At 32.6% G+C, this 144179-nt stretch overlaps 2 protein-coding genes and 1 long non-coding RNA gene across 4 annotated transcripts; 2 read left to right on the forward strand and 1 right to left on the reverse strand.

Moving 5' to 3' along the window:
• The first annotated feature begins 7470 nt into the window (after positions 1-7470).
• Positions 7471-20392, forward strand: LOC148274101 (putative serine protease K12H4.7). The gene is made up of 9 exons (XM_088237620.1): positions 7471-7897; positions 10649-10833; positions 13052-13287; positions 14905-15040; positions 15123-15270; positions 15401-15569; positions 17790-17922; positions 18028-18197; positions 20059-20392. The coding sequence occupies exons 1-9, from the start codon at positions 7697-7699 to the stop codon at positions 20166-20168; spliced, it is 1488 nt and encodes a 495-aa protein (XP_088093746.1). The 5' UTR covers positions 7471-7696; the 3' UTR covers positions 20169-20392.
• A 2876-nt stretch (positions 20393-23268) lies between these two features.
• On the reverse strand, positions 23269-102773 carry LOC148274102 (sushi, von Willebrand factor type A, EGF and pentraxin domain-containing protein 1). 2 transcript variants are annotated; one of them, XM_088237619.1, is made up of 10 exons: positions 102273-102773; positions 80663-80839; positions 33775-33987; positions 32163-32592; positions 31348-31556; positions 30488-30664; positions 28547-28726; positions 28269-28448; positions 27726-28188; positions 23269-25029 (listed from the first exon to the last, which is right to left on the reverse strand). In XM_088237619.1, the coding sequence occupies exons 1-10, from the start codon at positions 102391-102393 to the stop codon at positions 24681-24683; spliced, it is 2499 nt and encodes an 832-aa protein (XP_088093745.1). In that variant the 5' UTR covers positions 102394-102773; the 3' UTR covers positions 23269-24680. The 2 variants fall into 2 exon arrangements, with proteins under 2 accessions (XP_088093745.1, XP_088093744.1); XM_088237618.1 differs by having other exon boundaries at positions 23269-25104.
• On the forward strand, positions 36314-38365 carry LOC148274103 (uncharacterized). Its single transcript, XR_015824379.1, has 3 exons — positions 36314-36731; positions 36967-37085; positions 38116-38365. It is a non-coding gene; the product is annotated as an uncharacterized LOC148274103 (long non-coding RNA).
• Positions 102774-144179: the final 41406 nt, after the last annotated feature.

Below are 144179 nucleotides of genomic sequence, written 5' to 3' on the forward strand. Positions count from 1 at the left end.
TCATGTCGCAGAACAGGCATTTTTTGTCCTGAGTGAGAAACACGTGCCTTTCTTGGGTACGCCTTTTCTCCACTCGGGCGGGTTCCGTGCTGATCCCGATGCAACCCGCATTCGGTATTGCACCGGTCAGTCTCGCTAGCCACAGTGCCAGATCCCTGGGGGTAGCTTTTCTCACGGTATCCGCTCGTGACATAATCCACATCATCCTCTCGACTCGTGGCAGCTTCTGAGTCATCTCGGACAGAAGCTTCGGGGAGGAGAGGTGGCTTCCATCGAGGCCCTCTACGGTCGATACGACGTTTCTTATCGCGACCGCGTAGTCCGTCAGGGCCTCCAGGGATGCGTTGTCGGCCAGTTTAGGGAGTTTTCTTATCCGCTCCAGTACTCTGTCCACGACGATCTCCGGGTGTCCAAAGGCGGCCTCTAACATCTTCACAATGTCCGGCACATTTCGGGGATCTACCAGCAAAGACGACACTGTGGCCTTGGCCCGTCCTGTGAGGGCTCGTTGCAGACGGAGAATGTTCTCCGCGTTTGTAAGGGAGCACATCTGTGTCGATTGATCAAATTGCGCCTTAAATATTCGCCATTCTAGCGGGTCGCCGGAGAATTGCGGTAGATCCCTAGCGCCGGTTTGCCTCGCCATGAACGTGTGCCACTCCGGCGGCTGTCTGTATTTCGTCACAGGCTCGCCGGTGGCACCCGGCGGCATGTATTCCGTGGGTAGCCCCTGTTGTACCCACGCGCTCACCGGGTCACGAAACTCGTAGCCCCCCAGTGGTATAGTACGTGCCGCTACGGGCTCGCCTGGCCCGGCGGCGTAGCGTACGTCGGCGTCCTCCCTTCGGCTGTGTGCAGGTGGCGCCTCATTGTCCCGATGCCGCTCATTGTAGCGGCCTTGTAAATGTGCGTTTGTCGCTCCGGCGTAGGCCGGCTCAGCGGCGTAGCGTGTGTTGGCGGGCTCCTTCATCCTGGAGTCCGTCTCTGCGACCGGGTGCCTCCGTGGCACCCCGTCTCTCACCCGGCCGCTGTCGTAGTGGCTCGGCGGAAATGTGTACGCCGCTCCGGTGTCCTCCGGATCAGCGGCGTAGCGTGTGTTGGCGGCCTCCTTCGTCCTGGAGTCCGCCTCTGCGACCGGGTGCCTCCGTGGCACCCCGTCTCTCACCCGGCCGCTGTCGTAGTGGCTCGGCGGAAGTGTGTACGCCGCTCCGGTGTCCTCCGGATCAGCGGCGTAGCGTGCGGTGGCGGCCTCCCTTGCTCTGAAGGCTGCTTCCGTGTCGGCGACAGGGCGCTTCCATGCGGCCCCGTCTCTCACCCGGCCGCTGTCGTAGTGGCTCGGTGGATGGATGTACGCCGCTCCGGTGTCCTCCGGATCAGCGGCGTAGCGTGTGGTGTGGCGTGCGGCGGCGGCCTCCCTTGTGCTGAAGGCTGCTTCCGCGTCGGTGACAGGGCGCAGCGGCAGCGGCTTGTGAGCCGGTTCCGACGTCCCGTGCGATGTGAGGTCCCTCTCGATGGTGGGCGTGAGGGGGGTTGCCATGTCTCGTCTGGCGTCCTCTCTCGCGTTGGCGGCCTTCAGCGCGGCGATGATCTCGTTGAGGCTGCTCACCTGCCTCTCGTGATGCGCCTCGCGTTCCTCCATCTGTCGGCGAAATGTCGCCGATGAGATGGACCGCTCCGAGGGTGCGGATCCCTCGTCCGAGTCCTTTTGTTCCTCCAGAAGTCCTTGATGAGGCTCCTCCTGGCAGTCGTGTGAAGGCCCTGGCTGGGGCTCCTCCTGATGTGCTCGTACAGACCCCGGTTGGGGCTCCTGAAGCTCCTCTTCGTGCTCCGTGCCGGCGTCTCGACGCGTTCCCGAACGCGTCGACACAGGCGATCTGTTGACCGGCATGCTGTAGGTGTGTTGTAGACTGGAGACCACTGGCGACGATCCTTAGCTCCGAAGGACCAAATGTAACGTACGCGTTACCACGATGAAAGTTTCGCCGGTTCGTCACCCGCGTCTGCCGCAGTCAAGCTTCCCGGCGTAAGTGGGAAGCCGCCCTCCCAGACAGAGCCAAAGACAAAGTCGGAAGGTAGGAGCACAGCTGCGCCGACCGCAAGTCAACCTCAATAGCCCTGAAAAGGACTTTCCACCCGGTCCAAGTGGTGCAGAGAGGCGAAGGCAGTCAGCAGGCAGAGCGGAGCGAAGAGCGAAGTGCAGGAAGGCGAACAGGACGGAGAACGGAATAAAACACGTGTGAACTGTTCAGAGTTAGGAACTCAACTGATTTAATATTTCCATTTGACCGCCTTATAAAGCGGTGCGCGTCGGGCTCCGTGAGTCGGCCATCCCACCCGCGCCGGCTGCCTCGGAGTGGTGGGGGTAATCTTTCCCCGCCACTCGCTACATGCCGCCGGCCGCAGGTGGCGTAAATACGGGCGCTCAATGCCCGTACGGGCCATTTCGTCGGCAGCCGCGACGCGCGCAACATGACATTTACATAATATATTTTTATACATTTTATTCATTTTAACCTAGCTATTTTTCCCCGGTAATACTGAGGCCAGGCTCGAAAGTGACCATTTTATCTTTATTGAGAGCCCAGCCGTCAGTTCTATACATTTACCGGGGATCCTTTCTAATTATTGTATTATTTTAATTTATTCGATTTTACGCGTCCGGAACACAATGTATGCAAGAGATCTTCTTTTTTATTAAAAATGCTATGGCTGTTCCACTGCAGAATCCTCATCTGAGGAGCCATGGTGGTGGTTAAGTAGGGAGGTTATATTTAGAAGTTGATGGGCGACGTTGGACGGTATTTGTGGATTGTTTTGAAGGATCGATACTAGAATACTCAATATGGTAGATATAATTGTATTGTTCGATGTTGGGACTGTGCTAGGAAAAGCATTCCCATTAGAACCAGATGGAAGTTGTCCATTCGGGAAATACAGAAGTGAAGGGTCATGATGAGGAACATTAGGTTTGGAAGGTAGTTTTTTTGACCTCGACTTCCTCTCTACTGATTTTTTGTAGGATATTGGCGCGGAGGGCGCGGGCATAACAACATTGACATTCGGTTTTGTCGTTTTAGAGACGATTTCTGCATAGGAAATCGTCGCTTTTCCGAACATTTTAGAAGCTTCAATATATGAAATGTTTCTGTCAGCCATCGTGTGTTTTATGTTTTGTTGCCTTTTAAGCTCAGGGCACAGCTTGCTGGTGGCAGAGTGGTTACCAGAACAATTGAGGCATTTTATATCTTCTGCCGCCACCGTGCAGGATTCCCCATTGTGTGAGGAGCCACACTTGTAACAGCGCACAAGGGATCTACAGACAGTCTTTGTATGTCCGTACTTACAGCATTTAAAACACTGAATTGTCGGAAATACGTAGAGTTCTACGGAGAGGGACACATTGAAGATGGAAATGTGGGAAGGTAGAGATTTTGAGTCGAAGGTCAAAACCACCGTGTGGGAGGGTTTCCATTCGACTACGTCACCATTACTCGATCTGTAATTCAGTCGTCGAGCCTTGATTACTTTTCCGAATCCATGAGGTACCTCGGCATTCTCCACAATGTCCTGTTCAGACCAGTGCGAAGGGATGCCTTTGGTAACACCTTGTTTAGTTACTAGGAAAGTCGGAATGAAAACGTTATAATTATCTTTTTTAGCTATTTCTGATTTTACGAACGTATTGGCTTCGTTTGCCGTCTTAAACTCCACAGAAACACGGTTACGGCCGACGGACTTGATTCCGTTCCAGGCAGTCCGAATATTGTTTCTATGAAGAAATCGACCGAAGTCAATATCGTACAAGTTGGTTTGGGTGACGCCGTCTACTTGTACTTTTGTTACATGTACGATAAATGGAGCACGATCCATTCCATTGTACATGCGGGATTGGACTTTGGTAGGTGTGGTAATAGGCGATAAAGTGTTTGTGACCTCTGGAGTACCTGGGTTTGTAGAAGCTGAGGGTCGGGGGCTAGGTGTTTTGTGTGGGAGGGGGCGGTCTGACTCAGAACTCGATTTCCTCTCCGAATTTATAAGTTTGAGTTTTTTTGATTTAGGCCTTATTGTAACAAATTCGGCGGGATCTGGAACAGTGTCCATTGTACCGCACGACGAATCTAATTGAGATCCATCCGGTGGATCCGGAGGTTTCTCTTTATCGTTCATTTATAACAAATAAAAAAAAAGAAAAGTACAAAACAAGTTGTAAAAACCAAAAAAAAATTTGGCTACACGTGTATGGAAAAAATAATTGTTACCTGGTTATTAGGTTTCGGGACAGAGAACGAAAACAAACACAAACTACTGAAAACACTTAATAATAGATAAAATTGTATGTACACCACTCTTTTTTTAACCCAATTAGTGAATTATTTCGACTTTTTAAGGAAAAAACACAATAATTATTATCTAAGACAAACAAAAACGACCGCCACCACTGTTAGTCATAGACAATCCTATCAGCATCTAACTTCATTCTAGTGTCCGTTTGACGATTAAAGCCTTGTTTACACGAGGACAATACAGTGAATATGACAATATTGTCATGTTCTGGTTCCGTGGACAGCCTCGACCGCGCAAAATATAAACGGTGGGACAATACGAAAATTCGGCCGCAGTTCACACGTCACCGCTACAAAAATGAATACACGACGGCGTTTGTTACGAGCGAGTTCACGAAAAATATTATTTCTTTTATACCAATTTCTTTTATACATGTACAGGAATTGTTGGAAGATGAACTAGATAATAATAAGAAAAAAAATATGGATTAGGAATTGGATATCGTGAAGATACCTAAAAATGATCAATTGAAATAGTATTTTTATTATAAATTGAGTCTTAAAAATGGTGAACGAAAGCAGTTGAACTTTCTTACAAATAAGGCTTGACAATTGGGAGACAGCTGATTTATGAATAAAAGTGAACCTCTATATAAACATTATAATGGCAATAACATTTTGTTGTAACTATTATTTTATCTTTTTAATCCATGCTTTTTTTATATTTGTGATATTATATTTTAAATGCGTACACCAAAATACTTAATTAACCATTAATCAGCTCCAAGATTAAACTGCATTTACCCGAATTCACTGGCAATTGCTACCGCAGCATAACCGTTCGCTATTATTATATATTTTTTATCTTATTGTATCTCTCAGTAAATGAAAAAAAAGTATTTAATGGTAAATTTGAATATCATCATATACCTGCGTTAGGAATACTTTAATCCAGTCATAAATCGCACTTGGAAATACGGCGTATTTCACACAGCGGTAAAAATCCACACGGAACATTTAAAGTCTTTAATTTTTATTTTTGATTTAAATGTATTTATTTTATGCCAGGCAAACGCAATAAGGTGACTAATCCAATGATTTCCTTTTGCTTGATTCTCATCTAAGAGTAGCCCCTGAATAAATTTTAAATAAATACAAAATAATATAATAAATGTCAATCCACCTTAATTTTACCGTGACGCGTGGATTTAGACGATTCGTGCAAATTGGGCCTACGCGTTAGTAACACGATGTTACACACATCCTTCAGAAGCCTTTGAATGTATTGGTTTGCCTCAACTAGAATTGAGTAACCTGCACATATTTATTTAATATGTCACAATAAAGATGTACGTGCCATATTATGAATTGTGTTTCTTTTTACTCGCACGTAATTCATGAATGAATCCATTTTATTAAACCACGGTATTTTTGGCCTTTATATGGCATCTGAACTGGCCCCTAACCTCGCAGAACCACGGATCTTTTTATCTTCAGTCAAGTAAGTTGACCGCAGACTTTTAATTTTAATTCTTTAACAGAGAAACCTAGGATTCCCACTATGGCCATAATTGCCTCCTCGGCGTATTTTAAACATTGTTAGTCTCTATAAATTGGGCAATCAATACGCCATAAACAGTCGTGTTCACTACAAAGAGAAAATAACTTTATAATTTCCGCCAGTTGCCATTAACGCGATATTTTCGGCAAAAAAAAATTTAACATAAAAAAAAAATTAAAATAAATTTAAAAACTTCCAAGTGACACAAGCCCACGTCGAGAAAATCGCTGTCGTAACAAGGTCCTGTCTCCTGTCCGTGCGTATTCATACGAGGACAATACGGTGCAGCTGTTGGCCAGTGTTGGGATGCCGAAAAAATAAATATCCCAACTTGGCTTATTCATGATTTTTCGTAACGGTAGCGTGAGACGAGAATGACCAAGAAAGACGAGGCATGATCAGATACGCCAAAATCTTAAGTCTGGTCATGTCAAAATCAGACAGAACCAAAGGGCATGTATAACAAGATGTATGAATGTGGAAGAAGCTAGGAATGTATGCCAGGATAGGCGTGTGTGGCGATCCATTATCTTTGCATACACCTACGAGGAAATGGCGTGATGGTGGTAGTAGTAGCATAATTTATCGTGGTACATAAAATTTTTGGTATGCAGGTTTTAAGATTTTTTAATTAATCTTGCTGTATATGTATTTCAGTGACTTATTATTCAAGACTTTCGGGACTCGGAGCAGCAAAAAAATACATTCTTATTTAAAAGCATGTATACATAATATTAATAACACGACAAAGGTATACACGGTATTAAGGAAAACAAAATTAAGAATTATGAATGAAAGTAGAAGTAAGAGCAAACAATAAAATATTTCTACGATCATCTTTCGAATACCTACTTACAAAAACTGACATTTAATAAATTTGCATTTGCATTGATTTAAGTAAGTATAATAGTAATAATAAAAAAGGAATTAAGTTTATTAAAAATTTAACATTAATTAATAAAATGATTAACAAAACGATATGAATTAAAATATAAAAAAGGATATCATTAATTTTAGGATAAAACAACAAAATGTTTTACTTGTTTTCATATATTATACTCTGATTATGTTTATTTTCTAAACCTTAACCTATTTTATATTCATAGTCAGTACTGCAATGAATTTAGTTTTTGGATATGAAATTCCTGCCAATGTCCTCGTTGGTAAACGAAAATGGATTATTCCGTTGCTCGAAATTCGACACATTTCTAATCTTTTTCCGAAAAATTCCCGCTGGTGGTGGGGGTAATAATTGTTCCCCCTAGATAGCTTGCCTGTCTATCTCGGTGGCGATGTTCCAAAACATATTTTTGTTCTACAATTGCTGTTTACACGTGGACGATGGTCGAGTCCTGCGCGCGGTGGTGGGGGTAATCATTGTCCCGCGGAGGATAATTTGCTCCCGGCCTGCCCGTCTATCTCGGAGGCGATGTCCAGAGACAAAGTCTTGTCCTACAAATTGCTGTTAACACGTGGACAATGGTCGAGTGTTGGGACAAAAGAATATTGTATTGTCCATGTGTAAACAAGGCTTAACTTAGTACGTGGGCACTCCAATACATGACAGAATTTTTTTTATTGTCTTTGAATTTCATAGACTTTTAACCATCGAAAAAAAAGAAGATTGGAAATTCGATCAACTGACAGCTGAAATTAAATGTAAGATGTGTATTATTTTAGTACACAGGCTTTTTAATATATTGTCTATTAAAGATTCATTTGTTCACGAATGACACAAAACAAACCGGAAAATGAGATTAGGCGGAACATCAAATTAATGTTCCATCGATATCTCATTTCTCATTCTTCTTGTTGAATCAGCCACGTTGTACTTGTGTACTCTAGCGCAAACATGTTTGTGAATCGTCATAGTCTACTTGGAATTTGTCTTTTTATTATTCTAAGTTTGAGCGATGGGTCGTTACACTCCAGAAGGAATATTGAAAATATTGGTAGACCTCCGGTACTTTTGGATGCTAAGCTTCCGCCAGATGAATGGATTTCTCAGAAGCTAAATCATTTCGACCCCACGGAGGGAAGAAAATGGTTTCAGGTAATTTCCTATTAAATAATAACATATAGTTAAACATTAATCCAGGAAAAGTCTTGAAGATTTAAATATATTTTTTAGTAAGAGAGTTTTTGTATTTGTGTGGACCACCACCAAATATGTCAATGTCAATATATAGTTCCAACAAAAACAACAACAAACTATCACGTCGTTTCCCCTTAAGGGTAGGCAGAGAGGAAAGAACGCCACATCACTCTATCTTTGCATACAGATCTCGCTTCTTCTACATTCATACATCTTCTCATGCACACGATGTCCATCTTCAAGTATTTGTTGGATTTGGTCATGCCATGTCTTTCTCGGTCTACATCTATTTCTGCATCCATCAACATTCGCATTGTAAATATTCTTAGCCGTTCTTTTCCTGTCCATTCGTTCTACATGCCCAAACCAGCGCAGAGCTCCTTTCTTGATTTTGTCGATAATGCTTTTCTCAGCCTTACATAAGGTACGGATCTCAACATTTGTGCATCTATCGTACATAGTTTTACTACACATTCGCCTGAGAGATCGCATTTCGACAGCATTCAGCCTACTTTCATCCCTGTTTTTCCAAGTCCATACTTCGCTCCCATACATCAGGGTCGGGACCAGGACTCCGTTGTGCACTGCTAATTTTGCTTCTTGCGACAAACATTAATTTGCCAAGGTTGATTTAAGTGCTCCGTTCACTCTGTTCCCAGCACTCACCCTCCTTTCAATATCTTACACAGTCATTCCATCCCTAGTAAACATACTTCCCAGATACACAAATTCCTCTACTTGTTTGAGGATAACTCCATTCACAGTGATTTCACATAAAAACCATCACATTCGATTTATCGACATTCATCAGCAAATCGCTTCCCTTGCATACATTGTAGATCTTTGTTACTAAGATTAGCTGTTCCTCTTTGTTAGCAAGAAGCACAGCATCGTCAGCATACAAAAGGCAATTGACATTTAAATCACCCATTTTTGCTCCCATTCTTAAGCCTTTCAGTTCTGTCATGCAGTTATCGATATACACGTTGAACAGCCATGGTGACATCACATATCCCTGTTTCACTCCTTTATGAATGTCAAACCACGATGCGTATGATCCATTTACCCTAACACATGCCGTGCTGTCTTTATACAGAGAAATAATAGCTCTTGTCAGATTTCCGCTCACTCCATACTCTGATAACACCTTTCATAATTTTTCCCTGTCAACTCTATCAAACGCTTTTTGCAAATCGACAAATGCACAGAAAAGCTTTTGGTTTTTAGCAAGAAATTTCTCTTTCATGTTTCGTAAAGCAAATATTTGATCCATACATCCTCTTCCATTCATAAAACCGCTCTGAACATCCCACACTCTATCCTTAGTAACTTTTCTTACTCTCTCAAGTTCCACACCATTAAAATCATAGTTCCACACCATTAAAAAAACCTCATGTCGTTATTACAATATTTTTTTCTCCATCAACCACAATTTGAGCAAATGTCTTTTATTATATACATTAATATGCATTTTAATTATTTATTTTTTTATTTATCGAAACCGGCATTACTCATATTTAGCATTTCAAGGGTTGGACGCTTTCTGCATAACTTTGTTGAATTAACAGCTGGAAAGATCAATAATAAACTGTTTTTTTTTTCTTCAAATGTCTCACTCCTGCATTTGAGCTGTGAGTTAATCACAAACTATAGGCAGCCTTCATGTTGTAGTGCCCAAGACGCTTGGTATGGCGCCACCTCATTTCACTTTGTGTCAGAAAAATTCATCAGACAGTCTCAAGCTGGAAAATCATGGCAACCGTGTTTAAGGATCACAAAGATATTATTCTTGTCGATTGTTTGGCTCAAAGGACAACGATCGTCTCAAATCGTTATTGCCAAATGTTGAGACTCCAAAGCGCTGTAATAAAACAAGCAACTAGAAAAACGGACCAAGGGCTGGTGTTTGTTGCGCGGTAATGTATAACCCCCCACAGTCCAACATCACCACCGTGTTTTTGGACTCGATGTCCTCCATCATCCTGCTTATAGCTCCGAACTGGCGCTGGGTGATTTCTCGTAAATCTCAAACTCACTTTTTTTCATTGGAGAGTAAAAACAATTTTAAATTCAGTTGCAGTATGAAAAAGGTATGGTGTTTTTGCCAAATCTAGTTGGGTCATTAAATTATTGGTACATAAAAAAACAAAAACAAAGTTATTTCATTTTAATATATTGAGTCGTAAATAACTCGCTATTATAAAATGGGAACCAAGCGAATCTTGGATCTCTGATCCATGAGTCAGCGACACTAGCAATTTTTTAGTTTTTTTTTGTTTTGACCACTTTTACTTTTAAATTGCTCACCAGTGACCGAGTTTCGTCATAACTGATATCGTGAGACTGATGGGAGAGTATACATTTTTTAATGTTATATATAAGTGAAAGGTAAATCATGACTGTATGTAATTATGGGAACAAACAAATTAAAATTAAATGAATGAATGTCCGTTACGACGAAACCTGGTCACTGGTGAACAATAAAAAAATAGAGGTGGTCAAAACATACTATATTTTTCTTATTGTAATACAAGCTTGTCTCAAAAAAAGCTTTTAAGGGTTTTAAATGCAGTATGTCTACAAATTGGTCATACTCAAAATATTAATACCAATAGAAGGGCAGGCAACTATAAGCTGATGCGCCCCGACATTGTATAGGTCCTATTTATTTTTCTTTGTTCACTTATTTAGTATCAACATTTTTTGCAGAGATATTTTACAAATGATGAGTATTATTCCAAAGAAGCTGATCTTGTGTTTCTTATGATTGGAGGAGAAGGAAAAGCTTCTCCTGAATGGATGGTTGCTGGTCAGTGGATAGAATATGCTAAACATTTTAAAGCGCTTTGTTTTCAACTGGAGCATAGATTTTATGGAAAAAGTCATCCCACAGAGTAAGTTTTCTACTATAGTTTAGTGATAGAATATTATAATCTACCAAAGGGTGTTATAGAGTAACTGTCTTCATAATTATAAAAAAGTTAATATTAATAACCATACATTTAATCAAATATTTAAAAAAATATACAATTTTTTTCATCCATTATGGTCCATGTTTTTTTTTCGCATATTAAAAAAAAGGTAAATCTGTGGCTTGGATCTAGAAGGACCAATGCCAGATTTGATATTTTTCTTCCCACCATTTTGTAGAGGGTCAATGTCAATAAAAAACTTATGTATTGAACTATTTTATACACATACACATGTTGTAATGTTTTTTTTTATTAATATTTGTTATCAAAGATGTCAAATAGTTCATTCTTCTTTGCAGTCTCAATCCTGGGATTGGTATGCAGCAAAGTCCTGCATATCTTCCTCCACTGCGCTCTATTCTCTGCAGCCCTCTTTAGCTCAACATATGAGGCGCAGTTAAAGGCCTCGCATACTTGTTCTAAATACTCCCGCCGGAGGTGCACCCTGTGATTTGTCCCCTCAGCCATCCCCTCTATTATGTCATGCAGGAGGCCCTCATGGCGCATAATGTGGCCAATCCATTGGGCTTGCCTCTCTGAGATGGTTTTAATTAGTCGCCTCCCTTCTTCAATTCTACTGAGAACCTCGTCATTAGTGATGTGGTGTCGCCAGGAAATTCCTAATATTCTCCTGTAACACTACATTTCAAAGGCCTCTAGTCTTTTTTTATCTTTTTTGGTAAGGCACCATGTCTCATAGCCATACATCAATATGCTCCATACATATGTCTCGGCAAGTTGCTTGTGGAGCTGCACGACTAGAAAATCTTTGATATTTTGTTGAACATAAGTGTTGCTTGGTGTATCCGGCAGTCTACTTCTCTTTTTGTTCCACCATCTCGTGTAATCCTGCTTCCAAGGTACACGGACTCATTGTTGCTCCTAACATTACTACATTTATTTGCTGCTCACAGTGGGCCACAGTCGTCACTTTAGTTTTTCTCCTGTTTATTTTCATGTTGTATTTATTATTTAGTTCATTCTCCATGGCTGTCAGCAGAGCTTCTGTGAGTTCTTCTTTACTTTCATAATAAGTTCATTACAACGCTACAAAATGGCTAAATAATTACCTTTCTGTGATATTACAATTTACGACATTAGCCTTTATAGATCCAAGCCTCAGAAATTATTCTGATAATATAATAAATTAAATTATTAATGGTCATCTTCATTGCATATTCTTACTAGCTTATTTTGTATAATAATTAAGAATAATTTTAATAAATGTAGGTCTCTTTTTACAAAAAAATATCCATATTGTATTTGTAGTCTTTATTTATGATAAATTCATATAAAGCGAATTATTTTTTCTTGATTAAAAAAAAACCTCTCTGTTAAATAATAACTAAGCCTTTGAATTGTATTTTATATAGTGTACCAATAATTACATTTATTTGCAGTTTAGTCAGCTTGTTTGCCTACCATGCATCATTTTCAAATTCTCAATATTGTTAACACTATTATTATTATAACTGATGATTTATATGGTCCCATTTTCATTAAAATCATCTCAAGGGCCCTGTTCAATAAACATCCCAATATGTCTTGCACCTACATAGCGCATGGGCGGTTAGAGCACCGGCTCCTTTTCCGCACGTCCTGCAGAGCTACAGAGTGCATGGGCGGTTGGAATTCTAGTCTATTTTCATTGTTGACAATATTGATTTAATTTTCAGATAGGAACTATGTAGATTATTTATTACTCATAAGAAACCCATCATACATATAAACTGGGTTGTGATCCCGTGGCTAGTGTCCGAGATTCGAACCCTGCTCTACTACGACTTTATACCCTTTGGTAATGAGTTATTTACAACTCGTTGAAAATGTCCCAATTTGTAAATGTAAATTCGCCGCATTGTAAATACGAGATAAGATCTGGACTTATTTGGTGTACGTTTTCTAGATTTAAACAATCACCAAGATAGACCAGATCTTGTCTTGAGGTAGTAATTATCATTAAACTTTTTGTCTTAGCTTTAATTTTCTTTAGTTGTATTTTATTTCAATTGAAATATTTGGATAAACTAATCATCGGACACAAAAATATATGAAATGCTTATTTAAAAATATGTTTCAAATGCAATATTTCATAGGATTATATGCATGTTGACGATGACCAATTTTATTTATGTCTTAGGAACCTGGGAGTGAAAAATTTGAAATTCCTTTCATCTGAGCAAGCGCTTGAAGATATTGCTTTTTTCATTAATACTATGAACGTAAAATACGATTTAAGTCCCCGAGTTAGATGGATTGTATTTGGTGGTTCATACCCAGGATCTTTGGCTGCTTGGGCGAGATTGAAATATCCAAACCTTGTGTTTGCTGCTGTCTCCTCCAGTGGTCCCCTGCTTGCTAAAGCGGATTTTATGGGTATTTTTTTTCTATACTATTTCATAATTTTTAACTAAAAATAGATTAACAAATTATAACAGAGATGGAGAATATTTTAGAGAAGGGAATATGGAAGGCAAGGCATTCACAGGGCTTATGACCTGTCATTGGCTGGTTTAAGTTGCCATTTTACACACTGTTGAAAATTCGCCATTTTGCCTGTGTTTGAACATCCAGTCTTTTGCCTACAAAATTTTTGATAAACTCAAAATATTGTAAAAACAGATGAGTTTACATTGAAGTAGCTGTGAAAATAAAAGTAGGAATTTTTGCTACCCAGATTATAAACAAAATGGGATTTTACCCACACGTTCACAGTTCATCAGTAAGAAGTGTTCATCTTGAATTACAACGTAGAAAAACATTATCAGCATCAGGAAGGTCGCGAAAAATCAAAGAGGTTCAATCAGTTTGCTTCTTCAGCGACACTGATTAATTTATAATGTATGTTATTTATTGACAGTTGTGACTGATAATTTGATATATTGCTGAATCAATGTGCCATTTTTGTATTCATTTAAGTAAGTACCCACATACATTACTTTAGCCTTCTTTACTCAAAGATTCAATATTAAAAAGTGTTATACAATATTACGTATTTAAAAAATAAAAACAGCAAAACAGGTGCGTAGATTTTCACGGTCACTTGTCAATATTTATTCTCTTTTTTGGATGATCCCGTGTAAATTTTCTATCACAACATGGACTATCTCTTCGTTCTAGTAATGAACCCTTTTAATACCCATTCACCGCTCTAATTTTTTTACCTCCTCTTTCACAGTAATAGCCGCTCGATTGTGGAAAAATCTACCCACTAATGTCAGAGACGGTCCGCTCCTTCTTTATTTACATTTTAATCAAGATTTATATGTCACTATCTGAATATTTGAATTGTTCTTTTGTCCATCTTTTCTTCCTATCCCTTCTCCTTTCGTCATAGTAAAGTGTTGATTTTTACTTAATTTTTCTTTAAAATTTTGTAGAAAATTATAAGATTATGTATATGTCCATGTACTTGTAATTTTCTCAAATTGAACGGTATGGGTAGGTAGGATGAAATTGTCCAAAAGCAATATGCCCGCCCTTATATGTATGTAAAGTGTTAAATGAAGTAAAATATATTGAATTTGAAGAAAAAAGACGATAATTACTTAACATGTCTGGTTGGAAATCATATGTCATATCCTGCCACTCCAATATGCGGCGACAGATATTGCCTTGTCATTTGCCACAATTAGGTCCCCAGGATTGCAGCCCTCTCCCATGAGCAGGCATGTCAGTAGGTAGCTGTCGTCCTGGATTGCGCTGCAATCACACAATCTATCATCACCAGAGAGGTACCCCCCCACCTTTGGAGATTTTTTTTACATTGTGTAGATCCATAGGGAGTAGGGTAGGTGTTCTTCTCCTTGGATACCCTCACGTGGATCCATCCACGGTCTCGCTCCAAGATCCTGTTTCCACTGTTCCTTTCTCCGTTGTTTTAAAGATTTAATAGAGGAGGTGGCTTTAATAAAACTGACGATAAACATAGCAAAACTATTGTATCTTAGTGGAGAAAAATATTTTGTATTTGATGATCTATTTTTTTTTCAGAATATTATAGTGGGGTAGTCGATGCATTAAGAACAAGCAGTGATGATTGTGTAGATGAAATCAAGGCAGGTACACAGCAATTAAGTGTTTTACTTAAGCACATGGTTGGTCAAAGGCAGATTAATGCTAAATTTAGGTGAGTTCTTCGAATTGAATGAAAAATAATACTAAAAAAATAATAATGTCAACATTGTTATAGCAAGGAAACTTTTTTGTAGATTATGCGATCCAGTTGAAAAATCTACAAATATGGATATCTCCAGCCTTTATGAATCTTTAGCCAGCAATTTCGCTGGTATCGTTCAATATAACAAAGATAACAGGATTGGGGAATCCTCTAAATTATCTAATATTACAATTGATGTTGTAAGTACTATAATTAATATCATAGCTATTTGAATTGCTTATTGTTTTTATATTTTGACTGTGTTAGCGGTAATAAATCATTTAGACAGTCAGAGCAATTTTGTGTAACTTTTTGTATAATTTATTACAGGTATGTAGACTGATGACTGATAAAACTGCTGGTTCTCCATTGGATCGATTAGCTAATGTCAATTCTATGCTGTTAAACGTCAATAATGTAACCTGTCTTGATTACAAATACCAAAATATGATTGATAGTTACCGTAACATTTCATGGGAGAATACCGCATCTGAAGGAGGTAATTTACAATTTTTTGTTTCTTGTTTGGTAAATAATTTATGTACATAAAATGATAACATTTGAAAACAAAGAAAATACTTCACTTTATTACTATAAAGTAAAAATTACAAAATAAAATCAATAGTTTTGAATTTAAAAAAAATGTAATTATGGTAAATAAAAAAATAACAATAAAGTATTTCTGTGGCCTGGGTCTAAAAGGCCAATGTTGTAAATCATAACATTACGGCATGGCATCGCTCACTGGGATCGCTATTATTCTTGATATGTATTGACGGACTTTGTAAAGAAGAATCTCTTGGCAGTTAATTTCATTTGCCGAAGATACAGCTTTAATTTATAATGATTTAAATTGGACATAGGTTTATAATGAGCCAAAGATTTGATGATAATAAATAGCTGGCTAAATCAAAGCTTACTAACTCTGAACTCAGACAAGACTATGTTTATATGTTTTAGTCCATCCTCGGCAGGACAATCTCAATCTAGTTATGAATGAAGACTCATGCCAAATATAGTAAATTTTAGCTGCATTTTACTGGAGAGCGTAATGGAGAACTTACATTCTGAAACCATTTATACTATAATAATTTTGACAATAAATATTTTTTGGCACTAATAAATATTCTCAGAATTCAACATATACAACAACTCTATTATGCATTAGTTAACTTCGTTTGACATAATATGGGCTAATTGGATGGGGAAGTTTTACTAAAACCACCCTGGCTTCAGTAGCAATAGCGCAAAAAACATTGATATGAGTAATTTTGTAAAAACCTTTCCAATATTCAAGTTATTTACTTTTCAAGTAATTCATGGTGTTAAGTGGATATTCGTCAACAATATATAACAATATCAGTGGCGCTATGAATGCAGTTGAATAGGGACAAATGTACAACTATCAATCATAACCATTTTATTAGGAATATGCTGGTGTTTGTTACCTACTAAATGTCGGGTTATGTCGGATGCCTAGTAGGTTCCACATAAATTGCTAAATATTTGTCCACGTTGATATCGTTCCGTAAAAATTGTCTCATGAGAACGTTTTTTTACTTCACGCTCGTTTTGGATAAATCTTCAAACTACCAAGGTATGTGTAATGCACAGATAGAGTAAAAGATTGTACTTACAGTTTTATTATTTTTTATTAATACAAAAGATACAATATATAAACTTAACTAAACTTAATATAATAGAGAATGGAAATACTTAAAAATAACTCAAGGAATCTAATTTGTATTACGTAAAATAAAGCAGTTAAGAAAAAGTATGAAATCGTAACAATTAAAATCAAATCAAGTTTTTGTCTAAAGAACGTGTGTCACCGAACACAGCCAAAACGCTTCTCTTGGTGTCCGTCGCTCGGACCTGGCGCGCTATGTCGCGTTTGACGTCTACAGGAACTCCAATAAAGATCTTATTCTTAAGAAAAGGGTTAACATTTCTTTGAGACAAAGGCAACATTACTGCATTGAACCACAAATATACAATCTTATCCTCATAACATGGAAATGCGGTGGTGTTGTCAAGCTAAAGAGAGTTCTGACCTCGTTTTTTCGTGTCATTGGTCAGGAGGAGTCAGGAGGGAACTAATGGCTATTGAAGGAAGACAAAAATTGTAGCAAAAAATATATCTGTTTATGTCTAAGTACTAGTAATATAATGTGTTGCAAACAATAAGTTTGAAGTTATAAAAAGAAAAAATGTACTTAGGTGTTAACAAAATTAAAATACTGGTTACTTACCCTAGTTAGACTGGCAATGGTACAATAAAAAAATAAAAAATGTAATGTATGTACATATATGCACTATATATACATATGATTATCTGCTATCTATTTTTTGTGAACTGCTTTTGTACACTAATAAATAAATAACAGTAAAACAGTTTTAAAAAAGTAAAAAAATTATGGCATATGCAACACGTTTGTAGATTTTTTTGGACTTATATGATTAAGATTTTGGAAAATTAATTAACACAGGACAGAGGTCTTACGAATCCGGAACATAGGTATTTAAAATATGTAGTTGCAAATGTCGAATAAATTAACAAGTGTAAAAGATATTGATTTTCTGATATATACTGGTTAATATATAATATAAGTATTACACATATCATATAATATAAGTATTACGCATATCATATTAAAATTTGTAGCCTTCTCAAAGGCATATTATTAATGCACAAATTATCAATTAAATCAATTTTAAGGTCGTCAATGGATGTATCAAACTTGCAATGAATTCGGATTTTGTCAAACATCTAGTGGGGAGCCAGAAATATTCTCAAATCTATTCCCTATTGAATTCTTTACACAACAGTGCACTGACATTTTTGGGGCAAAGTAAGTTATCATATCATAATATCAAACAATAAAAGTTGTGTACTTATTTATTTTAATAAAAGCATTTTTATGCTGGTGATCTCTAATATTCTTGTACTTTTGTAGGTTTAATTCGGACCATTTAAATGATGCAATTAATAAGACAAATGAGAATTACGGTGCATTGGATATTCAGTCCTCTCATATTGTTTTTGTTCACGGTAGTATTGATCCTTGGCATATACTTGGCATTACAAAAACAGAAGAAAATGATGAACCTGCTATATATATAGAAGGTTTGTATTCTAAATATTGTTTGTGTAGGACAGGAGTGAATTCTCCTTATAATCGATTATTTGCAGCTTACCATATTTTTTTGACATCGAAAGTAATGTTTTATGTTGCATTATTATTAGGAAAAAACACATCACAAAAAAAAAATAACATTGCATTTCTTGGGTTAGTAAATTTACATCATATTCCTTTATTTCATACAGTGAGCCAGTTCCGCCTTTATCGGCCAAAATTATTATTACTGGATTACACGAGATTACTCTGCTGAAGAAAAAATATGAATTTAAATACGTCTTAAACTCAAAACTTTTTAATCGTGTTCAAAAAATTACACCTGCGATTACAGTAAAATCTTGCAGCTTTCCTTAATGCAATTTAGTCTTTCAACACTTCTTCATAAGGGCTATTATCCTTTAAAATAAATCTATTTGACTTATGACGGTCCAATGGAGGTGGCTTATACGCACTTTTTATGTGTGAGAAAGAGATAATTAATATATTTTGTATGTCTTAACGCGGAAGTTACAATAATACTTGATCACACTTAATAAGTTTCGGTGGTTTGAAAGTGAATTTGTTGTAAAATAAATAATATAACGAATTGATATTTTAATCCATAATATTAGCGTATCAGTGTAAATCTTTTAGTGGGTTTTTTAAACAAATATTCGCTAAACAAAAACAAAATATACATGATTTATAAAATGTTTTTGTGCAGACAATGACAGTTAAATTATAGGTTATTCTTCAGTATTGATTTAAACTTTAAAAATTAAGTTTGAGTTATGATAAAAACGTTACTAGTGTATAGTGTTAAGAATAAATATACATAAAGAATTATAAAATGTATAACTTATGTCGTTTTGTGAATATTAATGTGATATAAAAATCGATACAATAATGATTCTTAAAACGTATTTAATGTTTTGTTTAGTGAACTATCGTACTCGGTAAAGAATACTTTTAAATTATTTAGTTTTTTTTTCATTCACTAAGAAATAGTGTTTTATTTCAAGATAAGTTATAATAGTCAGACTTAAACAAAGATGCGCCGGTACGCTAATGAATTATACAGTTTTATAAATGACTTTTTCGACGCTCGGGCTAAAACGGGAAATAGCCGCTCGGATGAGTCGTTGCTTTCTATTGACTAGGGCGGGGGTTTGAGTCCTTACGGGTTCCAGTATTTTTTTAAATGCATTTTTAAAAATCAAATGTTTGTGCTACATTAGAAAATATTTTTACTGAAACTATTAGCTGCTAGTGCTATTTGTTACGGATTATTTATTAAATATAAAATACACTTGTTTTTTATGTGCCATACTACCGCTATGGACATTTTATCAGAATTTTCATAGCTTACCAATCTAAAAACTCACCGCTCTCTACTGTTGTAGGAAGGACCTCAAACATAAATCTGTTGAAGATAAGAATTACTCAAAAATGCATTTAAAGAAATCAAGTGGAGATTAGTTCACCTTGTGGCCAAATCACTAGTTAGTTGGTGATTCTTAGCAAGGGTCTTATACTGCAGTATTTCATAGTTTTTTCACTGTTTATCAATATTACCGCAACTTGAACCGAGTTGTGGTCCAGTAATAGTGTAACAGACTCACAGATCAGAGGTTGGAGGTTTAAACCACACTCTACCACAACTTTATTCCCTTGATAGTTCAACTTGATGGTTATTTTGAAAATACATATTTAAATAAATCATAAGAACAGAAATATTTATTTTAATCAAAAATAAAACTTACATAAATTATAGAGATACACTGCATTTAGTGTACCTATGTAGTGACTATGCAATATCAGGTTCTGATAAGGAGTAAGTGATCTTTGTTAAAGTTATTTATAATTTAGGTACCGCACATTGTGCAAACATGTATCCAGAATGCGATGATGACCTTCCACAGTTGAAAGCTGCTCGCAGTATGATTCAAGATATTCTGGAGAATTGGTTGAAGAAGTAAATATCTAAAAATTAAATTTATTTCATATGTTCATAAATCTGACACATCAAGTATGAATATGTATATACAAACCTCGATTTCTACTATACAATTAATGTTTGTAAATGCTAACATTTAGTGTTTTGTTTTCATTGATTTAATTGACATATTTGTTAAATATGATGAAATTTTTGTGTACTCATATCTTTTTTTAAAATTATGAATAAATTAATTTAATTGTTTCATTTATCTTTTACATATTTATATTATAAAAATCCATTCATCCATGCCTGTGATCAATGTTCCCTTTAAGGTGTGCGTCCGCACATCTGTTAAAAATTGTCCTCTCACATCTTGAACAAATGAACTGGTAACTGGATTTTTTGATGCAACTGTATACAAAAAATAACTGATGTTTTATGATAGTTTCCCTGTGTTCACATCATATACTTGCATTGTTACATGTATTTAACAAAAAATTTATGAATCATATCTCGATGGAAAGACATCCTGTTATTTTATTGAGTTTTAAATTGTCAGTCAAACCAACCCCATTTATTTCTTATTATTTATTTATATAATATTACATTGGTCCAAGATTGTTAGCCACATTGTAAAACAACTCTATTGCTAGTTTTATTCAGCTTTTTCTTGCTGAAAATCATTTATCCGTATTTGTAAATAGAGTATTAATTACATATACCTTGTCCTGCCATAAAGACTGTTACATGAGTTCGAAATTCATAAAATATAAACCGTAGCAGTTAGAGACCCGTAACCTTTATTCAGGTAATGTCCCATCCTATGTGATATTGCTATAAATTAACCAGTTATTGAATATTCGAAAGTAAAAATGGAATGGGGTGATTGCGTTATATAAAGTCCGGAAGATGCCAGGTGATATTTTTAATACCTTAACACCTTTAAGCATCAGTCGCCAGTTTGTTTTATTGAAAATTCTGTTTTCTAATTTTTATATATTATTTGCTTACTTAACTTTTTGTTCATAATAAATGTTAATTGAACATAAGCCGGCTTATTGTCAAATGGCAATTTCTTCCCACTAACCAATAAAATAAAAGTTAATTTTTTGTAATTTTAGCCGCAAAACATATTTGATAAAAATTAAAAAGCTAAATATGTACGAAAATATAAATAATTGCATTTGTATGCACAAGGTAATTTAGTTATTTAATTTAGGTAATTGAGTAATTTAATTTTGGTAATTTATATTATAAATTACCTTAAATCAATACTATTACTCAATGGGAAAAAGGAATACAAAGGAAAGAGGAAGTAGAAGAGATTAAGGAAGAGAAAGGAGATGTTTCTTTAGACGTGATTTAAACATAGATACTGTAGTAACATCTCTGATAGTGGATGAGTGATGATTCCACAGTTCAGCCGCATGGACACTGTATGAGTTAGAGAAGAAAGAGTAATTGTGGATGGGTATGAAGAGGGTGCTTTGAGAATTAGAATGAAGAGGTAAACCATGAACTGATAAGTGTTGAAATTTTTACGGAGGTATATAGGAGCGTTAGGACTATGAAGTATAGTAAACAGAATTGAGAGGGAGTGATAGTCTCTCCGCTGTCTAATTTTGAGCCATTTCAGTTACCCACAATAATCAGAAATATGGTCATATTTTCTAAGACCAAAAATATAGCTTATGCATGTATTCTGAAGTCGTTCAAGTTTATCAAGTTGCTCACAGCTTAAATCAGTCATGGAAACATCAGCGTATTTTAAAATGGGTAGTAGTAATGCTTGTACTAGTGAGCATTTATTATTAATGGGTAAGAATTTTTGCAACCTTCTAAGTGAGTGTAGACTGAAAAATATTCTACAGCTTAATTCATTAGTATGAGCCCGCCAGCATAGATGTTCATCCATTTAAGATAGACCAGATCTTGTCTTGAGGTAATAATTATTATTAAATTTTTTGTCCTGGCGTTAAGTTTGTTTATTTGTATTTTATTCAATTGTACCTGTATGTATGTAATATTTGACTACCCACAAACATAATTTGTGTTTTAGTTTGTTTTAACATTGAAGAAAACTTTAACAAGAAAAATAACCCGGTTTATGCTCATAGCTCTTGAGAAACTGCCCAAGTTCGTCATCCAGCGTGAGTGATAGTTTGATAGGTTGTCTCCTATAAATAGGTTACCGAGCTTCATTTTTGTGCTTACGGTGTGGAGACAGGTGTGAAATAGTACTAAGATGATATTCTAGAAAAGGTTGTTAAGCTTTTAAATGAAACAATGTTTGATTCAAGACATGGGATCTTCTAGCAATATTATGTTCCAGCCCACAAGTTAAAGTCTGCCCTATGGCTAGAAATTCAAATACTGAAGTTTATTAGAGCTGAAGATTGGTCCTCTAAAAGCCCAGATTTGAATCCGTTGTACTATGAATTGTGGACAGTATTGGAGAACACGGCCTGTAACAGACATTGAAATTTTGAAATTTTGAAACAGTCTATGAAGAAAGCAGTTGCCAGTTTTCTCATGCTACAATAAATTTTTTATGGATTCCAATCAGGTTCTTTCCTTAAATTCCTTTAATTTCTACACATACATTTCTTTTTACTGGATGTTGGGCAATGCTAAAATATGTTAACTACCATTTATTATATTTTTAAAACCGTATTCCTACCAGTGCACCCCTGTTAGAAAGAAGAGCTTCGGTTTTGTGCAGCTAGGTGAAATTTTACATTTAAAATAAATAATACTTATATTTGACTTTCAATTATTTTAAGCTCTGTTAATTACCAAAATATTAAACAATAAACAAATACTTCCCAATGAAAAGTTACACCAGCTTTATTGCAATGTTTAGCTGAAGGGTTTTTTTAAAATGCTTTCATGACACAAGCATACATTTTGGTTTAGATTCTAAACATAAAAATCCGGCTGGTGGTCAAAGAATGACTAAATACACCCCGGGCATCAGTTAAGTGTCATGATTTTTTAGGGTTCAGGACATGTGTATTAATAGGTTGATGGTTGAACAATGTTATTGAATTATAAATGAAATAACTTTACTGCATTTTGTATCTAATGTATACTTGCATTAAATAAAGTTAAACATGTATCAATGAAATGAATCACACAAATAGGTTAAAACATTTATTTTTCAAAACAGATACATCTATTTACGAGATTACAATTCTATACTATATTTTTATATTAATTTTGAACATTCATGCAGTTTTATTACATTTGAACCTTATATGTAGTAACATAAATCTATTTTTCTAATTATTATCATAACTATACTATCACATACACAATTTATTTTATGACCACTAATCTCTGTTGCCGTATAAATGGCACTAATATTTCCAGTGGCTATAATTATATGTATTTATTACTTATATAGGTAGATGTTTTGTAAAAATTATACACAAACATACACAATGAAGGACTAAAAAATATTTTAGATGCATATTGTATGTACTTCATTACAACATGACAAAATAAAGAATGGTATAATGCACAATACACTAAATGCTAAAATGTGTGGTGCTTTTAAATCTGTACAAAAAATATATATTAGCAAATAGATAGATTCATCTAACATAACTTATAATTATGTAAATAATTTGTGATCATGCCCGCAAGCAAATATACGAGCTTTACAAATACTTAAATTCTTTATGCATTACATCGGCCTTCTCTTAAATCAATTTTTTAGTAAAATGTTCAGTAAATTTAGTGAATTACTTTACTGCTTGATAAAATTTTAGGCCTATGTATTATGTAATTTATTAATGGCAAACTTTGAATATTTATTACAGCTTTGTTAATACTAACCTGACACATTCAAGAAATATGCCATATGAGTTTACGTACAATCATATATCTATACAAAATATTATCTTGCGATATATTAAAGAAAAGGCCAAGGAATTCATAAGTTATAAAAAATCTGTATGGACCTTTGATGTGCAATATTAAATCTCTTTCAATCACAATACATTATTATAAAATTAAAAACATACTTATGGTACAAATACATGAAAAAAATATCTGACGATATTACGTATATAGCATTATATTACATACACACCTTCACAGTGAAATTTTTGTTTAAAAATAATTGGAGAAAAGGTGAGGGGAATTTCGATCCAAAAATTATTATTCAATGCTTCAATAGTTCCCAAGATGATTTTACCAAGCCTACTGTACCAGAGGACTGGGCCTAATTTTCCAGATTATGTATCTGCTTTCAGTTATATTCATATATGTAGTGTATATTCAATCAATGGAGCAATATTGTCATATTATAAGAAAAAAATATTCACTACCGCATACTGTATTAATGTAAATCTAATCTAAAATAGTTGAGAATAAACTTGAATATAATGGTAAAAAAATATGTTAGGTACTAATGAAATTTCTTATTGTTAGATGTTGATTTGTAGCTCATTGTAAGTATTTCTTGATCACTAAGTACTATTGGAAAAACAGCTCGAAAAGTATGCTGCAATGGAACCTGACTGAGGGAAAGATTGAGTGTGCGTGTTTAGTACCTATTGTGATTGTGGTGCGAGTCTCGCCCGCTCCAGTCCTTGTGCCGGGTGCTGGATCGGGGGTCGTGATGGTGATGATGATGATGATGTCTCTTCTTGTCATGATGGCCCCTACCTGGGTAGGCAGCCACATCGGATACCACCAACTCCGATCCATCTCTCATCCCTTCGTTACTCACACGGTGGTGAGCGTTCCTATAAGACATGGGCTCGTCTAATGTCTCCTTCCTTCTCAGCGGGGAGTGGTTGGAAGGTTTCAGGACAGCCTTGGAGCCGGCAGACTCGTGCAGATTCTCCCAAGCTTGACGGTAGTACCGATTTAGCCCGTTTCTTGACTCTGAACTGGAAGAGTCAAATGAGGCCACTGTATTACAATCCGGTGAGGCTCGATGGCGATAATGTTTGGCACTTTGATTCCTAAAACGTTATAATAATTCATATTTATTATACTTGATAAACGTGATTGTATTTTATGCATTCACAATTAGTTTTAAAACATTAATATTATAATTTTAAAAAAATCTAATTATCATTGGATATTGACCAGTAAAATAAACATACAAAACTTTTGATCTAAAATTTCTTTGGTTAAGTTAGTACACAAATGCCTAAATAGTATTCGGCATTAAAATACATCGTTTGATCTATTGCTTAGAAAAAATTAAACAAAGAAAACAGAAAGCGTCACACATATTAGTTATATTTAAATTCTCCTGAGAAAAACTTAAAATTCATTTTGAAGCGTTGCAAATATTGTATCTAATTGGTGTAATGTGCCTGGTGCTGCTCAAGAGAATACATAATACATTATTTGAAATATACATATTGGTAGCCTACGAATCTAGTTACAGTATGCATGCCCCTGAAATTTCTGTGGGTCAAATTAGGTGACAGGTAAGGTGCTCATATTTGCAAGTATCATGTTTTCCGCCGTACCTTAATCAACTAATATAGATAGTATCACATTTGTAAGGGATGATGATCGCAAAGGTCATGTTTCCACTGATCTCCATACTCCACCACATTATGACTTTAGGACATACTTTATTCCAAAACTTGGCTACTCGAAATCTTTTCTGGCTTTGTAATATCTTCTACAATGTATCTTTCGTTTTATATTGTTTGTTTTAAATTTTTTTTTTGTTCAACTACTATTTGATTTTTCACTTTAGAAAAGAATGGTTGAGCAGTTATTCGGAAACTGGCGAATACCGTTCTGATCACTTATTTGTTTTTTGAATTGAGCAGTTTGAATGAAATTATAATATAACGGGAGACCAGTGTATGGATGGAGAATTATGTGTATATTTGAATTTTTATTGCTTGTGACTATTCATAGTTGTGAATAAACTAATGTTTATCATTTTTAAAGATGCTGGTTATAAACATCTAATTGAATGAAACATTTTCAGCTCTTAACAGTTGGCTAAGATTTTGACAGAGCACCAGATGGTGATGGCTATTGTAATTAGATCCCTTAGTATAGAAAAATATGCCAGAATATGTTATTAATTCAGTCAATAATGTGGCGGAATAATGGAGGGATGGGGCCATTAGAGTGGGTTAGAGAAGTATCCGGCTGTGGGGTGAAGGGAGCGATGAGAGCGCGGAAGTTCGCGCCGCGCCACGTGCTGGTCAGGGAAGGGAAGAGCCAGCAGGGTGCACCATCTTGCTGGTGGAAGGCCCCCGGCACTGCTTGTTACTCGACACTTTCTACTTGGTCTCGCCGAACTGCTCCGTACCACAAAACTAAATTAATCAAATTTTCCGAGCCGGACTTAGGACCTTGCTAATCCAAAGTTGAAGTGTTACCCTTTTCAATAAAATCATTAAATAAATCTTAGAGAACCAAAACTAACCCAGTTGCTTTTTCAAAATTGATACTTATACCAACACACAAAATAAATAGCTGTGAAAATATCGACAGTCCCTGCGTATGCTATCGAATCTACATTTTGCGAGGTTTATGGGAGAGCGAAAAGAAAGCTTAATATTTTTTAAGACAGTATCAGATACTGTGGAATTGCCAAACATGTGTATTGAATTAAAAAATATTAAAAATTGTAAAGTTATTAAGTTAGGTTTTTGCTCTCCTATGAAACTCGCAAAATGCCGATTCTATAGTATATGTAGGGACCGTCGATATCTCAAGAAATTATTTCAATTAAATCCCTGTTTGTTCATTTTTATTCAAACATTTTTTTTTTACATATTTTGTAGCCATGCAAGAGAAAAAATATATTTTAGAATTCAATGAAATGCATTTGACGTGGAGTTTAAAGGAATCTAATTTCCAAAGGAAAAAATCCATTAGGGTATGTTTTGATTCTCTACGATCAAATATATCAAACATTAAACCTTTAGTATGTTGTTTAGATATTTTTTTATCATCTTTAAAATTATTTCAATTGTCTTATCATTAGATTTAACATTGAGGTATCAAATTTGTATACTTAACGCTTTTAAGTTAATACATATTATATAGAAGGGCTTAATAATAGTGGAACGAACTTCCAAAAATGAATAGTTATTACAAAAACACTGTTGTTTCATACTACTAATTCATAAGTTTTCTTAATTAATAAAAAATAAATATTTTTTTACATTAAAAATATGTATTTTGAGAGACCATTTTTGCTGTGTTGGTTGGTACCTGATTGGGTTATTATAGGACGTATAACTTTTTTGGTATTGCCTAAAAATAAATACAAATATGTAGGATAAATAAATATAATATCCAGCCGATGCGATCTTTTTGTTCAGTTTTTAAATATATTTCTTATTACAAAGTTATGCAGACAAAGCATTTATGCTGGTTCCCAAAACCCAAGACTTTTTTATTACAATACATTTTAGATACATATAATACATATTGATGCATAAAACAGTATTAAGCGAGTCATTTGTAATTCTTAATACATGCATCAAATTCTGTGAAATGATTCTGTATCCTGAGAAGTAGAGAGCGTTAGCAAATCAGATTGATTGTTATGAATGAAATATACATAGAAAATGAATTGATGTCAAATTATTCTTACCTTCGGACAAGAATGACGATGGTGGTAACGATTGCAGCCAGAAACACAAATCCGCCGAATGCTCCAAGTGCTATAATTGTTCCCATGTTTAACATTCCTGCTAAGGTTTCTTTTCTTTCTCCATCAACTAGCAAAGGAATGTTGACTCTTGGGACTTGGTCACTTCGAATATTATTACTTGGTCCTAGCGCAGGCTTCTCTTGTGGATGGGAGGCCACTATAATTTGGGGTATGTGAGCACTTCCACTGTTACTCGTATCAGTGGCTGAACTAGATGGGCGACTTGTGATTCGTCTTGTCGGTTTTGTTTGGTCATGAGTGATCGGAGGATCTGTTCTATGCGTTGTGGTATATACAGAATGCGTCGGATATGCTGGGCGAGTGGGTCTTGTTAGTAATCGAGTAGAAATCGAACGAGTAGGTTGTCTCTGGGTTGTAGTTGCAGCTGTTGTAACGTCATCTTCTACAAATTTAAAACAAATATTTTAAACCTCCCCTAACCAAATATTATTTTATTCATTACTATTCACTTATATTATTAACCTTTGCAAATTGGTGGTTGATTGTCCCACTGTCCAGAAGTTGTGCAGACAATCCTTTTAGCTCCAAATAGTGTAAATCCTCGCAAACAGAAATACTCCACAATGGATCCGAAAGATGTATCATTTACACTTGATGCATATTTTCCATTAGTTATTTGTGGTGGTGGTTCGCATTGAATAGCTAAAAAATTAAAATGAAATGAAATAAAATTTTAAAAATGTTTTAAAGGAAATCAAATATATTGGGGGAGGATAGTGAAATATTTGATAACTACAGACCTTCGCATCTGGGTGGTGGTCCATTCCAGCGTTCATCAATGTCACATGTAAGTTGAGCTCTACCGATGATCTCGTAACCTTCCTCACAAGTATAAACCACTTGACTGAGGTAGCCAACACTTCCATTGACGAGTTGATAACCTCCATTTAGAATATCAGCTGGATATCCACATTGAATTCCTGTAGACAGGGTACAGAAAATTAGAATGCTGGTTTTACAAAGTACCTTTTAATATATGTTTTTAATATTCTGATGGTTTTTGGATTATTAATGATTATAGAACCCAGCGTTATATGTAAATTTTATTGAAACTCACATTTTTTTTGTTGTGATATGATTTTTTGAATTAGGATATAGATATTTCCATCTTCAAGGCAATATTAAAAATAATTTTAATAAAAATGACATCTCCTAACAAATAAGTATTCTTATGTAGTGCCATTTTAGGATTAAAAACTATTTTCTTGTGTTTACTTACTTTGTATATCATTGATGATACTAAAATATTGCGTAACTTGTTACTGTTTTACTGTAATAAATTCATTATAGGAAGTAAGAGCCGTTCATTTTAAATTATTGCTATTCATACTATAAATAATAATAATATTTCTGATTCTCCAACAATATTTTTGGTTGATTAAAATTGAAAGTAATATATTATTAACAGAACACTTTTTAGATTACCTGTTGAAAAATTCAATGAGGAAGTTCAGTGTCTTTTTTAAATTTATTATTTGTCAAAAGACTATTAAACTAAGCAAAAAAAATTAATATATTTTTATATATCACATTATCAGCGCTATGATTTTTCAAAGTTTTGTATTTCTGAAATAACTACGCCTGTGACGTCAGAGGTTCTTCCCTGTCAGTTTTTCTGATTGGTTTGTTTACGGTAAGCAAACCGGATATCCTTCATAGCTCTCGTATCATTGGTTGGTTCATATGAACTAGTGACGTTGTTCAAAGTAGTGCGTTTTTCTAAAAATATATATTTTTTTTTTTCATACATTTTAAAGAAACTTTGCTTTACAATTGAATGCTCTAATTTTTACTGCGCGTAAGAAAACATTTTTGTATCCAATTTCCCGTAGGGCTGAAGTTCCTCATTGATAGTTACGCAGTATTCAGTATCACTGACAATATACCAAAATAGTGGATTCATTCAAAGAAAGTTATAATAATTTAATGAATTAATATGACATTTTAAATTCTAGACATTTACAGATTATAAGCCCTACAAATGCCTAGTGAAACTAATCTGAATGCGAATGACTTCTGTAAAAATAAACAATTGAATTATTTATTTTAGTACTATAACATTTGCAGCAGTAAATTTTGAAAAATATATTTTTTTTGGTTTATTCAGATAAAAAATATAGGTATATAATATTACTACTAAATACAATATTCATATAAATTTTATACATATATTTACATTAACGTTTCCCATTAAGAAAAAGAAAAAACAATTCTTTTGTGAGTGATATCTTACAATATTTTTCAAATTTTATTTTTAAATATTTTTAGTAAAACATATTAATTACAAAAAATAAATAACAAACGGGGTTTTATTTACAGCACAGAACATCCGAACTTAAGAAAAATTTCATTGAATTATTGTTTTTTGACCGGGATTCGAATCTGAAACACCCATGGGTGAATCTTTAGCCACTATCCACAGGTGTCATCAATATCTTTTATCTTCTTTATTTAATCAGATATTTTAACTTGAATTGAAACTATTCATAACAAACAAAAGATAAATCTTTGTTGGTCTATCGTTAGTGTCTATCTTAGGGTCTAATGTATGATTTTTTTTAAAAATTAAACAAATAATGAAAAACAACATGCGTATTAGTTTTCCAAAAAAATGCTCTTTAAATGCTTACTGAAAATTTTTTATTCACAATTTCTGTAAAATAGTTAATGATTTTACTTACTTTTACAAACTGGTGGGAATTCGTTGTAGAATCCAGTGTCAAGGCACGTTCGAGACGTCGGCCCAACGAGCAGGTGACCACTGTCACAAGCATACTCAACATTGGCACCAACATCAAAGTTCTCAGCGATCATTGTAGAATTCGGTGGTTGTTCGGGCCTTCCACACGCCTTGGGTTCTAGAGAACAATTTAGTTTAATGAATTTTTTTTATAGTTATAAGAATGTAAGTTAGGTTGTTTAATGACTTGACAATGGAAGCTGGAACTAGTAATCTGATTGAAAACAAAGTTAATAATTCGTCAATTAGTTCAACATTACCATCATAATCATCAAAACCTTATCTGCACCTGGTGGTGCATAGGGCATTGCATTATTCAATCAGATGCAGCATTTCTAAATCATTTGTTACAGGAAGGTGAATGATCAGTCTTACGCTCAAAGACAATGAAATACTTCAGTAGAAAACCACTTTTATATTTTAAACAAATATTTCATGTCGACCTTCCTGGGAATCGAATCCAGAACCTCAAGCATGGTAAGCGTATGCGCCAACCACTACACTACGAGGTGAACACTTCTCCACTTAATTTCATTTTTCATAATTTTTACCTGAGAGCAGCCATCCAATCAAACACACTCGTCTAGGGTTCTGGTTCTATTTAACACACATATTTTTCGTCCACCCGGATACAGACTTTACCATATTCACAAGGTGAAATTTATGCACATTAATTAGTACCAATTCAAAGATAATGTTTAAGGTTTTGTTATTTTTTTAAATTTATAACAAGGTTTAAGAAATTTTACCAGATACCAAAATCATTTTATAAAAATAAGGTTAGAAAAATTATAAACTTACGATGTTGGCATATAAAATTGAGACTGGTAAGACAGTTGGTATCAGACCACAGCCATCCCTTGCTACCATCATATCTGGCACAGTCCTCATTCCCTCCAGGAAGGTTCCAGAAGGACACTGTGACATCATCTCCATTCAACCATTTCCAGTTGTTACGATCTGTCTGATCTCTCACAGCTCCTATCCAATATTGGCTACTGCTGTCACTTCTATAGAAGATACACATATATTCAATTTTCAAAGTCAAACGTTTCTATAACATTAAAATCTTTATAAACAAACCCACCAAGAGCATAAAATATTTTGGTATCATGTCAAGTAGGCCTTACAATTAGTATTTTCATGGTTCAACATGCTGATAATAATTCGCTAATTTATTTAAAATGAGAAACACATTTTAAAATATTTATATAAATACATTTACAAGTTTATTTTAAAGTTTCTCTGAAGGAAAAATGATTTATTTCGCACATAAACAAATAAAAGTTTATTTAAAATTATATTGTACCCGCTTGAATGCCACATACCGCACATATCAAAGAACTTAATCTCTTCAGAGATGCAAACAAAAAAATTCACAACCCTTAATATATAAAATCATATTACAATAGTAAAAGTAACATAATGAATAAAGTAAATCCTTTCTTAAAACAATGCAAAATATATATATATATATACGCAACGCTTGGCCCAAAGAACATGAAGTAGAATGTGTATTAAAGCATACATAATATTATATATAATTAACTTGCAAGCTCTAGAAAGCTCCATCCTTCCTACAACTAAATCCTATTTATTGAGAATGAAAGCGTGACCTGTGCCTCTGCCAAAGTTCCCAGCTGATAAAACCCTGTTGTGCAGGATTACTTTCATCCACCAGTGTTCCTCCACGGCTTCTACAGAACGCCAACGCTTCTCTGAATTTCAGTGGCTGCTTGTAGAAGATATAACACTTTCCATTATAGGTGGCTGTTGACCCTGGAGGTTGGTCTCTAATCTGAGGGCATCTTTCAATAGGCAGAGCCTGGTCTGTGTATACAAACGCCTCACAGATAGACAACTGACTGGGGCTAGGAGATTCCAAGTGCACACTAACAAATGCTCCTGGCATTGGAGGATTACAAGGAAGGAACAAAGGCTGTCCCTCTTCCAGAAACCCAGTAAAGCGGTTACATATGGGGTTGGTTCCCAAGTCTGGGCGGTTGTTACCAACTCGCACTACGATTGTGGCAGGTTTATTGGCACCTGTAACAAAAGATAATATTTATTAATATTATTAGTAACAATAAAATTTGTTTGAATCTTTTTTTATCAGTAGACTGATAGATAGACAAAGCCAAATATTGATAGATATATGTATCAACAGAGATGAAAGAATTCTGTAAATACCTACATTTCCTAATAATTCTAACAAAAAAAACAGAATTTAAGCACAGAATCACAAAATTGTTTGGTATACAAAATAAAGGAATAAAAATGTTGAAATGCCTGAAAATGTGAAGAACAAAAGGAAATTAATACATTTTATATATTGTATAAGCTCATTGCAGGTGAAATGAACCAACTGATAAAATTGTTAAAATTTTGTATTCAAAGAGTGATTGAACTGTATTCAGTTTTTTTGTCTAATTTTTTTTTGCTGGACTGTTTTGATCAATTTAATTAACATGGATGTTTTGTACATAAAGAACTGGGGAAAAGAGGTTTTTGGATTATTCTGATTACAGAGATGTAATAATTATAAGCAATGAGTTTACTTCACCTTTAAAATATCACTTCACTTTACCATAATTAGCAATTTATAAAACCTATTATTAACGACAATATTTAATATATTTTTAAAGAAAATTTAAAATTCTGTAATTTGTTCAAGAGAGGGAAAATAATATTGAAAATATACCATGTAGGTAACTTGTTTTTTAACAAAAATTAATATATGTTCATGTATTTTATATATTAGAACCATATTATTCTGTGAAAATGCTCAAAATTAAACAGCGGAGAGACTATCACTCCCTCTTACTTCTGTTTACTATACTTCAAAGTCCTAACGCTTCTATATACTATATTCTATATACTTCGTGCGTTTATATTTTTGAATATCTTTAGCTTTTTTATTTTTATATTCTATTGAATATGTTTTGCGACTTGAATTACAAAAATGAAACTATTATTTTATTGGTTAGTTGGGAGATATTGCTATTTTGCAATAAGCCCGCTAATGTACAATTAACATTATGTACAAAAAGTTAAATAAATCAAAATTATATTTATATGCATATTAAAAAGTGTGTTAAAAAAAAAGCCTTTCAAATTTCCACTAACGACATATAAAATATAGTGTAAATATTGGTTTATGTAAGTGAGTAATATGTAATAGTATGTAATTTAAGCTAACCCAAGAAATAAAAAAAATGTCAATCTTACCGCAGCACGGTTTTCCAAAATCAAGTCTCACGAGTTGCACCATGTAAGGCTCTAGGAGGTTGACGTACCACCATGGAACCTTTTCTGCTTTGGTGAGGGTGCAAGTCTCTGGACTAAAGAATGATGACGTGCTGCCATCTATCGCCCTCTGCGGTATGCCACCCTGCTCTGTGCTGATCTGCATAGGCGCTTTACCCGCTGCCACGTTCAAAACTAAAAATAACAAATTAGGTCAATTAATTAATTTGTCAAATTTGAAACGTTCTGTGTGTGACATAGAACCAAAACTTCGGGTAAGCGTTTTTGACTTGATGGCTTTTCGTAGGTAAAAATCCTGGTAAAGAAAATCAAACAGAGATAAGTACACCTCGTAGTGTAGTGGCTGGCATGTTCACCAACCATGGTTGAGGTCTTCTGTTCAATTCCTGCTAGGGTTCAATGTGAAATACTAATGTTGAAGGTGGTTTACTGCAACATTTAACTGTCTAATTGATATGCCTTCATGTAAGGGATGATCGAAAAATGGTGTATTTTAGTGTACCAATGCAGTGCCCTATGCACCACTGGATGTGGAAATGGAAATGAAGAAGATGAATTGTTTCATCTAAATGGTAAATATAATAGGCATACATATTTATTTTGTTTATATATTAAAAAACATAAAAATGAATTAATGAACCTCACTGTCTCACATTAAGGACACCTTAAATTATTATTTAAACAAATTATAGGTAGGTACAGCGCGTTCGAATGTTTAATAACCCAATGTTAATGTGTTTGTGCCTGTCTGTGAACCAAGTAAAGATACAAATTCCGTTGGCACAATCTTGTGAATTTTTTGTAAAATGGATTCACTGGTCTATTAAAATTAAGTTTCACATGTACACCTCAATTTATTTAAAAAAATTGCTTTGTAAACATCTATTTTGTTTTTTTAAACAACAAAAACACCAAATTCAAAAATGACACGATCATTGTCTTCATTCTATTAACATTCTTCATTCTGGCTATATTTGAGAAGCTTTTCAAATGCCTGAACTTTCATATTTCCCTATTTTAAGGTTCTTCATCTCTTAAAACATTCATAAATTATTTGAAAGATGTACAATGTTTCGTATCTTTTTTATTAATATTTTTTGCTTACATGTACTTTTTTATGTTTTTGTACTTTTTTATAATAGGAAAAACAGCAATTGTGTTAGTTGCATATTTTGATGTATGGAAAACACCAAGGCGGCGTACACAAACAAAAATAGTCAAAAAGAAATATAAAATAAAATTTACTTCAAAATAAAGCCGCCGACAATAATAAAAATCATACACGTGCGTTTTGGTAAAATTCTAAGCTATAACAAATCCCTTGCAACCCGCCACACTGAAATAATTGGGTTTTTTGCACAGATCTTACATTATAGAGGTTATATAAAACATTACTTTATATAACACAGTTATCCATAATTTCTTTTGAGGGACCAGGGATTTTACCCGACTTAATCTTACTAAATTAGTGTCTAAAATTCCCATCCCGGAATGTGGGAAACTACACCGAAATTTATCTGTATACGTAAAGATGCATAGGGCACTTGATACGTTGTAAAATATTAAAACATATTCCGGTCACTTCGTACATGACGGCAAGATGATCTTTCTGACGCTTCGGTTATCTGCAAGTCTAGGGATTTGCAGGAATCTTAAATGAAATATATCTAGTTGCATCAATTAATTACTGCTCTTCCTTGCCGGGAATCGAACCCGACACCTTTTCTAATAGTTTAACGGTTATATTTGAGAACAAAATAATATATAATAGCAAAAACAGCAATGGTGTAAGACGCAAATCATAATATCCATAGGTATCAAGTTATTAAAGATACAATCAAAATATTGAAGTTTAAATGTTTAAGCCACTCCCAAAGAGAGAGTTCAGTTTGAAGAAAAGGGTTATTAGTGCGTCCGGAAATGGAAGTGTGCAAAATACACACGCTAAAGATACGTCTAAATGTAGCTCATGCCTCACGGAAATAGAAACTAAATGCAGGCACGTAATACTTATATATCATACACATATTTGTTGATATATTACATGATAAGAAACACAGAGCGTTCTTATTATTTATTGTTTTAAGGTCACAAGTCCCTATAAATTTCAAAGATACTGGCCGATTTCACACCGGTACCTACACAAGGTACCCTATTTACAGTCGGACCATGTTGAGCTGAATGTTTGCGAAATTCAACAAAATATTACGTCACCGTGTTGAATTTAGAAGTTAGGTTCTTTTAAAAATTACAATAAAAAAGCATTGTTTACCGTGTGTCATATTCAATATTTTGTCAATAAGGTCATTTCATTGGTCATTATTATTATAATTGTGGATAATTTATAAAGCGTCATTTTTGTAAAAATCACCTCAAAGGCCGTCTTGCACATAGGTTGGATGGCTTGAGCAAAATTCAAAAAAATGATCACTAAGAAGAATGTTATGCTAAATTTTATTATATTTTTTTTATTTTTTTTTATTTTATTTTATTTAGAAAACATACAGTCATACAAAATAAGTACTAAAAACAACAATTTTTTAACATAAAAAGACCAATTAAGTTTTCATAAATTAAAAAGATATAAACATTAAATGTGACAAAAAATAAAAAATAAATAAGAATTTTAAGTGAAAAAAGGATAATTGTTGACATTTGCGTTTTCCATGGAGGTAATAAATTAAAATAAATAAAAATACCGAATGCACACTCCGAGCCATCCACGCACTTAGCACGTAGCTTGGGAAAATGCGCCGCGTTTGACAATATGCCACACAATTATCGCGCAAAAATTCCTTAGTTTATGCACTGATGGCGTTGCAAAAGCGTAATTTATTCACCATTGGCAGTACTTATGGAGAACGGGCCGCATGGCGATCGCAGCGAAACAGTTATTGAATTACAGCTGAAAACCCAAGGTAAGTCTGAAAATATATTCACTAAAAGTTTCTTGAAACTATATTTTTGATAGTCACTGTATCAAAAATAGCACCTGTCGATAAATTTTTCAGAATAAATATGGAAAATGAGGTCCATGACTCGCGACTCTGCGTTTATTTGTGATGCCATTTTAAATGCGTTTTGTTTTGACGTTTAGAATGTCACTCGGTGGCTATTTGGGGTTATATGCTTACGTGCTTTTATTTATTTTAGAATGCCACGACAGTAAAAAACGAAACATCTTCTAGCACGATGGACGGTGGAAGCACTGCAGAAAACTGTAGAAGATATTATGCAGAAAAAGGCCCTCATCGCGAGATCTATAAACGTTTGTACGTACCTGGACGTACTTTGCGGTGTATAAATGATATTTATTTGTAAAAGATCTATCACGGTTGTAAGTACTATTTGGGATAAGAAAATGAGAAAAACACAGTTATATATGTGCAATAAACTTTTAGGAGAAGTGTACGCCTTAATTTTTAGTTGTGCCATAATACCCCACTAGTGGAGCAATATCGCATTTCGACTATGTTATTCTTTCTTCAATTTCAAAAGTTTTTTAAAAAACAATTTTTTACTTTTTAATGGTTGGTCGTGCTTAATCAACAAACCAACTATTTTCTGGTAATTTGACTTTTGATAATATTCCTTTTTCAACATACGAAAAATCCCAATTCTTTTTTTGTTGCCATATTACCCCGACTTACTATACTGTATTTATTATTTTAGATCTTGTCTACAAAAATTTGGACAAACTCAAAATACTGTTGATGCTTTTATTAATTTAAACAAATAATTATAATAAGAAAATTTGCAAAAAACCATTGATATAAAGGGGAAAATGGTAAAAGACAATTAAATACAGGCTACTTGAGTGATTTCTTTAAATTTCTGTGTATGTTTCATTATTGTACTACTCAGGAAACATAAAAACACAATATATTATTTGTACTTTTAATATCACCAAAATTATTTTTGTCGGGGTTGGATTGTTTCTGCAGTATTTTTTTTTTAAAAATAATTTTAAAGTGAAAAATGTTGAATGCAGTCAGCCAACATGGATTTTTTCAGAATCTATTTTTTTTTCCATTAATTTTAAAAATACTTCGCTGTAAAATGTTGTAATACTTACGGTGTGAAAAAAATAAATTATTTCTGATTTCCCATAGCAATGAACTTCCTCATTCTACGCACCAAGTACCTATTATAATTCCCAATGCGCAAAATGAATTATTTTTATTAATCGTTTTTAATATATTTTTATATTACACGAAGATTTATGAACTCTCTAAATTTATGCAAAGTCAATGTTTTGTATTGTCAAAATTAATTTGCGTTATTTTATTCATATTGTTTTAGGTCGCAAAACCGAAACTATTACTTGAATTTGGGTCACGGCTCAAAAAGTCAAGAAACTTGGCACTAGCTTATGGAGATGTATTAGCTGCATTGTAATACGACATTTTACATTTAATAAATCTTTAACACTGTTTTTATGACTAGACCACGAAACTTTAGAGCTTATAGGAAAATTTTGAAAATATGATTTTTGAAAATATCATTATTTTTTTATTACAACTCTCATTTCCTTCGTCTCCATCTCGTATCCACCCCGTGTTCAACCAATGTTCACCCCGCCTAATCTATGCGGCTCCGTTTCTTTCTATCCCGTCTTCATACTTCATACCCACGAAATCCGTTTACACGTAGACAATACGATATTTTTTGTCCCAGGACTTGACCATTGTCAATGTGTAAAAAACAATTTGTAGAACAAAGCAGTGCCCCAAGACATCGCCACCGAGACGGGCGGGCTATCTCTGCCGAACAATGATTACCCCCACCACCGCCACTGTCCTCGTGTAAACACGTACGGACAGGACCTAGTGGTAGTAGGGAAATATCACGTTTTTTTACAATTTTAAATTAATGTCTATGACATACTGTCGATTAAAAGAAATTTTTTGTACTTATTAGTTACATAAAAAGTATTTTTTAAATAATTATTTTTAATTCCCGCGAAAACGGTTCATTGCATTTGCCACCTGCCCTAATACGTCACGATTCATTTTTTTCACGATCAATTTTGACCTTTGTTTGTCACCGTTTAAATTAAAATATAACGTCATCACGAATCTTGGCGTCGTAATTGTCACGACCAAACATGTCGCGTTTTCGTCGAGACATATTTTATGGCAATTTTATTTTTGAATGAAAACATTTTTCCACAATATCCATATTTGAATAGAAAAATCTGTATTATTATGCCGTCTGTTGTTTGTACTATTTACCGACGTTTCGGATCGCATTACAGCGTCCATCATCAGGGTTAATGTTATTTGTGTAGATTGATGCGTAACCTTAATCTGTGACCCTTCACAGCCCACGCTTTTATGTGATTTCTTTATAACTGGGTACCAGGATGATTTTAAACGCTTCCCAAAATCAAATGCGACACTGTACAAATCCTATGTAGCTAAGGTTACACATCTATCTACACAAATAACACCAACCCTGACAATAGACGCTGTAATGCGATCCGAAACGTCGGTAAATAGTACGAACGACAAACGTCATAATAATAATAACTCATCAAAAGTTTACATCCATTTTGATTTTGAAAATACTCGTACAAGGAATTTGTCTAAATCCATTTAACATATTTTTATCAGTAGGTATTCGTAATATGTGATATTTCCGTATTGTATATAACATCCATTTGAATGAAATATTTTTTGACTGAATTTAATATGGGACTTTATGGGTGGAAGGAAGTGTTTAAAATTTTAAACTATCTTTGTTCTTTTTTTTGTATTTATTGTTTTCACGTTGATAAAATAACAAAAAACCGCACTAATCGTGCTTATTTAAATCAGCACCATGTAATATTTATTTTCCAAATATTTTAAAGGTTCATAAACAGCACTAAAATAATTTACTGACGATTTCTTCAAGTACTTTCGCTTAATATTGGCATCCGAAATTAAAACTGACATTAATTTGATGTTGATTCGCTTCATTTAACTTTTTTACCATTGAAAGAAATTATATAACAGTAATGAAGTTAACGAAGTATTTTCCATTCTATGTAAATTTTAATTGGTTTGAGCGGTGTACACAGTAAAATTTCATGAAATTATTAGTGTGGTGCAAATAAATATATTTTATTGAGGTAGCAATCTCTCAAGACGTTTAGATGGGTGTGAAATCGTGACTTTTCTAACTCTGATGCATTGTTTTATATTCCTCTTTACCCGCAAAAGAGAAAACCGCGTGTCATTAACGTGTGTATTAACCATTTGTTTTGTAACCGCAGCTTGGCAAAAACTAATCTTAGCTCTCCAATAAAAGAGCGGCCCCTTTAGAACTTAGAGTCTATCTCAATCCGCATTATAGACCGAGAAAAATCGACTGCTGCTTTGTAAATATCGAAAATATCAAATTATCGCAAAACATCATTCGCATCACTGTAACTCACCCGTCCCAATGTTTTCAGGCAATTTTTTTAACAATTGCGTTTGGTGATCATTTCAAGTAAAAATAATTTAATATTGTGTGAACAAGAAAAAAATGCTTATAAACGAATTTTTCTGCAAAAAACAATTGATAAGTCGTAGTTGTGCTGGCAATTCTACTAAGTGCTTCTCCTTATTAAAAGTGTTTTAACTTCTCGTTAAGATCAAACAATTTTGTTGCAACAAAATATACTGAAATATTTTTCAAAACAATATTACGTATTTTTCCTTTTTGTAATCAACAAAATCATATTTTAAAAAAATCTATCATCTAAAGGTACACTATTTAAATTATCTTATTTAAAAAAAAATGTATCTTAAAATCAGAGTAATAATGCGCTAAGCATGGTGATAGGCATAGGCATAGTTCTCTATAGGTTGACGCAACGACGACGTATAATTTTTTATCCGTTGAAAAATGATTTTATTAAATTGTTGTTTTTCTTTTAGGTGTTTTATAAAAAAAACTATACTCTCGGAATACTCTCCCTAAACCGTAGACGCATATTTTTTCAGATGTCAGGGCGGAATGAAGAATATTACTAGAATAGAACCAGAATCCTATTTTTGACTCGATGTCTCATCTCAAGGTAAAGATCCTGATAAAATCGAGTGGAGGTAAGTGCCTCATAGTGTAGTCGGAGTAGCCGGCGCATCACGAAATATTGACATAAAATACATATTGTTTCATGGTGCAATAATAATCGCCAAACCCCCGTGTAACAGATGTTCAAGATAACAAGATACGAGATATGAGATATAGAGTACCAGTGCAGTGCTCTATGCACTACTGGGTGACATCCAGTTGGTTCTGATGTATGATGATGTGATACTTTTTCAAAATCAAATTAAGTTTGATAACACCAATGAAAAATGTTCGCGTTTTTTAAATTCCACTGCATTTTAACATTAAGAAATATACATAAACATCCTGCAGATTCCGTGCATTCAATAACGCACATACGAGTATGCATAATATCCGTATAATTTATTTTAATTATGAGTTGATGGATTCACTGGTAAAACGTGTCTGAATTTTTTACAAAAAATCCTAAGAATGATAGTCAGTCATTATTTAAGATATTGAATTTTGATTTTGAAAAAACCTGTTGGTAGGATAAAAAGAAAAAAATGCTGGAAATGCTGGAAGAAACTGGACGTACATAAAACATTATTGATTAAACTAACTGGTATGAGAAAAAGCATAAATATGAGCCTGGTAGGTGAAATAATTCAGCTAGACGAATTTCATCCCCACTGATAAAGGTTTCAGCAGATGGAAAGGTTGACGAAATGTGGATGTTTAAACATCCCTCTATCACAGTACGGGCTATCTCTTCGCTCTAGTAATGAGAGAACCCTTTCGATACCCATTCAACGCTCTATTTTTTTGCCTTCCTTTTCACAGTAGCTGATGCTAGATTGTAGAATAATATACCCTCTATAGTATACCTACAATATGTTCATATTTATGCCTCTGATTTTCTCGAATTGAACGGTTTGGGTGGGCCGGAAGAAATTGCCTTAAGGCAATATGCCCGCCCTTATGCATATTTATGTAAACTGTATATGTGCATAAAGTGTTTAAATAAAATAAATAAATAAACATAGGCAGAATGGTGAATGTTACACAGTGTATAAAGTACTTAAATCGATTAATGACACGTCATAAGCCCTGTAAATGCCTAGACTTCTATATTCCTTACTCAAAAATGTTTTCCCTCTCTGTTGCAACAAATTTAGACGTTTCACTAAATGTTATTAAATATTTGTAAATAAATTATATATTTTTGGATATACTGGTTGAAAAATAAATAATATGAAAAAAAAAAATCACATTAGGAGAGCTTTAAAAAATTTTGTTCCTTTGATAAATAATCAAACAACCTTTCTTTATAGCCCATAATACGATGTTCCATTGTGATGGTCACTCTATACCCATGAAACTCACGCCCCTCCCTTTATCCCTTCCTCCCTTTTCCAACTATTTCTCCCACAACATAATATATTTTATAACCTAATCAGTGCAACCAATGGTTGCTTATTAAAATACATGACGTGCTGGTTTTATATTTTTGTGCAACAATTATGGTGAAGGTGTATGGTGGTGTTAGTTTAATTGGTGTCCTGACGAAAAGACGGGTACGTCTCGAAACCGGTAGACATCAAAAAGTAGTAAGCGGTTACAAACAAATATTTAATAACATTTAGCAAAATGTTTGACCACAAAGTTAATGCTTCAAATATTAATAATATTATACGCTGCAGCTTATTTAGTAGGTACTTATTTTAAGTTGAATGTTCTCCTGGACCCGATTACAATGGGAAGTTAACAGAGTTATCTTCGACTCGACGATAAAGAAAAACCGATATTTGTGTAAAATAAGTATATTTGCATGAACATTTAAAGTATCTTCGTCGGTAACCTATAATTGAACGTAGTTATGCAGAAAGGAACAACTTTAAAATCATCCATAATTATTGCCTTGACTATCAAGTACTTACTAAAGTTAATGAGATGCGGGATCTCGGGGTTCTACTTGACAATAAGTTAACGTTTGAGGCACATGTCAACTCAATTGTGAAAAAATCATACCAAATGTTAGGTTTCCTCTTCCGTATAGGGAGAGAATTCAATCATGCGCGCACTCTTAGAACTCTTTACTTCACATTTGTTCGAAGTCAATTAGAATTCGCATCTCCCGCTTGGAGCCCTCAATACAAAAAATACACAAACCGAATTGAATCTATACAATCAAAATTTTTATCGTATTGCAATTTTAGACGGTTGACTCAGAATACAGGTCCAGATGAGTCTATAAACTTACCTAAACTCCAAACTCTCCAAACTCGAAGGAACATGGCTGATGCCATTTTTATGTATAAAACTTTGAATAACATGATAGATTGCCCTAAGATTCTGTCACTTATTAATTTTAGAGTCCCAGTAACGCAGACCAGAAACCAATCTCTTTTTAAAATTTCTAAATGTAAAACTAAATCTTTTCAAAATTCATTTGTAAATAGAACCTGCCATATGTGTAATCAAAAATTAAATTGTATTGATATTAATAATATATCTTTAACTTCCTTTAAAAGTGAAATTTCCAAAAATAATTAAAGTTATGATGTTGCGCCTTGAATCCGCAGCCTATATTATGCAGGTGATGTGCAGTTCTGTATGTAGGCACATAATAAATGAACACTGTATGGTCAACTATAGTTGTATTATTTATTGTAATGTGCAACTGTGTGACCAATATTCATTTACATTTCTAGTAATATTATAAGTTTTGTATGATTAGTTATTTTATGTTATGTATAATTTTGATGTGACAACATTTACAATAACAATATTATGTGGAAGCCTCTAATTGGACTTTATGATATGTATTTATGGTATAATTGATTCTTATAAATGTATAAATGTCTGTTGGCTTTCCAATGAAATAAAATAAAATAAAATAAAAATAAATAAGAAAGCAGCCAGCCATAAAAAAGTGAGAGTACCTAAGATAATAGCTCGTTTGTGAAAAGAGTGAATAATCTAATCTACACAATAGTTGGAATGTTTTTGACTTTGACAGATAATAAACAATTAATACATTAGATTTTTTTATTTGAAATAAGTATCTAATTACGTATTTGACCAGTTTTAGTAGTAGATTTCAAGTACCGTAAGATTTTTCTAGAGCGGTGGGTGTTTCCTGCAAAACGAGAAATGCCGTTTTTCAGATCGAAACTATTAAAAAAAATATATTATTTTAGTTTTTTGTATGAAAGTGGCCAGGCTGTTTATGCAGAACATATAATTGACCCTACTGCACCCAATAACACCAATATCGCAATTTTTCAAAATCGTGGACTGGCTGCTTTTTGCATAACTACGTTCAATTGAACATGTCGGAAAAAAAATTGTATGCGTATTCTGCTTTTCATACAGAAAATTTGATTTTGCTTTGCAGATAATATTGAAGATAAATGTTAGCTTCATATTGCAATCGGGGCCCTGAACATTTTTACGAGTATTTAGTCGTGTACAAGACCTTTCATTTTGAATGCTATTTCTCTTGCGCTTTTGTTGAGTTTGCTCGGTCTTTGTATAATTGATTATTGTGTGGTATACTTTGTCTAAGGTGCCACCATACCGCGCCATTACAGAACGGATAGAAGGTAAACACCGATAGCTGGAATCGAGGGAAACCACTCGGAAATTCTTATTTTTATCGCTCCTACTACTACCTTTGAACATCCTTAGACGCAATCTACAAAACGACTACAACTCACACTTAAATATTACTTAGATACAACTTATTTATCATAGACATTCTTCTTTACAGTGTTATAAACATTTATGGATAACGACTTACTAACGACTTGTTGGAATACTAACAGCAAGAAAAATGTAAAACGTTGTAACAAATTACAACAGGGATGGAGAATACCTTCAAGAAGGGAATATGGAAGTCTAGGCATTTATATGGCTTACGACCTGTCATTGGCTGGTTTGAGTGGCCACTTTACACACTGTGTAACATTCACTATTTGGCCCATATTTGAACATCTATATTCTATATATCTGTTGTTTGTGAAATTAAAGAGCTGAAACCTTTTTTGTTGTGAAAAGATTCATTTGACTGAATTACTTCACATACTAGGCAACGCCTAAAAACAAATTGTATTTTTCATACAGAAAACTTGATTTTACTATGTAAATAAAAATTGAGATAAATTTTAACTTCCCATTAGAATACGGGCCCTGAAGCGTAAGACTGATCATCTTACTTTCGTGAATATTAATAATAAAAAAACAAGATACGCTGCGATTGGTGTGCTAATGCAGTGCCCCATGAACCATCAGGTGCGGAAAGGGAATGATAATGATGATGATTTGCTCAAATATTTCTACTTTGGGGCCCATTTTCAACGAGTTGTGAATAACTCACTGTTAGAAAATGGGAACCAAGTTATAGTAGAGCAGGGTGCGAACTTCAGACCTCTGATGCGTAAGTCCGCGACACTAGCCACGGGACCTCAACCCAGTGCAAAGTTCTGTTCAATCATAATAAGTGAATGCAAGTGCATATAATGTACAAATTTAGTTTATATCGTAAAAAGAAACGCATTAAAAAATATATATACATTAATCATTTACGTAACCGCAAAATTTAAAAATATTTGAATACAGAAGATTGTGTTATGATATTTTGATAAAAGTCAAATCAAATCGAAAGTTATGTATTAATATGTTATTATTCCAGAGTATTTTTAAAACTTGACCGCATTTAACGCATTGATAAAGAAACTGTCGCATTCTTAAACCGGTTGGCATATTAATTTTGTTTGGGTGATTTTATGCAAAATTAATTAGAGTTTAATGAATTTTTTGTAATAGTTCAAATGTACGTTCATATTTCGAGTTCATTGGTACCTCTGTGTATTTTGTTGTGGCGGTGCATTATTTATTCTACAGGAACGAACAATAGAAACATAGGAAAATATGTAAAGTAACACAGTAAAACAGCAACTATCAATTAAATTTAAGCCGTTTTCAGTGTTGAACGCAGATATACTTAAAAAGCTTTATCAAGCGTTGTGTTGTTGACATGCTACTTTCAGGTGCTTTTCTTATCACTTACTTATCACGCACATATATTATAAACTCTTAGAGTGCAACAAAAACACTTAAAGGTCTGTATGAGCGCTCACGTTTTTATTCATTGAGAATGCACAAAAAGGACTTCACAACTTTATCAATGAATATAAAAAATAATATGTCATGCAAACTGAAAAGCTATTTTCTAGTACACGAATGCAGAACATTTTTGCAATGTGGGAATATTTTTTAATGTATTTTTTTTTTGTCCTATTATAAATTTTCGCGATTATGAGTGCTCGTTCCGAGAGACTGGCTGTTTTCTTTCCTTGTGACTTGTCTTGACTGAACTTGGACGTGAGGTGAAGTAAGCATTCCCGCATCCAAAGCTTTTGCGTTTTATTAGCGACATGTAATCAGGGTAAAAATATAAACGGTGTTTTATAATGCATTAGTTTTTTATATCTTATATAGCATCAAAAGAATACCGCTATATCGTTTGTTCGTCATACAAAATAGGACTTGATGAATTCTCTATTGATGATGCACACGCGGAGATCCTAAAAAGGAAATGTAGCCTGAATTTTCAGGACGGAGCGGAGGAGAATTAGAACCAGGTCATTGGCAGTGCCTGCAAACACGGATGTGAAAGTTCACATCATTCCCAATGGATGTTAGTTAACAATCCAAGGATCTGAATCACCACAATCCGTTTTCCTTTGCGTGTTCAATTATTTCAAAACGGAATTCGAATATCTACATCCGAATTAATACTTATTAAGCTATCAAATATCTTTGTCTACGTTTCAGTGATACTTCATTGGTACCCGTTACAGCAATTACTATTTTAATTATTCTCATGATGTATTTATTCAGAAACTTCCAGCAAAATCATTTGAGGAAACACGCGACGACATTTAAAAACTAGATTGGTTTTTTGTTATTCGTAAATCACCTTAGATGTGGCTGGAAAAGTTAACTGTATGACCATTTTTTAAAAATAATTCCCTACAATTTTTATCATAATTTTCTCTCGTATCATGCTGTTAATCAGAATTCATTATAACATGTAATTGTAGAGTGGTGTAAACTAGCTATATATTATTTACGTTTTAAATAAACACAAACAAACAAACAAAGCTCACAAACAAATAGTTGAATGTTATTGTGCTTTGTTGCTTGTAATAAAATATTTATAAACAAATATACTAAACCACTTGCGGTCATTGAAAGCAATATCAATCATTCATTGTATGCGTGGACATGAAAGAAAGCTGTTTAGTTTAAATAATCTCCAGATAATACTTATTATATTCACTGGCTTATAACAAAGAGGCAATTCGAAAAGAGAAATCGTTCATTTCCGCAACGAAATAATTTGTGACAAAACTAGAAAAATTTCAATTAGTATGCTGAGTTTAAGAGGATTTGCTAATCATGCCTGAAATTCTCTACTCAATAATTCCTTATTAGAAAATGGAAGCGATGCTGACAATAAATAAATACCTACAATAAGTATGTATTGAAACCTTTTACTACCCCTCCACTTCTAAACCCTGACTAATAATTCGCTACCCGCTTTAAGAGACGCCCATTCGTACTATTGCATAGAACAAGAGCGTTGAAAATTTTTGGTTTGGTTTTTTGTTTAACAACAAACGTGTAACGGCTAATTTCGGTTTGCGCTTGCAATTCTCGACTTAAATATCTATGAACCGTTATATTTATATATTATTATATAAATACAACGGGTTCAACCGAGCCCAGAGGGCTTTTACATGGCTGGAACAAAATTAAAATTAAAGCATTTCATGGTATAAAAAGACAATATGTAGGTCTAATAAATATGTATGTAATAAACAGTATTTTATTTATATTTTTTAAGTAGTGAATTACATAATGCTTTATTACACAAAAAATACAACTTAAAAGTAGGAATAATAATTGAACGATAATATGTTTAAATAAATTTCTTTTACATTTCTAGGTTTACATAAAATATTTTTATTTTTATTTATTTATTCACACTCTTTATCAAAATACAATTCCATGTTCACTTTGCCCAGCTAACAAGGGTACATACCCCGTTCCAAGCTAGGCAATTACATTTTAATATATTATAATAGTTAACAAATTAATATAGAGCACAGACAAACAAAATATAAACTTATTCGGATACACATTTTGATTCATATACATACAGACATACACATATATACACACATATATATAAATATACACATATATACACATGCACATACACACATACGTACATACACCCATGCGCATACACATATATACATTCATGAAAACATAGACAATTTATTTATGCGAAACTTCATGGTTGTCATCTATAAATATTTAAAAAAATTAATTATTCCTTATTTTTTGTATTTTATTTTTGACATCCAGTAAGGTTCTCCAATCCGTGGCATGCATCAACTTTTCTGACTCCCTACGACCAATGTCATGAAAGAGCGAGGTCAACACCTTCCGTAACTTGACAACACTCCCGTCTTTCCACGATTCTGGCAAAAGGTTATGGACCTTTTTGCCTACGTTATAGTGTTGTCTCGATGCCAGAACAGTGTTGACCCCTTCACTTAGTATCAGATCCCTCTTAGAGTATCTTGTATTATGGTTGTGGTTGACGCTTGGGTAAATGTCTCTCTTTATGTTTGTAACCACTGCCGTTCTCAATATATACTGTTGAATAATATTCAGTACTCTGAATTCTTTGAAGAGCAAGTCACTTGGATAACGAAATGTTTTTTTTAAAATGACTTGGATTAAAGATTTCTATGCAATTGCTACAGGTTCAAGGGCGGTTTTTTACTTTCATTCTTGCTCACTTGTGTTTATTTTTTAAAATTGTTAAAGTTTTTCATTATTATAAGATAATGTTTGTTATTATTTTGAAAATTTAATTATAAATTTTCGAGTTATTAAGTTTTAAATTTCTTTATATATTTTGCAGTAGGTTTCTCTTTTCTGTGAAATAGGCGCTATCAGGTTTTTGGTGGGTTTTTCCTGTTAGTACCTATTTTAATTCATGAATTGAACATGTAAGAATTTTTAATCTAAAAACTGACAATCGAAAACGAAACGTAAAGCAATGGTTTCTAAGCCGATGTAGCTGGAGAATCTACAAAATAATTGTAATTAAGTATTGCTGTAAATTGTAGCTAACCTCGTGATTGATAATTAATCATAGAATGGTTTTGTTCGTAAGGGTGACTATAAACTGGTGGCGTATTATCACTCTAAGGTTGAAACTTTATATTAAATACTCGTATCATCATCATTCCTTTTCTGCACCTAATGGTTTATAGGGCACTGCATTGATACACTAATCGTAGTGAATCTTGATAATTTTTTATACACGCAGGTAAGATGATCAGTCTTACGCTTTAGGTACCAGTCCCGGAACTATGAAATATTCTAGTGCACAAACACCTTTTAAATCAATATTTCATGTCAACCATGTCGGGAATTGAACCCGAGAACTCTTGCATGGTAGGCAAAAGCGCTGACCACTGCACCACGAGGTGTACTCGTCGTATACAAGGCGTAAAAATATTTAAAAATTATCCTTGCAGATCTTAATATTAAACTCTTAAAAGGCTGTGATAATAAAACCCCGTAGCAAACGGCGTTGTAACGTCGTGTTACATTAGACAAAAGACGAGATATTTTAAAATAAAAGTAGGTATTTTAAAAAACACTTAATGTTATAAATAATATTTTTTCCATAATCTGCAAAAATAATAATCTAAATTTCATAATTTTCTTAATGTAACCTGTTTCCTTTTCATTGAATTAAATTTCATGCATATTGAAAAGTAAATATTATTTGATGTAATGAATTCGTGACACATGACAAATCATTTCAAAACTATTTAAATTTCTAATAGCATACCATTACTCGAGCCATGAATTCCACGGAATTCAAATGAGGCCTGTCATATCAATACCGTAATACATTTTATCAAATTTTCTGATCTTTAATAATGATACTGAAATAATCCGGTAGTTATAAAACGCAATGTCAGCCACGTAGTCTAGTGTTCAACAAGTTTTCCTACTATGTAAGATGTTTCGAGTGTCAAACGTCTACACAGACAAATAAAATATAGTTAGTGTACTTAATGTCCTGACGAAGAGATGGGCGCGTTTTGAAACCGATAGGCATAGAAAAGTCCGTAAGTGGTTATATAAAATGAGGAAGTGATAAGTAAATGGTTTTATTAAAAAAAATATTTGTACATAGACTATTAAACAAATGAAAAAAAAATATGTTAGATTTTAGATTTTTTAAAGTTTTATAATTTTGAAATTACTCAGCATGTGACTTTTTAACTTTTCTTCCCCTTCTTCTCGCTGAGTTCTGCTGATTGATCAGTTGACGTACCATAAACCGGAAATATATCACAACACTCTTATCATTGGTTAATACGGAAGAACTAGTCGTTCAAAGTATTTCGTTTTTATTCTTTTTTAAATTCATTTTCAAGAAACTCCGCCGTACAACTTAATGTTCTAATTTTTACCGCGCGTAAAAATACATTTTTTATATCCAATTTCCCGTAGAGATGAACTTCCCCATTATTAAAATGTTTAAACAAAAAAAAATAATGCTTTAAGTATTAATATTTTATACAAAATATTTATTTAAAAAAAAGTGTTTTTACGCTGCAATATTTCATAGTTCCTAGAAAACAGAGAAAACTGGTTATCTTGCTTTTATGTAACAAAATGATGCGGTTCCCTATGCACCATTATGTACAGATAAGGGAATAATGATACAAGACAGTTTATTTTTTATAACAGCTGGGCCTCACTAATCCGGACCCCCGCTTATCCCCTGATCGCGGTGATGCGGACGGATGGGGCGGGAGGCATTTCACCTCGAACGTTGTCTGTTGTCAATCATCGACCTGCGTGTATGACAAACTTCTGATTTTTAGCTTTATTTCACACAGAGATAAAAGGTGAAAAAAAAGGCGTAAAAAGTTTATATGTACATATTATATTACAATGGTTTCATTCAATGAACACGCTTACATATTGTGTAAAAAATAAAAAGTCATTACAAGGAATAAAAAAAAAATTAAACGGAATATGAAAATTCAAAAATACGAAAAATGTTTTTTAATTATTTTTTGAAAAGTTATTTTAAAAAAAGGACAGGTAGGTATATAATCATAATTACATTGAACAAAAAAAACGAAATTATTATATTGTATATTTAAGCGAAGTTATTAGTTTTATTTACACCACAAAAATCAACAGATGCTAAAATTTAAGGAATTTGGAAGTCCATGCAATGAAAGAATTATCAATGTTACTTAGTATGTAAAGTTAAAAAAACTTATTTAATAACTCAAATAAGGATGAGTTGTGATAATTTGCATATTTTTATAAACTCATATATTTTGCGGAATGAAGAATACAGTTATGTATTAGAAACTGAACCCGAAAGAGTGTTTTAGACACGAAAAATAAAATGAATAGAGGTTAGTGAGCCTGACGTTGTAAGTATATTTCATGGTCCCTGGACTGGCACCTGAAGCGAAAGACTGATCACCTTATCTTCCTGCAACAGATGACTGAGGTAAGCTGCATTTACTTTCCCTATGCACCATCAGGTACAGATAAGGTTATGGTGATGTCAACGGATCGTACGCCTACATAAAAAAATATGATAAGGCTGTTGTTTATGATCTCTTTAAACTGCCCGGCCCCTTGAAATATAATGTATTCAAGCAGTAACATACTGTATATGAATCCATACAACGGGGAAGTTCCCACAGAAACGATTCGCTCATTACTGGGGTGAAAAGTATGTCGCGACCCATTGTTTTCAGTGGGAAGAACGTTATTTGAGGTCACGTCTCAAGATTATTGTCAATACTGACAACTATTATCCGCGTAGCGTATGGGCAGATATAGGCTTCTTTAGATGAAAGTGCTTAAGTAATCCACAAATCTAATATTTTACATGACCGAAAGAACCACCCACAACAATGAGGAAGTTCACTGGTTTTTTATTTGTTAATATTTAAACAAAGCAAAAAAAAAGAATTGTGTGTCGTATTATCAGCGCTAAGATTTTTTAAAGTTTTACTGTTCTGAAATTACTTTGCGAGTGATGTCTCAAGTTCTCTTCCGCTTCTTCCCGGTCAGTTCTGCCGATTGATCCGTCTGCGGTAAGTAAACCGAAAATATTTTACACCTCTCTTATCATTGGTTGACTCATATGTACTAGTGACGTCGTTCAGAGTAGTTTGTTTTTATTAAAATATTTTTTCCGTACATTTTAAAGAAAGTTTGCGTGAAATTTTTAATGCACTAATTTTTATTGCGCGTAAGAAAACATTTTTGTATCTTATTTCCCGTAGGGCTGAAGTTTCTCATTACAATTGCGTGGGTGCCAAAAACAATTAGAACTTTATCGACGTGATTAAGCACTGCATACTTACCAATGTCCTTATAAGTAGATTAAACGAACGGAAAGAAACAAAACCTATTTTGCAAAAAAATAATTAATTAACGTGATGGTTTAGAGATGTGACGATTTGGAGTTAAATAAAGGTAAAACAATTATCTATCGCCAAACACGTTTTTATTAGGGGGTCATCGATTAACTGAGGTTCGAAGCGCCGAACATTATAGGATGCGTTTTCTGGTAAGTTTTCTTTGTCAAGTTAACTGTTATACTACACAATAAATTTATGAATGGACTTGAACAATTAAAGCAAAATTAGAATGAATACATACATAAATATTTCCAAGATTTACAGATTACTAGGCCGAAATAATTAACCTTTTGTGAAAAGATAAATATTAAGAATATTGGAAAACTTTCAATACAGGAATTCATATTTTACATGACCTTAGGGTCAGTTGCATCGAAAAAGTTAAGTAAAATTGTTAAAATAATAGTAAAATGGGACGCTTTTATAGTTTATTTTATTTAATGCAATCCGTTTTGCCATTTTGACGAAAACGTCAAAATTATTTTACTTTATCTTCTCTTGATGAAACTGATCAAAAAAAAAACATTTTAGAAAAAACTGAGTGCTCTTATTTTGCTATCTTACCGTTTACTCTCTAACTTAAAAACGCTGAATTTATAGCAAAGATATTTAAATTTACGTATTTGGTATGACTGGTTTTAAGCACAATACATAATATTTATAAAATCGGTGGCCTGGGCCCGATTACAATAGGAAGTTACAGAGTTATCCTCGACTGTCTATATAAAAAAACCGATATTTGTGTACGAAAATTAGTATATTTTAAGTATCTTCGTCAGTAACGTATAATTGAAAATGTTTAGAAGGAAAAATTGTCGGCATATTCGGCTTTTCATGGAGAAAATTTAATTTGACTTTGTAGATAACATTGTAGATAAATGTTTACTTCCCGTTGTAATCGGGGCCCTGGATATAAGGGCCAATGTCGTAAATCGTGGTGCTTTATTTGCCGACTTTGATAACAAATATTCATAAAAGAACGTGACATTACATGTATGTGTATTTAAAATAGAAATAAAAGACGAATGATGCTTTAATCCACAAATTTGGAATATCCAGTGACCGGTTTCATCGCTTTTGCGACATTTTCGAGACTGGTATTTTTATTAAGGAATTCGATGTATTTATAATACGTTACATATTTATGTAACTGGACATTTCAAATTTGTAGATTAAAGTGTCACTCGTCTTTTATTTCTTTAATACATTACAATTTACTTTCATCAAGAATTTTCGCTTACAAACTTAAACATGTATGCGTGTATAAAATAATTAAATAAATAAGTTTAATTGACTTCGACCCTCTACAAAACGGTGGCCAGAAAAATATGAAATCTGACATTGGTCCTTCTAAATCCAAGCCATATATATTGTGTACTTATTTTATATTTATTTATTTATACTTATACATTGTTTGTATTCTTTTTTATACAGAATAATGTATAAAAAAACGGTGTAACGGTGTCCCGTGCCAAGGGGAAACATTTTACAAAATGTGAAACATGCCTAAGGTTAGCTATTTAACAAAGTTAACATAATTATAACAAAAAACGTAATTAATCCAATTAACCTAATTAAAATTAACATAATAAACAATAAAAAACTAAAATATTCATAAAAAACATAACCAATTTATACAGATCAATAGAAAAAATTTCATAACCAGTGCACGCATTTTACCTATTTGGCTTGATCCACTCATCGATCCGTGCGCAACCCACCTCCACTATCCATTTCTTAATAGGAATTTTATATTGTGAGAACTTACTAATTGTCCTTATGCTGAGTAGTAGGTCAATCCTCTTTGACCGAAGGTTGTATTTATTTTTTTGCAGCATCACGGTGGAGTATCTAGTAACTCTTGTATTTGTAACGGAAGGTATATAACCTAAAAGTGCCCTACCTGTTTTATTGAAACAAGATTCCACCCGAATTAGTTTAACGAGTCATTTCTCTATCGCGTTTTGAGGCTCTTATATTTTTCTAATGCATTAATTTGAGTATTATCATGTGATGTGTAATGGATTCGAAAATAGGTTTATATCACTTTGAAAAATACTGGCACATTGTATGTAACTCTTCAATTCTGAAATCGCTTACTTTCGCGCTTGCTTCATAGAGAATGTAATATGTAAATCTGAAAGACGCGAGATGACTGCAAAATTAGATTGAAACTGAAACGTTTCCCATGGTTGAAAGTTAATAAAATCACAGACGGTTTCAAAATACTTTACAATAAATTCCTCGGAATAAAAGTATTTTTGAGGTATGCCTCCCAAGAGGCTTGCTCTTGCTGTCATCCTGATACGTCAACTCCTGACGGTTTGTATTTGAACTACGGAAGACGGACCTTACGCGAGAGAACTAGACCCGACAGAGAAGCTTAGAGTCCATTTGTTGACATCATACGCTACAATCAAGATATCGACTTTACGCAAGTATAATTATGTTTAAAGAAGATCTTTGAATGACCGTCATGCTTCGATAATGCGCTGATCATGTTACCTGACAGGTGCAATAGTCTCCCATCGAATCGGTGCGACAGAGATCATCTCACACGTAAATTAATACGCTTCGGAAACGAGCTGAGTATTAACAAGAGTATTACTTTACACATTCAAATAAAAACACATCATGCACTGAGAATAATCGCTTCAACCTCGGGCCTTGGCCTTGACCCCGGAGTGCCGTCCAACGGAATTCACAACGGGATTTTGAAAGCGCCTAAATCGTTTCATCATAGGTCATATACAGGTAATTAAATCACACTAGAATAAAACAAACATAATCATCAATGTATCGAGACATTCTACGAGTTTGATTAGTCAAAATTCCAACTAGTGGAATTGCGTCTGCAAACAAAAACATTAAAAGAAAAGTGGGGCTTCGGAATATGCGAAATCGAAATTTTATCTTCTGATTTTGCGATTCTAGGAATTCGTGCATAATGAAGGCTCATTTTTATTATTATCAAATCAGAAATAGGTTTTCGCACAGGATAGCAAGGGCACTATATTCGTTTATGTAAACGTAGCAATCTTTAAAAAAATATAAAAACACGCAAATCAGACATTTCATTTCATAGATTACAATTCTCGATGGTAGGCACACTGAAACTAATTAAGAAAATAGACTGTTTAATCTAACGTTAGTTTGGGATGGTTTTTTTAATTTTATTAATCAATATACATAAATGAAAACCAAATAACGGAGTTTGCTGTGCTCGCCTCTAGTAAGTACATTTGATATAAAATACTCACGTTTGATTTTATATGTTGGGAGTTGAATACGATTATTGTTAGGTTAATAATTGTACGTGAAACCAGTTAATTTCACTTAAACCTAATAATCAAGACGCTTTAAGGTATGTATCCCAACCAAAAACATATAATTGAAGTAAACAAATAAGAACATCTGCATTTGTGAAAGTCAGAGAACTAAACACAATAAAAGAGATCGTGCTTCACTCGGATTTGTTTGCTCTGTGAAAAAAAAGTTACAATGGACAATATGAACGATGAGAACTAAGTTGAAGTTACCGAGTATATATTTATTAAGAAGCTACCAGGTTGTTGTTGCGAGGCACTACGGTTATCAGTTACCGTCCAGGGACGATCGTTATGGGATATTCCTTTGACCATCTTACTGAAAAATCTTTTACACGCTATTCAATTCATTATAAATGCTTCTCGTGGCAACTTCCTTTGATTCTAAATTAGTTGTGAAATTTTGGCATGATTTTCTCGTTTGACCTCCACTTAGAAACCTTCCGTGATCGGACAAATAACAACAAATGAAATTTAAAAATATTCAGGCAATAAACGCTAATGAATATTCGCTGTTATCCGGATAACGCACGTTAGGTGTATAGCATGTCTACAGTAAAGACAGCGTCAACAAATCCGGCATAAAGTTGAATCTCTGTAATAAATTGATTTAACATACAAACTAAAACCGAAACGGTGTTCGAACAAGATAAAAATACAAAAAATCTGCCAGATAAATAGTTATTTTATTATTCGATTGTTCATAATAGATAGGAAAAATGCTATTAATTTATTTTCAAATAGCGGTTCCAAAGTCACACGTCGATTCTTCAGTGACGAAATGGCCGCGTGTTAATTTTTTTTATTATTATTGTTAATAGCATTTGGAAGCGCCTTACAGAGTTGGCGGTATCTGTGCCAATGAGGTCAATGACTGATGCTGACGTGATGATACATTCCTGTTACTTTAGATATTTTATATGGAGAATGACAGTGCGATAGTCTTAAATAAATTATTCACACAGCCTCCGAAGGCTACAATATGAGAGTCGAGACCACGAGCTACAGGGCACCACCATAGCCTTGCTTAGGCCAGGTGGGTTGTTTGTGAAATTGATATTTTTAATCAACTGATCAGTGATGGTCAATTGTAAGTTGTAAGTTTTAAATTGCAGAATGGAAAAAATACGGATTTTAAATATAGGCGATAGGATAGTAAATACACAGACCATAAAGTAATCAGTCATAAAAAATGTTTTTAGTTTGTCTAATTTTTTTGTTTACGAAAGCCGGATCTAACCCCCTAGGGAGCTGTTAATATTAACAAATAATAAGTAATATATAGCTAAACCTCCGCAAGCAACTTCCAAGACATGTATGGAGCATATAAATGTACGGTTGTGAGACATGGTACTTTACCGAAAGAGCGTGCTACAGAAAAATATTAGGAATTTCCCGGAGAGACCACATCACTAATGACGAGGTTCTCAGCAGAATCGAAGAGGGGAGACCCCTAATCAAGACCATCTCATTGAGGCGAGCCCAATGGATCGGCCACATTACGCCGCGAGGGTCTCCTGCATGACATCATAGAGGTAATGGCTGAGGAGACGTATTACAGAGGGCGCCGCCGACGGGAATATTTCGAGCAAGTGTGCGAGGATTTAAACTTTGCCTCATATGTCGAGCTGAAGAGGGCTGCAGAGAATAGAAACCAATGGAGGACGAGATGCAGGACTTTGCTGCAAACCGATCCCCAGGATTGAGACTGCGAAAAAGAATAATAGTAGCAATATTACAACAGAGATAGAGAACATTTTAGAGAAGGCAATATAGAAGAACAGGCAACTGCAGAGCTTTTGACCTGTCATTGGCCGGCTTAATTGGCCACTTTACACACTATGGAACATTTACCATAAGGTCTATATTTGAACCATATTAAAGGTTTCAGATCTTTAAACAAACAAACAAACAAACATCACCAGATGGAAGAATGGAGGAAATATATATGTTCAAGCATAGGCAGAATGGTGAATGTTACACATTGTCTAAAATGGCCACTTAAACCAGCCAACGATAGGTCATAAGCCCTTCAGATGCGTAGACTTCTATATTTCCTTCTCTAAAATGTTCTCCATCTCTGTTGTAATATGTTAATTACTCACACCTAAAAAATCACGAATCTTGCAAATGCTTAGGCATGCATTTATCCATCTCAAAGAATTTATTTTTCTAGAGATCTATTTGAATACGCAACTAAATAATACTACTCGTATTTCAAGTAAGAAATACATCAGTTGAAAGTAACCAGGCATTGCCTACACTCATTTTCAACAAATGATGAGAATGACAGTGACTTTTGTGCTCGAACCTAAATAATATGGTAATCATATTTTGAAATAGTATTTTCTACGTTCCTCTTTCTTTTAATTTCATTGTCTTCCTTCAACTTTCTTATTTTTCTCTCCCGAATACAATATATGCGTAAACAATTATTGTTAGTTAACTTTTTTTCCTAACAGTAAATATTGTCACCTCACTTTCTATATCATCATTATTAAAACTAAAAACGTTTTCCATAATATTTTCAATAAGTCCGATATTTTTCTTTAAAAATAGAGAATATAGCACATAGTTATGTTAATGCAATACAACTCATAAAGACAGGGATTTACCAATGTAAAGCGAAGCTCATTGAATCTACTATATCTTACAGAGTGCTCGTCTGTGGTCCCACCTTCCAGTCTCATCTGGGTAAGATTTTTGATATTTAGGTGAGACTGTTAAAGGGGACTGTTTTGATTAGCATAATCCGCGAGGCGAAACATTCGGGCGAAGGTGTATATTTTAAATTGTGTAATGTCCTGCCGGTAAAACAAATCTGTGTCTACAAATTGATTAAAGATAATTTTGTTGATCCGGATTATAAAAAAAGAGTTTCCCACACTCACCACACTAAATTCAAAACTAAGGGTTCCCTGGTCATTCCCCGAATTATAAATTACTAACGAAAACGAACAGTAAATTGCGATATTGCAAGGTTATTCAATGATCTCCTGCAAACCACATGGATGATCTCCAATTGAAAAAAAAATATCTGAAAAAATATCTGCTTAATACTCTATAGTGACGTAAAAGGTAATGAACAAATATGTATAATGTAAACGTGAGTAAAATAAAGCCGTCCTAAAAAATTGTGTCCTACGAAAAAGTTTTAATAATTGCATTGCAACGGAAAAGCATTGATAATTGTGACATCAAGATTAGTGCGATGTTTTATAAAAATTTAAAAGGTTAGGAACAAAGACGTGTTAGGCGCGTGGCCAATGCAATTACCGTTTTTACGGGAATTCAGAATTTCAAGTTAAAAAATATTTTTTATGCTACTAATAAGTAGCAAAATGTCATTTTTTTACTCGTCAGTATTTCGTAGAACCTTATTAATTCAAAACGTGATATTTCTCGTTTTTTTTTATGTTTCTAGAAATATCTAATAAACGCTGTTTTGCAGCACTGAAACTGAAAAAAAAGCACAGAAATGCATGCATGTAAGAGTTTTAGGTATTTTAAAATCGAGTTTTACTGATTCGAGAAATAAGATAATATCTTTTGAATTATGAAAAAGAGAGGAATTGACGCGTCGTAAACTGTGAGTAATGTATTGGGTCACACTTAGCATTCCATTTACTAGTCTGTCCTAAATCACCTCATAATTCACTGTTCTGATAAAAAAACACTTAAGTAGCCTGTAAAGCACTCGATTTGGTACGCACTTTGAATACAAAATAATCATTACATTATACACCTCGTAATATTAAAAAAAAACTATGTTAACTACACCTTCGTGCATATTTCTTCCTCATTTCACATTTTTCGCAAAACGCGTTTTCCTTTAAATCACAATAACTCTGCACACATCAAATTATCATTATGATATAATTTTTTTCTATGCATACTAGTTGTAATTACCTCACACCTTTGAATTCCTACACTTAGGTTAATGAATCGTTTTACATAATTTGAATTAACCTAGATACTTAAATGTGAGCAAAACAAAAAGTTTGACGTTTTTAAAACATTAATTTACAATATAATGATTTTATTTGAAGACCTTTTAAAATTACGCAACATTTTTTGCTGTGAGAAATGATTCATTAATACAAATAGCCGTCTCACAATTTATTTATTCTGCCATTTATGTTTAGAAAATTAAAAACGTTTGGTACCTATTATCGATAGCATAATATAATTATCATTAATATTTAAGTTTACGAGAAAATGTATAAATACAATACTTAAAAGTAACTATGTAATCATAATACTCGAAGAACCATTTCGAAACATAAATATGTACTTATTTTCATTCATAATTCCATGACCGCTCCCTAGTTGGAGCATATGGTGTCCACAAAGATCCTCCAAGCATATCTGTCGGCCTCCAGCTCTTCTGCATTCTCCAGGTTCGCGTCCCGTAGTTCTGACACGAACTGCTAACAAACAGTCAGCAGTGGACGTCCAGGACGTTGAGAACCTGATGCCTTGTAAAGTAGGCAAGCGTGGTTAAGGCTCTCAGGAGGCATCCGTAGCACATGGCCAAGCCAACCGTATCGCTTCCGCTTGTACTTATTTATTTATGTACATGTTTAGAAGACCAAATATTTAAGTGATGTTTCTTGCTGATTCATAAAATTAAAATATCTTATAACACGATCTTCAATTTTAAGGACAAAAAAGAACAGAATTTTAACTTAAGACCCATTCAAAATCTTGTTACACGTTTAATTATTTTAATGCTTTCTTAGTATTTTAGCCAAACAATAGGCATATTATTTACGTACGATATTAGTTCAACTTTCTTTTCTACTGACATAATGAAGTGAACTAAACTAAACAAAACGCTAATGTTTCTTCTATATATGAGGGTACCCAAATGAAAACAAGTGAAAGTCCTCAATGGGAAAAAAACACCGGTCACTTGGAGTTAACAATGCACTAATTTAGGGTAATTAACATCCAGGAAGTGGGTACAAACAATACCCTCTATGATTGTACAAATACGTAATATTTTGTTTTGTTTACACAAAAGTTACGAATACATCATAATGTTACTGAATGCTTGACCAAATAAATATGCTATGTGAATCTTTATTCGATTCAAAATAAAGATAATGGCAAACAACTCGAATTTTGAAGAGGAGTACATACATCGGTATTGTTTGTTTAACTGACGGAGTATCTAGTAAAAAAAACAAGAAGAAAGAACAGAAGTAATTATTATACCTCCTGTTAGCAGGAAATTCAATGGAAACCATTTTTTTCTTGAAACAAATTTTTCAGTAGGTATTATTTTTTTTTAATAAATAATGCTCAAACTTCGCAATAAAACAAGCCCGAATGAAAGGAATGAATAAATGAAAAAAAAAAAAAATATTTTAATTATCAATAAAATCCATATAATAATAGATATTATATATTATTTTAGATGCATAGTTACTACGTTGATGGATTTTTGCATTTCAAGGCAACTTAACACATTTTTTTTATATATCGACGAGTTTATATTCATAAAGTTGAAAACAATTTAATAATACTATCATTTGAAGGATTTAAAAATGCACAATGTAAAGTAAACTCAAACTTAAAAAATGAGCATGTGGTTTTTAAAATGTAATTTATACGCTAATAAACATGAAATATTATGATTAATAAAGTTTATATACCAAGCACTGGTATTATGCATGTAAATTGTGTACAATAAGATACTAATTTGCAAATTTGTAATTTATTTTTATAACGCTTTCATTTCATGCTATTCAATAAATCACATGTTAATTTTGTTTAAATTATTCTCAACACTTGTTGACTTTGTAATGAAACACTAACAATATGAATTTTTAAATGTACGGATGCATATTTTATTTAACCATTATAAAAAATAAACGGGATTTATTGATTCGAATTATTTGGTTGCGTGATAAGTTACACGCATGATTAATAAGATCGAATACTACCTAAATACTTTATCCATCCTTTAGTAAAGCGAATTATTTGTTTTGCCCGGAACAAGATGTTGGAATTTCCGTTGTTTTTATTTGCGTCGGATCAAAAAAATCCGATAAAAAACGAAACCAGCACTAGCTCTTCGGCGAGAGAGCAGCACAGAATGGTGTCAAGCCTAAAGCCGTGGACGAGTTTGCGAATGCTAAATAAAAGGTAATATTATTATTGTCATCGTGATCCACTTATTCTGTGCCTCAGTGCGAATCTGAAGGCGGAGAAAATAGGATTGCCACTCTTTGCCAACAAACGATTTATTAAACTATGATCATGTGCGCAGGTGAAATTTTGGTCGGATTTTAGATTGAGTCAGGTTAGGTATAGACGAGCTAATTATAAGTACCCACGGATTTAATTCGTATTCCGTATCTTTAGAACTCCGCCAAAGAAGAGCAGTTTTGTTTTATGATAAAACAATGAAAAAAACATTTTGAGATACTGTTTCACTAACGAATTTTTGAGTTCTACAAAAAACATGGTTTAAATAAATAAATATATTCAATGATATGGAAACGCTCTTTGAACCTTTTTTTATTGCATTTAAAGAGTACCATGACAAACTACATTTGCCTGAATGATTAGTTTTTTTTATTGATATACCTACATATAATATGGTTACCGGGAGCAAACGATGAATGAAGTTGACTGTGATATTATGTGAGCTTATGAACCAAGGTAATTCTAAAATACACATAATTAATCGATTTAACAATGTTTATATGGAATTTTCTTTAACGAGAAAATTATGAGTAGCGTTTAAACAAATACGAGTATACATCCACGAATTAAATATAATATATATATATCTATATACCAGATAATGAATAATCATAAGCTGATCAAATTACATGACAACAAATAATCTTCTTTTGTAGTATAAGTTTTTAGGAAGCTGATACGTTTATAACTTAATCAAATGTGCGAGAAATATGCGAATATAATTATTTCCTCAAATATGTACGAGTGACGAGAAAATACGGCACAGGATAGACATGAACGAAGATGTTTCCTGGTTAGGATCAGGATTCTGAAGAAGAAATTTACATGTATTGGATCTCTACGTAGCCAATTAAAAAATATATTACTTTGCACCATAACCCAATAACGAATTCGGAATAGACTTATAACAACAAGCGGGTGAATATATTTGCAAAAAATATTACGTTTGTTTTCAGTGATGTCAGTCTACTCTCAATTAATTTTATTTTAATAATATTACAAAATACCCTTAATAAGCATTTTCACCAGTAAATTATACAGGAGACCTCTTACAAATCTTAAAAAATACTGATATGTGAATAAAACGCACAAAGTGCTTGCAATCAAAGATATAACATTATCGGAATTGAAAGTAAGACAATTCATAAATAAACTATTAAATAAAAAGAAGCGAGATCGTATTTTATTAATTTTAATCGAGTTGTAGTCCCGGGGCTAGTGTCTCGGACTCACGGTACCAATGGTCTCAATGGTTCGAATCCCACTCTACTCCAACTTGATTCCCATTTTCTAAAAGTGAATTATTTACAACTCGTTGAAAATGGCTCTCGAAATTCGATATTTGGGTAAATCATAGGAACGAAAATATTTGGGTTTTTTTAATTTAAAAATAGGAAATTCCTTTTATAAATGAAAAATAAACACAACACGAAGATATTTACACACTGTAGGCAGAAATTTGTGATTAAGTGTATGTTGTTGAAAAGAGGAAAATAAATAACTTTAAAAATAAATAATATTTCTTGATTTAGTTATTATGATAATGGTTCGGCAGTTTAGTTCAATTGGTATTAATTTAGAAACAAAAACAAAAATAGAATTTGTGAACATGTTTTTTTATCCCCCAATCAGATTTGTATTTTTAAAATTTAAAAATCTATTTTTTTAATGGATCTGAAACAATCAAATACTTAAATGGATCTGTAATATTCAAGCTAAAGCACCAGATTTTTTGTCAACCCTGAAAGTAACGGATTTTCTAAAGTGAATAACAATAACCGGATCATTGTGTCAACACGTACAGAAAATATACCGAATTAGTGTCTAGTGAGCTTACCACAATAATGCAAGTACAAACACAAAATACCACAAGATACTGCACTATAAACGTATTAAGAGTTAGACGGTTGCAGAAAATTGGAACACTTATATTATTCATATAACCACTGGAGAGGAAAAGGGATAGATCGCTAACTGATCCGAAAACTGTTTATTTGTTTTAAATATCATTCCTACACAATAATATGCGAATATAGTAGGCTCTCACAAAGGCAAAGGCGTAAATAGATTCGCGTTTAGGGAGCCTGCAAGCAATGATATTATACATATATTATATTAGTATATTTGCACCACAACAGACCACAACAGACCAGGACGTTTTATTATAGTAATAAATAGCACAGAACATCTTGGCTTTAGAAAAAAAAATGTGTTCTCACCAACATGCGTGAGTCAACTCTTTTAGTTACAGAAGCCGTGGAATTAACGAAGAGAAATCGAAGAAATACGAACTTTGCATATTTTTTTTCAGAAATATTTTTTAGGCCATTTTCAACAAATTACATAAGTAACTCACTACGAGAAAATAAAAATCAAAATGTGGGATAGCTGGATTCAAGCCTCGACCTTCTGATCCGCGAGTCTACAACACTACCACGGGACCACTATCTGGTTCTTAGTTAACTTAATTAAGTTCACTATCTGGTTCTAGTTAACTTAATTAGGTTTTTAATAAAAAAATGTATATGTTTGAAGCACTAACTTTGTGGTATAGTAAAAATAAAAATAAAAACACTTAGTTCCTAACTCTGACTAATAATTCGCTCCCGCTTATAGAGATGCCTTTTCGCTCTATTGCATAGAACAATAGCATTCCAAATTTAAGGTTGATTTTTTAGTTTAACAACAAACATGTAACGGACCGTTTAAGTTTGCGTTTGATTTTATCGATCTGAGTGCCTACAGCCCCCTGTATTGGCTGTAAACTGTAGCTAATTTCGTGATTGATAATCATATAATGTTTTTTGTCTGTAAGTGCGACTCTATAAGCGGGTGGCGTATTATTATTCTGGGGTTCCTTACAACTTAAAAAAAATATATACCTTGAGAAGGGAGCTTGTATAGCTCTAAAACCAGTCGGAAATTAAATAAACAATAAGAGATAAGAAACAAAACATTTCGATAGAAATTTTAATGAAGTTTTTTGGTTAAATTGTTTTATTTTAACATCATATAAGGAAGTTAAATAATACCCGAAATTGAATGTTTTTTTTGGATGATTTCAATACGAATATTGAATTGTACGACGAAACTACATACGAGTACTCTTAAAATATACTAAAACAGATAAAAAAATTGAATGCGTTTTTAATATCGATTATAAACGTACGTTTGATTGTATCACATATTTCGTAGAATAATTTGAAGGGAAGTGTGATGTCCGATAACAAAGTCTATTATTTTTCAATAATTTATCATGACGTTTTACGAAGAGAATGCCGATCCGATCAATAAAATTATACGGATAATTCATTGAGTTTTATTAGAGCCAAGTTAGTCAGGGCGTAGTACTCGCAATGACTGTGGATTGGTTGAACTTTCTGCTTTCAAACAACATAAAAACTTGAGTCTGGATCGTGGAATGAACTCTTTCTATCGGGAAATATGAACGGTAAATCGGCTTTTAACGTACCAGCTGTCTCCCCTACAACATAACTGCTTCTAGTCTCTTCGGCAACTAGGTATACCATATCGCATTTAAAAAGATTACGTGCTTTTCTAGATTGATAGTAAAACAGACATTAAAAAATACATGTAACAACAACAAACCATCACCGACAGAACGCCCTATAACTCTAGCTTTGCAAACAGCAGTAGCGAGTTTTATTTTATGGGTAATCTACAAAAAATGTTCATTAATTTGGACCTACATATAAGTACATAATATGTAAGTAATACAATTATAAATGCCATTTTTTTCTGTGGTTCTGTGAAAATCAACACAAACAACAATTATGATAAACCACGCAATAAACATAGCTTTATTCTACACTATTTCAATACAATACTTGTACAAAAGTTTATTAACGAATATCACAATGACAGCAGTAACTGTCAACACTAAGCACGGGCCGTTTTTTTAAAAAATGAATAATGCCAAAATCAGTCACTGCGAACGCCATATGTCCTATGTGATACATAATATGTCAACGATATCCTATCGAAGAACAACAGTCGTTCGGAAATAATGTTCGAAATACTAGTTTCCAAACAGAGAATCTTCAAATAATATTTGTAATCTGCAAGCATTGTTTTAGGACTAAAAAAGCTAACTTAGGTTAAATATGTAAAATGTAGTGTATTTTTTTGTATGGAAGAATAAGCTGAGGCAATCGGCTAGTTTTATTGTTTCATAAGGATGAACTGGGCGCTGGGCGCACTTCATAGATATTTTTTTGTAGGAAGATGTAAACGGCGGTGTGAATTATAATAAATATCAATTATATTATTTATTTTCGCATAAACATATTTACTACAAAACATTATTATCGAAAGCCAAATGTAATGGTAAGCTGAGCATAATCGCTTATTTTGACGATTTGCCCCTGGCATACAGACGTCACTTCCTTATCATTATTCTACGCTTTACATAATAAATCTTTTCATGCAAGCGCGCCGATTCCGACTTCCGACATATTCATGTTCAAGTATTTGTTGGATTTGGTCATGCCATGTCTTTCTCAGTTTCCTTCATTTTCTGCATGAATCGAAATTCGCATCTTAAATCTTTTTAGTAGTTCTTTCACCGTCCATTCGCTCTACATGTCCAAACCAACGCAGAACTTCTTTCTTGATTTTGTCGATAATGCTCATTTCAGCCTCATACACAGTTATCGGGCTAAACTGCGAAACTTTAGGGTAACATTCAAAATGACGTATTTAAAAAAATATCATAATGATTTTTAGGAAAAACTCATTTTCTTTTATTTCAAGGGGTTTGTGAAAGGGATGCTAGTTAGCAACTTTAAGGATTGTCTCCATTTTCAAATTATAAAAACGATTTTTCTTTCACTTAAAAAATAAGGTTTTGCACAAAACATATGGGTTTTTAAAAAAAGTTTACCACGAAGAATGTTCCTCTAAAGTTCCGCGGTCTGGCCCTGAAACACCGAGTATAATGCGCGGATCTCTACATTTGAACTAAATATGTATTCAAATATTTTAAGAAGATTGTAATAAAAATTTTAAAAATAAATTAATCAGGCTGTGGTCCCTTGGCTAGTGTTTTGGACTCACGACTCAAAGGCCCGTCGTTTGAATCTCACTCTATTTCAACTCGATTCCTATTTTCTAATAGTGATTTATTTAAAACTCGTTGAAAATGGCCCGAAAAATTAAATCTTTTGGTAAGTAAATCACAAAAACGCAAATATTTATTTACAAAAAAAGATTCATTATGTAACATTATTAAATATTAAAATGAAATAAAATAAAAAAAAACATCATCAGTGGTTTATAGACCATTACATTTCAGCGCATCTCGATCATTTGTTACATAAAGATAAAATGATCAGTCTGAGATAGGGAAAATGAAATATTATATATAATGCATAGTATGCAATATATCTCTGTTCCGCATTTTTATTTAAAAGTTGCCATCAAGTCAAAAACATTCGTCCAGGTCTCTGGTTCTAGATTGAGCCCTGGACACGGGAAATATATTTAAATATCATTTCATTCCCTAACCAGTGGTGTTAAAGAGCACTGCATTTTAAAACCAAAAGCAGCGTATTTCGATCATCTGTTACATGACAGTTAGATGATCAGTCCTTCGCTTCAGGTGTTCGTTCAGAAACAATGGATTTTATAATCTGTACCATTTTGTTTCACTTTTGGTACTCATTTTTAAATTTGGAAAAAAACGGACTCAACAACTTATCCATAGTTACCTGTGTTCCATTTAAATTTTCCTATTTCCGGCTGGAATAAAGAATGTAACTTTGGGTGTTAAATAGAACCAGAGCACTAAGGTTTTTTTTTTTTTTTTGCACCACAACAGGCCAGGAGGCCCAATTACAGTGGTGAATTACATCACAGAAACCCAGGCTTGAAAAAAATTACATTTTATTTTTTTTTGTGTTCTCACCGGGAATCGAACCCGGAACCTTCCGTGTGTAAGTCAAGCGTCTTGACCGCTACACCACGGAGGCCGCCTAGGGTTCTGGATGAGTATTCAGAGCTCAGGTTAAAGTCCTGAAAGAGGAAATCAAATGTAGAGTAGTCCACTTCGTGATGTATTAGTTAGAGCGTTTGCCTATCATGCCCGATGTTTCGGGTTCGGCAACTGGAACCCGAAGCGTAAGATTGAGCATCATGTCTTCATGAAACAAAAAACTATTGCAAGATGCGCATTGGTTTACCAATCTTGAGCCTAAAAACTCTGAGCCCCGCAAAATACTTCCATAATATTCCCTTTCATAAGACAATAAAAAAACCTTTTGAAAATTGTCCAGAACAACAGCTCTGTATACAAGCGGATGAAGAATACATTACCAGAAATATAACTAAAATCCTGAATGAATGTTTTCGACTCATTGCGATGGCTGATTTCAGTTAGAAATCCTGAATAAGAAAATACAGTCGAGATAAGTCCGTTTCGTTGTAAAATGGTTGACACATTAGCCTACCATTATTAAGGTCCTAAGTTCGATTCCTGGTTGGGTGGACGTGAAATATTGATTATGAAGGTTGTTCGAACTATAATATTTCATTATTCCGGGACTGGCACCTGAAACATAAGACTGCATCCGTTTTACCAGTGCAGTGTTCTATGCACCATTGGGTGAGGAAAGGGAGATGATAATGATCTAAAACAAATCTTGTGAGGGTTTTTCGCAAGATTCGGACGTTTTTAAAACAATATTCAATCGTTAACGACATTTTTTTCTTAAAATAAATTTATTAATGGCATCGTTTAGATACATATTTTTAAAAGCTTAATATTAATCACCGTATTTTTGGAAATAAACTTTATATTAACTTTAATGTATGTTTGAGTTATGCAATAGGCTATGGTTAATGTTAATGACACACGTTCTAAAGAAAATTCTTGGTTCACAGGTAGATTTGAATAGTAACATAATTTGCATACGTGAAATATGTATACAAGCAATTACGGTTACATACAACAGTGGAATACAACCAGTTCTATCATTTGATCACTAAGGATTTCAATAAAAACGGTTCATCTGTTTGTTGATACAACCAGATTCTTTAAGCATAAATATAATAAATTGCATTTTTTCCGAATGTTAGATTTTGATCAATGAAAAGTGGCTTTTACCGTTAAAAGGAATGTAGTTTTATTTTATGGGCAGATAATTTATTTTTCAATGAAAACTAACAGTATGTTCAAATTTTATTAATACCTTAGGGTAACGAGATCAAATTTTTTAATGAACTCGTAAAAAGAAAACACATTAAAAAAATAAGCATTTGTTTATACGAGTAGATACGAAAAAAATAATGTTTTTTTATATTTAACACAGGCAGAATGGTGAATGTTACGCATCGTACAAAATTATCAATAAAACCAGCGAAATACATGTCAATGTCACAAGTCTTGTTATTTGGACCATTATGTATATTCTCTTCTCAAATCTCGTTTATAATTATCAAATAATTCCATACTGCAAAAATATCGAGATTATTTTTGCCTTTCGTAATATAATTATAAAATGTTTAATGAAAAATACAGTTAAGTTGAAAAGCTCACCGATAATATTCCAAATACTAGGAATGAAGTTGTAACAAAGTAAGAATATTTCTGATAAGCGATACTTACTATGAATTGAAACTGCAAAAAATGTTTTTTAAGTACTCGAAATATACTTTAATAATAAACAAGGAATCGTGTCAAATTTATAAGAAACGTAAAATAAAATATCGGAAATTATTTAGGAAATAATAAATGCGTATACATGAAACATAATAATATGTTTTGAATGTGCACATTTCATAAATGCATTTCCGACGACGGTTTATAAATGTGCAAGAAGTACCAAGAAAATTACAAAAATTGTGAAAGATAATGTGTCGTTACTTTATATTTACGTTAGAATTAGATACCACAACGTAAATAATACATAATAATTTGTCAATATATGATGAAAATATAAATTTCTTTAATTGAACATTGATTTCATTGATAATCGGTTGAGTTATAATTTATCGGAAGGATTACGTGATCAAATAATAACAGTACAAAAAGTGCATAATATTCTCAATTTAAACAAAACTATAATGGTTTGTACAAAAGCAACTACCTGGTTATGGATGAATAAATAACATAATAAATATTTCTTAGGTTTTTGACACTAAATAATTATTTCATAATCTTTTTTATTCTCTTTTAAAATTATTGCCTCACTCGTTTACCACTTTAAACAATTGTGTTTTATGATAAAACTTAATGTTTTGATCTCGAATACTTACATTTATTATCCCTGATTGAACGCACATATATGGCACAGTATTTTTGTTTCTGGCGCCGAAAAAAGGATTTATTTATTTATTTTATTTTTATTTATTTAATGCACAAAATACACAATTTTACATAGACACAATTGTATGTTTTTTATGTCCCGACTTGTTAGAAAATTCCGTGTTAAGTCAGGACTCTATATTTATTTACATATTAAAACAATATACAGGTAATTAAAACAATATGCAAAATAATCAAAACAATATACAAAATAATAATAAAAAAAAAAAAAAAAAAAAAAATTATAATACATGTCGAAAATGGAATCAAAAGTTATATAATAATACGTATGACATACACATATACGATATACGTATATGGATAATAATGAAAACAGCAGCGATGTTATGCATTTATTCCCGAAGCAATCTCATACTACACTACTACTAATAGGATGTAATTATTAAAAAAATGTATGCGGCAATAATGAATTGAAGATTTTGAAAGTTAAACCATAAAAAAAACAAATTTATCGAGTAGTGTGATGAGGCAAAAACTCATAATTAAGTTAATAGTTATATTAATTGGTTGCCTAAATTAAAATGGTTTTTGTACGGTAAAATTACATAATATTCTTATGTATTCGAAATCACCAGACGCGGCGAACGTTTTCATACTTTGGTAAAACTCTTCGGAGAAGCAAATTTAATGGGAAAATAACCATGCAAGATTATTAAAATTTAACTGTACAATACCACGCTTTGTAAAACGTATCTTTCTAATTCATATGAACTTGTCACTCTACGAGTATTTCCTTAATTTTTATTTTGGAAATAAAGAATATTTCGGAACAAAGTGGAATTATTAAGTTGGGTGTATGCAATAAAACCAGAATCCTGAAATAGTGGTTTCGACTCGACAACTAGCCTCAGCAATCCCAAAAAGAAAATAAAGTGGGCTCTTGGCCTCACAGAGTTAGGGATACGTTATTATTATTTATTTTTATATATGTGTATTTGTATGAATGCATAAATAAAAAGGAATGATTCATCCGCCCCATGACCTACCTAGTGCAATGTATTTACCTTGCTCTTAATAACAAACAATATTGAGTACTGATAGTTTATTGATTTATGGTTTATTTGATATTCCAACAAATACCACATAACGTTCCTTCGCGTAGACATCATAAACCTGATTATTGTTTCCAGACCCCTCTACCCAGAATGATCAGACTTGTTCACAAAAATCAGGATCAAAATTATTTTGTTTAGCAAAATTAACAAAAAAAGCAATATTAACCAATAAAAAAAGCATTATTAAATTTCTAACGCTTATAATCAACCCGAATACCAAAAGGTTCGTCCATTATATTTATTTATCTTTGCTTTTTCTTTTGATCTTAATCATCCCATATTTGCTCCCTAGTTGGAACATATGGTGCCCACAAAGATTCTCCAGCCATCTCTGTCGTGCCAGCACCTGTGCATCCTCCCGCAGCAGGTTTGCGTTCCGTAGTTCTGACATTTACTGTCGACAAACAGTCAGCAGCGGACGTCAAGGACGTCTAGAACCTGATAACTTGTGAAGTAGGCAAGCCTGGTTGAGGCTCTCGGGAGGCATTCGCATAATATAATGGCCAGGCCAACTGTATCGCCTCCGCTTGATGACAGTTGTCACCGGAGTTTGCTGCGTCCCTTTTCCTTTTATCCTTTACTGTTTTGTTTCTAGTTTAATGTTACTGTATATAATTTCTTTTAAAAATATAAATACTCGTGTATATTTAAAATGGATCCCGTGTGTAAATGTATTAAAATATAATAATACATAAATTTCATTAGTTTGTTATGCAAAACCGATAGTTAGCTTTTAATTAACGATATTTAAAAAATGCAGGAATACTCGTATAAATAAATATCAAAATCACAATCGAAACGAATTTTAAACAAAAAATCACAGAACATCATTTACAAGATTATTGTCCGCTCGAATTATAATTTAGATTAATCTAAAAACCATTGATTTATATCTGATTGTCCTATCTCGATTATATTCTCTTCGCATAGTTTATTTAATTAATTAAACATGTTTGATCGAACAAAAACTGTTGCCGTAAAAAATTAAAGCTTTGCGTGTTTAATTTTGTTCGGTCAAATACTTCGGATGGCCTTTTTTGATAGGCATTGGTACGATTTAATTTATAATCGCCTGCCGAAATCAACCTAACAGTTGTTGGTACTGATAATTAGCATTTATCTATAGCTGTGTATTATGAACATTAAAACAGTCTGTCCGGACGAATGAAAAATACTTTTCTATGTGCAATAGAACCTGGACAAATGTTTTTGACTCGATAGCTAATCTTAGGAAAAAATCCAGGTAAAGAAAGTCTTTAAAAAATGAGGATAAGTCCGTCTCATAATTAGTTGGCGCATTTGCCTTCCTTGTTTAAAGTTCTGAACTTGGATTCTGGAAGTGTCAACGAGAAATAATGATAAAACTTCATAGCATATAATAGTAGGCATTTTTAAGACTTGTGACTCCATTTTTGAAGATACTATGCAGACAAAAGCGTTAGTTGGCCAATAAATAAATTAACAAAATCAAACCAAGAAGTTCGATTGATATTTTGTTTCAAATTTGTGAAATATTTGTGTAAACCTTATCTTATATGTATGTGATCAAGGTACCGCACTTTGAAAGGAGATGTTATCTATCTTTTTATATTTAAAAAATACCACTGATAAAAGGATACGTTATTACCATACTAGTTAATATCGCACCCTCCGTCTAGAGCGCTACAAGTCATACGTCAAACTGACAAAAATGACATTGAAGATTTTGACATTCGTAAAGTTTAACCACATATCAATGTAAAACAGTGTACTCCATATAATTGTACTGTAATATGTACATATTCGTAACTAGTAGTGTATTTTAAAATATCTTTAGTTGTTCATTTTGACACTTAACAAATTAATGTGTCATGACTGTAAATAAATATCTCGTTAGAGTGCCATTATGCACTCGTATGCAGTTTTAATGTTTTTGATGTTTTGGCAGTTTTGCATAATGTATATTCCAAATGTTATTAAATGTCAAGCTTAACTCAAAACACAGTTTTATTTTGTTGTGTCACCCTTGAATTGTGGGGTGCGATATTGCAAAAATTGTGTTGCCTTCAACAACAACAAAAAATATATAAATATATTCATAATTCATATTGACATCTGTGAATTACCATAGATACGACACTAGCTGTCGGTGTTAAAAATAATTATGAAAATAGCATTTCCAAATAAAACTTATAGGGAAATATCACGAACTATGAATACTGATAAAAAGGTATGAAATGGATTAAGAATAATTGATTGTATTTTAAAAATCAGTATGGATATTGTAAAGAAATATTTTGATATATAATTTTTAAAAAGATAATATAAAAAATATGCCACTTAAAAATGCGACATGTTTGGCGTTGATGGTTGTGACGCCAAGATTCGTGACTATGTTCTATAAAAGTCTCACCCACATGATAAAGCTTTCAGCTCTTTTACTTCAAAAAAGTCAACAGATGGAAGAGTTAAAAAAATGTGAATGTTTAAACATAGGCAGAATGGTGAATGTTACGCAGTGTGTAAACTGGCCACTTAAACCAGCCAATGATAGGCCATAAGCCCTGTAAATGCCTAGACTCCCATATTCCCTTCTAAAAACTGTTTTCCCTCTTTGTTGCAACAAATTTAGACATTTATCTAATTCTTGAGAAACCACGGGCATATTTCTGTTTTGCGCTTGAATATTTTTAAACAACCGTTTGCACGCTTCCGTGAGCACTATTAAATAATTTATATTATTAAAATTCTTTAAGATTACGCAATGCAATAATCGGAAGAATTGATTTTGGTTGGTTTAAAGGAAATCTGATTTAGAAATCGAATCGAATTATAATACTCTTACATGGACTTTGAATCCTAGAAGCGTTTCACCGGTTCTATTGGTAGCACCAAAACTGAAAATTCTATTTATGTTCCATGGAATTCTCACATTGTATTTATCTTAGAAATCTCAGCAATAATATAACAATTTGAACACGTTTAAAATTATTCCTCGCTACGCGATGGTCTATGACGGGATTATTTGTGTAAATAAATACAACTTATGAGCGTAATAAGCATCTTTAAAATTAGTAACAAGTTGAAATATTACTTAAATCATGTGTTTCATTCAGCACACCCTTTTTAAGCAGTGGCTTTATTCTGTAACTAATTCGTTTCGCGAATTCATTTTTATTGTATGAAAAAGAACGAGAGCAAAATACGATTAAATTTGCGTTGGAGTGAGATAGGTTCATGACGAACGAACGAGCTTACGAAACGAAATCGTGACAAAATAAGCCTGCAGGCAGGTAGAGATATTTTTTTACGACAATTCCAATTCTTATTTATTGTGTATGTAGAATTGTAATAATTGTAGAATTCCACATTTGGTAAGGTATCATACAGTTTGATAATGTCCTAACAATACGAAAGGCGTCATATATATTGAAAAATAAAAAAGTAGAATTAAATCCAATAAAAGTATTTTATTTTGGATGCCTTACCTAATTCCAATTCTATTAAGGTTGGTTCTTGCGAATAGATTAAAATAAAATAAAAATATTTATCTACAACCAATATTTTTAAAACACTTAATTAATGAGTAATTAAACTAAAAAAATGAGTAATTCCGCATCTGATTGATTGAGCCGTAAAATAATATACAAACATTGCGATCAAATTTTACTGAAGGAAGACATCGCATAATGAAATGCTTATGAAATTTTAAACTATTTCTCAATATTATTCGATTCACCGACCTCTTTCGCCATTTCGGAAAGGTCCAATTTTTGTAGTTTTTGGAACAATTATCCAAAAACTCCACTTTTCAATCACTCTGTTATTTTGGTAACATTCGCTTCCGTATTATTTGGTTTTGCAGTTTCATCATGAGCATTATTAGCTTTCTCGTTTTTATGATGGAGATGAAAACGGAGAAAGAAAAATAATTACACTGTTAGGCGCACTTATACCATCCGACTTGTTGCTTATTGTTAGGATTCTCCCCGAGGATTTTTTTTTACGAAAACATATGAAAATGTAAGTATATTAATTGTAATAATTTGTGATTGCAGCTAAGATAAAGGTCAATTAACTCCGTTGGCTCAGCATAGCGTGTTGTTTTCCCAGACGATATTCCATACGGTTTTTTAGAAATCCAAAAGGAACATCAATTTCCGTGTAAGCTTTCATTATCTGGGATTTTAAAATATTCTTGCGATATGCAAATTACACGTAGGCGTAATGGATTTATATCTGTACATATGTACCTAACATATGTAATACCTTGTTAGTAGCATATTATGGCAAAATAATAAAAAAAAATTGTTGCTTTTAATTGAAAAAAAATCTCTTATTGTTTTTATGTATATTTCATTTTTACTTTCTATGTTTATTCATTTACATATGTTTTTTTTTCTTTTTCTTTTTAATACTAGTATTTTAACCGTAACTTATTAAAAAAAAAAAATATAAATGGTATATTCTGTAATTTATTTTTGTTCTTCAATTTTTAATTACTAACGATATATTTTCAAATTTGTATTTAAGCTTCAATTTTTATTATTATCGGTATGTTTTCCAATTTAAATTTTTGTTTAATTTCTTAATTACTAATTTTATATTTTATAATGTGTATTTGTGGTTCAATTTTGATGATTATCGGTATGTTTTATAATTTATAATAATTGTGTCTCATTTATTTACTATTAATGGCATATTTTCTAATTTATTTTTATGATTCAATTTTTATTATTATTACTTGCATGTTTTCTAATTTATATTTATATTGATTTTTTCTAATGTTATTATTATTCTTTCAATTTATTAAGCATCATTTAATGAAATAAAAAATAAAAAAAAACACATGAAAAAAATAAGGTCCTTCCTAAACACAGGAATTTCCTAGCTAGTCGGGACCTGAAACAAATTAACTCTGTACATTTTAAAACTGTGAAATACTAAATAAATAAATGAATATATAAATAAATAATATAGGGATAAAGTACTTTTTTTTACATTTTCCAAGTAATAAAGGTCTATGAAATGCTGTTCAGGAAAAAAATAAAATAAATTTGTAATTTTGAATTCCCGCAAAAACGGTGATTCTATTGGCCACGCCCCTTATATGTCACGATTCATGTTTATTTGTTCCCGACCATTCAAATTTGTTTAGAACATTATCACGAATCATGTCGTCACAACTAGCAAGGCCAAACATGTTGCGTTTTTCCAGCAACGTTTTTTTATTAAATGTATTTTTTACGTTTATGTATGAAAACATTTCTCCACAATATCAGTATTGATTTCGAAAATACAATTAATTTTTCTAAAACCATTTCATATATTTTTATCGGTATTCGTAGTATGTGATATTTCCCTATTATGGAGAGTTTTGCATGAAAACAAAACATTAATAAAGAAAATATTTATAACGTAATAGGAGCCAATGAATCCTATCGATTAGATTGCAAAAATAAGAATAGAATTGACTGTGCAATGTTAGTTTTTTCAAAATATTGCGTTTACTGCTTCAAAACTGTGCCTATTTATTGTAATGAATTTTTTGCTAACTGACCCAATATCTAGGACTAATAATAATCTGATGAAATTAAAAACCTGAAAAGAGTTATTTCGAATGGTCGATTGAATACTAGCGAGTTTCCAAATCGACGCTCTTGAGTGAAATCTAATGAAAATATATTTCAGGCCGCGGGAAGTATTTCATTTTGGAGAATTTTTATTTATCCTCGTGACATCCGCTGGAGAGATCTGCATCTACAAAAGTGTAACCTCGGAATTCTCCGCGTGAGAGTACAAGCTTAGTCTCATATACAAAATAGTGACTGGAAACCATTCAGCGAAACTTCAATAGAAATTACAGTAAACAGTGAAGGCGATATTCCACAAAATAAACAGTAATCAGAGCACTACAATCATAAATCAAATCGTAAACGCATATCATTTCGCTCGATAAGAAAAAGCGACATCGATCTTCCAGAAGGAGCAAAATCGGCGAACTTTCTAATAATTGTATTTGAAGATTTCTCGTGACGGATAGCGAATCGATTGAGAAAATACATTTAATCTCGGTTCAAAAGTAGACACTGTAGCTCACCTGTCCGTGAAAGTTTGTTGTCTCCAGGGAAAGTCTTAGTGGCTACGGGTCGTTTTGGCCATCGCGTAATATTTACAACTCGGAATTGATTCTCGTTACTTGTGCGTATTGTCTGTCATCCATTTCACTTCCCACCATGATGTCTTAAGTTCATTAAACTTACACGATAACTTTACTGTTATTCAGTATTTCGTTAGTGGGTAAAAATCAATCAATAATTAATAAAATATTATTTTCATTCAAATAGGCATCCCGCAGGTACCGGCTCATTTTGATTACATACAGCTGATTGAATCTCTCACTACTCTTATGATTCCGTTAAGTAATACGGCGGATATATTCGCGATACACAAGCCGAAAGAAAAAACAAAACAAGCTAAAAAGTAGTAATAAAAACAGCATGTGTAGTGTGTACAGTGAATATCAAGAGAAAAAATATAACAAAACTTTAACTCTATTATGATACAACGTTTGTTTTATCATGAATAATTTAAGATCGGTAATTTATTATCTAATGAACTTGAATATTACATGCTTCATATATTTAAACACGTATGTACGCATATACCATTGCACTTTTACTTTGAATACCCCTGTCCACACAATAATTTGAAGAAATCTCAATGGAAATGTATTAAAAAATTAATCAAAATTAAATATAATAAAAATAGTTTGATAAAGAGAAGTTACATTCCAGGTATTTTTAGTCAAAACAATATTATCGATTCGGGTTTTTGATACGTTCAAATATCTTTGTAGGTAAACTACCGCTAACTCCGCAAAATGGAAGAATTACTCAACCCAGAATGGTTCAAAACTTTTATCGTTATTTTAAAATTGTAGAAATAGTTTTTTTCTGTCATTACGAAATATTGCGAGTGTGATTTATGAGCGTAACATTAGCGAGTCCAGTACAATAAAAACAACCATAAGTGCATACTCGTATGTGCATTATTACGCAAAGCGCCGATCGTCTGCGTACGCGCTCTGATAGGCAATATAACCACGACTATACTCGAACGAAGGTGTGCTCGAAAGATGTCAACTCGTATTGAGACAAGAAGTAATCCGCGGATAGCTAACGACGCGTTCCTACTTTCTTCTAGCGTTCGTCAGTGACCTTATTACCTGCGCAAGTAGCGAGTAGGCCCTAACACTGACCTTGCTCTCTCGAGCTTCGTGTAAATAGTTCACCCACTGTAGATAACCATAAATAATTCCATAAAATATGTACAACGTGATTCTTGGTGATGTAAAAATGTGCTCCGGGCAACAAAAAATGAAAGCACAAAATTCTCATAATGTTTGGTTTAACTACCATTCATAAATAAATAAATTATAAGCCGTGCGAAATGATAAAAAAATCGTGACGGAAAAATTTAAGAATTGGTCAGTGCCCAATTTCTTTCCGCTTTTTGCACATGCACGATAGAACAATAGCAATGAACATGTTGGCGAGGTATAAGATTATTAAATATTCCACAGGAACGCCCCGTGGGGATGTATTTATGTTTAATAATTTTTCACTTGCGGTATTTTAATTTACTCATAAACAACTGGGAAAAGAGAAAACGTATGTTTATCCCATGATTTGTGGAAGATTTCTTACCGAGAACGAAGAGTCGCAATTGTGAGAAACGATATTTGTACGATGAAAATGAACAAGAACAATAATTAAGTAAAAACTTTGTCTTCAATCATATTTCTCGTGAGAAAACACTTCGATTGAACGACAATAATAGCAACACAATAAAGGAACAAATTTATTGGTTATGGCTTTTGCCGGAACAATATGAATTATGTGCATGTTAGCAGTTCACGGAGAGAGTGCTGAGAAGACACTAACATAAGCTGTGACGATCTGCATATTTTTCCTGACTTTATTTATAATTACCAAGACAAAATTACAAGCTATATGTCAACTGAAAAACTAGAAATCCTCTTCATAAACCGGCGTTAATTAAAACATGATTATTTTTCACTGTGTTCAATCATTTTGAGTAAAAGGAGACTTGATATGACAATGAACACAAAGCAATCAATATTTTTTATCGATTTTTAACGGATTATCAACAAACATTATACATTACAATTTGCAAACGAAATATTGAAACCAAAATGTTTCGATAAAATATTTTTTGAAGTTGGAGAATCCATCTACCAATAGGTGTTAATAACTAATCAATGAATGATACATTGGATAGATCTAAAATAGTAAGATACTCATCCAACCAAAGACTATTAAAAGTCTTCGGATTTCAGGAACTTTGTGATACGCCCTAGCCGAACCGGATTAAAATATAATTGCTTGTTTTTTTAGGGCGTTTCCATTTTTAAAAATCAAGTTTGATGTCATTGTTAGGCGAAACTGTCCTGAAAAAGTTTAGAAAATACGTTTTGAACCGTATAGTCAACCTTAATGCCCAAAACGCTTGCCTCACGCATAGTTTCAGTATTCGATTCCCTGTGAGATTACAATAATAATTTGAATGTGATTTTTGGCCACATTAAATATTAGCTCCACACATACCAACTTAACAAGTTGCCAACTGCTGCGAAACGGAAACCAAAATCAGACTCTCTCCGTTCAGCGCTGGTACTAGATATACAACGCGACATAGCTATCGACACTCGACATAAACGTAAATTTAATTCACGTTTATTAACACTGCTAGATTCAATCGGAATTGTTTACATTTCTCATTTTGATAATCGAACCACTGTTATAGTTAGTTAAGTTATATAATCGATAGCAAAAATCCATATAAATAATATGTAAGTGAATCTTTCATTTTTATTAGGAAAGGAACATATAAAAAAGAAGCGTAAATAGAAAATATAAAAAAGTTATAATTAGAAGGGAAAAAAAGTTCCCGTGTCCGGAAAAATAATACGATTATCGGTGAAATAGAACAGAACCCTGGATAAGTGATTTCGACTCGATGAAAAAAGAACTCACAGAATTCTTAGATAAAATTGTGAAAAAGAAAGTCAAGTGGAGATTAGTCCACCACGTGGTGTAGTGGTTGACGCATTTGTCATACCTGGGGTTCTGGGTTTGATTCCCGACAAAGTTGATGAAAATTAATATTAGTGGCCCGCGGTAGTGTCGCTGGATCACGGACAGGAGGTCCAACGTTCGAACCCCGCTCTGCCATAGCTTGGTTTCCATTTTCTAACACGAATATTAACGACTAACAGAAAATGGCTTCATGATGGAAATATTTGAAACTTACCACAGAATGGTATACCCTCAGGAACCCATTGGCCGTGCTGATCACAGACGCGCCTCGAAGGACCTAGCAGCTCGAAGCCCCTCTCGCAGATATATGTAGCTACCGACCCTGCAGCGAGGGAAGGGTTGGAGAACGTCACAGTTGAATGAGCTGGAGATCCAGGGTACTTGCACAGTCCTATAAAGAAATACAGTTTATGATAAGCCGTGGATATGCATTCTTGGTAGTGACAAACATTTATTTATTCATTCATACAAATACAAAACAAAAAAATACAATAATAACGTATCACAAACTCTATAAGGCCAAGGGTCCTGTGTAAACATTATTACATAAACAAACATATGTTTTAAAGGGCATCTGTACAACACGCTTAATAATATATAAATCTATGCAATATCTCGCAGTAGTCTCCTACATGACATGTTGACATGCGATATTGAGTTTCTTCGTAAGGCATGTACTTTATTTTTTGTTCTTACAATTAATTTTAATGGTGCTACGTACTCCTGTAAAAAGATGATTATATTTGGTAATTTTGTGATCACTAAAAACTTAATAAAAAAAACTTAATTTCTTAGTTTTTTCTATAACGTCAAAATATGTATTGATTTTTTTTGTGTATTTAAAATAACTAATACTAATTCACTTAAGGTCTTCGGTCGCAATTCATTGAATCATATTTTAATTATTCAGACACTAATATGTTTCTTTTTTGGGTGATACCGTGTGTGTTGGATTTGTTCCGACGTTTCGGCTACCATTGCAGGAGCCATCTTCAAGGTAAACTGAGTGTTTTGTAGAAAAAGTATGCATTTAATTACTAGTAATTTGTACCGTGTCGCAGTCGGCAGTAGGCACATTTATATTCGTTTTTGTAGTATGCAGTGCAGAAACATATTGATAACAGTAACCGTAAAAACCTTCGCACCTCTTCAGATACTAAATTCACTATTTCCAGGCAACAGATTTTTTAAATATGGCAAAGCATGATAAGTTTTTGGGAATGTAAAACAGGATTATGAATAAATTTGAAATAAATATCTTTATAAATACAATTCCTCTGTACGTGTGATGTCACTGAACTTCTCCTAAACGGCTTAACCGATTTACGTGCGGTTTTCAGAGAAATATATATCTTTGCCCTGTGCGTGTTCGTAGATATTAAAATCTTCAATCTAATATGTAAAAAATAAAAAGCAAAAAGCACAGATTTTTTATTCATCGATTTACCAAAAAAAGGAACGATATTGTTTTTTTTTTTAATAAAAAAAAGTATGTTTTTGTAAGCTTACAAACAGTATTTGTTTTTTGTGGGTCTCAATCAGATTCTTTCCTTACATTCCTTATAATTTCTACCTATTTATTTCTTTTTAGTGGATTTTTAGAAATACTAAAAAAATATTTTTTTTTTTTTTTTAAAACGAATTGCTACATAAGTATTTCCCTCTGTTGGTAAGAAGACCGGAGTTTGACGTTTGCAAAAAGAATGCTATATTTGAAAAAATATTTATTTTATGTTTTGGAATTCAACCATAGACAAGTACCTACTTAAATGGAATATTTGAATATTAATGTTTTTTAGTTTTGGAATTCAATCATAGATTCTCAATCAATTCGGAACCAATAGGTGGAAAGTTCGAATATCGAAAAAAAATATTGGGGAACCAGGCAGGCAACCAGACAGGCAAGCCAACATTCGGGCAGGCAACGTCTGTCGGCTCCGCTGGTATATATATTTTTATTTTTTTTCTTTTATTCAGGAAACATACAATACAGTTGCAAAGTTTAATATTTTACACAATTAGACTTAATTCTAATGGACCAGTGAAGTTTCCATATTAAAAAGCAATTATATGTAAGGTTAATTATGAAAGTATAAAAAAGAGAAGGAAAAAGAAAACATAAATGAAAGTTGTTTAAAAATTAAAATTTAAGTGAAAAAAAGATATTTTAAGGTTTGTAGTTTGTAGTGAGTATTTACAAATGGAAATAATATTAAAATGTATTTATACCCTATATATATATATAAATATATAAATATATAAATATATATATATATATATATATATATGTTACTAAAGAGTAAAAAAAAAACACATACTTTTACGTAGATTACAATAACAGGCTTACATACTGAGAGCATATCTTAGTAATGAACAGCTACGCATTTTAATGTTTTATTTGTTTTCCACGAATAACAGTTAAAGATGACGCACCGATCGCAATTAGTCAGAAATAAGGCAACGTATTGCGGAGAAAGTGGGCAAAACAGCCATCGAACCAGAAGCCAGTGAATCATTGGGCAGCATCACACCTATCCGCTTCCGCTAAGCACTTTCCCACTTAAACGAAGAAAACATAGCCTGGTTAGATAATATGATTGATAAGAAATTACTCTAACATCCTGCGTATCGAAAAAATTCTGACAAAACAACGGTTTTCTCAAAAAGAGATCATTATAAGTTTGTTAAAGCGTATATTGTTATCAATAAATAAACTAAATAAAAAAATGTAATTATGTAAGAAACGGTATTCACGTATCTACGTTTTTAAAAGTAGAGCATATAAAAAACCCAATAGTTTTAATTCCTACTAACAGATGGGGCTTTTTTGTTATTCTTCACGGAACAATGCGCATACAAAAATGTTTAGATTTTGTTTGTTTACTTTAGTTTTTTGTTCGGTTGTAATATACATTTAATTAAGTACACCTTGTTGTAGAAGCTATAACACGTAATTATTATATATTATTATTTCCTTTTGAAAAAATACAATCAAAAGTTATAAAAGTCGATACGTGAAACTTAAGTCTTAAATATTGAATAAAACTATAAGAGAAAAAAATATTTGAAAAGAATTCCAAATAATATAACTATGTTGGACATACCGATATGTAGAAATACGAGTTATAAATTTGAATTACTTTTAATGGTTTTAAATTTATTAGTATAGAACAATTTAATATAACTTACCCCGAGACTGAACAAAATAAGTTTTCGTAATATTTTCGAATTGTAAAGCGTAATATAAAGACACCATATATCATATCGTGTTGACACATGAGCAATGAGTTCTTGTGAGTAAATAAGTTATTGATGCTTAATATTGTAAAAAACCTGAGTTCATTAATACAATATTTGATTTTAATGAGCGTATTTCGTATTGTTTAGTTCTTATTGTTTCGGTTTTAAATAGGTCAGTCAACCGATTTAACAGTCAATAATCATAGTGACTACGAAAGTAAAACTTTTTTTTACATCGCGGCCTCCGTGGTGTATTGGCTAAGACATTTGACTCTTGCACGGAAAGTTCCGGGTTCGATTCTCGGTGAGAACTCAAAAATTAAATGTGATCTTCTCAAGCCTCTGTGTTTTGTGCTGTAATTCACCACTGTGATTGGGCCTCCTGGTCTGATGTGGGGCAAACAAATGTTTTTACTAAACTACAAAAACTTATAGTATTTTGTTTTTTATTAACATACATGGCATGCAGTGCCTTTTACCTTACAATAAATACAAAAAAGTTTATAAATATACACACATACACAGCAGTTTCATACAACCAACACGTTTGCATATTATACAAAAAATAAATCAATATGTGCGTATGAAAAAATAATATCTAGAATTTTTTTTAAAGAAATTTGTACTTCGTAATTTTACCGTGGGTTTGATTAATTTAATTGGCTGGTGGGGATAATGTATGTTATTTCTGTGTAACCACTGAAAATAACATGTCCAAAAAGAGCATAACTATCATGCACATTTTTATGGTTTTGTCAAAGTTCACGACATTCGCGTGCACAAGATAATATACTTAAAATACTAGTACCTAAATTTGTTCATTTTTGAAATAGAATCGTTTACAAAATCATACGATATGAAATATTATCATCATTCGTAATTTATACGAACAGTACTCGATCAGATAAGCAACCTTCCAAGCGGTATACATAATAAAGGTTCAGTCAAAATGCATTCGTTAAGAATGGCTTTGGTCATGCTTGTACCAAGTATTGGCCTAATTATTTATCTACGGGGAGTTGTTCCGCTAGCTTGTCTGTACATTATCCTACATACATAGAAAACAATGAACAGATTCTAATTTGATATGCTTGTAACATAGATGTTCTAAATTACACATTATCTACTAAAACTTTTGAGCTAACAGACGATCGAGATCTAGTCGATTGATTGGAATTTAGCTAAGCTTTACTCAAAATAAATTAATATTTTCCTTATAAGCTTATATTAGATCTAGCAAAACTCACGCGAAAGTAGTTTCATTATTATCTCAGACTGCTTTGAACGTGAATACCAATCTCATGTATGTAAAATAATATTAACTAAGTTTTTCCATTCTTTGAAAATTATCCCACGCACACCATATAGTTTTATCAGACTTTCTTTCTACGAATTCGTATGAACACAAATTATATTCTTTCATGTAAGTATCCAAAGGTATGTATGAATTTACATTTAATTTCATTTTTCTACCTTAAAAAAATGAACGCATATTAAAGTGTTATGGTACATTAAAACTATTATATTAATGTCTTTATTCTCGTGATTGTAGGTAGGTCGGTAGGTGGGATATCTTAAGGTGATTGATTTAGAGCGGAACCTCGGATGACAATAAAGCAGGTTGTTTTAAATAAGAACGTTTTCAATAGTCACTTATTTTTAAATGAATTTAATCCGTCCAATTATAACTACTCATAAAAACTCATCATGTTCAATAAATCACTATGTTTATAAGTAAAATACCATGACGGAATCTAATAAAACTATGACCTGTGTTAAACCTGTGTATAAAACTTGTAATGTGCCCGAGTTGAAATGATAAAAATCACATGCGCATAAATGAATACAAATTAAATAATACAAACAAAAGCAAAGAAGCATATTGCGCAACGCATTATGGCCATTAAATTCTAAACTCTATAAAACCATATTTAGACGCAAAATAAGAGGACCTCGAGTAACTACAGCATACACCAAGCAAAAAAAATCATACCGCATTTAATATTAAATCATAAGCATTTATAATATTTGGTTCATAGCGGATTTCCAAGAGTTACCGTTATGGAACCAGGCAGCAACCTACGGCCAGCACAGAAGGCAATATGAAGGCAGAATCCAGTCGTATGAACCTGTTACTGACTTGATTCAGAGGCAGGTTTAGGAAGATGATTTCGGCTGAAAACGCTTCGTTGTAAAAATACACAGTCGATGTTTATATTGACAAATAAATTAAATAATCACGATGCCATTAAATGTTGGCCGGGAATTCGCAAAAGGAAAACATATTATTTACGTATTATGTTACATTTAAACCATTCTTAAAACATTAAACCAAACTTGATAGTAAAAAATAAAAATATGCTTTTCATTTCTTGTCGGGTTGTGGTCCCGTGGCTAATGTTGCGGACTAACGGATCGGAGGTCCGAGGTTCGAATCCCACTCTACCCCAACTTGTTTCCCAGAGTGAATTATTTACAAATCATTGAAAATGGCCCCAAAAGTTGAACATTTTGGGTAAATCACGAGAACAAAAATATTTGTTTAAAAAAATAAAAATATTGTGAAGACGAACACTCGTGTTATAATATTTTATTACAAATGCTAAAAGACATGAGAAACTGTTGCTTTTTAAAACTGAAAATTCATTTATAAATTGCAGTCTCATTACTGCAAATAATTTCGCTAATAATCACAACACGATATACGTTTTAATACTAGTATATTTGAAATCAATTGATGGGTAACCTAAATTTTAAAATTGTTTTTTAAAATTTGTCTAGTATTAATTAATATTGATAAATATGAAAAACAATACATTTTTAGAAAACATTACCTACGTACGTAGTAATAAAATTTTTCATAAATTTTAACGAATCAGGCATTCGTTTAGGACCTTCTTAATTTTGAATTGTGATCAGTGATGATGGTATTATATGATGAGTGCAACAAATAACATTCAACAAGATTTCGTAAGATAATTAGATGTCAACTCGACATTTTGACGAAATTTAACGCCAAGGAGTTTAACACGTAGGGTGAGGCTAATGCATAGAAATCTGTGTACTTACTACTAACTTTCTAAATAATAATAACATAACACACCTAATTAGATTAAAGTGCGAACTAATTTTGAAGAAAATGTGAACCTTGTCATTTGTCAAATTGTCAGCTTCATTTTAAATATTTATAATCTTTTGGACTCGTGGCTAGTGGTATTTGCTTAAGATTCCTAGAACAGAAAATTAACGGCATGGTTTCTGTTGAATTTTTATTATTATTACTAATTTACACATTAAAAACACTCGTAAATATGAAATGATAATTTTTCAATAAAAAAAAATGATTGTATCTTTAATAATTATTGTTGTCATTGAACGATACTAGAGGTAAATAAGGCAGAGATAATGTAGAACTATTACTAGTTTACCCAACTCAAAGTTTTGAACTTAGAACAGGTAAAACAATGCGTTCAAATTAGCTGAATTTTTTAATTATTATTCCTAATTACCGATTTATCCCTCAGCGCAGCGTTCAAATTTATTAATTGATTGTTTTTTCGTATGAAAAAGAGGTTAAACGATGCACGAAAATTGCAATTTTGTTGCATCGTTGGCCAATTACACTCGAAGACCGGAGCGTAACAGGTTACGTCGCGTGTTGAAAAGTATGTATTTTAGGGCAAACATTTCTCTTTTCATCCACTATATAATTTGAGGGCATTTGAACAACGCACGTTACACTCGATCCTTAGTCGACATGGTCACTTGGTCAGGTATGCAGCCAAGCAACACTGGGAGAAGACTGTCCAGAATTATTTTGAAACAATTTACAAATTAAACCTGAACAATATATTATATAAATGAACAATGTTGCCTACAGGTATACTACGTTTAACGAGAGCTGCGACAAATGTCGTGAGTTGCTACCAGAGACCCTTGATTTGATTTGATTTTTGACGATGGTGAAAATGTCGCTGGCATATCAATATATTGACCGCGAATGCCACGAGTTGCTCGATTTTTACGATAGCCACTAGTCGGAGTCGGTGACGACACCAGATACACTTGACATTTTTGAAGACCGTCAGGTGTCGGCGACAAATATGGTGATCGTTTGCAGACGTCTTAGGACTGGATCATTACCTTATGTATATCGGTAAAATAAGGGTGCATTGATTGTTATTATACTATTTTTTATTTATTTAGTGGCTATTCTCAAATCAAAATCGTACAAAATAAAATAAAACGGAGATTAGTCGCCCTCATGGTGAACTAGTCAGTGCGATTGCGTACCATTTAATAATAATAATAATAAAATAATAAAAATCAATCCACTTTATGTTATTTTACCGTGCTGTGTAAATTTGTACAATCTGTCTGAAATAGGCCGTTGAAGGTTAAAAGTTACATGTTTTAACTGTGATGATTCACTAACTTAATAACCCAATTAATTGTTACGAATTTTTATAATGAATTATAAATTAAAAATGTGAACACAATGTGGGTTTTAGCAAGTTCTTAAGTTGTGTGGAATATTCAATTTTAATATGTCTACTAATTAGTATTTAAAAATTTTTACTAGAAAGTTAAAAAGTAATTTTCAATTGAGTACATCGGCATAAAAGTACAATAACTACCATGAGGCAATTTTTTTTTTTGTTTTTTTGTCCGGCTTAAAAAAAGCCGTTGAAATTCTGTCAGAGTTAAACGATTTCCTCTGTATATGATTATGTTCCTGATATAACAAAAAAGTTACATACTTCTAAAATGATTTCTGTCACGTTGATGTCTCGATCAATCGGCTTTGTCAAGATTTTGCCATGTCATTATATTATTTAGGCAGAGTCAGGCGGATAATATTTACATGTGGGGAGAATTTAAAGAATAATAATCTGAAGTTAGACGTCTGCTTGGAAGATGAAGCAGTCACGAGATCGATATCCCCTGGGCTGGGCGTGTATAATTTACATAACCTATATTAGGGAACATTCCAGGCCAACTGAGGTGCCAGTGTACGGCGAAACGAGCTTACTTCATTCAAAGGCAACGTGCATTCCATTCATCCTCAACTTATGGCACTCGAAATGTATTTAAAAAAATGTAATTTGTGAAATACGGTGTTTTTCAAAAACAATTTGACATTATTGAAGTACAAAACCTTGTTCAATCTGTTGAAGTGCGGTAATCATTATTCGTCGTTATACACGGAAAGAAGTATGCAAAGTTGTCGAAGATAAAAGCGATTATTTTTAATACAGTGCGTGATGGAGGTGGTAAAAAAACTTTTTTAAATTAAAATAGTTAATCTTTCAAAACAGTTGAAACGATTTCAGAAAAAAAACAGTTAAACAGTAACAGTTATTTTTCGGACACGTATGAAAAAATTAGTCAGGATGTTTGAAACTATTTCTTGGAAAAACAGATTTTTGAGTAGTGTGGCGAAACCGTGGAAAAATGTGAATCTGTTTCTTAAATAACAAATGAATTATTTTTGGAAAAACAGATCTATCAGTTTTTCGTACCAGAGTTTTAGCCAACTTTGCTCTCATCTTTAATTTAGAAACAGTTTCATTAGTAAAACAGCAACTGTTACTGCTACTTCTTATAAATAACGGAACTAATCTTTTAAGTTTTTCAAAAAACCAATTTTTCAATGATTTTTTTTTTGTAGTTTCAAAATGGAGTAAATCCTTAATTTCTTGGACTATCAGTCCCTTCACAAACCCGTACCCCTCTCATACCCAGCCGATACCCTTGTGCGCGTCTGGTGCAAATATGTTTTTTTTTCTGGGAGGGGTAGAGGTCTGCGGAACGGATGCTAGTCCGAGTAATTAAAAATTTACTCCATTTTGAGATTATATAAAAAAAAAGATTTTTTTCAAGTTTACTACGAGGATTGTTCCTCTGATGTTTCGGGGTCTGGCCCTGAAAAACCGTGTAGACAGGTACGTGCAAATTGTAAAAAAGAAAAATTAACTATGTGGAACATTTATGGAGTATGGAGTGTGATTATTTATTATTATTTTTTTTTTATTTGTCAATCATATAATACAAAGTATAATACATTGAATGACATTCCCAGGAGTTACAATAACTCGGGACATAAATAATATTAACATTTTGAAAATAACACATATTGAGAACAACAAAGAAACAAAGCAAGTTTAGCACCTTTATAACTAAATATACAACAACAATATATACGCCTAAAACCTTTTGTTACACAAGCAGAATAAATATATATATAAAAAACGCTTTTAAGAATAAAAGAAGGAGTGAATCCACTAAGGTGAAGGGAGATAAAGTCATTAACATCACATGCCATGCAGATGATGCTATCATAGTGATGATGAGAACATATCCATCTCAGTTAGTAAACATCTGGATGCCTAAAAAATGTCGTATAGTACAATGATGATTATTGGAAACATAATTCGGATATACAAAACGTGTGTCAGACCAAATCATGGTGTATACAACTGAGGCGAGGATAGATAAAGAGAAAATAACAAATACGAAAAGCCAAGTAGAAAAACTAAATAGAAAAACCAAATAACTGCTCAGAACGTCAGAGATGAAAGAAGAGATGATTTAAAACTCCTTTCGTCTCTACGAATCAGTTAAAAGTAATTTGCGTTGAGTGAGTCGATCGATTTGTTCCGACTAATTTATGTTGGAAGAAATTGCCTATAAATACTCGTAGAAGCCTCGTCAGTAAAAAATCGAAAGAGTCGACCCCTGACTCACTGTTGACTAAGTTCCGTTAGTGCTTCGCCACAACTCGTTCTACTATCGCAGGCCCATCAACGGTTCTTAATCCAAGAAATGCTCAGTATTCAAGGCGAATAGTTCGGAGATTTCGGTATTTGGTATTCTGACCTATCTGCAGTACGGATCTGCAAGGAAGTGAGAGTGGTTTGTTTCCTGAACAAATATTGTCACCTGGATGTTCTTTGGAATATTTATTTTATTAATTTATTAAATTGTAAAAGTACAAATGAATAAAAATTAAGAAACATATAAACAATTATTAAATAAATAAACCTAAAAAATACTTCATGTGCCAGCAGTTCGTACGAACTATGCCCAGAACTCTCCACTTATACGTTTAGCTCGTAAATATAATTTAAACTTTCCCCTTATTGATCCATTTGATTGTAAAAAAATAACATTTAAAATGCGCGTTTTTGTCTTATACTTAGTTTCTATAATAAAATCTTATTTCATCTATAATTCTTAATATTTTATATTAAGAATTGTTTTTGACACTTGTGCAATAATATTTACACACATGCCCACCCTCATTTCAATAAGACACCCACTCACCCACCTTCTCAGACACTTACACTCACAAAAACACACTAGTATCTATTGTACGTGTTTTTAATGTATTTCTGTGGATATCTGTCGTTGGTTTTATTCTCGGTATATTTTATTTGTTATATTTTTTTTACATGTATTACTGTTGATATCCCTAATAAATAAAATAAAATAAAAAATAAAGAAAAACCTCACCAAGCCACTTTTTGTGGCTTGTTGGTGAAGTTTACCCATGTAAATATTAATTCGACTTAAAAATAAACATCATTACGCAAACACTTACAGTCAAAATAAAATGCAGTAATTAGACTGTATCCGATCAATCAAAAAAAGAAAAGAAAAAAAAAAAGATTTTAATTTATCGAGTATAATTTATTTAATAAAATACAACTAATTTTGGATATTAAATATTGATTTAGAATTTTGAGTAAAAAAAAAATTCTGCAATTAATGAAATAATTTGAAATATTTGTGTTAGTATACCTATTACACGTTGTCAAGGCGATTTTTTGTTTTGATTCTTTCTACGAAGTAACGAAGTTGATCGAAAAAAAATATCTGAATTTGTTGCAACAGAGAGGGAAAATATTTTTGAGAAAGGAATATGGAAGTCTAGATATTTACAGGGCTTAAAACCTATCGTTGGCTGGTTTAAGTGGTCACTTTATACACTTTGTAACATTTACTATTCTCAACAATATTTTGAGTTTGTCCAAATTTCTGAAGACTAGGACTGGATTCAACTCCCTGGGGAGTATGGAATCTCACCAGCATAAATAAAGGTTTCAGCTCTTTAACTTCACAAACATGTTGATTTTCTATTCTGCCTATGTTTTTACATCCACATTTCCTCAACTATTAGATCTGTTGACTTTTGTGAAGTAAAAGAGCTGAAACCTTCATCATGTGGGTGAGGTTTATCAGGATGAACCAATTCACCGACTAGGCAACGCATGAAAACAATTTTCCAATTTTTATACTTCTTCTTTTACCAGTTAGTTAATTCAACAATGTTTTGAAGAAAAGTGAATGGCAAACATAGAAAAAATGATGAATGTTACACAGTGTGTAAAGTGGCCACTTAAACCAGCCAATGACCGGTCATAAACCCGGTAAATGCCTAGACATCCATACTCCCTTCACAAAAATGTTTTTCCTCTCTGTTAAAATAAATTTAGATCTAAATAACTGCCTAGGGAGGAAATCCAGCAAGTCTGCTAACATTTGGACATACTTAAAACATTGTTGAGAAAAAATATTTTTATGGTACAAACCTATTATTGAAAATGATAATAATATTAAAGGTAAAATAGTTTTTAAAAGAAAAAAGTTAAAAATGCAGTTTGTCTGTACTAAACTATAATCATAAATTAAAACACAGGTCGGTGCGGCGTTATTTGTTACCATGAAATGAAATAGTTTAATGACTAATTATTGTAGTTAAGAGTATACATTTTAAGAGTTTTTTAAATTGATAAATTGTGTATGGATGTTACGGAAAGTACTTTGAATGTTTATAAGAAAGCAGTTCATAACTGTTTTTAATGAGCCAAATTTTTTGGCACTAAGCGATTTGAAACAAACATATTTTATTAATTAAAATCCTTAATTATAAAACGTGACTTGTGCGCTTCAATGGCCATTTTGTCAGATTTCTCGACTCATTATTTCTAACTTAAGAATCGTAAAAATATCGTGATAATCGTAAAATTATTTCAAATACTTCAAGTAACTGTTAGATCTCTCTAACGCCAAGATAATCTTAATCGAAGCTATAAAATACGCACTAATTTTAAACATCCGCATTTTTTCAACTTCTCCGTCTGTTGACTTTTGTGAAGTAAAAGAGCTGGAGTCTTTATCATCCGGCTGGACCAATTCACTTTTTAGGCACTTGACTTTTGTGTAGTCAACAGAAGGAAGAGTTGAGGAAATGCGGATGTTTAAACATAGGCAAAATGGTGAATGTTACACGGTGTGTAAAATGGCCACTTAAACCAGCCAATGACAGGTCATTAGCCCTGTAATTGCCCTCTCCATATTCCTTTGTCAAAAATGTTTTCCCTCTCTGTTGCAACAAATTTAGAATAAGTGATAATATAAATAGTTTTGATTCATCTTGAGATTAATTTACTTTTCATATTTTTATTTGTTTCTGATATGTACAAAATAATGTATAATAAATATCTTGAAAATAATATACTGATAAATAAAATATTAATACCACCAAAATAAGAATAACCTCATGATTATTTTTTCTTTAAAACTACCAATAATAGGTCATAAGTTGTTTTTTTGTCTTCCGTACTCCCTTCATTAAAACCTTCATATCTCTTTAGAAATATGTCAAAGATAATTCACAATTCATCAAACATAACTTTCACTGTGTTTTGAATCGTCTTCCGGCAGAAGAATATGTATTTGTGTTCAACCTTGCGAGAATTAAAAAATATTGTTTACTTTGAATTTGTGAATCCTAAAAGATAATGCACTTAGTATTGTTAGCACAAAATTATGCAGTTTACATTAATTTATAGTATTGAACGTAACATAAGTACTAACTCATTACTTATGCATAATGCCACTTGAAGCAACGTGGAGTCAGGTCAAAAGAGAAAAGTGATTTACCAAGTACATAATATACAAGTAAGTGTGCGTGTATCTACATAATTGGATTGTGACCTTCATTTTCAGGATGTCTCTTTTCTAATGAAGATATAATATGAGCGTTGATTGGAGCGAAATTAATTTAATATTCATTAATCGAATTTTGTCTAGTGTTTGAAAAAAATACTTAATTAGTCCAACACTAAACATTTAGTCTGTCCAAATCCTAAATCGATTTTTATAATTTAAACCATGATTGACATTGGTCAGGGGCGTGCGGTGAGGTTTAAGATGAGGGAAGCGGTCCCTTGGTACTAGGTACATACGTAAAATATGTTCCTACTACTATCACAGTAATTTGAATCAAGTGCTTTAAAATAAACTTAAAATAAATATTAGGCCATATTACTGTAAAAGAGTTTTTCATAGTTTATTCTAATAATACCACCTTGTCAACTGATTTAAATGGTAAATTAGTTATAAAATAATTATAATACAGGTAAACGCCGTTTTGCACCGGTTCAATTTACGCCGATTTAAAATTACGTCAGTCGGTGCCGTCGTGGGATTCCCCGGTTCGGCCGACACCAGACGACAGTAGGCGCCCCGATTTTTTATAGCGTACACACTTTTACACTTTGTTTTATTCTATTACCGTGTACGCGAGTAGCCAATTGTGTGTGTGAAATTATTTCCGAGTTAGTTTTCGTTTTGTTTTTAAGAAAAATATGAAGGTAAGATTATATTTTTAATTTTATTATTATTTAAATTAAAAGAGTATTCGAACATTTGAAGTTTATGCTATGATTCTTCAAGAAAGCAAGCAACAATCAAAGCAAATGAAATTGTATGTTTTTTTCATAAAAGTGTGAGAATTTAATTTAGCACCGACGAACTAGTGAGTTAGTATTTATTATAAAAAAAACATTATTTATATCAAGATATTATTACTTATTTTGTAAACCAATTTAAACTGTATTTATTAAATTCATTCATAGATAATTTATTTGGAATATATATAGGATATGTATTAAACAAATATGTAAGATTGTTCTAAGAATTTTGACACGGAACCGAAACTTATATTATCTTCTATTATATTTGTATATATTTTACGCCAATTTTTTTTACGCGGGTGTCTCTCGGAACGGAACCCCGGCGTAAAACGACGTTAATCTGTACATATAAATTAAACATGGATCGGTTTGTGAGAATTGCTTCCACAGAGCTACTAAGGATCTCAATTTGCGCATTCGCGGATTTGAATTTAGTACTACGACCACCTCATAGGAATAAACAGATAAACGCAGTTCCTTTTTTCAGAATAAGACGTAGTGCAGTGAATTTTACTTCAGTTCGAGCAGGCGAAAGGTTGTGTGTGGGATTGTCAAAATATTTTTTTAAAATGGATTTTTTTTAGGGAAGCATTGGTTCCATCCAATCTATGGACGGACCACGCATGGTGTATTACACCTATGGTGTATTGTAAAAGTGATGGAAAACCTTTTTTGCGATGGAAATATGACCGCCGATTTTCACAAAACTTTCGAATAAAAAATAAAAAAATTCACCAAATAAATTATCCATGGTATTAGGTATGCATTTAATCAAACAATAATTGAAGAAATGAGAATGTTTAACTATGGATAAAATTGTGAGTTTTATCCTGTAAAATGATAACTTAAACGAGCCGTAATTTCTGTACGTACTAAAGATTTTTTTAATGCCATAAATGTTCAACATTTTATATATCGCTAAGCCAAAGTCTGAGTGAGATTATCCCAAAACTTTTGAATCTGAGATACAATAAAGTAATGTTTTTATATGGTAAAATATTGAAGTTAGATATTTAACCAATGTGAAAATCGTAATCTACTTCTAATAATTAATTTCATTCTGACCCTTTGCATCTCAAAGTCCGATTATCTCAGCGTATGTTCTTCAGTTCTGTTGATTTGGGCTAGCGATATGTTCTCTAAGGTTGCACATCAAAAGTCAAAGAACCTTAGAGTATATAATAACTAAAAGGCTAGGCTTCATAGCGTCCATGAGCTCTGTAGCAGCAAGAAATAATGTAATCTAGCTCCTATCTGTTATCTGTTATTGAATTCAATTATAATTTGAAACGAGGGACTTGAATACTAACCGTCAATGCGCTATGTGGCTGCATGACGTGTTTGGATATTGTAAAGCGCCCTTAAGGTGATTGTCACAAAAATGGCGCTATATACACTATCCACAATAATAGTAGCTGCTTCAATAGGTAAATGTTATCAACTTCCAACTGTTTGACTTCCATTGTTCCAATTCCAACTGTTCATGCGCTCAGTAGCTGCAAGACTTGTTGTGATCTAAATTCTATTTTTATAAATTTGTCTTTTAGTTATTTTTTTTAAAATATCACTTAAACTTTAAACTTCATTGTCACGTTAAGTAATAAAAAAAACAAATAGGGGCTAGATTACTTAATGTCTATGCGCTCTGTAGCTGCAAGACGTGCTGGAATATTTATTTACTGTACAGCGCCCTTGAGGTGATTTTCATAAAAATTATCAAAATATATATATATTTAAGAACTTCCTCCACACATCTGCACTTTTTTACTTCAATCATTTTCTTTGGACAAAAAAACTAGTTTCTTTTCAAATTTCATTACAAGCGATTGTAACACTCGTAGAATTTAACTCTACTGATTTCATTGGAGCTTTCATTGCGAGTTTGGTGATTTATGTGGAAGACTTACGTCAGAAATTGTCATTCTTCCTCATGCCATTACAAATACATACACAAACGTAAGCAAAAAGTACTTTTATTCACTCTCTATTTTAAAAAGATTGCTAAACTATACTAATGTCTGTCAATGTAATTAGTTTATTCCGGAGCAAAATTAAGCAATTATAAAATAGACGTCAAAAGTTTTACGGTGCACTACAAAACAAACTTGCTGTAGGGGAACACTGACCCTGCATTGGCCGGGCACTTTAAAGCCGAGGGCAGAGGGCGAGAACAAATTTACGTAGACCCGCCGCAATAGATCTACACAGGTCACAGTGACGTCAGGAGATAATATAGCACTGACCCCATTTTTCAGAATTAGAATAACACACAAACTTGTTTTACTTGTCCGGTTTTGATGCATCACTTTTGGTCTATGACTTCCATGAATTTACCTGTGTATGATTGTTCCATTGATTTTCCATAATTTATTTTGTATAGAGGGTCAATATCAATTAGAAAACTGGTATAGTTTATCTATTTTATGCACATTAGAACATGCTCAGAGTATTAATTCTCTAGAGAAGCCTTTAAGCTGTATTGTATCGAACAAAAGGGTTCCAAATTTTTGCCAAGTACCTACGGCTCGTTGTATTGCCGTAATCTGTAGCTAATTTCATGTTCAATAATGATATAATGGTATTTCTCCGTATGGGCGATTCCATTAGTTTATTACTCTAAGTGTACATGTGTTGTTATGATTTTTTATTAATATTTGTTATCAAAGACGACTAATACTTTATTATAACGCTACAAAATGGCGTATAACTCTTCTGTGATATTACGATTTCCGAAATTGGCTCTTGTAGATCCAAGCCATTAATATTTCAATGGTGATTGGTTGTTGTCAAATTAATACAATGTAAAACTATTTCAATAAATAAATTAAAGAATCGCGCCATGAGCCGTAAACGGAAGTTAATGAAAGGTTATACTGAAGGAACTACTTATCTTGGATGGAAACAAATTGAGAAGCCTTTTGTGAGCTCTCGTCTACTAGGTGCCATGTTTCAGTGTCTTAATGAACAAATCGTGGGCATTCTGCGAAAATCTATTAAGATTTTTTTTTGGTGTTTTGACTTAATGATGATGTTCATCAAATGCTCTTAATTCTACAAAAATGCACTAAGTCCTATCTACACTACAGGCCGAATTATTTTCCACGATAGGTCAATAGAATATCCGTTATAAATTCGTTCATGGAATATGAAAAAATATTCCAAACTATATTTAAAGTTGGTATGCAATCATCCCTTCTGCCTAGAATACTCATATTTCCGAAAACAAACATGTGAAAAAACAATGAAAATAAATAGTGTAACATTCATTTTAAACGTTTTATCCCTGAATAAAATTGTTAGATGAAAGCTATTCTTTTTTCATTTATTACTAACTCAACATTTAAAATACTTAACCAAGCAGTATATCATAATTCAAAAATTATAAAACAAGTCACACAAAGTAACTTTTTAATGTGACTTGTATGTAAAATAGTTCCTTTCAATGGTATCATGTACCAGCGAAAATGCATTAAGTCAATACAATGCTCTATTATTTTGGAAAAAAACATCATAAAAGAAATGTTACTTTTTGTATAAAAGCTAAATTTACTGTAGTCAATATATCAACGTACCTATTTTACAATTGGTTTCATACTGTTTAATAATAAAATTAATTATTAATGCCTAACGAACTTTTAACTTCAAATATCTCTAAATTAGTAATTTTGACATAATGCTTTTTTGCCAAATACCGACGAAATGTTAAATACTCCTAATTTTTCATTATTATTAGTACTGGATAATTAAACATTAAAAAAATTATACTGTTTTTTCTTTTTTTTAAAATGATTTGGAAATATATTTGGATGCACAAAATTATATTTGAACAAAAGTAATTTGTATTATATGACAAAAGCGATTAAAAACATTATAGAGAAGAAATATAGAAGTCTAGGCATTCATAGGGCTTATGATATGTCATTGGCTGGTTTAAGTCCCCACTTTATACATTGTGTAACATTCACTATTCTGCCTATCTTTGAACATCCATATTTCTCAAATTCTTTTATCTGTCTATTTTTGTGAAGTTAAAGAGCCGAAACCGATGTGGGTGATATTCACATGATTGAATTATTTATCTATAATATTCTTAATCCCCATGGTGATATATTGGGGAGCTGAATCCATTCTTTGTATAGAAAAATTTAAACAAACTTAAAATATTGTTTATAAAAGTAGCTTATTCAATTTTAAAAAAACGTTAAATCGTATGTGCAGTGCGTTCGAATATTTAATAAGCATATGTTTATGTGTTAGTGCCTGTGAGTGAAGCAAGTATACATGCAATTTTTGCTTGCTTTGCACGCATGTTTGAATGATTTATAAAAAAACTTTTTGCTACGCAAACATAAGCAAAGTTCATTAAATATTTGAATGGACTGTACTTCGTACTGTATTAGAATTTTTATATTTAATATTCAAGTCCTAAATATTTAAAATCTACATTATTTAAAAAAAATAACCGTCCAATCGACGCGCCAACTTTTATTTAAATTCAACCAGGCACCGTCAGAACCCACTACCGCATTTCTTCTGTGCGCCCTGAACGTAGACACTCTCCTCACATATTTATTTATTAAATATACAACCTAAGCCAATTACTACAGTTATATGAAGAAAAGTTAATTTATTTTATTAGGTAAACAAACAGTATGTACACAAATATTACCAATTTCTTTGAATATTAGTGTAAGACATGCACACACCAAAAAAAAAAATACACTAATTACAATAATTTAAATTATGTTCAATATAATAAATGTAAAAGAAACGAAACGAAAAAATATGTATATACTTATAAAGTTAACTATTTGCTTCTCTCAAAATTTCAATAATTTTTGACCTAAATTTACATACATTGTCACAACAAATATCAGCTTCGGTAAATATATTGTTATATTGGTCGCATATGCTAGGTATTGTAGATTGTTTAAAACAGTTTGTTGACGCGTTTTCTGTGAAAAACAGTTTATTTTGTCTTGTCGGTCTAGATGGCACACGGAATGGAAGTCTTTCAAGTAGGTTAGGAGAATCAATTTTATTATCTATTAATTTGAATAAACATAACTGGTCTAACATTATTCTTCGATTTTTAAGAGAGTTTATTCCAAGTGTTTAACTGAACAAAAAGAACGTAAAGTATGTAGCAAAGACAAACGAAGGTAATAAAATAATAGTATACAATATATTCAATTAAACGATCAACATACAATACTTCGAGCTAACCCACGCCAATCCATCTTCGTCCCACGCTGCAGTGTCAATGGCGAAAGATTTACGAAAAGCCGGAATATCTAACCCAAAGAATTCCAAGTTGTGTGACGAATTGATTTTTCAACGCATTCTGGACATTTGGGCATAAAAAATCTTAGACGATTTGATAAATAGCGCATTTTTACTTCTGGTGAAACGGTTGGGAACGCGAAAAGATTTTCAAATAATAATAAAATATATTTCAGTAAAATGGCTAAATAGCGTAGAGCCAATTCTACCATATAAAAGAAAAATATATTTTATTTTTGTAAAATAATGAAGAGATGACTTACACAATATGTATAATATATTAATAAAAAAAATAAAAAATCAAACTTTATGTATTTTTTTTATTAAAGTACAAAATAAAAATGAATAAAAATAATCAATCTCTAAAAGGAATTAAGTAATGAATTTTTGCATAATTAGGATGAAATAAAACAAATTATCTTGTATTATGTCCTTATGGCGGTCTCTAGCCATTGCTCGAACAGGGGTGAATGGATCCACCCTGCAGTGGCTTTGAAAAGCGTGTTGTTTTTTTATAAAACATATTTTTGTTTCTGAATTAAAATTATATGGTACAGGTTAGAGTTTTCAGATTTTAGTTCCATGCCATTATATTATAATCACATTTTAATTAAAATTAATTTTCAGCATCTCTATAACTCAAATTAGTATAATATTTTGACATAAAAAAACAAATGTGCGTTTACTCTGGCCGATTCCCGCGTAACACTTCTGATTATAATAATTTGGTGAATAGAGATGGCACATAAATAAAACACAACAATAAATATGACCTAGAAGCAACAGTACGTGTGGGAATCTGGAACATTATTGTAACCAAGGAGACACACATATAAAAGTTTTAAAGTATATTTTCACAGTATAAAGTGTAAGTTTTACGATCGCGTTTATTTTAACATTAAGTTTGTACACACAGCTTAAAACGCAAGTGAAAACGACATGGTTTATAAAAAAGAGTCACGTTAACATGAAATCTTGCGTAAATAATGGTGTTATGATAGATTTTGAAAGATAATTTGTGTTTATAACAACGGAATATGAATTTATAAAGTTTACCACCTGTTATTAAATTCGCCATTAATTGCATTATTTTATCATTTTTTTCTTTCTTTATACAGCTTAACCATTAATAATATAAATAAAATTCATGCCAGCAAATGAGTCGATCTTAATACTCGTCGCCTCAAAACTCACCTAAAAATTTTTTTGCTTGTTTCTGTCCTGATTTTAATATACTAGTAAATCGACAAAATCTGAGGGACTAAAAACCGTGTTTATATATAAAACGTTATTATTATTATTTACTGTTTAAATGATAGGGTAAGTTTTTAGAATTTGACTGGCAAAAATAAAAGGTATATTGATCCTCTTATAACCATAAATTAGCATAATAGACCTTTTCAATGAAACATTTTTTTTAAAACATGTGAAAATTGCGATAGAGACGTTACAATTGCAAAATTTATTATTAATTTTTATTCTTTTCATATATATTTTAATGGATATGTGCTATAATTCTTCATCTCACTTTTTCCATTTCCTTTCCTTCCTTGTTTTTAATCCCATTTCTTTAACTCCTAGTGAACAGCATATTATGTTTTTTATATTATTTTTCCTATGTGAAACTCGTAATAGGTCTTATTTTTTGCCATATTTTATATTGTTCATTTTAGTATAAGTTTGTTGGTTCATTAAATTAACAAAATAAAAAGTAAAAAAGAATTGATCTTGCAATAGTTTAATAAGAATCAATCTATTGATAATTGTGAAGATAATTATAATACCTCAATAATAATATTTATATTGTGCAATGATGTTCTGAAACCACAATGCAAGTATACATGCGTGTGTAAAATTTATAAAAAAAGTATCAAAAAAATTTTGCAAGCGTGATATTTTAGACACTTACTAAATAAAATGTGGTTGATGATTTTTACACCTCTAATGTTAAATAAAAAAATGATCGCATTAGAAATCACGAATAAAAATTAATAAAATCACTGTGGTTAAAATAATCTATTGATAATGTGGTAAAATCAGTAAAGCGTTATGGAAATTTCATATTTCAAAACCAATCATACATTCACCATATTTAAAAAAAAAATATCTGGTAGTCACAATCTGATTAAACTTTGTATATTAAAACATAAATAATAAACGCAGATAATAAAGACACAGATATTCCTGTGACACAGAAACTTCGCCATAACAAGCACACTTTAAATTAGATAATTCCATTAAATTCAAATATTTAAGTACCAAAAAAATTTTTTTTAACTTGAAACAACTTATTTACAGAGAGAATAAACATAACATAAAATATTATATTTTAAATGCAAACACAAAAATAAAACATTACGTTTAAAAAATGCAGTTATTGTACTTAAATATTTTATGTAACAACTAGCTTTCCGATGTGGTGTATGAATTTCAAACCCCATACGTCATTTTCATTGGAAATTGGTTCTGTTTACCGTAAGAGTTAATACGAGTATTAGTAAGTAGAAAAGATGAAGCAAATAAGACGGTTACTCGTACCTTCTACTTGAGAAGCCGTTAGCGAAGCGACGACAATCATCAGCAACATTGTGTCGGAGATACTTCTTCTCGTTGCACCAAAAATTACATTATTTCCCTTAATCATCGTTCTAAACACCATATTTTATACAAGTTTGTAAGAGTTGATTTATCGCGCGCGGCACAGGAATTTTTGACACCGTTTTCATTTAAAGTTTAGGAGTGCGGCATTACATTGCAGCGACCGCATACCTGTCACAATCCCTCGCTCGGGGTAGGGGAGATACAAAAGTCTGGCATCCTGTGCACTTGAACAATCGTTTGGCACAAAAAACGGCTTCGGATTCGCGCACGTTGCTCGCGGTCGGTGGCGCAGGTTGCGTGCTTAGCACCTGTCACGCGTTGAAGTCTCCGCGCAGGTAAACCGTCCGCTATCTTCACCTGCCAGCTGAGTACTGCTCGGTGTCTACAGCTTGGAGAGCATTTCTCTAGACCGCCACTGACTAATGCTCAGCTAACAAATGGGGCATCTGAAGAAACCGGCAAGCAGGGGAACGCAACCGGATATATTTTATTCGAGTATAATATAATAATAAATTAATTACGATAATATTATTACTGTAGTCTAAGTTCACTTGTTCAATGATATAATATGTAAGTATTCTTGGATATTATAGGCCTTAAAGCCAAATATTTCTTTTTAATGCAAAAAAAATAATAATGGGAAGAACAAATAGATTCAATGTACAAAAGACTAAGAAAATTATTTCACATATTTGCAAAGCCAATAGGTATCTTATCGGCGGATCAATTGAAGACAGTTAAATAAGCTCCAGTATAGTTAATTATTCAATATGCAATAGTTAAATAGGGGGGGGCTTTTGACACTCATCTTAGACCCCGAAATGTTTTACAAAAAGCAATATTTAAATAATACTATGCAAACCATCCATCTTCTCAGCTACCAAACTTTTCAGGGAGTTTAGAGTTTTAAGAGTGGAGGATATTTACGGAAAGTGTTGTAAGCTTCAAGTGCATAAGGAGAGCCTCTCATCGGACTGTTTAAGGGAAAAATTGAGAACAAGATGCCTAGCTCTACAGAGAATAAAAAAAAATACTACCGCCAAACATCTCAATACGTATATAGAAAGGAAGCCTTTCAATAATTTACCTCAAAATCTACGGGAAGAAATTAATTACGAAAAATTAAGAAAAAAATATAGAAAAGCTGAATTACATAGTAAACGTTAACTGTATTTTTATAATAAAATGTATGCAAGCATATAATCATTTTGTTTTATTTGTTCTGTTACAATTTATGTATTATTTTTTTATATTAACAATAATATTTCATCACTAGAATGTCCCGTGCCGAGGGAGACATTAATATAATTTTAAAATATGCCTTAGTAAACAAAATTAAATCATAATATCAAATATGTAACTTGTGTATTATATAAGTGTGAATTTGTGAATGTTAATTTTTTAAAGTTTTTTCAATTTTTAATTGTACAGTTATTTGTTCTACAAATTTTGTTTCTATTTCATATTATTTTGCACACATGCCAAACTCAAGAGCCTGACCCTGTTTTGGCGAGTTCAACCAGAAATGTTCAATATTTTATTTCTTTATGCATTGTTCTCGTAAAAAAATAAAGGTTTACTAAAAAAACTAAATATGTAAGTGACATAATCATAAATGGCTGTTTTTTCTGTGGTTCTGTAAAAATCAACTCAAACAACAACTATTATTAATGCCGCAATATACGAGATATATCGTATGTAGCTTTATTCTACACTATTCTAGTACAGCACTTGCGCAAAAGTTTGTTAAAAAATACCACAATGACATTCAGCAGATATTTCCATTATGATTGAAATGTCAACACTGAGCACTGACCGATTCCTTTTAAAATAAATAATGTCAAAAACGTCCACTTCAAACGCCACATGTCTTATGTGATACATCAACGGTATCCTATCAAAGAAAAATAGCCCTTGGAAAATAATGTTAGAAATACTTGTTTCCAAATACAGAATCTTCAAATTTTATTTGAAATCTGCAAGCTTGTTTTAGTAATAAAAAACCGCGACTGGATTAAAGACGTAAAATATAGTGTACTTTTTTGTATGGAGCAATAAGCTGAGTTAATCTGCTAGTTTTATTGTTCACCGAGGACGGGCTGGATGCCGGGGGCACTTTGTAGTTTTTTTTTGTACTAAAATATAAACGATGGTGGTGATTTAAAATAAATAATATTTTAAAAATATATTTTTCCATGAACATACTCGTAGTTACTATAAAACATTATTACCGAAAATCAAATAAAATGGTAAGCTATGCATAATCGCTTATTTAGATTATATTTGACAATATTGTCAGGATTTATAAATTGGGTGCGCTCAAAAACATTCTGCGATAATTTTTGGAATATTTGTAGATTTTTTTCGTCTTCATAACGTTCCAAAGTAAAATACATATAATTATTTTCAAATTTTTAATGGATGCGCAGCGCATGGATGCGGCATCCACAGTATATATGGTGGAACGCGCTAAATGTACATACGTAATCTAAAATTATACAAAATGTTCTCAATCCATGCATAAACTCTCTAGTAGTTAAGACTAGAGGGATTGAAGAAATAAATTAACCTCCTACGTAGTTTCCAGAAGTTTTAGTATCATCTTCTGGGCTTGAGTACACGATAGGTATATTCTCGAGTGCACGGAAGCGGAAAATGATTTCTGACTACCTACTAGAGTAGGTACTCTTATTTGATATAAAAAATACGTTTTTTTACATCAGTAAAATCTTCAAACTCTAATTTTATCTATTGAAAAATTTATAGAAGGGTTTCTAAACAAGCTTTACGTAAGTAATTGCTAAGAATATTGAGGTATGAACCTACTAAATACCATACAGCCTGTTAATCTATACCCGGGGTGCTATTCTGAATTTTCTCTACCCTCTACATAATGTTTTATGGTGGTTTTTATTTTTTGCATACAAGTACACTTTGCGTCGTGTATTACCACATTGATGATTAAACGTGAAACGATGTATAAAACTGTTGAAAAAACAGAAAAAAAACTAATACGGTTTGGCTAATCCAACCTAATCAAGTGTCGCAATAATGTTCTAAATGAAAATCATCATGTTGGTTTGACGAGTTCCTATTTATTTGAATCAGTGAGGGCATATATGAAGCAAAGAGTAGTCGCGCGCAAAAAAATAAAATCCGCAAATTAACGTCTCTCTAAGGGGTACAGAAGATTCAAAATAGCAGCCCATTCCTCGATTATAATGAATGTCAACGTAAGAGACATGCAGGTGTTAGTACAACGACTTATCAATTCCAATTTAAAAAAAAAATGCTTTCCCAAATATTAGACTTTCATAGCTGTATTTTATGTATTTATTTTTTATTTTATACAATAATATTGGTACATGTAGAGGTTATTACATGAAAAAATCACAATACCAATTTCAATTATTGAAAAATCACTAAGAAATTCCCAACTCACTCTCTTCCTTTAAAGAAAATTCAGTCCTCATGAAAACTGATTTATCCTTGAGAGCTTAGTATGCTTATCAAAAATTAAACTCGATGCGAAAAAGGAAAGGTGCTTCTGATCAAAAGTCGCGCAGTATGGGTATTGCAAGATATTCTGGAAAAGCCTCCACAAACATAATACTGAGACCTCTGCTCATTGTTCGATCAGAAGTGTGTTAATGCTACTTTTATGTAAAATTGTCTCTCATCCAGCAACTGGAACAACTGTTAGGATGAATATGTTGGAGGGCATCGGAAATCGATCCATGGCTATAATTTCTGCGAAACTATTATAATAACTTATCACAGCACATTGTCCCTCACAGTATTTCATATTTTGGCCTGCGGCATATTGATCTTCACAACGTTGTTGACATTTATAACATTGTTAACATAATGATGGAGTTCAATGGTTATTAAAAAAAATAGTTTGTTAATAGACTATCAAACAAAGCTTTAAATAAAATATTATTTCTACGTATTGTATTATCTTCGCTATAATATTTCACAGTATATTTATTTTTAAATTACATTGCCCATGGCGTCATGAGTTTAAGTCCCTTTAGAAAAACCCTTTATGTGTCAAAACACACTAAACTTTAAAAAACGTAGCTACCCGGAAATCGGAAATCTATCAGAACACATAACAATGCTATAATTGATTGATTATTGTTCACACGAGCCTGTGATGTTTCAAAGTAGTTCATTTTTATTAAAACCATTTTCAATATTTTTTTTATAAAATCTCGCCGAACAATTAAATGCTCGAATTTTTAGTATTCAATTTCCCATAGCGGTGAACTTTCTCATTGATACGAAAAACTTAAATAAGATAGTAAAGAATTATAAATAAGCGAATACTTACTAAACATCATCAGATAATTAACATCTTACAACAGAGATGAAAAACATTTAAAATAAGGTAATATGTAATGTAAATGGTAATGTAAAACAAATGCATACTGCAAATAAATAATGTTTTCGTAATTTCGGCATATGTTTATTTAGTTTTTCATTTATTTTTCCTTTCCTTTCCTTTCCTTTCCTTTCCTTTCCTTTCCTTTCCTTTCCTTTCCTTTCCTTTCCTTTCCTTTCCTTTCCTTTCCTTTCCTTTCCTTTCCTTTCCTTTCCTTTCCTTTCCTTTCCTTTCCTTTCCTTTCCTTTCCTTTCCTTTCCTTTCCTTTCCTTTCCTTTCCTTTCCTTTCCTTTCCTTTCCTTTCCTTTCCTTTCCTTTCCTTTCCTTTCCTTTCCTTTCCTTTCCTTTCTTTACTTTACTTTTTATGGTCTAAATAAAAATCCTCAATACTTGTTAAATACCCCCATAAACTATTAGCACTATTATACACCTATATCATTAACCTATCTGGACCGAAGGGGGGGATTCGAATCCCTCATTGATCGATTTTAATTCGATAGCTCAAGTATTATTAAAGCTATTTGCCCTATACTTTTTTAATCGTGAAAAAACCGAAAGACGCATTTTCTTGTTTTTGTTTTCAAATGGTTTAAAATTAAAACAAACAAAAAAAAAAGTCGATTTCACTTTATGAACATTTGCATTCGCAAACCGAAAAAAATGAATAAAATACATGAATGAGTAAAATATGTGTATACGAAAACAGGACTAAATTTGCTATATTTATACAAGTAGGCGCTGGGGTTGTTTGGTCCCCCCGTTCGGATCATGTGTAATTTTTGGATGGTTTGTGAGGAAAAGGTTAAACAGAAATTATTGATAGTTTATAAGGATACTTTGTAAATATTTAAGTCAGTTTTATAATGTCTTAGCAAGAAGAAACGGGTCACATATATATTTTTTTAAAAAGTAGAATTAAATCCAATAATAGTGTTTTATATTGGAAACCTAACCAAATTTAATTATGGGATTCTACCAATTATCTGCATACACAATAAATAATACAATAATTAAGATTGACATTTATTGCAACAGAGAAGGAAAAAAAAATATACGGGAATACAAAAATCTAAAAATGTACAGGGCTCATACATTGTACTACATGCCTAGTTTGAACATCTGTATTTCATCAACTCTTCCATCCGTTAACTTTTGTTAAATAAAAGAGATGAAACCTTTATTAATGTGGGTGAGAATCATCTACTGAATCATTCCTACCATGGACTATATACTTCTATGTCTTCTTCTTTAAAATTAGTTATTTCTGCCTAGTAGGTGAAACAATCTTGATATATCTTCTTCTTCTCCCTGGCTCCATCCCAACTCACTGTCTGCACAGACTGTAGGGATCCGCTCTCCTCATCCTCAGGCTGCAGGTCCTTCTATGCCATGCCACCGGATCTGGTCATTTCTTTGCACTACCCAATTCTTTGGTCTTGATAAATTTCAAAAAACATTTTTTTTTTCTAATTATTTTTTTAAAAAATAATTCCATTTGTCCCGTTCTAAGATTTGAAAATTAGTTGGTACTCTTTCATATTTAATTTATTTATACTTTTTCAATGTTTGTACTTTTTTTATACAGAATAATGTTCCCTCACTGGGGTGTCCCGTGCCGAGGGAGCATGCCTTAAATGAGTTATGTAACATAGTAACAAAAATAAAAACGCAATCAATCCAATTAACCTAATTCTCATCTTAAATATAATAAGCAATATAAACTAAAATAATCATAAGAAACATAAAAAAATCATATAGACTTGTAGACAAACAGGATTGATTTCACAAACAGGACACAAATACAATTTACCTATTTGACTTGATCCACTCATCGATCCGTGCGCAACGCACCTCCACTATGCATTTCTTAATAGTATTTTTATATCGTGAGTACCTACTAATTGTCCTTGTGGATAATGGAAGTAGATTTAACACTTTAACCGAGTAGTAGGCCAACCCCCTTTGACCAAAGGTTGTATTAATTTTTAATTGTTTTTGCCGCATAATGGTGGAGTATCTAGTAACTCTTTGTGAAAGGAGTTATGGAGTATATATGTGGTACTCTGATTGATCTATTAAAATGATTAATATTTTAAAATGCAGTGCATGTGATGTTGTAATACAATGCAATACAAACATTTAATGTAATTTTAAAAATAAAACAGAAAACGATAAAATATGAAGAGACTACCCACCACTATCGCCTCCACCCGCGTCAATAGCGCGTCTTTTTAGTTCTGCCGAATAAAGCCGAAAGATCGGTATCGTATTAACCATTGTAAATGAGATAATATTATTTCATATTAAGTTAATCATACAACTGTTTAGAATTAACAAAAAACTTTAAGAATGCTGATTACGGCATTCATTATCAAATATCCCGAAATAATTTCATTGTAATGCCGTTATGCGACATGAGATCGTAACCGTTTTATTTATTCTACATTAATTTTAAATTGTTCTAAACCTAATGCACGTTTACATATCATATACATTTAGTTTTTTATCCAGTTTTTTCTTACGTTACATAGCATACAAACATAATATAAAGCAAAACAAAATAATTTAAAAAACGCATGTGTGTAGGCACAGCCGGTGCGTGAATATACTGTTTTAATCGGTTTTAAGTTACGGCACATATACACATATAATATAAATTACACATTACAATATTTGAAACAAAAAAATTTACTCAAAACAAATGAAACTCAATGTTTCTCAAAATTAGGCACTCTAAGAAATTATTGTAATTCGTTTATAAAGACTTTACCATCTAGAGACGGTGAACAATATGCTATATTTAAGTGTGAGTTAAAATATATTTTTATCATTTTAGTCAAACTTATATTAAGGGGATTGAGTAATAAAATGTTATCGTATAATATACTTCATTTAAATTAATATTATTTTTATAAAATATAAAATATATTATTGATAATTTCGAATAATTACTCTGAAGTCATTTTAGTGTCAGGAAAGATTGTGATATATTTCGGAGGTTCTGTATTTATATTATACTTTGGTAGATGGGCCTCCGTGAAGTAGTGGTCAAGACGCTTGACTCACAGATGGAAGGTTCCGGGTTCCGGGTTCGATTCCCGGTGAGAACACAAAAATTAAATGTGATTTTTCTCAAGCCTGGGAGTTTTGTGATGTAATTCACCACTGTAATTAGGTCTCCTGGCCTGTTGTGGTGCAAAAATAAAATGAAAATGAAAAAAAATAGACGGGAATGTTTTTTTTTATTTTTAATAAAAAACAAATACTAGAGATCTTATTATTTACTCAAATAATTAAATTTTCAGACCATTTCATAAAAGTCGTAAATAACTTGTGCTGGATAAATGGAAATCGAGTTGTGGTAGAGTGGGATTAGGATCTCTGGGACCTTTGGTCCGCGAGTCCACAATACTACTTTGGAACCACGACCCGATTCAAATTTAATTGTTAATTTTTCTATAAGGAATATTTATAAAAAAACCGGTCTCTCCTTAATGTTTAAATTAATTAAACCAAATGTAATACGAATTGAGATCTTTAAAAGTTTTGCAAATTTACAATCCATTTTGAAGTTGAGGGGAGGAAGTATCTGGTAATTTGAAAATGGTTGCATTTTATTTTTTATTTAATTTATTTACTGCAAGTTTATTACACATTATTTAAGACATAAGTCCCAACTCTGTGGGACTAAAAGTCCTGTGTTGAATTGGGACTAGCAATTAGTTGACACAGACACATGAGTATATCATCACAAATATTATATAGGATCAGAAACATTACCATAATAAAAAAAAACGAAATATGTTGCAAATCAATATGGTAAACAGTAAACTTAAACATTCGGAAAATCATCAAGGAATTTCCCACTCAAATCCCTCTTAATAAGGAACATTCCGTCCTAACCTCCTCTCTTGAAAATAATTGTAGTTGAATAACATTAGCGTCCTAGATTTTTAAAACGGGGGAATATTTTTATATAGCTCGTAGTTGAAGCATGGATACTTATGTTGACTAAGTAAAAATATACTTCAGACTTCTATGTTAGTTGCAAACTCCCGTGCGTCCATCGTTCCAGATCCGCGTCCTGTAGCGCAGATATGAATTGGCGACGACCGACGAACTGACAGTGGTTAATGTCCTCTTTGCTTATAATTTAAAAATTAAAATAGTACGCGTAAACATATATTTTTAATTTTATAACACGTGTTACTTAAAAAGCAAAACATCCATAGATTTGTGCAGAGTTAAAATGTAACAAAAACAATAGGTAGGTATTTTTTTTATTTTTATTTATTAGGGATATCAACAGTAATACATGTAACAAAAATACAACAAATAAAATATACAGGGAATAAACCCATTACAGATATCCACAGAAATACTTTAAATACACGTACAATACATACTAGTGTGTTTGTGTGAGTGTAAGTGAGTGAGAGGGTGGGTGTTATATTGGAATGAGGGTGGATATGTGTGTATAAAAAAAGAAAGATGGTGAAGCAAATGTTTAGACACGTGGAGTGAATTGACGATGCGAACAGAACATAAACAATACGGATAAATAATAAACTTACAATAAATACTTTGTATTAACATCATTACAATAATTTATTTATCATTATATTAAATTATATTACATATTAATCATTGCATTGGATCACCAAATGCAGAAAATCTTGATTATCTGTTACGTTTCCGGAGAACGTCTAGGAAGAGATCGTAGTGTAAAAACTCCTTTAAATCAAATATCTCACGTCAAAATTCCAGGAATCGAACCTGGGACCTGGGGTGCAATTATGAATCTTCTCTAGAGAGTGGTTAATAAGGGGGTATTTTTTTTTCCATGCGACTAATTTTTGCTTCATACTTATGTGGTTACACTGATGATTAAACCTCAAAGAATATGAACACGTGAAATCAACCCTGATGATTTTCACTTAGGACATTATTGCGACCTTAAGCATTACCCAACACACTAAATTTGATAATGTTGTGATAGATTTCCGGTTTCCTGGTAGTCAGCTCACAAATCAGCAGAACTCACTTGTGACTTCACGGTGGAGTAATTTCAAAATATCAAAACTTTGAAAAATCATAGCGTGATAATACGATACAAAAAATTTTTTTTTTGGCTTAGCGGGATAGTCTATTAACAAATAAAAAAATTTATTGAACTTTCTTATTTTAGTTTAAATTTAACTCATACTGCCCTGCCATCTGTCGTAATTTCCCATAACGTTTTAAACGTCATTATGGAAAAAAATTCCGACCTTTACTAATAGTTTCGTAAACAATCGCACAGTTGGAATTTTGGCGCTGTTTATAAATAAGAACAAACAAGAGTTATCGTCACTCTAACTTGTAAAACTCGTAGGTCCTCAAATGATCAAATGTGATGTTTTAGCGTTTTCTGTTAGGACTCTAAATAATCTTTATGTAAAACTTGTATATTCGAACTGAGATGCATTTAAAAAAAAGTGTATTGAAGAAAACCTGTGTGAATAATTTGTTTATTAAAATCTTATTTTATTTCAATCTTTATTTAGAAAGAATAAGAACTTTAGCGGACTTATTGCTAAAAGCAATATCTTCCAGCCAATTAAAAAATAAGACTGGTCAATAGAGGAGTAGGTCATAAAATTGTACTAAAAAACAAAATATATCAAAAGATACATACAATTGCTGTTTTTAATAGGTTAACAAGGCTAGCTTTCATATTAACTTAAACTTACATAAAAGTACAAGATGTTATACATATTAATGTTTTTACTCTCTTTTGAACAAAAGTAAGTTAGGGACGAGTTCGTCAATACGAATATAATATGTTTAAAATACTTACTTTAAATTTTTGTTATTTTTTTTAAGCTTAAAAAAAAACTAATACCTAATTATGTATATACGATGCATAATATTTACCATTGTGCTCACCTCTGAACAACCGAGTATATATTTCTTCTACCTGTTTATTTTTATGAAGTAAAAGGGATGAACCTTTTGTATGTTTGTCAAAGACTTAAATAATAAATGACAAGATTTACATAAAATATTATACCCCCGGCCTAACTAATAAAACTCAAACATGTTTTTTTCAGGGGAGAGTAAAAATAGTTTTTATTACAAAAGTGAATTATAGCAAAGTTTTTTTGGAAACGTTTTAAAAAAAAATATGCAACACTGATTATTTGAAGTCCTAAGAGGAAAGGCCGAAATATAATTTTTGACCATTTGTGGCAAGTGGGATTAACAAGTTAGAGTGACAATACACCTACCCTTCTCAAATATTATCAAATTCCCGTTTAATTTTTTTTATCAACTTTGGTCAATTCCATAATAAAAATCAGTTCTTGTCTCAAACATTTGGACATGACATAGGTACTTACGTTGATGGAAAAAGGATTTTAAATCATTTGACGGGCGCCATGGCGCAGTTGGTTAGACGGCTAACTGTGAAACTAGCGTCACGGGTTTGATTCCCGAACTGAATTCAACTCCCTAGGGAGCTGTTAATACTAACATATTACAACAGAGATGGAGGACATTTTAGAGATAACAATATTGGAGAGCTCCCTGGGGGGTTGAATCCAGTTCTTGTCTACAATAATTTGGACAAACTCAAAACGTTATTCATTACATATACCTAAAAGGATAACCACAGGAGTCACATTGAACGAAATGTTCAGAGATGAGATGCTGAATGGTCTGATAGGGGTCATGCGACCAGCGTGGAATCTGGATCTGATGGCCAACAGTACAAATACTTACTTACACTCTTCCGTCGGTTTGTCAGGATTTTAGTATCGCGTTGGGAGCTCCTCAGATGCGCGGACGCCTAGGTGGGTTAAATATGGTGGGAGAGGCAACTGTTACCGTGAGCTGCTCATACAGTTGGGACTGTGCTTCCTTCCGAGAGGAAAAAGAAGTTCTCTTGTTTTGTCCTCCCCTAACGGGGGTGGTATTCGTCTACTCTGCCTCTGATCACTCAGGGAGTCCTTCTTTATTCAAGGCCGTTTTTCCATTGTAAATATCCGTATTTTTAAATTATGTTTGTTGGAAGTAATTATTTTTGTATATTTGTGTACGTTTATTTGTGTATATTTTTGCATAATAAAAAAAAACAGCGGCATTGAGGAGATCCTGAGGGATGGGGTAAACGTGTTGGCCTCTGTCAATACATCCTCCTCCCCCCTCCTTAATCTGCATAGAGTATATTTATAATAACTAGGAATATCTATAATAACTGTTTTCTATGCGTAGCTGACAGAGTCCCCCAGGACTGCATAATAACAGCTGCGGGTGGATGGTGGGCTTAAGGATCCCCCTCAACGCACTTAATCTACACATTTTTTTTATTAAGCTGCAATTTTTCGCATTAGACAATTCTACAATAGGGAAATATCACATACCACGAATACCGATAAAATATAAGAAATAGACTTAGAATAATTAATTGTATTTTCAAAATCAATACGGATTTTGTGGTGAAAGGTTTTCATATATAATTTTTTAGAAAATACGTCACTAGAAAAACGCGACATGTTTGGCTTTGATAGTTGTGACGTCAAGATTTGTGACAATGTTCTTAACAAATTTAAATGGTCAGAAACAAATAAGCATTAATCGTGACGTATTAAGGGCGTATCCAATGGAAAGACCGTTTTTGCAGGAATTAAAAAATATTTTTTATGCTACTAATAAGAAACAATTTTTTTACTGAGCACTATTTCATAGACCTTTATTACTTTAAAAATGTGACATTTCTCTTCTACAATTTTTACCACACATCATGAAAGATCCCATTTCATTAGCATTTATCCTACTTTCATCCTATTTCGTATAATGACCGTATTAGATGGCGCGATAAATGGTACCATAAGAAGTAACATTTGTTTTATTGACAATTGTGTGTAAGCAGCAGGCTTATTCTATCACAATTTCTTTTCGTAAGCTCGTTCGTTCATCAAACATCCACTTTACTCTAGCGCAATCAAAATCGTACTTCGCTCTCGTTCCCTCTCGTACGATACGAATGAATTTACGAAACAAATTAGTTACAGAATACGAATAATAAAAAACGAATTAGTTCCAACTTTAAAGAAACGGTGAGCACTTGCGGACTTTTTATTTATACATAAAATACTTCATGGCCAAACTGACTGCCCAGACCTACTCTCCTCGATTCGTTTCAATATCCCACCTAGGCGGACCAGACACACAAAACTTTTTCATATACCGAAATACAATACAAATGCAGCAACAAATTCACCCGTTAATCGTCCCTTGGCCTTCTACAATCATTAAGATAAAATTAATATTTTACAACAGAGATAAAGAACATTAAGAGAAGGTAATATAGAAGTCTAGGCGTCTAAAGGGCTTATGACCTGTCATTGGCTGGTTTAAGTTTGTGTGGGAGTTAAATCCAGTCCTTGTCTACAAAATTTTGGACAAACTCAAAATAATGTTGAATCATAAAGATACTTTCGACATCGACATCTTACTAGACTCTGCAATATCGTTTAAAAATAATATTCTGAAAAAAAATAAATTAAACAGTAATTATTCTCACTTACATATTTTTTTATGATACTCTCTCACGCGCACACACAAATACACACCCTCCCACCCACCCTCTATCCCTCTATCTCTCTCTTAAACACACACACACCCTGTTTTGACATACCTATAGTCCTTAAAATATAGCTTGATTAGAATGACAGTTGTCAATCTAATTTCATCAGTGATGGGAAATTACTGATCATTGATCGCTGATCAAATCGATTTTATCAGTTATTCCATGCAATCATGAAACTCTGTTTCTGAAATTTGATGTAAAAAACCCGAAAACAAGCCTATTGTAGTGTGTTTAACACAATTATTCACCAAAAAATGAGACATTTATACTTTTTTCATGAACAACATCAAATTAATTATTTTTTTATTCGATCAATTTACATTGATCAATTTGTCCCATCTCTAACGTTTTTGTAAAATGATGTAACCTTGTAAGAACGTCGTTAATAATTAGGTTTATTTTAGTTTTCTTTTAGTTTTAAAGCTGATTTTATATATTAATGTTGATTTATGTTTCAAGCATTGTATTAAAAAAATAAATTAACACGCCAGATAAAAATAATTTTTGGTGTGTCAATATAAATAACTCTTTTGACGTTACTACAAAGTTATGCCGTCACTTTTTCTGACAACTGTCATTCTAATCATGTTACATTTTAAGGGCTATAATAACAAATTCAGGCTCTAATTGGAATACAACTTAAATGACATTTTATACGTTAGCATTATTCTCTCTAACTGTTGTTTTGATATATTTATTATGTTGTATTCTGTTGCCTCTATAAAATGTATAAAATAAAATAGAATATGGAATAAGGTTACAGTACGCATGCGCAGATCTTCGTTATTTTTAGCACCATTGTGGCCGGGAAATATAACAATTCTTTTATTTTTATTAAGGTACTTATTTATTATTTTTTTAATAAATTTGTACAAAAATACTAGTCGTTAAGGATGGGACAATCTGTAAATTTCATAATAATATGTATTTTTCATTACTCCAAATGATGCGCGGTTAAAAACATTACTGTAGTATTCATTTTTTATTTCACTGTTTTATGTTCCTACAGAGGTTCGTTGTTTCAGGTCTCGACTAGCTAGGAATTTCCTGTGTTAAGGCAGGACCTTTTTTTTGTTGCATGCGTTTTTTTTATGAAACAATTAAAATAAAAAATAATTCTATTTTAAAAATTAAAAATAAATAAACTTTAGAAAACTCACTAACTGTTATAAAAATTTAAAAATAAATGTAATAATGCAGCATACGTAATAATAAAAAAATTGAGGGATAAATATAAGCAGTAAAAATAATAATGATAGGAACAACGGTAGGTATATTTAATTGAATACTGTCTTAGAATATTTGTTAGGATGTTGAACTGACGAAATTGAGATTTCGGGTATGATTCCTGACTAGGTCAAAAATTAAATATAATTTTTGAAACTTATAATAAATGCTTATTTTTATTTTCTAATTTTAATTATTTTTCTTCTTGCTGTGCCTTATCAGGTCCCCCCGATGCGACGTTGGCGATCACTACAGCAAAAGCATCTCGGTCCTGGGCTACTCTTATATTCCGCAGCCAGGACAACTGCTTGTTGGATGTACTCGCCATAGTGATTCCTGGGAAAATATGACCAGAGTGGTTACTCTTTGCCATCTCTGGTGGATTTTTCTGTCAGGGTAACCTTCCCTTAGCTGGTTGGTTCTGGTTTGGATGCGCCAGAAACTCGCCTTTCATCTTTTCGTTATATGCTGTGATCACACCGTTATGAGTGTGATCCCAGTGCCCGGGGCCCACGACGTGGACGCTAACGAGTTGGACTAGTCAGTAGTGTTGCCGATGGAATGCAACTGTGCATTCGCAACATTGAATATAATCACACCCTCCAGCAAGATGTGACTCACTGCGACCCCACTGACGGTTCAAATTTTATTTGACAATTGTTAATTTTCGTCCTTGTGGAGTAATAGACAGCACGTTTGCCTACCATTTAAGAGGCCTCGGGTTCGATTCCCGACATGTTTGGTATGAAATATTTATTTAAAAGGATGTTTTCTCACTAGAATATTTCAAAATCCCTGGACTGTTACCTGAAGCGTAAGAATGATAATCTTACCTTCATGTAACGAAAATGATCAAGATACGCTGCGATTGGTGTGCCAATGCAGTGCTCTATGCACCATTAGTTGCGGAAAGAGGATGATGATGATGATGGACGAGCAGCATATATAACATACTCAACTGAATGTTAACATAACACTAAGATTCATTTTATCGCGTTAATAATTAAGCTTTCGTGCGTCATTAACTACTTTCCTTATGCGTTAAGCACCATTAGCCCGACATAAAGCGTTATTTCTTCTTCCCAACACCTGAGTCTGAAAAGGTGCTTTAGGGGAACCAATGGACGTACATATTACCGAGTTTGTTGTGGATTTAGGAAAGGTAAAACAGTATCACGAAATTTATTATCATGTCCTAAATAATCTCTATAACTTATTACCGAGTTTGAAAATTGATTGTAAAAAATATTTCAACACAGACGTTCGGTCAACAGCTGTCTTTTGTAAAATTTTAAAAATTATGTTGCATTAAAAGTGAAGCAGATAAGCGCATAAAATAAAAAACTACCCAAATAAATGCGTATTTCACAGATTGTATGAACATGCGATCAAATTGAATGCATTAAAAATATGCTAAATAAATATGTAAGTATGGAGCAAAAAGTAGCACAGGATTCGAAGTCAGAGATATTTTGTGTTTCTATTTAAATCAAATATGGAAATACTATATCCTTAATACAAACAGAGCCCATATACATGGCAATAAAAATTAATAGTAAGCTTCCTGAAAAAATTATAGAAATAAATTATATTAAAAAGTGTTTCGAATAAAAAATGTTTCTAGAGTATAAATGAATATTTGGAAGATGTAATTTAATGAATTGAAATTCATAAAATACAAATAACGTAAGATATTTTTTTTAATAAATACATTTTTTACTGTTTGTATTTTCTTAACTTTTTATTTATAAACTTTATAATTATTATTACATATTTTAAAATGGTTATTTTCTTGAACTTTTTCACACTACTGTGTTTTTTTTTGGTCAGACTGTAAGAAATTGCTAGTGGCAATAAATCCGCCATTTAATTGTGTATACCTTTGTTTTATTTAAGAATAAATATTTATTTATTTTGTATTTATCACATTGTATATATTATAGTTAATTAGAGAGAGAGATAATTTTTTTTACGTGTGTAATGATGCGGAGTGGCTTTTTAAAGGTACGCTTTTTTTCTTATTTTTTTGAGATTGGATACAGGGTGTTCTTTTAACCCTGTCACATCTGAAACTACAATGATCAGTATGGGCAAGAATACATATTAGGATATTAAAAAAAATATTTGGGACAAAGAATTTTTTTTCATATAAAATATTAAAAAAACAAATGGTTTTGAATTCAATTTCATTCAATTATTTAAATATAACATTTACATTACAAACATATATTTATTACTTACATATTATAAAAAAGAAAAAAATACATGAAAGAGATTCATGTCCAAGTAGTAGGAGAATCCTGCTCCGGAAAACCCCTTCGGATACATGGAACAGATCAATATCCAGAACGATGTTGTTCAGCATAGCGGTAGCTCTTCCAACAGGCATAACCATAGGCAGGTTGGTCCTGTATATCGGAATATGAAACAATCTATGCTGACGCTGTCTTAGGTAATTATCAGGAACATACAAACCAATGCTCATCATAATCTCAGGATTATCGACAATACCGCGCAACAATCGATAAAAAAGTGTAGTCAAATACACATTCTTTCTAGTCTCTAAACTGTTGTAGCCAAGCATACCCTGGAGAAACTAGGATAGAGCCAAGGATAATTCCCGCTTTCTTACTTCTGCAGGGGAGAAGTGAGGGGAGCGCGGCGCAGTATCAGACTCCCCCCCTCCCCCTCATCGTTTCTCCCCTGCAGAAGTAAGCCACCATTGGTTTTTTTAAATATTTTATTTTTTAAAATTTTATTCGTTCTAAAAAAATATTTTAATGTGCCAATATGTCTTCTTGCTCATAATGATCATCGTGGTTTCGAATGTGACAGGGTTCAATGAACACCCTGTATAATAATGTATGGAAAACTATGATTGGCCTATACTTTTGGTTTATTTGTATATATATTTTTTTGTTATAATGGCTGCTGTTTTTTTTTTATAAATGAAATATTAAAAAATATTTTAAAAATATATACTGCTATTCGTTGACTTACGACTATTCAACTTTACGACCACAATTCGCTATCAGTTGTCCGCCCGCGCTGAAGGTGGCGTGGAGGAAAGAAATGACGCAGATAAAGAACACAAAAAAAAAAATTTTGTCCATATATTAGTTTATGAGGACAATATGCTACATCGGGCATTAAAACATAACAAAAAATCAAGAATGTAAGGAAAACAAGAAATAAAAATTCATATGAACATCTTTTTATATGATGATGAAAGTTTCGGAAACGATTATCACTTCAAATCTTCAAAAACAAAGAAATCACCCTTTGAACTTTAGCTAAATTACATATTTTGACAGATTACGTGCAACTGACTTTTTGTTTCAATTTAAATCGTAATTTTTTACCCTGGTGGCGACTATTTAAAATAAATTAAATGCCAAATATGTATACAATATAATAAACTAGTCGCCGAGTGACATACACGTTTGAAATCACTATTATACACCGATTATCGATATGTAGCAGATCGTCTACATTGGGCATTGTAGGGTTAACTTGATTTTGGTTAGTAATTGTTAAGTAAAAAAAGGCTGGCAGAATACATCAAATGACCAACAGAGTCACATATGAGAAATACTTGTGAAATTACGCGTACTTTTACTAGTTATATCTTTTGGAAATTGTGGAGTTGTGAAAATAACGAAAATTAGGCAAAATAATAATATAATAATAATAATAATAATAATCAAAGTTTATTAACAAAAATAACAATAACTTTATCAACTACATACACACTTAGGTAATACATTTCTCTGGATCATGTCTAGTCTGCCTAACTAGGTACAACCTGTTTTAAGGCAGACATTTTTATGCAAAAAATAATCAATAAAATTATAACCTACTTGTTTATTTACTATACAGTTATATAATATTAATTTATTATTTAGGAATTTATTTTGAGTAAATTTTCCGATTTTTCTCGACCTAAACTCAGTAACTAATTTTTTTCAAATTTATTTAATTGAATCCGGGTCATGGTTTTGCAATCTTTGGGTAACATATTAAATATTTTGGGGCCCAGAAACCTGAACTTTCTTTGCCCGAATTCCGAGTTTGTGATAGACCCCATGACCCATCCTCTAGTTTGACTTCTGGTAGTGTGGGAGTGTTTCTTTTGAGATTCGGTAGAATAATTTACTTTCACAAATATTATTTTTCTAAATATATATAATTGCCTTATATCTAAGATCTCAAATTCCTCAAATAACATGACGCTGGGGTACCTTAAGAGCTTTTTAAAAATTGTTTCAATGATTGATTTTTGAGCAGATTCGAGAGGTTTTAATATCGACTTATTAGTGCCTCCCCATCCTATTATGCCATAAGTTATAATTGAGTTACATAAAATAAAATATAATTGCTTGAGTTTAATTAGGGATGAGATGTTACTTATCGACTTGAAGATATGGGAAAGTTTTCTAATTTAATGTTATGTATTCTATGTGTTCTGTCCATTTAAAATATTTATCACTAATTATTCTCAAATATTTTATATGGTGTACTGATTTAAGTATTTCAGAGCATATTTTTAATTGAAGGTTTTGTTTAGGCTGTCCCACTATGGTTTACTAAATGTTATACAATGCAAAATAGTGTGTAAAGTAATCACTTAAGCCAGTGAATAACAGATCCTAAACCCTAAAAATGACCAGATTTCCACATTTCATAATAACTCCTTCATATTGGTTTTGTTTGTCTATAAATATTATTTCCTTCATCTCTGTTGAGATTTGAGATATCTGAATACAAATTTGTTCAATTTAATGAATTAAATATAAAATGCATATGTATAATAAGAACATAGTTATAAGCGCCAACTGACGAATTGCATCAATTCAATAAAATTTGATGTATTATTAATTTTGTATGAATTTTTATTAAAATAAAATAAAAACATATTTTTGGTATATACAATTTTCAAAAGATGAAAAATAAAGCAATGCTAAATATTAATAAAGAATAACAAAATTAGTAAGAAAACCAAAAATAATCGTTGTCCAGACTATTTCATATATTCAAAATATTTGTAAAAAATGACACAAGTTTCCATTTAGACAGGATGTGCTAAATGTTCCGACGAAAAAAAAAGTTAACTATAAAAGAAGATCAACGTTTATTTAATGGTATTATTGTACCACTTGACAGTAAAAAAGGACATCGAACACGCATCTCTTGCATTTCAAAGAACATGCTATAAATCGCTTCTCGCCTTGTATTTTGTTCGCTTCATAAGGAAACAAAAAGGTTTTAACCAGTTGCTTGAGATCATTAAAGTTTCATCACAATCATTGTAACTTTGCGTAAAATAAAAAGGAAAACCACTACTTCAACTTACACTTTGAAATTTTGTTCAATACACTTATTTGGGTTAATTTTTGTTATTACCTACATAAATGTAATTTATTGAAAAAAAATTTTTTGCATTGAAATAACAAAAAGGTCTCGAGTAGGCTATTTCTAGTTCTAGTGACCTCATTTTAAAATAAAAGTTTTTTATCCATCAAACAAACCCCAAATAAGAAAAACATACATTATTTTTTAGAGGCGAAGCGGATATCGGATTTATTATCCATCCGGATACCGAATAGTACCTCAATATCCGGCCGGATACCTAATATTCATTTAACTGCGAAAAGTTTATGAAATCAACGCCATTAAATTGATGTATTGATATCGATCGTTTTTGAGAAAAAGGAAGCAAACCTAATTATTTTTTAAAAAGTCATTTTTTCATAAAAAACGTTTGTCAGTGTTCAGTACTCATCCGCAAGTAATAAAATAAAATATTCATCGAAAATGATTTTTTAATTAAAAATATAAATTGCGTAAAAAAAAGCGCAAGGGTGAAACTTTTGTTGTTGTTACCATTTATAATTGTACAATTAAACTAAATAAAAAACAATAAATAATATTTCTCATTGATCGATAAGTGATCATTAAAAATATTATGAAAATATTTTAACCACTTTTATAAAAACAAAAATGTTAACATTTTATGGACATTAAAATATTTATTTTTATTGCTTTATTAGACAATGAGCCGAATATCCGGCTGTCCGGCTTAAGGGCTTGTCAGCTATCCAGTATCCGGCCAAATGGCTATCCGTTTCATCACTAATTACTACTATACAACCATACAGCAAATATACATATTTTTGAAAAAGCTTCAATAAAGTACATTACACAAACATTTATTAATTACAAAGACACAACTAGGAACAACCCAAGGCTGAAAATATATATATATTTTTTTTTTATTCGGTGAAATAATTGTTATGTTTAATTATATTTGACTCAATGTCTATATTTATAAATATGTAGTAAATAGTTTATTCAGAATAACGTATGAATTTTTTTGTTCGCGTTGAAATAAATACGATAAAAAAAGCAATGAAATGCACTAAAAATAAGTAGGACACAGTTATTTATTTTAGAGACAAAAAATAAAAATCAGTATTTCAAATACACACTTAATATTTGTTTTCTTTTGATATTATATTTGATACAAAAATGTTGAATTATAATTATTGTAGAAGGAACTTAATACTTATTATTGGTTGACGGAACAACAAGCAGTAAAATATAGGTCCCTCCTTATATAGATTTATTGGCAATGCATCCTAAAATTTATGATTTGTATTTGGTTATGTATTAGGTGTCAACATTCGTCGTGTCCCTTTTTTCCAAACATAAAAATGAACACCAAAATTAAAACAAAAGGTTCTAGGTTATTCGAAAGGAAATTTTTAGCTCTACAATACATTGTTTTTGCCTTTAGGTTTCAAGACTTTTTTTTAATAATAAATATTTGCGCTTTATGATACACTTAAATATTTAATGTTGACTGCCGTTTTCAACGAGTTGTCAATAACTCAGTAGGAATCAAATTAAAGTAGAGTGGGATTCAAACCACGGACCTTTGATTCATGAGTCCGAGACACTAGCCACTAGTCAAAATGGAATTTTAAGTAGACAAAATTGAGCATTTTCGACACCTGGTTGCGATATTTGCACAGTGTATGGTGAAGGTGCTATGAATTATTGACTAATTTATTGTACAATATTAATGGAGAATACATTATTGACTAATTTGTTGTAAAATAATAAAGGAGGATACACTATTGACTAATTTATTGTAAAATAATAAACAAAAATACATTATTGACTAATGTGTTGTATTTTTTTTTGTTTTATACACTTGTTCTTTGGAAAAAAAAACGAAACATCGTTTGTTTTTGTTTATTGGTTAACTTAAGATTCTCAACTTAAGTTAACCAATACACAATTAACAACAAATATTTAATTTTGAAATATAAGGTTTAATATCTTAATTAAACGTAAAAGTCAAGTTGCCAAAAAAATAAATACACGAAATTATTCTCTATCTAGTGAGTATTGGGGTTAGATAATAAATATAGCTCGTTCCTGGGAGGGCAAACGTAAAACCACACCGTAAAAAAGTATTGAATTGTTTCCGTGTCTCTTAAGTCTTGTTCTCGAAATGTTCTTTTTCGTACGACGACAGGCCAATGTACCGATGAAATGTTTATTTCGGATATACGCTGAATCTTTAATATTCTTGGGTAACATAAGCACGACTACAACTGGTAAAACATTATTTAAAATTAGTATAACATCATCTATAAAAAGTGTTTTTAAATAATAATAGGAAATTGATTCCAAAAATGAATTAATTATATCATAAAATAGTATTATTTACAAAATGGGATATTTCTTGGACATGGAAAGGGATCAAGGATTAAAAATTTACTATTCTCAGACATAGTATCGTATGTTGTTAATAACTATGGAATAAATTTATTATTTAAGGTTGGGACATTTTCACAAACTACATACTATGAGATCATTACAGGTGAAGTAAACAAACTGACAAAACTGCAAAACTTTTGTATTTAAAGTTTTACGAGCTTTGTGCATATTTTTTTTTACTAAACTGTGTTGATATTTTTAGTTAACAAAAATGTTTTGTACACAAAGCACCAAGAAAAAAAAAGTTTTTCGGTTTATACTGATTACAGAAATGAATAAACAGTGAGTTTAATTCATCTTTAAAATGTCAGTTAGTTTATTTCATCTGCAATGAGCTCATATCTTCATCTCTTATCTGTCAGATTCTCGAAGGAAACAAAATGGACATTTCGTTAGTGTTGCCAGAGTAGTAAATTTTTTCTCCCTCCTTTGCTCATCTAATGAGAGAACTGATAAAAATTGGACCTCAGATTAAACAACGCCGTAGTAAACAATTGACCGACATTATCTTTAAAACATCAACATTATTTAACATGACATAAAAATGTGGCGGGTCGACAACGACGGCACGAGCCGAACATTGCCGAACGCCGACGTAGAGCGTACGAACGGGCCAAACCGGCTAGGAGAAAACTACCGGATTCCGACCTCACCGCACGCGTCTTCGAGGCACAAAATTACCGCCAATTTAGATTTACCAACTTCATTTTATTTTGCCTAATATAGCTATTAGAATCCTTCTTTCAAGGTGTTAGCTTCAGTAGTTTAGTTTCGTGAATAAATCTTTGTGTAAAACGTAAGTACCCTGTTTTACTTGCTCTCATTCTGTGCACCCACATAACTTTGTACATCACAAAATTAGGCCACCAACTAGGTGCCTACATAAAGGTGGTAACAATAAAACTAAAGTGGTATACCCCGACGTTTGAACACGAAAACACAACATTAAACAATCAATCACGGTGACCCCATTCAAATTCCATAAAAATTGCGCAAAATTTCAGACAGAAATATCTTCGCTTGACAAAATTGTACAACAATTACTTTTTTTCGGTCGGTACATGAAAAATTTAAAATTTCATTTTTAATTTGATTGCACTTTTAATTTATTTGTAATTAATCAAGGTTAATCTATTTCAAGGTTAACTTATTGTAAGGTTAATTAATTTAGTATAATAGAATTATATTATAATAATTATAATATATAATAGAATTAGATTTTTCAAAGACCGAGCGAATCGAGTGAATTTTTCTGTCGGTAACAATCTTCAATGTAAATGTAACTAATGTAAATGTAATTAATGTAACTAGTGAATTGATTAAACTGTGATTAATTTCTTAACAATATTACTCGGCCGGGATTAATTCAAACAGGTGATTCATAATTTAACTAAAATTATTATAAACAAACATAATATAATACGTTCGAGCGACTCGCTCACCAAAAATCGCACGCCGAGTAATACATTCCTACAACACATATAAATTTTATTTTTTTTATTTTTCTTGAGTCGAACACACAAACAATTCACACGAACATTTACATAGGGTGCCAGATTGAGTAGAGGTACTTACAGGGTACCGGAAAATAATTGTTATTTATAGTTCTTAAATTTTGTTTTTTTTTTTTTTTTTTTTTTTCAAAAATCCGGTACATAATTATTTTTGACAAATATTATACGGCGAGACAAGCGTGACGTAGGCATCCGAAAGTTTTCTCCTTGTGAACGCACTGCGGGAGTAAGTTTTTTTTTACCAGCGAAATCTATCGGAAATATTTTTCAGCTGGCGCAGTCGTTCACAATACTTGCAATTTGTAAAATTTTATTTTTGTAAACAACTTGAAACTATCAAACAAACAGATATTCGGGCGGCTAAGCCGACGAATGTTTAACTTAGTACGTGGACATTAGTATCCATACTTTTTTTCTATATACATTATATTGTGTGACTGTACTATATATGTTTATATTTTTAACCTAGGCTATGCATGTTATTATGTGTTACAGATTTGAAGTTTTACCATAAACATTTTTAAACTTGATATATTGTACAACGGACAATCAAAAGGAATATTAATATTGAGGGGACCACTCAGGCTTGGAGAATACAAATACCTAATAGTTGGAAAATGTGTTCCGCCGTATGGTAAAATAATTATTTAAATTTTCTGTTTTTAATTTTCTTTTCTATAACTTGCACAGTACATACATAACAAATAGTGACTCTGACATTTAAAAAAATAAATATTTTTGTTTGAAATTTAAATTTAAATTTAAATTTAAATCTAATAATTTAAACTTAACTTTTTAATACAACTACACTCATTATTGAATACTTTTATTTCAATATTTTAACTTATACTGTAATCATTATTACATACATTTTTCTGAATTTTTTTTTAAAAACGAATATTTTTAAACTGTAAACAATGGCTAACAAGGACAACACTGACTTGACAAATATCAACACAGCAAACAACATGTTCCACACGGATAGGATTAGCGTTAAACTACCACAGCTATGGGTGAACAACATCGAACTTTGGTTTAAACAGATAGAAGCACAATTCGAGTTGGCAAACATAGTTTCAGAAGACGCACGTTATAGTCACTTAGTGTCAAAACTTGAACAAACGCACATAGAACAAGTTTCAGATATTTTACTCATGGAACCGAACCGAGCAAAATATACGAGGCTGAAGGAAGCTATAATCCAACGCATGGGCTGTCCACAGGACAGAAGGAGAGAAAAACTGTTTTCTTCCTTACAGCTTGGGGATCGAAACCCATCCAGCCTACTTAGAGAGATGCGGACGCTAGCAATAGGTTTACAAATAGACGAAACGACGTTGCAATACTTGTGGATACAACAACTGCCCAAGACGATACAAGCGCATTTAGCCATAAGCGAAGATGACTGGGATAGGCAAGCGACGATAGCAGATCGCCTAATACAGGTGTACACACAGGATAATGTAGCGGTAGTAGGTACCAACAATAAAAATAACATTTGTAGTTTAGAACAGTCCGTACAAGCTCTAACCCATAAGGTAGAGAGTTTATTTCACACAATCAACAAACAGCATAGTCACAACAACAATAACAATAGATTCAAACACACAACAAGTAACAGCAGTAACAATTTCAATAACAACAAATACAACAACAATTTCAACAAAACAAGCTATAGGGCCAACGGAAATAACAAGAAAACTATTCTTTGTTACTTCCACACAAAATTTGGCGATCAAGCTAAGAAATGCGTCACACCATGTGAATTTAAACCGCATCTAGCTTCAAAAAACTAGATGGTCGAATCATAGCGGAGGCGGCTGATTCAACCAACACAACACGTCTCTTTGTTAAAGATCGTGATACCGGTGTGTCATACCTCGTTGACTCCGGATCGGAAATATCATTAATTCCTAGATCTTTACACAAACGCCATGGAGAAAAGTCTAAGCTAATTCTCTATGCAGCGAACGGGACTACGATCCAGAATTTCGGAGTTACCACGGTAACACTGAATCTGGGATGTAAACAAATGTTTACATGGAAGTTTATAATAGCGGATACGACACGCCCTATTATAGGAGCAGATTTTCTCCACAACTTCCACCTGTTAGTAGATGTTAGGAACAAACGGTTAGTAGACAATACAAACGGCAAGATAGTCAGAGCATTTGACATCTCCACAAACAACAACATAACATGTTCCATATCATTAACAGACAAAACCAACATTTACCACTCACTCATATTGAAGTATCCACAACTAGTAGATATCAATAAACCATACGCAGGGCTGGATAAACACAACACAATCCACCATATAGATACCCGTGGCAAACCCGTTATGTGTAAGACTCGTCGGCTGTCCCCAGAACTACTGAGGCAGGCGAAGCAAGAGTTCGATCACATGGTGGCTCAAGGTATTTGTAGACCCTCCAAGAGTGAGTGGGCCTCTCCATTGCATATGGTGAAGAAGAGCGATGGTACTTATCGCCCTTGTGGCGATTACCGTAGCTTAAACGCACAGACGGTACCTGATCGTTATTCCTTGCCACATATCCACGATATATGCAATGACTTATTTAACTGTAAAATTTTTTCCAAAATTGACTTACAACGAGCATATCACCAAATTCCAATTAATGAAACTGACATTAAAAAGACAGCTATAACCACACCATTCGGGTTATTTGAATTTGTAAGAATGCCATTCGGACTATCATGCGCTGCACAAACATTCCAACGTCACATCAACGAAGTCACAAGAGGTCTAGAAGGAGTACACGCATATATCGACGATATATTGATCGCTTCACCAGACGAAGAAACACATGTGGAACACTTAAAAGCTTTGTTCCAGCGACTTCAAGATCATGGAATGGTGGTAAACCCATCTAAATGCGAGTTTGCCAAGAAAACACTGTTATTTCTTGGTTATGAAATTTCGGCTGAAGGCATCGGACCCTCGCCAACAAAAGTGGAAGCCATCACGAACCTCAACAAGCCAGAAACCATTAAGCAGTTGAGAAGATTCTTGGCCATGGGAAACTTCTACCGAAGATTCATACCACGAGCAGCACACAAATTGATACGACTACACGATTACCTCAAGGGAGCAAAAAAGAATGACAACAGAAAAGTAGAGTGGAACGAAGTCACTACACACGATTTCGAAGAGGTCAAGAACTCGCTGATCAACGCCACTAAGCTTAGCTACCCAGAGGAAAGCAGCAAGATGTCAGTGTGGACAGACGCCTCAGATTACGCAATCGGAGGCGTGCTACAACAAACCACAGACGGCATCAACTACAAACCGATAAGTTTCTTCTCAAAAAAGTTGAACAAGGCTCAGTGTTCATATAGTACGTACGACAGGGAACTACTAGCCATTTTTGAGACTGTAAGGTACTTTCAACATTATCTGGAGGGCAGAGAATTCTGTATATACACGGACCATAAACCACTACAATTCGTGTTTAGAAGGAAAAGTCACGACAAAGAAAGCCCCAGACAACTCAGATATCTAGACTACATCTCACAGTTCAGCACGGACATCAAATACATAAAAGGAGAAGACAACGTCGTCGCCGATACCTTATCAAGAATCGACATGATCGAACAAGAGGCAAACATATCGTTCGAAAAGATCCATAAAGAACAAAGGCAGGACAACGAACTACTCGCACTCTTGGACGACAAGAACACTGCTCTGAACCTGATCAAAACCAACATGCAGGGACAAGAAATCGTCTTCGATCTCAACAAAGGCAACATGCGACCGTACATCCCAAAAACGCTACAGAGATCTTTCTTCAACCAAGTGCATAACCTCAACCATGCAGGAGCCGACGCCACGACCAAGACCATCAGTCAAAGAGGCGTCTGGAAAAATATGAAAGCAGACTGCGCAGCTTGGACGAAGGCCTGCATACCCTGTCAGAAGAGCAAAGTCAACAAACACACGAGGACACCGATCATCAAGATCGACATGCCGAGACAGAAATTCTGCGTGGTCCATGTCGACCTCATCGGACCTTTTCCACCATCAGAGGGACTGAGGTACTGCCTCACATGTATCGACCGATACACTCGATGGGCGGAAGTAATCCCTATCGCAGATATCCAGACCCACACAATCATCAGAGCCATCTGGGACAACTGGATTGCGAGATACGGCGTACCGGAGAAAATTATAACTGATCAGGGTAGGCAATTCATGTCTACGGACTTGTTTTGTTCCAGATCAGGCATAGCACACTCCAACACGACGCCTTACCATCCACAAAGTAATGGCATGATCGAGCGATTTCATAGAACGCTGAAGACGGCCATTAAAGCTCACCACCCTGTTCCGTGGACAAAATCGATCAGCACCATACTACTCGGACTGAGGGCCACACTGCGCACGAATGCAGAGCACTCAGTAGCAGAGATGCTGTATGGGTGCAAACTAAAGTTACCAGCAGACATCCTGGAGCAGACGAACGACTACATTGACCCGGACTCCTACACTAGGCAACTGGTAAATTTCATGCAAAACGTCAAACCAAGGCCAGTCGAGCACCACAATAAAGGTAACGTTTTCATCCACCCGGAACTAAAGAGAGCCACACACTTGTTTCTGAGGGACGACAGAGTGTACAAACCCCTGATGCCGAACTACAAGGGGCCCTACAAGGTCATCACCAGGGCGGAAAAGACGGTAACACTGGACGTGGATGGCGAACATAAAAAGGTTTCGCTGGACAGGTGCAAGCCGGCGTTCCAGACAGCGGAAGAACGAGCCAGTCCAGCAGAAACGGAAACACCAACAGAACAACCGGCATACACAACGCGTAGCGGCAGGAGGGTGATACAGCGTCAGTTTTGAAAAACAGATTTCAAAACTTGGAAGGGGGCTGTGTGGCGGGTCGACAACGACGGCACGAGCCGAACATTGCCGAACGCCGACGTAGAGCGTACGAACGGGCCAAACCGGCTAGGAGAAAACTACCGGATTCCGACCTCACCGCACGCGTCTTCGAGGCACAAAATTACCGCCAATTTAGATTTACCAACTTCATTTTATTTTGCCTAATATAGCTATTAGAATCCTTCTTTCAAGGTGTTAGCTTCAGTAGTTTAGTTTCGTGAATAAATCTTTGTGTAAAACGTAAGTACCCTGTTTTACTTGCTCTCATTCTGTGCACCCACATAACTTTGTACATCACAAAATTAGGCCACCAACTAGGTGCCTACATAAAGGTGGTAACAACACCACTAAAAAAATATCCGTTTTATGTAAAATAAAATTTGTTTTATATTTTAAGTTCGAAGTTCACAAATTCAATTACTCTCATAAAATGACCCTTTACTAATCTATTATGTTGTGTCAATCAATATTTTCACGTGCACAATAAAATTTTAGAAAAATTAACAGATTTATTTATTTTTTACCTTATATTTGTGTTATGATTACATTTTTTCCTATCGTGCAATATTACGCGGCGACTTCACGAATGCGCGCGGCGAAAGTGTGTCTAAGTGGGAGAATTATTGGACACAGTCCGATGTATTCAAATATGATTCTACGCTCCTTCTGGACTATTCTTAATTCTATGTATTTATGTAATATATTTTTATTTTTAGTATCCTTTACTAATACGCATGCTTCCACGTTCCATTATGTTGTGTCCAAACTTAACACAGGACTCTTGGCCTTATGGAGTTAGGGATACATTTTTTTGTAATATGTGTCTTGAAATGAATAAATAAATGAAATAAATATCATAGATCGGCGACTACTATAAATTTTACCCCGATTTTTTGTAATCTTCAACTAAACACTAACATAAAATAGTTAAAATATTATAGCATATATAGGTGTATTAGATATTTTTTAATTAAATATTTTGTCTATCAAGATCTCCAAAAATGACAAAATATCGAGTACCCTGAGACAAATATGTAAAACATTAATTTGACAGAAAGAGATGTAATCTAATAAAATCATTAAGCCAGACACATGTCATTTTCATTATTCGTCGATAATTTCCTAACCTCATGTTAGCTAAGGTTAACCTAAGGTAACCACAAAGTGACTCTAGGAAGTTTTTTAACACAGTATGTTAAAGGTTAACCGTGATCATGAAGTCATTCCATCTCGTTGGACTCCTTCCGCATAATCATGATTCTCCAATCCCTATACCACTATTGATTTAATCAGTTGCTTAGAACATATGTTTTCGACTGATTTAGATGTTTTTAGAATCACTACTCTCATGTCAAGAAGAAAATAAGATATCGCAAAATAAACGGGTTGTGGTCCAGTGGTTAGTGTCGCAGACTTACGAATCAGAGATCCAAGATTTCCATTTTCTAATAGTGAATTGTTCACAACTGGCCCCGAAATTATAATGTTTAGGTAAACATAAAAAGACAATTTATTTTAAATTTTTCGTGACTTAAGATTAATATTTTTTTTATTATTTTTTTATTTTAAAACATAAAAAATAATATGCCCTCACTGAGGTTACCCCGTTCTAGGACACTTTACAATTTAAGGGTGATATAACTATCATCATTCCCTTTCCACACCTAAAGGTGCATAGGATACTGCATTGGTACACCAATCGTAGCGTATCTTATTTTTTTTGTTAGATGAAGGTAAGATGAGCTGTCTTACGCTTCAGGTGCTAGTCTCGGGAATATAAAATATTTTAGTGTGAAAACACCTCTTTAAATAAATATTTTCAGGTCAACCATGACGGGAATCAAACCCGTGACCTTTTGCATGGTAGGCAAACGCAAACCACTGCGCCAAGACGCTGATGTTATAATAAGGATCCAAAAACACCGGTGCATTTTAGGAAGCACATAAAAATACTATGAAAGCGGCCAGCCCTTTTTAAAAAATGTTTAAAAAGACTTGTGTCTTTCTTCTGTTCCAAATATTTTATATCAATCAATCTAATTAAGTAAAAATGTAATATTATTTGCTATCAAACTGTGAAGATATCGAAAAACATGGAAACTTTGAAAGCTTTCATTACCCCTCACTGCAGTATTGTCGATTTGTGATCAATCAAATGCACATGGTAAATACAATCACGTTATTCTAGTTTCCCAGCATGACAGTTAAGGAGAACATGATTCGTTACAAACGAGGAAGTTCAATGCTATTGGAAAATATGGGAAAAGTTCGTTGTTTAATTTATTAATTTTATTTATAGACTATAAAAGTAAATTGAAGCAATTATTGAACCACACGTTAACTACTGTAGTAGCATTTTATTTTTATCGAACAAAGAAAACATAGATAAACTAACTGTATTACAAAATAAAGCCTTTAGAATCATTTTGAAAAAAAAAACAGATATACGAGGGTAAAGTCGATGGTAAATGAAATGAAATTATTAACATATAAACAAAGAATATTTTACAATACAATGATATTTGTTCATAAAATTATAAACTCTAATAAAAAAACAGAATTTTGGAAAAAAATTGATCGGAACCAGCATGAACACGATCACAATACTAGAGAAAATAACAAAATTAGACTTCCATTTAGGAAAAAGGCAAAGTCACAAAATTCAATTTTATTTAAAGCAATTAAAAAGTATTACGAAATGGAAAAAAATATTTATAAAGAAAAAAACATATCAAAATTTAAAATAATGGTCAAGACATATGTGATAAACAATTTATAAATTAAATATATTTGCAATGTTATTATTAGAACACACATAACAATATGTATGATATGTGTGCCCTACTTTAAGATTTAAATAAATAAATAAATAAACTGATCCAACTTTTTTTACATATCGTATTATAAGCGCAATGATTTTATATTTCTGAAATAAGTCCGCATGTAACGTCAGAGGTTCTCTTTCGTTTGTTATATGCCAGTCTGACGGTTGACCCGCTTAAGGTAAGTAAACCGGATATCTTTAACAGCTCTCTTATTATTCGTTAATTTATATGAACTAGTGACGTCATTCAAAATATTATGTTTTGTTTAAAATATTTTTTACTATCCCTTTCGTACATGTTCAAGAAACTTTACTGTACAATTGAATGCTCTAATTTTTACAGCGAGCAAAAAAACATTTTTGTATCCAATTTTCCGTAGGGCTGAAGTACTTCATTGTATAGCAGTTACTCGAAAATGTAAGAAAATAATAATAAAAATAAACTACTTTGAGTATTTATTTTATTTTATCTTATTTGGAAAACCAACAGTTCTACATACATATTACTAGTAAATAACATGTATATTGTATTAACTCAGAGCCAATGACAGATTTCCACAAATCGTACAAAGTTAATAAAGAAAAAAGCAATATAATGTAATTGCTCCAAAAATATTCAATGATTTATTGCCAAACATAAAAAACTCATAATGTTAAACAAATTTCAAAATAAAAATAAATGCACGTAAAAAAAGTATAGCGAGAAATTTTATTGAAAAATATATGTAGATAAAAAAACGTATACTTAATATAATTATTACACATATAATTTATATTCTTATGTATTGCATTACTTTATATTTGTTTTTTATTATATATATATACATTATTTATGTTTATATAACACTTATTCTTGTCACATATAACATATACTTTATATTTGTATAATAACGATTTTTAATTTCTTACATTTGATTAGCTAGGCATTTATAACCAAGTAGTTTTAGTTTTTTTTGTTATTGTTATATTAGTATAGAATTATTTATGCTCTAAAAGATAAAAATCTCCATCTTAGAACAGGCCGAGCCATGTTAAATAGAGACTATCATAAAAAGAGCACACAACGTTTTTATTTTCTGTTAATTTGTTTTATATAGATTCTCTGTTATTAAATATGTATGCTAATTTTATGCAATATTTTTGTTTATAAAATATAAATATAAATAAATATATAATAAAGTATATACACACAAAAATGTTTTTTTTTTTTATTAATAATAAAAAAGATAAATACATATTTTAAACGAACTGTAAATGGGGCGGGTTTTAGGATAGGGATGCACGAAGAGAGAATAAGGAGGGGAGGGGAGATGTTCATATTTATTATAGTAGTGTCTATCAAGTTACTTAATGCATTTTAAGTGTCAATGTTGAATCTGACTGAGTGATATTTGTGTAGTCTATGTCTTTAAATTTGGTATTGTTCACTGAAAAAGTTCTACGTAAAACAGCATTTTTAACATACGATGTTTTACTTATTGGTACATGAAACAGGTGGTACCGTCTACAAATCCTAGCTAGAGCATGTATTGTAATTAAACTAAGTAATTCTACACAGTCCACTAATCCTGTCATCATTTTGTGAAACAGCAGTTAGTCCGCACGCTGCGGTATTGTAGAGAAGTGATTCCATAGTAGGTGGAGGCAGCGAGAGTTGATACATAAAAAATGCCGGTTTTGTATTTTAGGTACTTTATAAATTTGTTTAGAATGTTTTCTATTCAGGTTATATATATGCCATATTGGGGGTTTCATATCTGAGATACGTATTTCACGTGGCTTCTAACAAATGTAATAATATAATGAAATGAGGGCCTTTGGATTATCAAAGTGTTTGTATTATGATAGATTTCTGAATTCCGTGAAGCCAACCCACCAATCAGGACAATTCGACAAAGAGAACTAGTGACGGCATGCGCGAAGTATTAAAAAAAATAGAAAGCGTTGGTTATACGATACATAAATATATATATTTTTTTAAATGGTTTAGTTTCTTTTAACTACTGGACTTCCTCATTGAGACCGCGGCCTTATGTCCCAGATCCCGCTTTAAAAAGGAAGAAGAACGTAGAAATACAAATAAAACAAACAACGATACAGTATGTACATTTTATTTTTAACGGAAGATTCATTGTAATCTATTGTATTGTTTTCAGAATATTGTTATTTGTTTAAATTTCCCTAGTTTTTTGCCGAAAACTCCATGAAAACATTATACATATTTTTCGTGTAACACGTGCTTTTTTATGAATATATAAATGAATTACACCTAAGAGACAAGCTTTGAGTATAAATTATGGATAGTGTAAATCTCACCATCGCATCGATTTGTACTTACCTCAGTGAGGTTTATGTATCCCGATACCCTCTTCCTGCCTGCTTCCCTGGTATTAGGTGGCTGGAGTAAGCCAGGTATTATACGTGGGCCTTACAAGCCATCCCCGAATTACGGGAAGGATTTCCACGTGTCAACAAAATTCCCATTTCTCAAAAGCAGTTATTAAAATGTCTCCTAAATAAATGTCCCTTTATATCCGACGAAAATGAATGAATATTAAAGTATAATGTTATGGATTATTTCCTTAATAGGAAAGGGATATAACAATATGGTTTTAAACAGATCTGCGATTATCTTTATTAGTTAAAGCGAAAATGGAGTATTTTTTGAGATTCAAAATCTAAGACATAAATCATTATTTTATTACTCAGTACACAATTATTATTAAATTTACTGCTATCTAACCGAAATTGTGTTATTCTGACCATATTAAAATAACAATACGAATTTTCAATTGTAGGGGAAAACTGCTATTAAATATTCAACAAAAATGACAAAAATAAACATATTTTGAATACCGGTCAAACGACTTACTATGAGCACTAGTGGCGAACGGTGATTTTATTTACAGGTAAGCTATAAAAAAATATCGTTTATTTGTACCTACATAGTAGGTACATAATATAATGTAAGTTATATATATCATAAATTGCTATTTTTTCTGTGGTTCTGTGTGACAACTTTTATCTCTGAAATCAACTCAAACTACGTAACTTCGTGATTTTCATTTTTCATTTAATTTTTTTTTGCACCACAGCAGGCGAGGAGGCTCAATTACAGTGGTGAATAACATCACCGAACACCCAGACTTGAGAAAAATCACATTCATTTTTTTGTGTTCTCACCGGGAATTAAACCCAAAACCTTTCGTGTGTGAGTCAAGCATCTTGACCACTACACTACGGGGCCCGCCTGATGATGTTTTATATTGTGATGTATTATATTGTGTAGTTATATTATTCATTAATTTAACACATAACTGATATAACAGTTTATAATTCAGTCAGTAGTAGGTATTTTCATAACGATTGAAATGTCAACTGGCCGATTTGTTCTAGAAATGAATAATGCCAAAAACGGACGCGTCTAGAGCCACGTGTGTTGCGTGTCATATGTCAAAAGTATCATCTCAAAGAAAAATAGTTTTTAAGAAAAAATTATTGAAATACTTTTTTAAAAATCAAGAATCTTCAAATAATTTATGTAATCTGCAAGTTTAATCTAAGAGAAAAAATTCGCACTGGGGTTAACATTCAAAATATAGTATACTTATTTGAAAGAAAAAATAAGCTGGAATAATCGGCTAGTATTTTATCTCACCGCAGGCGCTAGGCGCGTTTTATTAATATTAATATTTAAATTAGGATAACTATACAAACGGTAGAAATGATTTAAAATAAATATTAATTACTTATTTGTTTTTTTGTAAATAAAGTTACAGTAAAACGTTATTATGGTTGGTCAAATATATTGGTAAGCTGCGCATAATCGCTTCTTTACACGGTTTGCCCCTGATGAGCACGTTAAATCAAACATGACGTTTCTCGTTTATAACATTTTGCATTACTGAAAACACTTAATTATAACCCAGATAGCAATTTAAACTTGCCTCAAGCTTGTATCAAGTTTGAAGTATCAAGAGTTCAAGATTGACCCAAGTTTGAGATTGCAACTCTGTAAACTTGAGGCAAATTTAAATTTGCTTTAAAGCAAACTTCCTAGTTACCATCCAACAAACTTGCATGATGTTTGTTTTTTTTGTAAAAAAAACAAACATCATGCAAGTTTGGATTTATTTGGCAAAAAAAAAACGAAAAACAAAAAACAAAAACAAAAAATACCAAAAAAACCCAAAAAAATTAGAGAAAAAAACAAAAAAAACGGAACAAAAAAAAAACACGAACTAAAAAAAACGAAAAACACGAAGCCTCTTGAAATTATTAATATTAAATAAAATATATTGTTATTATAACTCAGTATATTTATTTTAAATAAATAATAAAAATTACGGGCTATTTTTGCCAAGAAAGTCAGATGATGTAATGTCAGATGATATGATGTCAGATGATGTGATGACAAATAATTCACGTCAATTGACTGGAGATCAGAGTCCGGTGCATTCTTTTGTCTCTCAACTCTGAAACAAATAAATAAAACTGTTTTATGACTTACTAGCTTTTCGACTAGCGGGATTTCTCATGCTAAAAAGTATCCGATATTTAAATCAAAATTTGTTGCAACAAAAGGAAAACATTTTGGGAAGGAAATATGGAAGTCTAGGTATTTACTGGGCTTATGTACTGTCATTGGCTGGTTGGAATTGCCACTTTTCAAACTGTGTAACATTAAGCGTTCTGCATATGTTTAAATATCTTCATTTCCTCAACTCTATATCTGTTAACTTTTGTGAAGTATAAGAGCCTCTGGGGTTATAAAGTATTGGTTTATTATATCGATTTATTATCAACAGTCTTTTCGTTCTGTAAATAAAACATAATTCAATCAATTCAATTCAATAAAAGTATAATGTTTGTGATATTTAATAATTAATCAGTTAAAACTATTGTAAGCATTATGCAGTGGATGCGATATTAATATCATACTTACTTTTAAAGAGCTCTTGACAAGACGGTTATGTCGATTGACAGTGCAACAAAAACTCATTTTTAATGTTTTTTCCTCAGTGGCATATCAACAGTTTATTATTTAAAGTGACTTCGACAATATTAAAAGTTTTAAAATCGCCGGAAAAACGTCCAATGATAAATGCGTAATTAAAAAACCGCATTCAAAATGACATGAAACATGAAACCCACGGACAAAAACGGTGAAATATATAATTTTTCTATGACTTTGATAGTACTGCCAATCTGAATGTTGTTTGGAATTAACCACTTCTTTGAATATTTGTCATGCACTAATTTAATTCGGCGGCCTCCGTGGTGTAGTGGTTAAGACATTTGGCTCACACATAGAAGGTTCTGGGTTCGATTCCTGGTGAGAATACAAAAATTAAATGTGATTTTCTTAAGACTGGGCGTACCGTGCTGTAATTCACCACTGTAATTGGGCCTCACGGCCTATTGTGGTGCCAAAAAAAATCGGTTTTGTATAAAAGTCCTGGGATTAAATATAACAGTTTAAATATAAAAAAATAAAAAAAGGAATTCTCTCTATATTTTTATGTATATGACAATGTGTTGATCATTACTATATGACTTTCGGATTCTGAAATACCATTCTTGACATAACAAGATTCCAGCAAGTTTTGTCAAAACTTGTCGCGTCAAATTTTCCTTTTCAACCTTCCATCAATCTTAAATCAAGTTTGTACCAAGTTTCACTGCTATCTGGGAATTTATCAAACAGTATTTGTTGTTTTCTGTTTTATGTGTTGGTAATTAAAAAAATCCCTAAACCTATTTCTTCTCTATTTCCGCGATAAGGTCTATAATAGCACCGCAGGCATTGTCCAGGTAACGTCGTAGGTATTTAAAATTTGAACATAATCATAAACATAATACGTATAACATAGAGTTAAAATAAACCTTTACACGACTTCATTTCGATTATTTTATTTATTTATTCATTCATAATTTTACTTGTCAGCGCGTTTGACTACCATGCACGAGATCTCGGGATCGATTCCCGACATAGTTGACATGAAATGTTTATTTAAAAAGGTGTTTTTACACTAGAATATTTCATAGGGCCTGGACTGGCACCTGAAGCATAAGACTGATCATCTTTCCTCAAGGTAAAAAAAAACTGATCATGATATGCTGTGATTGATGTACCAATGCAGTGCCCTATACACCATTAGGTTCGGTAAGGAAATGAAAGAAGGAATAATAATTTTACTTTTATTGATTGAGGCTGTTGGACTAAAGTCCTGTATTAAGTAGGGATGAATAATAGTGTAGTACAACAAATGAAAAAAAAAACAAATCGTCATCATAAATTGTCGTCGCTGTTTAGGCAAAAGTCACGAACTCTAAAAAAGTCAATTTTATGATGAATTCTATTCAATTTATTCAAATAGTAAAATCAAAAGTCACCAAGTTTACTAATTGCTTCTAAAGAAGGGGCGAATTCGCCGCGAAACGTTTCGCGCGAATTCATTCGCGCGTTAGCGAGATACTAGGCGCCGATACGTCCACAAGCATCGCGCGAATATAAAATACGCGCATTAAAAATATTTCTTTGTATAAAACGTATTTCTAACCACAACATTACTGTAATTATTTGTGATATTTCCTTCCTATTACTAACCCTTTTGGCATGCATTATCCAAATACTAAGCAATTAAAAGTCATTAAAGCAAATTTAAGCCAACTTGTCAGATTCAAAACTTTCAAGATACATAATACTAAAGACATTGTGTTGTATGCTTAAAACTTCGAAAACAAAAAAACCTGAATTACCATTTCGCAAAATGGTGTTTTTAGGTTAGTGACTTTTGCATGAATAGCGACGTTGTGTGAACACCAAAATTTCGCAAACTTTAAATTGTATGATATAAAATTGTCATAGGAAGATTTGAGTAAAAATTTATTGTTATTTAAATTTGCACATTAACTTGAGAAAGTATCTCGAACTCTTCGTAGTTTTCTCATAAAAAATAAAATATTAAAAAAAAAATAGTTCTGGATGCGAGAAAAACGCGTGAACGAAAATCAATAATATAAATCTTATTTCCGTAGCAGCTAGCATTTATTGAATTGACACAATTCTATAACACGTTATACGTACTTTATCAATATTTTGTGTAAATATTAAAATTTGATCACGATTAAAGTAGGGTGGGGTATGGCAGACCTTCATCTCGCTAGATTACAACATTAATCCCAACATAAATAATGACAAACCTACCATTACGTTCAACTAATTTCAACCGCAATAAAACACCCTCGTCCAATTTTGAAATAAATGAATGACGTGTCTTTTTCAACCCTTAATTGCACCTGAACCCAAAATATTTGTAATTGTTTATTTAAGGTGCATAGAGATTTTCTATTGTAAGACAGTTAAGAATTTTAGCTTCAATAATAAACAGTAAACCAATAAGGTATCCGTTTTTTTCCATATAAAAAAATGACCACCAAAAATAAAAACGATTGGTAAAAGATTTTAAATAAATGTTTTTTAAATGAAAAAATCGTCATTAGGAACTTCGTGAGAAATTTCAACGTTTATGAGTTTATGGTTTACCTTTTCGTTCTAATTTTCAAAGTACCCTCTTAATACCCATCCACAATTCTTCTTTCTTTTCTAACTCATATACTTGTACGTCCATGTGGTTCGACTATGGAATCATCTCCCATCCACTATCAAAGATGTTTCTTCAATATTCCTTTCTCTTCCTTAATCTATCCTTCTTTCCTCTTCGGTCTTTCCACTTTATTCCGTAACACTATAGGTTTAAGGTCATTTACATAAAAATACTGTTTTTAACATTTTTTATACGTTTAGCTTTTTTAATTAAATACAATTTGTTTATTTTTCAATACATATATTATTTAAATAGAAATATAATTACAAAAATACACCTTAAAATTAAGCTATAACATGAATTTAAAAAAATGCCCACAAATACTACAGCGTCTGAGCGTGGACCATTCTTTTTTTAATTATTAAAAAGTTTACAGCACATATATATGGCATAACCATGAAAAGAAAAGAAAAGAAAAATAAAGGAAAAACCAAATTAACATTTGCTGATATTACGAAAATATGATTTACGTGCAGTATGCATTTTTTTTTTTTTTTTTTTTTAAGGATGTGTCTATCTATTCCTTCCATGCTAATCCAAGACCTCAAACCTACTTAAATGAAATAAATAAACCTTTTATTTTATTAGTTGGTTAGAAGAACTTGCCATATAGCAATAAACACGGCATCGTAAAATGTATATTATGTACAAATACTCGTAGTTAAATGAATACAAAAAAAGTATTTTCTACAAGAATTACATTAATTTTTTTTTTACTTTAAAGAAGACTTTAGTTATAAATTATTTCTTGTTACTTGATAGTACATAAATCGTAGTATGATTTTTATTTCAATTTAATTTACCTGCTTACTGCATAAAAATACATGGCTGTTATCTGGGTACTAATAATTCTGAATAGTTGGATAAATCGTTCTTTGGTGATGAAAAGTGTTCAAGTCTTTTTTCAAAAGTATTTATTTAAAGATACGATAATAGTCTTGGGATTTTTTTTGTTCAGATTCAACATAACATGTTGAAAAACGATTAAACCTGTTTTTTAAAAATAATATTTGTAATTTGTTAATAATACCTACAAGTTAAGGTAAAAACAAAAACTATTGTAAAATGTTTTTTTTCCATACCTTTTGAAAATGTCAAAGGCTTTGAGGCGAACCGGCACGTTAAATATTCGTGCATTGTTTGGGAATTATTTTCACTCTGACTCTTTTCATGTTGAAATAAACACATATACAGATACGGGGGAAGCTTCAAAGGGTAGAAAAAATGCCTTTGTTACGTTGAGACAACACTGAGAAAAATTAAGTACGTTGTTTTATTCAGATAATAATTTTGGACAAAAAACTAGAAAAATATGACCAAAATTTTAATAAAGATAAATGCTCAAATAATAACATTAACACCAAACCATTATCTACATATCGTGGGTATACTGGCAAAAAGCTTTAACTCTCAAATCCCTGTTTTGAGAAATCAAGCATTTAAGTTTTGTTCCAATTTTACTCTTTTATATCTTATTTAAGAACATGAATTTAATTTTTCTGTTTCTTAATTTTATATCAAGTATATATTAAGTTATTTAAAGCTTTTAGCCTGAATAAAATACCCAGTATACGACTTAATCTTAAAATTATTTTTAAAACTACAGACATATGAAATTTAATATGACTTTTGTCAGTTTGTAGAGCGTTAAAAACTTTACACAACTGCATCATTAAGTCAAATCCGCATATTTTTGAGTTGACGTTTTTTGCCAGTATACCCACGATATATTGTACGTAGGGCATAATGTTAGGACACCAAATTCAGCGTTTCTTGATTATTGATTATTTGTTACATTGAAGTAAGGTGATGAGTCCCACGCTTCAAGTTCCAGTCCAGAAAATATAAAATATTGCAAGTTGACCGTGCCAGGAATCGAGCACGGGAATTCAAGCATGGTAAGTGAATGTGTCAATCAAAACACAATGAGGTGGAGTTACCTCAACAAGAATTTTGTTTATGGATTTTTACCTGTGGCCATCGAGTCGAAATCCATCTTTCAGGATTCTGGTTTTATTTCACACAAAGAACAGCGTTTTGTCCAGTGGCCAGTGTCAATAGTTCGAGGTTCGAACCTCGCACTATCACACCTTGATTCTTACGTTATTTATAACTCGTAAATGGCTCCAAAATTGAAATGTTTGTGTTACTCGTAAGATGGCAATTTGAAAAAAATAAAAAAACTGACACAAAAATAATATAAAAGGTACGTATTTACGGAGAACCGTCACAATAGATCTTCACAGGTCGCAGTGACGTCAGGAGCTTGCATAGCACTGACCCTCACCCCTAAGAATAAGAATAAGAAACTAAAAATTTAAAAAAATTATAAAAGTACCTGTACCGCAAACTTCGTACAAAATATTTATTTATTTATTTATTTATTCATATTTTTCGCTTACAAACTATAATTAATAATAAAATATTGTGACCTCACTGGGGTTTCCCGTGCCGAGGACACTTAACAATTTAGTTTTTTTTAATTACATTTGAGAATAAACAAAGAAGACTCACTTAAAACGTATAATAATATATGTCGAAAGAATTATGCTGCGTGGACACCAACCAATGAGAGCAGCGGTTTGCTCATATGGTTATACCTTAGGGCCTTAGTTATAAACCTGGTCCAAAGTTACGCCTAGGCATAGTGGTGGAATAAGGATGGCAATACCATCCTTATTGTAGTGGCCGAATAAGGATGTTATTCCCATCTGTAATGCCTAGGCGTAATTTTAGACCAAGTTTATAAGTAAGGCCCCTGGAGTTATAATACGCCTCCCACTTATACGTTTCCAATACAGACAAAAATTATTCTATGACGTTTTATAGAATTTTAAATGTGGGATGTCATGAAACAAACTGTCATGACTAAAACTTTTATTATAACCGCATATGGAGTGCATAATGTCATCATCATTTCCTTTCCGCACTTAATAGTGTATAAGGCACT

The sequence above is a fragment of the Micrasema longulum genome, unplaced genomic scaffold (genome assembly GCF_059751315.1).
Source record: "Micrasema longulum isolate JH-2025_06_02 unplaced genomic scaffold, ASM5975131v1 h1tg001760l, whole genome shotgun sequence".
NCBI lineage: Eukaryota > Metazoa > Arthropoda > Insecta > Trichoptera > Brachycentridae > Micrasema > Micrasema longulum.

Bases quoted from the DNA above. Each gene is read 5' to 3' on its own strand.
- LOC148274101 (XM_088237620.1), top strand. From the start codon at position 7,697: ATGTTTGTGAATCGTCATAGTCTACTTGGAATTTGTCTTTTTATTATT. The intron at 15,041-15,122 runs GTGAGTTCTTCG...ACTTTTTTGTAG, and splicing joins CAGATTAATGCTAAATTTAG to ATTATGCGATCCAGTTGAAA. The intron at 15,570-17,789 runs GTAATTTACAAT...ATCAATTTTAAG, and splicing joins GAATACCGCATCTGAAGGAG to GTCGTCAATGGATGTATCAA.
- LOC148274102 (XM_088237618.1), bottom strand. From the start codon at position 102,393: ATGGTGTTTAGAACGATGATTAAGGGAAATAATGTAATTTTTGGTGCA. The intron at 33,988-80,662 runs GTAAGTTTCAAA...TGTTATTTTTAG, and splicing joins TGAGGGTATACCATTCTGTG to TTTTGAACGTGGCAGCGGGT. The intron at 28,189-28,268 runs GTTAATAATATA...TTAAATTTGTAG, and splicing joins TCAACCACCAATTTGCAAAG to AAGATGACGTTACAACAGCT.